Source organism: Coregonus clupeaformis, chromosome 6, assembly GCF_020615455.1.
Source record: "Coregonus clupeaformis isolate EN_2021a chromosome 6, ASM2061545v1, whole genome shotgun sequence".
In the NCBI taxonomy this organism is placed as follows: domain Eukaryota; kingdom Metazoa; phylum Chordata; class Actinopteri; order Salmoniformes; family Salmonidae; genus Coregonus; species Coregonus clupeaformis.
Window position 1 is genome coordinate 40,136,934 of NC_059197.1, and position 128,360 is coordinate 40,265,293.

Genomic DNA, 128,360 nt, shown 5'->3' on the forward strand with positions numbered 1-128,360 from the left:
TGAGAGATGGAATCTAAAACAAAAATCCAGAAAATCACATTGTATGATTTTTAAGTAATTAATTTGCATTTTATTGCATGACATAAGTATTTGATCACCTACCAACCAGTAAGAATTCCGTCTCTCACAGACCTGTTAGTTTTTCTTTAAGAAGCCCTCCTGTTCTCCACTCATTACCTGTACTAACTGCACCTGTTTGAACTCGTTACCTGTATAAAAGACACCTGTCCACACACTCAATCAAATAGACTCCAACCTCTCCACAATGGCCAAGATGAGAGAGCTGTGTAAGGACATCAGGGATAAAATTGTAGACCTGCACAAGGCTGGGATGGGCTACAGGACAATAGGCAAGCAGCTTGGTGAGAAGGCAACAACTGTTGGCGCAATTATTAGAAAATGGAAGAAGTTCAAGATGACGGTCAATCACCCTCGGTCTGGGATCTCACCTCGCAAGATCTCACCTCGTGGGGCATCAATGATCATGAGGAACGTGAGGGATCAGCCCAGAACCACACGGCAAATGACCTGAAGAGAGCTGGGACCACAGTCTCAAAGAAAACCATTAGTAACACACTACGTCGTCATGGATTAAAATCCTGCAGCGCACGCAAGGTCCCCCTGCTCAAGCCAGCGCATGTCCAGGCCCGTCTGAAGTTTGCCAATGACCATCTGGATGATCCAGAGGAGGAATGGGAGAAGGTCATGTGGTCTGATGAGACAAAAATAGAGCTTTTTGGTCTAAACTCCACTCGCCGTGTTTGGAGGAAGAAGAAGGATGAGTACAACCCCAAGAACACCATCCCAACCGTGAAGCATGGAGGTGGAAACATCATTCTTTGGGGATGCTTTTCTGCAAAGGGGACAGGACGACTGCACCGTATTAAGGGGAGGATGGATGGGGCCATGTATCGCGAGATCTTGGCCAACAACCTCCTTCCCTCAGTAAGAGCATTGAAGATGGGTCGTGGTTGGGTCTTCCAGCATGACAACGACACGAAACACACAGCCAGGGCAACTAAGGAGTGGCTACGTAAGAAGCATCTCAAGGTCCTGGAGTGGCCTAGCCAGTCTCCAGACCTGAACCCAATAGAAAATCTTTGGAGGGAGCTGAAAGTCCGTATTGCCCAGCGACAGCCCCGAAACCTGAAGGATCTGGAGAAGTTCTGTATGGAGGAGTGGGCCAAAATCCCTGCTGCAGTGTGTGCAAACCTGGTCAAGACCTACAGGAAACGTATGATCTCTGTAATTGCAAACAAAGGGTTCGGTACCAAATATTAAGTTCTGCTTTTCTGATGTATCAAATACTTATGTCATGCAATAAAATGCTAATTAATTACTTTAAAATCATACAATGTGATTTTCTGGATTTTTGTTTTAGATTCCGTCTCTCACAGTTGAAGTGTACCTATGATAAAAATTACAGACCTCTACATGCTTTGTAAGTAGGAAAACCTACAAAATCGGCAGTGTATCAAATACTTGTTCTCCCCACTGTATATCCTAAACTCAGTCAAAACAGAAAAACTCCATAAAATTCACTGTGTGTGCTCCTTTAAGACTTATCACATTTGACCTGTTGAAAACACCCTAAAATCAAAATAACAACCCTTTATACACATCATACTAGGTGTGTTGCTTTTTATTTGAAAAACCCAATTGAAAAACAACAACCAAAAATAGCCAGGCCCCACTTAATTTGGTAGCTCACTTTTACGACCTAAATACTGCCTAACTCCATTAAACTGCTCCCCCTATCACTGGGCAACATTCCAATGAGATAAACGAATCTCTTTCTCATGGAAGAGAAATTATTCATTTTGTTAACCTTCAATTACCATCAGTAATCTAAAGATTACAAAACATGATACAGATATCCCCAGTCCTAACTCATCAATAATCATTTGTATCAATCTAATTCCTCATAACTAATCCATAAAACCACTCAAAATTCCTCGAGTATACAATGATTATGTTTAATTGATTACCCTTCAGATCATATCCTCTTTAAATCTCACAACGATTATTGAACCCCTAAATCTGCTCCATGTGATCTCATCTCAAATGATCCATTATCAATTATTTGATCAACACCGTAGGAAAATCTGTCTCCCCTTCTATTGTTCCTGTCGCCCCTGTAAATGTCATATTTCATTCATTAGCCAATACAATCACATACTCCGTGTAAGTAAGACATTATATTTTATCCCAGGCATCCCCTTAACATAATGCTAGAGGAGACTTCCATCAATCCTGGAAGACACTATATAAAACCACGTTTCATTAAGTTCACTACACCTTCTATTTTATTTTATTTATTTCACCTTTATTTAACCAGGTAAACCAGTTGAGAACAAGTTCTCATTTACAACTGCGACCTGGCCAAGATAAAGCAAAGCAGTGCGATAAAAAACAACAACACAGAGTTACATATGGGGTAAAACAAAACAAAGTCAAAAATACAACAGAAATACATATATATACAGTGTGTGCAAATGTAGCAAGTTATGGAGGTAAGGCAATAAATAGGCTATAGTGCAAAATAATTACAATTAGTATTAACACTGGAATGATAGATGTGCAAGAGATGATGTGCAAATAGAGATACTGGGGTACAAATGAGCAAAATAATTAACAATATAGGGATGAGGTAGTTGGGCGGGCTAATTTCAGATGGGCTGTGTACAGGTGCAGTGATCGGTAAGGTGCTCTGACAACTGATGCTTAAAGTTAGTGAGGGAGATAAGTTTCTCCAGCTTCAGAGATTTTTGCAATTTGTTCCAGTCATTGGCAGCAGAGAACTGGAAGGAATTGCGGCCAAAGGAGGTGTTGGCTTTGGGGATGACCAGTGAGATATACCTGCTGGAGCGCAGACTACGGGTGGGTGTTGCTATGGTGACCAATGAGCTAAGATAAGGCGGGGATTTGCCTAGCAGTGATTTATAGATGGCCTGGAGCCAGTGGGTTTGGCGACGAATATGTAGTGAGGACCAGCCAACAAGAGCGTACAGGTCACAGTGGTGGGTATTATATGGGGCTTTGGAGACAAAACGGATGGCACTGTGATAGACTACATCCAATTTGATGAGTAGAGTGTTGGAGGCTATTTTGTAAATTCTAATATAAACCTATAACCCCTTTCTATTAATTTAATAATCACAACCTGTTGCATTGATGTTTTTAAAATATAAACCTATTGTTTAATAACTTCATACTTATAACCAACGTTTATTCAATTCATCATCCTAATAGTCACAACTATATCCCATTGTTCAACGTACCATAAACAGATTATCGCTTTAGAAATCACCAATTATTTTCATACACCACTGGTGTTACCCAACCTATACAATAAAGTAATAACCATTAGAATTTGTCAAAGAAATGCTTTTCATTCAACTATTCAAACTTCTGCTTGATGCAGTCAAGCAAGTACAACTCTTTTACCCGCGAACTAGAACCATATATATATATTTTTTTCTCAATTCAAATAATTGTCCCAACTCTATAGCAATTTTCAGTTCGCTATTCAATTTCTTTAACTGTTCTCTCTGATTAGGCCCTAATTAATAAAACAAATACTTGCTATCATTGATAAGCATACATTTAATTGTATTCCTATCATTTGAACTATGTACTGTCTCTCACCCCTTCCCCCCCCTTGCTCCTTCCTACACAACGAGGGAGGCACGGGGACCTGCCCTAATCATCTTCCTTCTTACGAAATCATGTCATTAGTACTTGTAACCACAACCCATTACTACTTAATAACATATTTTCATAGACATAACTAGAAAGCATGAATTTAATACCATTCTTGCTTAAACAATGCAATTCAACATTTCTCAAATCTAATTACCCCCTTGAAGCTTGACCGAAATACAATGTGTTGACGTCATATGCTCAACCCCGTACACGTGACCTTTTTCTCCAACAAGATTTCTCATATCCCTCCTATTCTTTTTTTTCCTTCCCCTTGTCTGCTTTTTCCTATGTTTCTGCAGTGTCGGGATTGATGCAAGTACAAGGTGCCTTACACTCTCTTGCAAAATGACCCCCCTTGTTACAGTTAAAGCACTTATTCCCCCCGTTGTAGCCTTCACTCTTTCCTGGGTTTCTACCCTTACCCGCTATCTCGCCTAGTGTGGCTATTAAATACTCTGCTCCCTTCTGTTCTTTACTTACTCGATCCTGTCTATTATTCTCCCTTCTTTCTCTAAGTTTTCTGAGTTCCCCCCCCCCCCCCCCCCCCCCCCCACTGCTCCTTCCTCCTTCAACAGTCCGGCTTTGCCGTCATATGACGGAGGAGGTGCGGGGATCTGTCCTAATCTTCTTCTATACACAACAATCCCATCATCTGGGTTCCCTTTCCAAGCCTGTTCTGCCAGGACTAGATATAACCTTCCTGCCCTCTGCTCTGGGGGAGGCACTGAGACCTCGACCTTCACTTCTCTTTCACTCTCACTCACTTCTCTTTTCTTCCTGCCTTCTTCCCGCTTTCTAGCTTCTACTAGCCACACCCTGGCTGCTTCTAAGCCCTCTCTTTTCTGTTTCTTTAGATCAGTACCACAATTTACATGCATTTGTTTAATCATGGATTCAAGTCGCCCAGTAAAGCCATATTTCTTTCTCCAAATATGTCCATAATACACATTCTGTTTGTCTTTCTTTTCCATGTATTTCTCATCCCCAGTAAATTCTGGGACCTCTTGTGAGGATTTGCCCCCCATGGTTGGTACTGTTAAAAATCCCTTAGCCACCTCTTCTATATAACAAGTCAATATAACAAGTAATTCAAAACAGCTTCACACCACAACACCTGGAATCACCCCTCCCTGTATATGTATTCTTGACTAGTCCCCCAGAATTATCTCCTACTCTACGGAGGAATTTATCCCCACAATATAATCTTGACAATTCCTGACAGTCTCATACAACAGGAATGGGTTCTCCCTCTTCTCTATACAACCACCTGGAAGTTTATTCTGGTAATGGCCTATTACCGTGAATCGTTACGGATCCACCAACCTTAAATTGGCTACAACCTTAAATCGGCTATCGGCTACAACCTTAAATCGGCTACTGGCTACAACCTTAAATTGGCTACCTTAAAATGGCTACGCATTGATCAATTTGCTACTTTAAATTATGACGTTACCCTCAGTCAATATTTTAGCAAGTTCTCAAATCAATTTCACCAAATAATGAATAAAGACTACTGACCTTATCCTTGCAGCCGAGATTCAATGTAGGTTTGGATTCCGTCACCGTCTCTGTCATTAATCAGGTGTCCTCTGGTCTGTCTTAACCCTTAATGTCAAAGGGCAGGACTTTTTATTTACGAATGTATCATTCACCCGTCGACGGTTTTCAGAGTTACCTGGAATGACAGAGGCAGGTATTGGATTCCAAGCTCGAAGGACCAAGCTGTTACGTGAATTATTTAACAAACTATTTCAGAGTCTCTGTGCGTCTCCCAAAAGGTTGTAAGTCTTTTTGGATTTAAGTAACGGACAGAGTCCCGGTCTGCATAGTCAGAGATTTATTCATTGAGAATTCTGCCATCACAATTTCAGAGTCCATCTTTTATACTCATACGTCATACAAACACCCTCCTCTCTGTAGGCGGGCTGTAGTTTTCCACTTTAAAACTGCTCTCCTAACCATTAGGTCACACACATACACATACACACACACACACATAGGCTGCCTCACAATATCCTGCACCATATTTCATACTCATTAAAAAGCCTAACAGTTTCTCTCCTCCCTAAATTCCTCAGTTATCAGTTGCCTGTAGACAGTTCTCCCTGTCCTTTGTTGTCTGGCCTAACTCTTACTCTCATTGCTAAATAGTAACACAATGTCATAATCTTTACTGGTCCTACACTCACACATTCTAACACATTTCACACAGTTTCAGGGTGTAATAATTAGTCATTAATAATTAATCTATCAGTGGTTCAAGTCTGGGTTTCAGGGCCTCTTTTCCGAGATTAAAAGGATAAACATTCACATGCAACAGCATGGGCCAGAAAAGTTTGAACATATTGGCCATTGTCAATCCAGTATGACTTCTGCCGCGTTCAAAACAACTGGATATTCGGAACTGGGAAATCTCAGACTTCAGTGAGTTCACGACAACTGGGAACTCTGAAAAAAACCAGCTCCGACTGGGAAAATAAGTTTTCAACGGTCATCCAACTCGGAATTGCAAGTCGGGAACACTGGCCTCTTTCAAGAGCTCCGACCTGAAGATCACTGACGTCGTCATTCTACCTTGTTGTTTTTCTGAGTTCCCAGTTGTCTTGAAAGCACCATAAATCCAGAGAATGCCAGACTTTGATGACAAAGTTTGATGACAAAATATGCCCACAAGAAGGACTGCCTCGCCACCTTCCTGTTCAAGTGAGCACAGCACATCAAGGTGAGTCCAAAAAAGTTTTGTATGCTGCTGCTGATGTAATATGCCAGGGAAATATGTATTCTTTAGCTAAGAAAGTAATACTAAGTGTATGTTGTGTAGTAAGCTGTTAGTAACCCATGTGCCTCACTCTAATAATTTGGTCCCTTTCCCCCTCATAACTTAGCCTACTGTTCTGACTTGGTGGTGCACATGTAGGCTATAGCCTGTTTTAGAGAAATATCATCATCGAATATTGTAAGAGCTTTCATTGTCTGCTTATATTCCCCCTTTGTTTATCCTACAGTTCTGACATGGTTAACAGGGAGAATACTGTAAGAACGGCCCATGTTCTGAATTTTGTCGCTGTACATTTCAAAAGTGTATACAAATAGTTATATTGACTACGTCCGTCTTAGCTCGCTCATTAATGTCTTAATCGAAATTGCGGATTGCCTCTTATGCGCTCATCGTTCCCTAATGCCATAGTTTTACATCTCAATCGTCAGTAGAAACCACATTTGTTTAAGCAAGTCAGCCATATCAGCTATGTAATTTTTTTAAAGGCAGTAAATGAGTCTGAATGAACTGTTTCGCTGCCAGACAAGGCTCTGTGATGGTTCTGAAAAGAAAGCTCTGCTGTTGGGACAGCTTTATGTAGGCCCTAACAGTTTGTGGGAAGTGTTTGTCACCGTTATAGTGCAATGAATGTATTGTTTAGTGTTGTGTTGTGTAGTGGCTTTGCTGGCATGCGTAATTTTTTGCCCCACCAAGATTTACATGCTAAAATCACCACTGGATCATGCATCGTTTTCTCTTCAGACAACGAGCTCAACTTCCGGGTGAGACTGTAGCACAGTTTGTCTCCTTGAGAGAGCTAGTGGTACCATGCAGATTCGGACCAATCGAAAACGGATTTGTACGTGATCAGTTCATTGAAAAAACATAATGTGCTCCACTGAGTGAGAAATTGTTGTTAGAGACCGATGATCTGACACTGGAGAAAGCACTTACTATTGGAAAACAAACAGAAGTTGCTCTTGCTGACCTACATAAACCACAGAGCCCATCTCAGGGGGCGGGGCTTCACACACTGGCTGAGGCACCAGTGCAAAATGTGCAGGAAACCACTGGGGGGTGACGTTCTTCTAATTGTGGCTCCAGTGGGCATGCTACAACAGCATCTACATGTCCAGCAAAGGGGCAACGCTACAAGAACTGCAACAAATACAATCATTTTGCACATTGTTGTCGTTCAGCAGAGGCAGGACAGCATCCAGCAGATGCAGGTCGAAGTTCACTAGTCTCCATTAACTCTGTACATGATGACTCAGTTGCGTTCAAGCAATGTGACTGCTACATTAAGGGTGTTAAAACCTCACTGGTGATTGACACTGGAGCAAAAGTGTTACTTTTGAACAAAGCCACTTATGACTCATTCTTCTCACATGTACCACTGCAGAGACCATCAGTATCCCTCTACATCTACAACCACACGCCGATCTCAATCATTAGGACTGCCAGTCTGTTACAACAACAAAACTACACCGGCCACCCAGTTCTATGTTGAAATAGATGGCGTTAACATCCTCGGACTGGACTTACTTCATGCCCTAGGGTTCAAGCTGTCAGATTCAACTGGTGCACATGTTGTCACGATCGTCTGAAGAAGCGGACCAATACGCAGCGCGTGGAGTGAACATGATGACTTTATTTAATAAAGCAACCACAAAAAAACAACAAATGACGATAGTGAAGTCCTCTGTAACACTGACAGAAACATGGAACAAAAACCCACAATACCCACGAGAAAACACACAGTATAAATATGGCTCCCAATCAGAGATAACGAGCCGACAGCTGTCACTCGTTACCTCCGATTGGGAGTCACCTGAATAATCACGAACAATCACCACACATAGAAATGAAACAACCAGAATACCCAACATAGAAATACACCCAAACAAGGAAAATGAACAACCCTGGCTCAATAATAAAGTCCATGGAGCCAGAGTGTCACAGTACCCCCTAAAGGTGCGCACTCCGGGGCGCACCAGCATACAGTCTAGGGGAGGGTCTGGGTGGGCGTCTGTCCATGGTGGCGGTTCTGGTCCAGGTCGTGGTCCCCACCCCACCTTAGTCACTATCCGCTTCCGTAGCCCCCTCCACATGACCACCCCCCAACTAAACCCACCTGGATTAAGGGGCGGCACCGGACTAAGGGGCAGCACCGGACTTAGAGGCAGCACCGGACTAAGGGGCAGCACCGGGCTAAGGGGCAGCACCGGGCTAAGGGGCAGCACCGGGCTAAGGGGCAGCACCGGGCTAAGGGGCAGCACCGGGCTAAGGGACAGTACCTGACTAGCTGGCGGATCCTGGCTGGCTGGCTCAGGCGGATCCTGGCTGGACGGCTCTGGCGGATCCTGGCTGGCGGAAGGCTCTGGCTGATCCTGTCTGGCAGAAGGCTCTGGCTGATCCTGTCTGGCGGAAGGCTCTGGCTGATCCTGTCTGGCGGAAGGCTCTGGCTGATCCTGTCTGGCGGAAGGCTCTGGCTGATCCTGTCTGGCGGAAGGCTCTGGCTGATCCTGTCTGGCGGAAGGCTCTGGCTGATCCTGTCTGGCGGAAGGCTCTGGCTGATCCTGTCTGGCGGAAGGCTCTGGCTGATCCTGTCTGGCGGAGAGCTCTAGCGGCTCCGGTCTTTCGGACGGCTCTGAAGGCTCATGGCAGACGGGCGGCTTTGCAGGCTCAGTACAGACGGGCAGTTCAGACGGCGTTGGGCAGACGGACAGTTCAGACGGCGTTGGGCAGACGGGCAGTTCAGACGGCGTTGGGCAGACGGACAGTTCAGACGGCGTTGGGCAGACGGACAGTTCAGGCGCCGTTGGGCAGACGGGCAGTTCAGGCGCCGTTGGGCAGACGGGCAGTTCAGGCCCCGTTGGGCAGACGGCAGACTCTGGCCGTCTGAGGCGCACCGTAGGCCTGGTGCGTGGTGCCGGAACCGGAGGTACCGGGCTGAGGACACGCATCTCAGGGCTAGTGCGGGAAGCAGCAACAGGGCATGCTTGGCCCTGGGGACGCACCGTAGGCCTGATGCGTGGTGCCGGAACTGGAGGTACCGGGCTGAGGACACGCATCTCAGGGCTAGTGCGGGAAGCAGCAACAGGGCATGCTTGGCCCTGGGGGACGCACATAAGGGCTAGTGCGGAGAGCCGGAACAGGGCATGCTGGACCCTGGGGACTCACATTAAGCCTAGTGCGGAGAGCAGCAACAGGACGCACAGGACTCGGGAGACACACAGGAGGCTTGGGGCGTGGTGTAGGCACTGGTGGGAAAGGGCTGGTGACGCGCACCGTATCCCTGGTGCGAGTGGCCGGAACAGGCCGGGCTGGGCTGGCGAAGCGCACCGTATCCCTGGTGCGAGTGGCCGGAACAGGCCGGGCCGGGCTGGCGAAGCGCACCGTATCCTTGGTGCGAGGGGTCGTAACAGGCCGGACCGTACTGGAGGCACACACCACTGGCTCTACCCCGGGAACTGGAACGGGCCGGACCGGACTGGATACACACCTCAGTCTCTCACGCCGTGCCTCTACATCTCCTTTCCCTACTTTGGCCAGTAAACCCCCTTAACCTGGATGCCTCTTGAATTCGCCCCTTCTCTGCCTCCGTTAGCCCCGTCGTCCAAGCCATGTGCCCCCCCCCAAAAACTTTTTGGGGTTGCCTCTCGTCCTTCCAACGATGATGGCCCTGCTGACGCCGTTGCTCCTCTCTCGCCAGGGCCTTGATCTTCCCCCAAGGTCCCTTGCCCCCGAGCATGTCCGCCCAGGACCACGATTTGCCCACCTGGGCCATCGCCAGCCTCTCGAGCTCCTTACCAGGCGCTTCCTCCCATGTCCAGCTGTCTTGCTCCTGGACACGCTGCTTGGTCCTTCTATGGTGGGTTTTTCTGTCACGATCGTCTGAAGAAGCGGACCAATACGCAGCGCGTGGAGTGAACATGATGACTTTATTTAATAAAGCAACCACAAAAAAACAACAAATGACGATAGTGAAGTCCTCTGTAACACTGACAGAAACATGGAACAAAAACCCACAATACCCACGAGAAAACACACAGTATAAATATGGCTCCCAATCAGAGATAACGAGCCGACAGCTGTCACTCGTTACCTCCGATTGGGAGTCACCTGAATAATCACGAACAATCACCACACATAGAAATGAAACAACCAGAATACCCAACATAGAAATACACCCAAACAAGGAAAATGAACAACCCTGGCTCAATAATAAAGTCCATGGAGCCAGAGTGTCACACATGTGCAGCACTTGCCTACACCAGTGCCTGCGGAGTACTCACAACTGTTTGAGGGGCTAGGTCACCTTAGAAGTTTCGTCCATCGGCCTACAGTCAACAAAGAGGTCAAGCCAGTAATCCAGCCATTGCGGAGGTTTCATTGACAAGGGACTTGACAACCTCCTGGAGGATGACATCATCAAGCCCATTGACGCCTCGCCATGGGTCTCAAACTTGGTCATTGCGCTCAAGAAAAATGGTGATCTTCGGATCTGCATGGGACCTCAGGGCCGTGCACAAAGCGATTATCCCCAACAAGTACTCACTACCAACCGCTGAGGCGCTCACAACCCATTTTTATGCCTCCACAGTATTCAGCAAACTAGACCTGAGGCAGGGATACCTCTAGGTTCCCCTGGCACATGAGAGTTGAGATCTCACTGCGTTCATAACACACAGGGGGCTGTTCAGGTACAAACACATGCCATTTGGACTCAGCTCTGCACCCACCTGTTTCGAGAAGATTATGACTCTTCTCTTGGCAGGCATCCATGGAGTGTCAATCTATCTGGATGACATTGTGGTGCACGGTGCATCACAGACAGAGCACGATGCTCACTTGCAGCAGGTGTTTTTTCAGCTCTTCGAAAACGGGGCCAGACTCAACACAGAAAAGTGTGTGTTCGGGGTTTCAGACATTGAGTTTCTTGGATACAGGCTCTCCAGCCAGTGCATCCCCCCCATCCTGTCCCATGTGGATGCTATTCTCACCTTACCTGAGCCTCAGTCCGCAGCACAGCTGGCGTCATTCCTCGGCATGGCAACATACTACTTACGGTTTCTTCCAAACTACGCTTCGCGTGGCACATGAGGGGCACCTGGGCATCGTTAAGGTGAAGCAACGGTGCAGGGACACGGTCTGGTGGCAAAATATTGACAAACACATTGAGTCCCTTGTGAAGGACTGCACAGCATGCCTGATGATTGGGAAATCGGGCAGACCCACTCCTGCACCATTGAAAACAGTGGAATGGCCAAAGGCTCCCTGGGACCACCTGGAGGTGGATATATGTGGCGAGTTGCATGGGGCCCCAGCACACGCAAGATACCTACTGGTCATTCATGACTTGCATTCGAAATGGGTAAAAGCCATGCCGTTGTCCTCTAACACCTCACAGATGATCATCCAAACACTTGATAAGCTGTTCTGTCAGTGGGGGTTGCGACAGACAATGGCCCCCAGTTTGTCTCGAATTATCTGTCTGTGTACCTTGAAAAGCAATCCAGCAAGCACACCCGGACAGCTGTGTACTACCCTCAAGCAAACGGGGGGATGAAACTCTTGAACAGGACCCTGAAGGAAGGAATACGGGCCTACTTGGCTGAGGGACGACCTTTTGATGCTCTGTGCCTTACACTACTCCACATCAAGGCTACCAAGCACTCCACAACTGGGGTGTCTCCTGCCTCCCTGATAATTGGCAGGGAACTGAAACTCCCTTTGGACTGCCTCTGCCCAAAACAAAAGAACAAGCCTGCTGCAGCAAGGCAAGCCTATGTTGGAGCGGCACAGCAATGGATGAAACAATGTTATGACACGTCTCACAGAGTGAAACAACCAAGCCTGAAGGCCCAGGACTGGGTGCAGATCAAAACTGACAACCGTCGGAACAAGCTCTCCTCATTTTGGTCCAAGCCCCTGAGAGTGGAATGACAGCTAGGGCCTGCAACATTACAACTTCAGGATGGATCTCACTGGCACGCAATATCTCAAGCTCTGTCAGGTTGGATGGGGAGCGTCGCTGCATAGCTATTTTCAGGTCTTTCCAGAGGTGTTCAACCGGGTTCAAGTCCGGGCTCTGGCTGGGCCACTCAAGGACATTCAGAGACTTGTCCCGAAGCCACTCCTGCGTTGTCTTGGCTGTGTGCTTAGGGTCGTTGTCCTGTTGAAGGTGAACCTTCGCCCAAGTCTGAGGTCCTGAGCACTCTGGAGCAGGTTTTCATCAAGGATCTCTCTGTACTTTGCTCCGTTCATCTTTCCCTCGACCCTGACTAGTCTCCCAGTCCCTGCCACTGAAAAACATCCTCACAGCATGATTCTGCCACCACCATGCTTCACCATAGGGATGGTGCCAGGTTTCCTCCAGACATGACGTTTGGCACTCAGGCCAAAGAGTTAAATCTTGGTTTCATCAGACCAGAGAATCTTGTTTCTCATTGTCTGAGAGTCCTTTAAGTGCCTTTTGGCAAACTCCAAGAGGACTGTCATGTGCCTTTTACTGAGGAGTGGCTTCCGTCTGGCCACTCTACCATAAAGGCCTGATTGGTGGAGTGCTGCAGAGCTGTTTGTCCTTCTGGAAGATTCTCCCATCTCCACAGAGGAACTCTGGAGCTCTGTCAGAGTTACCATCGGGTTCTTGGCCACCTCCCTGGCCAAGGCCTTTCTTCCCTGACTGCTCAGTTTGACCGGGCCGCCAGCTCTAGGAAGAATCTTGGTGATTCCAAACTTCTTCCATTTAAGAGTGATGGAGGCCACTGTGTTCTTGGGGACCTTCAATGATGCAGAAATGTTTTGGCACCCTTCCCCAGATCTGTGCATCGACACAATCCTGTCTCGGAGCTCTACGGACAATTCCTTCAACCTCATGGCTTGGTTTTTGCTCTGACATGCACTGTCAACTGTGGGACCTTATATAGACAAGTGTGTGCCTTCCCAAATCATGTCCAATCAATTGAATTTACCACAGGTGGACTCCAATCAAGTTGTAGAAACATCTCAAGGATGCTCAATGGAAACAGGATGCACCCCAGCTCAATTTCGAGTCTCATAGCAAAGGGTCTGAATATTTATGTAAATAAGGTATTTCTGTTTTTTATCTGTAATACATTTGCAAAAAATTTGAAAAACCTGTTTTTGCTTTGTCATTATGGGGTTTTGTGTGAAGATTGATGAGGAAAAACAATTATTTAATCAATTTTAGAATAAGGCTGTAACATACAGTGAGGGAAAAAAGTATTTGATCCCCTGCTGATTTTATACATTTGCCCACTGACAAAGACATGATCAGTCTATAATTTTAATGGTAGGTTTATTCGAACAGTGAGAGACAGAATAACAACACAAAAATCCAGAAAAACGCGTGTCAAAAATGTTATAAATTGATTTGCATTTTAATGAGGGAAATAAGTATTTGACCCCCTCTCAATCAGAAAGATTTCTGGCTCCCAGGTGTCTTTTATACAGGTAACGAGCTGAGATTAGGAGCACACTCTTAAAGGGAGTGCTCCTAATCTCAGCTTGTTACCTGTATAAAAGACACCTGTCCACAGAAGCAATCAATCAATCAGATTCCAAACTCTCCACCATGGCCAAGACCAAAGAGCTCTCCAAGGATGTCAGGGATAAGATTGTAGACCTACACAAGGCTGGAATGGGCTACAAGACCATCGCCAAGCAGTTTGGTGAGAAGGTGACAACAGTTGGTGCGATTATTCGCAAATGGAAGAAACACAAAAGAACTGTCAATCTCCCTCGGCCTGGGGCTCCATGCAAGATTTCACCTCGTGGAGTTGCAATGATCATGAGAACGGTGACGAACACTGTTGTTAGGCTTGGGGTTAGATAAAGCAAAGGGGAGGGCCATACTGAACGGGAGGATTATGTCTGTCCTGCTCCTCCCACTAGACTAGAGGAATAGCATTGTAGTTGTTCTAGAATGTCTATGACTTTTCATACTTTTCATGATTAAAATAAAAAAGCCTAGGTAATTCTTACAGAATGATACCTGGAGCATTTCATTTGTATATATTATTTTGGGTGTGTAATGTACAGTGTCTATTTTGTACACACCAGTACTGTGTGCCAAATACAATTTACCCCTCAGGGACATTAAAGTTCATCCTATCCTAATTTAAATAATGTAATATTGATACCTGAAAGGTTACTTGAATATCTTAATCTAACACATCTTCATATGTAGTCTATTGGTGTGCCATCATCTTTCACTAATTCAGCTAAATTACCCAGAAAGTATGTCATAAGGTGTTACCTCACAAGTGATCAGTGACCAGACAAGACAGCATAAAATACCAGTTTGCTCATTCACTCAATTCTTGTCTAGTCTTGATTCTAGATAGATAGAGCAAGCATCAATGGCAAAACTGTCAAGTTCATTAGCATATGATACTTTATGGTGTTCTGTACTGTACCTTTGTATGTATGTGTTGCCATAGTTATCCGACTAAACCCTTCTATTACCCTAACCAACTCTGATATGACCAACTGATCTGCCACCAGAACCATACATTTTCCTGATTCACAACAACATTTTCTTTGTAACGGTGGAAAAGATAGATCTCTTCACTTTTTGCTGTATCATGTAGGCCTATATGCCTGCCAACGGCAGTGAATGTGGTTTTTGCCATTAGTCCCATAATTCAAACCCACAATGATCTATTGAGATTACATTTAAGAGTAATACATGTGCTTAAATGAAACAAATACTTTTATTAGTCAAAAATAATGAAATATTCTAACAATAAATGAACAATTTTGAAATGAAATTAAACGAAATCATACAGTGGGGAAAAAAAGTATTTAGTCAGCCACCAATTGTGCAAGTTCTCCCACTTAAAAAGATGAGAGAGGCCTGTAATTTCATCATAGGTACACGTCAACTACGAAAGACAAAATGAGAAAAAAAAATCCAGAAAATCACATTGTAGGATTTTTAATGAATTTATTTGCAAATTATGGTGGAAAATAAGTATTTGGTCAATAACAAAAGTTTCTCAATACTTTGTTATATACCCTTTGTTGGCAATGACACAGGTCAAACGTTTTCTGTAAGTCTTCACAAGGTTTTCACACACTGTTGCTGGTATTTTGGCCCATTCCTCCATGCAGATCTCCTCTAGAGCAGTGATGTTTTGGGGCTGTCCCTGGGCAACACAGACTTTCAACTCCCTCCAAAGATTTTCTATGGGGTTGAGATCTGGAGACTGGCTAGGCCACTCCAAGACCTTGAAATGCTTCTTACTAAGCCACTCCTTCGTTGCCCGGGCGGTGTGTTTGGGATCATTGTCATGCTGAAAGACCCAGCCACGTTTCATCTTCAATGCCCTTGCTGATGGAAGGAGGTTTTCACTCAAAATCTCACGATACATGGCCCCATTCATTCTTTCCTTTACACGGATCAGTCGTCCTGGTCCCTTTGCAGAAAAAACAGCCCCAAAGCATGATGTTTCCACCCCAATGCTTCACAGTAGGTATGGTGTTCTTTGGATGCAACTCAGCATTCTTTGTCCTCCAAACACGACGAGTTGAGTTTTTACCAAAAAGTTCTATTTTGGTTTCATCTGACCATATGACATTCTCCCAATCCTCTTCTGGATCATCCAAATGCACTCTAGCAAACTTCAGACGGGCCTGGACATGTACTGGCTTAAGCAGGGGGACACGTCTGGCACTGCAGGATTTGAGTCCCTGGCGGCGTAGTGTGTTACTGATGGTATGCTTTGTTACTTTGGTCCCAGCTCTCTGCAGGTCATTCACTAGGTCCCCCCCGTGTGGTTCTGGGATTTTTGCTCACCGTTCTTGTGATCATTTTGACCCCACGGGGTGAGATCTTGCGTGGAGCCCCAGATCGAGGGAGGTATTATCAGTGGTCTTGTATGTCTTCCATTTCCTAATAATTGCTCCCACAGTTGATTTCTTCAAACCAAACTGCTTACCTATTGCAGATTCAGTCTTCCCAGCTGGGTGCAGGTCTACAATTTTGTTTCTGGTGTCCTTTGACAGCTCTTTGGTCTTGGCCATAGTGGAGTTTGGAGTGTGACTGTTTGAGGTTGTGGACAGGTGTCTTTTATACTGATAACAAGTTCAAACAGGTGCCATTAATACAGGTAATGAGTGGAGGACAGAGGAGCCTCTTAAAGAAGAAGTTACAGGTCTGTGAGAGCCAGAAATCTTGCTTGTTTATAGGTGACCAAATACTTATTTTCCCCCATAATTAGCAAATATATTCATTAAAAAATGTTTTTCTCAATTTGTCTGTCATAGTTGACGTGTACCTATGATGAACATTACAGGCCTCTCTCATCTTTTTAAGTGGGAGAACTTGCACAATTGGTGGCTGACTAAATACTTTTTTCCCCACTGTACATGGTCATGAAAGTAGGACAAAAGTAAAACATACAATCAAAGTACTGTAGATTATACAGGTTAACAGCAATTACTAAAAAATAGTAAACTATGTATGCTAAATCACACAATATACAGTGATAAAACAAACAAACAATGGTAAAACAAAAGTGATAAAACAAACTATCCATCAGTGAATAACACAAGAATAGTTCTACAGAGGAAGCCTATCTGCAGTCACACATGAGGTCGAGTTTAAATTCCATAAGGAGTTGGCAAGAGAGCAGAAACAGGCATGCACCCAGGCTATCAGCACTCTCAGCAGGGTCGAAGGAACACGGAAACATCCGGTTTTAAGGAGAAACGATTTGCTTTTGGACGTGCGCCTTGCTGTTTACAGTCCCGGTGAAACATATAGCAGATGCCTATAGATCAGTGGAAGTTGGTGAGGGGAGGACGGCTCATAATATTGGGTGGAACGGAGCATATGGAATGGCATCAAACCATGAGTTTGATGTATTTGATACCATTCCACTAATTCCGCTCCATCCATTACCACGAGCCCATCCTCCCCAGTTAAGGTGCCACCAACCTCCTGTGCTATAGATAGTGCCTGTCTTTCCTCGAGATGAAGTTCTTGCCGCAAAGTCGACAGACACCACATACCAATTTTGTTGGTGTCAACTTTGTCCGAGATTCCATTATAACTAGATAATGCTAGCTAATTTCTGGCTAGCTAGCTACGGCACGTGCTTGCTTGCTCTTTGAATTTGTTTCATTCCGGAATATTAACAAGGCAACACTCCATCTTAACTCCTCCTCCACATTTACTGCACTCTTAGAAAAAAAGGTGCTATCTAGGACCTAAAAGGGTTCTTCGGCTGTCCCCATAGGTGAACCCTTTGAAGAACCCTTTTTTGTTCTACATGGAACCCAAAAGGGTTCTGCCTGGAACCTAAAAGGGTTCTACCTGGATCCAAAAAGAGTGTGGATTGGTTGAACAGTGCAGAAGAGAACCTCCCCAACAGTTTTTCTCTCTCTCCTCATGACCAGAATGTGTGGCATTCCGCTCAGGCGTTTATTTTACACCGGCTTCTTTAGGTAAAGCTAAGTGAGCTGCTGCCATGGTGTTAAACCTCTGGTGATAGGTCAGTGAGCTGCTGCCATGGTGTTAAACCTCTGGTGATAGGTCCGTGAGCTGCTGCCATGGTGTTAAACCTCTGGTGATAGGTCAGTGAGCTGTTGCCATGGTGTTAAACCTCTGGTGATAGGTCAGTGAGCTGGTGCCATGGTGTTAAACCTCTGGTGATAGGTCAGTGAGCTGCTGCCATGGTGTTAAACCTATGGTGATAGGTCAGTTAGCTGGTGCCATGGTGTTAAACCTCTGGTGATAGGTCAGTGAGCTGCTGCCATGGTGTTAAACCTCTGGTGATAGGTCAGTGAGCTGCTGCTCTTCTGGGGTTTGTTTTATATCCTCTGTAGTACTGTTATGGTGTTCTATGATGTTACGTGTGTTGCTGTCTTTCCTGTAAAAGGGGAGAGGGAAAAATAACGTGACATTTTATAATAAGAGTCTCTCTTAATCTCCGTTACCAGGAAAAATATTTCCAAATGTCTTGTAACTCAGACAAATATTTATTGTAAATGCCATACTTCTTCAGTGTTTCAAACTTCCAGTGCTTATAGAACTCCCTATTTTTCATCAGGTAGAGAATAATCCAGTCGCAGAACCAGGCCCCCTGCAACAAAACGAGGTCCATGAACATATATAATATAATATAATCTTATATAATAAAATATACAGAATATACTATATACCTGTATTGCAGAGGAGGCTGGTGGGAGGAGCTATAGGAGGAGGGGCTCATTGTAATGACTGGAATGGAATAAATTAAACGGATACCGTTCCATTTATTCCATTACAGCCATTACAATGAGCCCATCCTCCTATAGCTCCTCCCACTAGCCTCCTCTGCTGTATTGATAGCAGATTACATTTTGTATAGTCCATACAAAATGTGATCTTAACAAAAAAAAAAGTTGGTCTGAAAGTATTGTTTTGACTGTACAGGTATGTACAGGTTTGTTGAATAATACTTACACCACCAATACAAGCTAGTCCTGAGCCTATATTGATAACGGTGGGGATGATACAGAACTTTCCAGCCTGTAGTAGAAAATAGAAGGATGTAACAATAAGGGAATCAAAACATCAGGAAACAAAATAGATGCATTTATCCTGAAAAGCCATAGAATAATGCATATTTCTCATACCTTTCCATGCACCATGATGTTGATGCGTATACCATACACTTTGAATTGTGTTCGGTAGATTTCTCCAGACTCAGTTTTGTAATAGCGAGCATGTCTGTTATGAGAGTACCAAAAATGTGGAAGATTAAAGTATGTTCAAATTAAGTATTATGTGTCATGTGTCAACTTCCTGTGTGTGTGTATGTCACCTGAAGTTTAATCCTGAGGACTCTCTGGACACGTTAATGTCAATGCGAGTAAAGTTGTACCGTGGCTGGCATTCTGAGAGATCTCTGTCAAGGTCACACTTCCACTCAATCAGAATTCCAATTGAACCACCCTGGAGAGTGAGAGAGTATTGATAGCAAAATGCTATATTATTTACATTATTTATGTATTTTGTTGGTTGCTTACTCTTTGATGGTATGCACATCGTACAGAGTGTGCATTTAACTGCTTAAGGTAATTGAAAACATTATCCTCATCAACATCATCATCAATAACAACAACAACAACAACAACAACGACAAATAAACTTTTCAATTGTGAAAACTGACCATCAAAGCCATGTCCTGAAAGCTGTGACCAGTTCGGTTAACAATATCTCCCAGACGGAATATGGGGCAGTAGGGTTCAAGGGCCTCATCGTAGTGACATTTCTTCAAATGGAATTTATCAGCCGTGTCCTGGACGTTGGCCCTGATAATTGGGTGAAACATTTTAAAGTTAAACGTTTTTATTTATCAAATTGCAGACAGCAAACAGTCTCTGAAATACTTCATATTAACAGATTAAAAGACTCCAGCTCCAGTTTATTGATTTAAACATTTAAAGAAAACTCTGGCAGAAAACCATCTGTCTGTTTTTAGATGGTTTTAACATGGTTTTAACATAGACAACTTACTTTGAGAAACTGAATTTGGGAAATCGGATGACATTTTTTATGTAGATGGTGAAGTTTTCAGCTTCCGTTAACATATTCTTGTGTTTATGTCTACCCCTGAAGGAATGAAAGGGAATGAACATTACTACTGCGTACACATGCTCATGCGTGTGCGTGCATGTATGTGCCTGTGTGTGTATGTGTTTGTGTGCGTGCATGTGTGTGTGTGTGTATGTGTGTGTGTGTGTGTGTTGTCTGGCTACAAAAGTGAAACTGTGTGAGTGCACTTACTGTGGTTTGCAGCTTCTCTCAACGGGGCACCAGCTATATATCTCACACATACCATTGGATTTCCCATTGTCTCTCAAGCAGCGGCCTGTCCTAACTCCTACAGAAAATTAGATTTTACAGTATGTTTGTGAAGAGTAATTTCTCGTTTCAATTTGTTTAAATTCAAAGATTCCTACCATGGCCAGCTTCCACTAACTCTCCCTCTGCACAGTCTTCATCTCCCTTACAGTGGCCATCTGGCACATTGGGGCTCTGTGAAACAAATACAGACCAAATACAGAGTATATTGCCGTTTTAAAAGGGTGATTAAAGGTGACAACACAAAGCAATGAAAGGGAATTTCCTTACCTCAGCACAGTTGCCCAACTTCTGGTTTGGTGTCTCTATAAAATTGGTAACAATGGAAAAAACTGCTTCCCCCTATTGGAAATAATAAAGGGGTGTTAAACCAGCCTGATATCAACTGATAAGCGTAAGTGTGGCACACATTTGAGAAAGATGTGCTTCACGAGACGTGACACATAAGTCAATACATTGCATTCAATCAGCTTTAATATTGCAGACAGATTATGGCTTCCATCAATGTAATTGTCTGCATAATTTCCAATCCCCATATTTATTTTGTAAATATACAGTACCAGTCAAAAGTTTGGACACACCTACTCATTCCAGGGTTTTTCTTTATTTTTACTATGTTCTACATTGTGGAATAATAGTGAAGACATCACAACTATGAAATAACACATATGGAATCATGTAGTAACCAAAAAAGTGTTAAACAAATCAAATATGTTATATTTGAGATTCTTCAAAGTAGCCACCCTTTGCCTTGATGACAGCTTTGCACACTCTTGGCATTTGGGAAAGACAAGCATTGTTCTATGATTTGGGTGGATCTCATCCTCCTTATAAAACGTGTTTTGTTTCCAAAAGGTATCGAAATTGTTGACAAAAGTTACACCCATTGAGCTGCAATAATCACACAAGAATCCTGCTAAAGCGTTCAATGCCACGATTCAGCGAGGGCACAGGGCCAGATATGATGTGTTTTTTGTTAGTGTCTAGCAATCAGCTCTTTACAATCCAGTTTTAACTGTTCAGAGCTGCCCGTCATAATGTCATTAAAACCACATGTACTACGATAGAATCGATTTCCATGTCCTGGCGTAGTACATTCGGGTGGAGCTTAGTAACGTCATTTACTCGAGTTCCGGGATAGGACATTGTTTTTACACCACGAACGGTCACAAATGATTACAGTGAGCGTAGTTTCCAAATGTATGATAAGTGTTGTGTCTCTCTTTTTCTCTCTCTCTCTACCCCTCCCTCTTTTGGTAAACAAGCAGTCATGTTGTTAGTCCGCTAGGGACCTTTTTCTCATGTATTAAGTGTGTATGTTATTCTGTGTTATTATTTAGTTAGCTAGTAAATAAATAATTAAAACCAATTTCTGTAGTGCTGAATCATAAGTCAATCTGGGGTTTTTGCAGATCCAAGAAGGTTACGACCTTTCAGAATTATGATATGCTAAGAGGTTATTAATTAATACGTTGACAGTTTTATGGATGTGATAGGTTTAATTCGGAAGATGGTAACTCGTTAAACAACTTCTTCCGTGGTGCCCCAAATCCTAATGAGTTAATTGTTACATGATTAATTTAGTCGAGTAACAATTAAACATAGATCGTTTATTCGATAAATAACAGTCATCAGATTAGTGAAAGTCACGTCACGACAAGGTGGTGGGGGTGAAAGAAGGGTGAGGGAGAGAGAATAGAAGGAGAATCTTGTTTCTCATGGTCGGAGAGTCTTTAGGTTTTCGCAAACTCCAAGCATGCTGTCATGTGCCTTTTACTGAGGAGTGGCTTCCGTCTGGCCACTCTATCATAAAGGCCTGATTGGTGGAGTGCTGCAGAGATGGTTGTCCTTCTGGAAGTTTCTTCCATCTCCACAGAGGAACTCTAGAGCTCTGTCAGAGTGACAATCGGGTTCTTGGTCAGCTCCCTGAGGAGTTCCCACGTATGCTGAGCACTTGTTGGCTACTTTTCCTTCACTCTGCCGTCCGACTCATCCCAAACCATCTCAACTGGGTTGAGGTCGGGGGATTGTGGAGGCCAGGTCATTTGATGCAGCACTCCAACATTCTCCTTCTTGATAAAATAGCCCTTACACAGCCTGGAGGTGTGTTGGGTCATTGTCCTGTTGAAAAACAATTGATAGTCCCACTAAGACCAAACCAGATTGGATTGCGTATCGCTGCAGAATGCTGTGGTAGCCATGCTGGTTAAGTGTGCCTTGAATTCTAAATAAATCACAGACAATGTCACCAGCAAAGCACCCCCACACCATAACACCTCCTCCTCCATGCTTCACGGTGGGAAATACACATGCGGAGATCATCCGTTCACCCACACCGCGTCTCACAAAGACACAGCGGTTGGAACCAAAAATCTCAAATTTGGACTCCAGACCAAAGGACACATTTCCACCGGTCTAATGCCCCTATTTGGAGTAAACTAATGGACAGCAACACTTGTTCTACTTCCAGCTTATACATACTATTTAATTTACATTTTGCAAAAGCATACCAGACTGACGCTTATCAATAATATAATGTTAATTAAATGAGTTAAAAGGGCTGTCCTCTATCTCCTTTTTATTCTACATAGTGGCTCCAGTTCCGAATTCTCTGGAAGCCTCTTCACAATAGCAAAAAATCTGAAGCTTCATAACTTCATATCAAGAAGATCTAAATGCATATTCCCATTAAATTGATTGAGATCAAATATTGGCATGCCGATGCTGCACGGACATTTCACCATTCATGACTGACAGTGAGAAATGTGAAGGGAGGGTGACCACAAAAATTTATGTGTAAAGGTAAAGAAACACATTCTACAGATTTGATACAGAGTTTTTGCTCTGACGATGACGCTTCCGGGGCGAGGGACATGGGGGGAACAGGGCGGTTAATTTCGGAACCGCAGTCTCAGCCTTTATTACATTTAAGCAATAAGGCCCAAGGAGGTGTGGTATATGGCCAATATACCACGGCTAAGGGCTGTTCTTACGCACAACGCAACGCGGAGTGCCTGGATACAGCCATTAGCCGTGGTATTTGTATTTGTATTTATTATGGATCCCCATTAGCTGCTGCAAAGGCAGCAGCTACTCTTCCTGGGGTCCAGCAAAATTAAGGCAGTTTATACAATTGTAAAAACATTACAATACATTCACAACACACTGTGTGCCCTACTCCACCACTACCACATATCTACAGTACAAAATCCATGTTTACGTGTGTGTGTGTGTGTGTATGCATGTGTCTGTATCAATGTTTGTGTTGCTTCACAGTCCCAGCTGTTCCATAAGGTGTATTTTTATCTAATTTTACTGCTTGCATCAATTACTTGATGAGGAACAGAGTTCCTTGTAATCATGGCTCTATGTAATACTGTGCGCCTCCCATAGTCTGTTCTGGATTTGGGGACTGTGAAGAGACCTCTTGTGGCATGTCTTGTGGGGTATGCATAGGTGTCCGAGCTGTGCGCCAGTAGTTCAAACAGACAGCTCGGTGCATTCAACATGTCAATACCTCTCATAAATACAAGTAGTGATGAAGTCAATCTCTTCTCCACTTTGAGCCAGGAGAGATTGACATGCATATTATTAATATTAGCTCTCTGTGTACATCCAAGGGCCAGCCGTGCTGCCATGTTCTGAGCCAATTGTCCCTTTTTGTGGCACCTGACCACACAACTGAACAGTAGTCCAGGTTCGACAAAACTAGGGCCTGTAGGACCTGCCTTGTTGAAAGTGCTGTTAAGAAGTACAGTGAGGGAAAAAAGTATTTGATCCCCTGCTGATTTTGTACGTATGCCCACTGACAAAGAAATGATCAGTCTATAATTTTAATGGTAGGTTTATTTGAACAGTGAGAGACAGAATAACAACAAAAAAATCCAGAAAAACGCATGTCAAAAATGTTATAAATTGATTTGCATTTTAATGAGGGAAATAAGTATTTGACCCCCTCTCAATCAGAAAGATTTCTGGCTCCCAGGTGTCTTTTATACAGGTAACAAGCTGAGATTAGGAGCACACATTAGGAGCACACTCAATCAGATTCCAAACTCTCCACCATGGCCAAGACCAAAGAGCTCTCCAAGGATGTCAGGGACAAGATTGTAGACCTACACAAGGCTGGAATGGGCTACAAGACCATCGCCAAGCAGCTTGGTGAGAAGGTGACAACAGTTGGTGCAATTATTCGCAAATGGAAGAAACACAAAAGAACTGTCAATATCCCTCGGCCTGGGGCTCCATGCAAGATCTCACCTCGTGGAGTTGCAATGATCATGAGAACGGTGAGGAATCAGCCCAGAACTACACGGGAGGATCTTGTCAATGATCTCAAGGCAGCTGGGACCATAGTCACCAAGAAAACAATTGGTAACACACTACGCCGTGAAGGACTGAAATCCTGCAGCGCCTGCAAGGTCCCCCTGCTCAAGAAAGCACATATACAGGCCCAAGTGAAGTTTGCCAATGAACATCTGAATGATTCAGAGGAGAACTGGGTGAAAGTGTTGTGGTCAGATGAGACCTAAATCGAGCTCTTTGGCATCAACTCAACTCGCCGTGTTTGGAGGAGGAGGAATGCTGCCTATGACCCCAAGAACACCATCCCCACCGTCAAACATGGAGGTGGAAACATTATGCTTTGGGGGTGTTTTTCTGCTAAGGGGACAAGACAACTTCACCGCATCAAAGGGACGATGGACGGGGCCTTGTACCGTTAAATCTTGGGTGAGAACCTCCTTCCCTCAGCCAGGGCATTGAAAATGGGTCGTGGATGGGTATTCCAGCATGACAATGACCCAAAACACACGGCCAAGGCAACAAAGGAGTGGCTCAAGAAGAAGCACATTAAGGTCCTGGAGTGGCCTAGCCAGTCTCCAGACCTTAATCCCATAGAAAATCTGTGGAGGGAGCTGAAGGTTCGAGTTGCCAAACGTCAGCCTTGGAGTGGGACAAAATCCCTCCTGAGATGTGTGCAAACCTGGTGGCCAACTACTAGAAACGTCTGACCTCTGTGATTGCCAACAAGGGTTTTGCCACCAAGTACTAAGTCATGTTTTGCAGAGGGGTCAAATACTTATTTCCCTCATTAAAATGCTAATCAATTTAAAACATTTTTGACATGCTTTTTTCTGGATTTTTTTGTTGTTATTCTGTCTCTCACTGTCAAAATAAACCTACCATTAAAATTATAGACTGATCATGTCTTTGTCAGTGGGCAAACATACAACATCAGCAGGGGATCAAATACTTTTTTCCCTCATTGTATATTGGCCATATACCACGAACCCCTGAGGTGCCTTATTGCTATTATATTGGCCATATACCACGAACCCCTGAGGTGGCTTATTGCAATTATAAACTGGTTATCAATGTAATTAGAACAGTAAAAAATATTGGGGTCATACCCGTGGTATACAATCTGATATACCATCGGCATTCAGTTTATAATTATATTTATTCTAGCAGTCAAGCACAGTGGATGAGATAGAAATAAGAGCTAACATTAACATCAAACGACTTAAAGAGGATTGTGGTTAGTCTGACCTGGGGTGGAATGACGTAGTCCACAGGTCCCCACACCATCCGTCCGGACTCTGATGTGTTGGTGACCGCCACTCCCTTCAGTTTGGTCATCACAGCACTCTGGATAGACTCTTCGGTCTGGTAGGACTTCTTGCTCAGGAATACATACCTGTGTAGACCAGGAGGACAATATAATGTAACTATCTCAATGGGGATAATAAAAACAAATCTGTTTAAAGCTTAGAAAATGTGGAGGTTACTGTCTGATAGGGGTTTAAAATATTGGTTGGAATATATTTTTACACGTTAAGTTTATATGCACTAACAAATAGATGGACTAGATTGTATTTTATTAATAACATTTCAAATGCCTTTACACCGTTATAAGGGCATACATCTTGAAAATGTGGAAATGTATTTGTTGAGTCCCTTACCCAACAAGGTATCCAATGATGGATAATTGTATAACTCTGTACAAACTGCCGACTCTCTTGCTTTTTACAATGATGAATTTTCCTGTCTTATAGTCAAGGTAGGAAAGAACATTCGAAATAACTTTGCTTTTCCAGCTATTGGAAGCCATCCCATGGTGGTGATACTGTAAATCTGAAGACAACAGTCGGTTGGTTATACAGCCACTACAACCGTTGAACCCACAGAAGCCATCACAGTCCAGTACTTGTTCATGGGGGCCAAAATGACCAGAGCTAAATAAACTACATTGGCAAACGTTCTGATGATGATTTCAGAGTAATTTCAGTGTGCTAGTGTAACACTCATTATATTCTAAATATACATTCAAACACATAAAAAATTATAATGAAATGAGATCATAGTTTAGTTTCTTACCCTGGTCTACGAGATTATTGAAATCTGGAATCAAGTTCAAATCTTGTCTCTACCCATCAGCTTTCATGCGAAAAACAATGTACTGATGACATCATTTCCTTAGGTCATATTTCAATTCAGCCAATGAGTTTCAAGTGGCATGGATTTTAAATCTTCAGAAGAGACAGTTTGTGCACATAGCAACAACAAAAAGCATTCAGTTGACAACCAGTTGTCCAAAGTGATTTACAAGAAATGTGTGGCAGACTTAGAACAAGTCACATGACGCAGAGGTGTATGTGCAGGTCACAGGTGCAAGTTGTTGCAACATTTTCCCACATCCTATGATGTTCTGTACAAAACACCAGTACACACTGGAATGTAAATTATTTCTGCTTTTGCATGAAACCCACGTTTTGAAAGGCAGGGATGCTTTTGTTATTGGTTTTAGCGATGACATGGAAGGAAAACATGAGTCGGTAAGATATGAATAACAGACCAGTAGGCCTATGTGTCGGTTTCAATCTGAGGCGAAGATGTCAAAGCTGTCAACAGTTTGCAAAATGTCAAAGGTTTGAAGTAAAGTATGTAACTTCACTTCACCACAAGGTCTCAGGTCTCATGTCAGGTAGGTTATTATTTCCGTTTTGAATATAGTGAAGAAAAGCCTTGCTCTAACTAACCACCCTCTATGTTCTCACTCATCAGACTTTATTTAACCTTTATACAAAGCATGTTGAGATTTATAACAGGAAAATTTTGCTTTCCAGATTTTTTATTTATTAAATCTTTGTATTTAGTTATTTGGAGCAAACATTTAAAAACAAAAATGCTGAGGCAATTCACACCTACAGTGGGGGAAAAAAGTATTTAGTCAGCAACCAATTGTGCAAGTTCTCCCACTTAAAAAGATGAGAGAGGCCTGTAATTTTCATCATAGGTACACGTCAACTATGACAGACAAATTGAGAAAAAAAAATCCAGAAAATCACATTGTAGGATTTTTAATGAATTTATTTGCAAATTATGGTGGAAAATAAGTATTTGGTCACCTACAAACAAGCAAGATTTCTGGCTCTCACAGACCTGTAACTTCTTCTTTAAGAGGCTCCTCTGTCCTCCACTCGTTACCTGTATTAATGGCACCTGTTTGAACTTGTTATCAGTATAAAAGACACCTGTCCACAACCTCAAACAGTCACACTCCAAACTCCACTATGGCCAAGACCAAAGAGCTGTCAAAGGACACCAGAAACAAAATTGTAGACCTGCACCAGGCTGGGAAGACTGAATATGCAATAGGTAAGCAGCTTGGTTTGAAGAAATCAACTGTGGGAGCAATTATTAGGAAATGGAAGACATACAAGACCACTGATAATCTCCCTCGATCTGGGGCTCCACGCAAGATCTCACCCCGTGGGGTCAAAATGATCACAAGAACGGTGAGCAAAAATCCCAGAACCACACGGGGGGACCTAGTGAATGACCTGCAGAGAGCTGGGACCAAAGTAACAAAGCCTACCATCAGTAAGGACAAATAATGGCGGACAAATAATGCTGAGTTGCATCCAAAGAACACCATACCTACTGTGAAGCATGGGGGTGGAAACATCATGCTTTGGGGCTGTTTTTCTGCAAAGGGACCAGGACGACTGATCCGTGTAAAGGAAAGAATGAATGGGGCCATGTATCGTGAGATTTTGAGTGAAAACCTCCTTCCATCAGCAAGCGCATTGAAGATGAAACGTGGCTGGGTCTTTCAGCATGACAATGATCCCAAACACACCGCCCGGGCAACGAAGGAGTGGCTTCGTAAGAAGCATTTCAAGGTCCTGGAGCGGCCTAGCCAGTCTCCAGATCTCAACCCCATAGAAAATCTTTGGAGGGAGTTGAAAGTCTGTGTTGCCCATCGACAGCCCCAAAATATCACTGCTCTAGAGGAGATCTGCATGGAGGAATGGGCCAAAATACCAGCAACAGTGTGTGAAAACCTTGTGAAGACTTACAGAAAACGTTTGACCTGTGTCATTGCCAACAAAGGGTATATAACAAAGTATTGAGTAACTTTTGTTATTGACCAAATACTTGTTTTCCACCATAATTTGCAAATAAATTCATTAAAAATCCTACAATGTGATTTTCTGGATTTTTTTCTTCTCATTTTGTCTGTCATAGTTGACGTGTACCTATGATGAAAATTACAGGCCTCTCTCATCTTTTTAAGTGGGAGAACTTGCACAATTGGTGGCTGACTAAATACTTTTTTCCCCCACTGTATGTAAACATAAATGTACACTAGAAATATGAGACATATTTTATAGTAAACCTTACAGTATAGAATACTTTAAAAACACAGACATCATCACAGTGTAAGTCAATTATCTCCATTTGTAGAAATATACAATAGGTAACAAAATAATTAACAAATTCAAAACAAAGTGGCTCATGAATCACATGGCTTTGTCATATTTCAAAGTTCTCATAATACAAATCTGAGTAAATTTGAAAAAGTGTGCTATATTTTAATTGAGTAATATGTTATATAAAACCGTACAATATAACATATTTTAAAACAGTCATCACAGTAGGCTATAAGTCAATTATCTGAATATGTAGAAATGTGAAATACAAAAAAAAATACTACAAAATATTTAACAAAATACTCAAAACAAAGTGTCTCTTGGATCACATGGCTTTGTCATATTTTAAAGTTCTCATTAAATCACTCAACAATGCAAATTCCTTATGGGCATTTTGGCTGCTAAGGCTAAAGTTCAGAGGAACACCATGCAGATCCAGTGTACAGTGGGAATGTTTATTTATGGTAAAATCCCAGCTTTCAAATAGCTAATTTAGCATTTAGCACTAATCTTACCAGTGACAGAGCATCATTCAGTATCCATTGCTTTATCCTCTTGATGGCGTCGTTTGAAAAAGCCACACTGCGAGTTCAAAAAGGAAAGATTAGAATAGTGATGCCTTGATACTTTAACCGAATGAATGTACTGTACACACATTGCAGTCAGACCTGGGTTCAAATTGAAATCTTTCAAATATTTTTTGTGTTTGATTTAGCCTGTCTTGAGTGCTAGATTGGCAGTGTTTGCACTTCTATGACTATTCTAGTGGTTCATGCAAGCTCAATCAAGCCCAGCTAAAGTAGTTTAACATTTATTTGATGTACAAAAACATCTAAAACACTCATTATTACCTTAACGAGTATGACAATGATTATGGCTAGGAATAGAAAGCCTCCAATGGAGCCTCCGATGATGACGGGTAATGATTTCTCCACTACCAGTTTGATTATCATCACCTCCACCTAAGAAGCAAAACCACAAAGCAGAGCAGACAGAGCAAGATAGTTAAACTTTTCCAATAATATATGTAAATGAATAAATATACTTTTTTGGACTATCTATTCTATTTTTTTAATCGGACATCTCTATTATTGTTAATACTACCTCAACTAGCCGGTGCCCCCGCACATTGACTCTGCACCAGTACCCCCATGTATATATAGCCTCCCTACTGTTATTTTATTTTACTTCTGCTTTTTTTCTCAACACTTTTTTGTTGTTGTTTTATTTTACTTTTTTATTAAAAATAAATGCACTGTTGGTAAGTAAGCATTTCACTGTAATGTCTGCACCTGTTGTATTCGGCGCATGTGGCCAATAAAATTTGATTTGATTTGATTTTGATATTGAACGTTTAACCCACCGATTCCATCGATCTCAATTCCAGTGCTTCGAATTGGTCTTCATCAAATCCCAGAGTGGCTTTAGCTGTAATCTTCTCAGATTTACCCTGTAATGATTGATGATGGATGGTCACAACAAAGCATTTTGACCATAAAAATCATAAAATGCGTAAGGATCTTCAACTCTATATTGCAGAGGAAGTCAATAAAGGTGCATCTACCAACCTGAACTTCTCTGATTGAAGCCTCAGCCTCAACCGTGATTTCCTGTACATCTGTGACCGCACACTGAATGAGATACTCTCCGAAGGCCTGGCGGAATAACACATATTTACTACTCAAAAGGCAACATGTTCTCATTATGATAAAATAGTGACATTTAACCATTGTAGATATAAGTTACTTTGGCTAATATATTTCTTATTTGTCATTTCTGCTGACATATTAAGACAAATATGCTGTATAATATTTTGATTTCATGAATCATTTTATGTTATACTGTAGGTGTAATGAGAAAGGATGAAACTCACTTTTACTTCTGCATTTGCAGGGATCACACATCTCTCCTGTAATCCAAACCAAATGATTATGTCAGGGACGAACACTGGGTACCAAATATTACAACAATAGAAATGTTTGGATGTTTTTAACATACCTTAGGTGTAGTACTCTTGATTGTCATTTTGGTGTCATGCGCCTGTACTGTTATTGTAACGTTGACGTATATAGTTGTGTTGTGTTTGTTCTCACCGTGAAGCTGGAAGGGAGAAAATATTTGTAGAAAGATGCAAACATTCACATTATAGAACTAGAAAAGTAAATTTCCTGAAGAAAATGAGTGTGCTTGCTCGCTTGTCTTGAAGGATCACTTGATTGATAGGATAGGATAGCCTGGGTTATTTTATGCTAATTTGAGCTAATTTGAATTGTTATCGTTTATAACGTTTTGAAAATGTTAGTTTTTTAAATGTTTGTAGCTGAAATGGTTAACGAGCAGTAGCATTTGAAATGTCACTGTGTTCTTATGGTTGACATCGAATTCATGACGTGTTATGCTAATTTATGCAAATGAGGTTATGGTACACAAAGTATTAATAGCATAAACAAATATTTTATAAGTTGGAACAGTCTGTACATTCTAACGTTTGTTTGGTGTCGATAGCTTATAGGTGGTTTAAGCACTAGAGTGGGCGGAATAATAATATATATGTAAAATTCTAGAGTGGGTTTGCTTTCAGCAAACACATTAAAGACGCAAACATGCTTTTGTCATGCTTTTGTCACTTCTAGATTAGATTACTGCAATGCCGGATAAAGCACTAAATAAACTTCAGTTAGTGCTAAACACGGCTGCTAGAATCTTGACTGGAACCAAAATATTTGATCATATTACTCCAGTGCTAGCCTCTGTTAAGGCTAGGGCTGATTTCAAGGTTTTACTGCTAACCTACAAAGCATTACATGGACTTGCTCCTACCTATCTTTCCAATTTGGTCCTGCCGTACATATCTACACGTACGCTACGGTCACAAGACGCAGGCCTCCTTACTTTCCCTAGAATTTCTAAGCAAAAAGCTGGAGGCAGGGCTTTCTCCTATAGAGCAACATTTTTATGGAATGGTCGGCCCATGTGAGAGACGCAGACTCGGTCTCGACCTTTAAGTCTTTACTGAAGACTCATCTCATCATATAATTGAGTGTAGTCTGGCCCAGGGGTGCGAGGTGAATGGCAAGGCACTGGAGCGACGAACCTCCCTTGCTGTCTCTGCCTGGCCGGCTCCCCTCTCTCCATTGGGATTCTCTGACTCTGACCCTATTACGGGGGCTGAGTCACTGGCTTTCTAGTGCTCTTCCATGCTGTCCCTAGGAGGGGTGCATCACTTGAGTGGGTTGAGTCACTGACGTGATCTTCCGTCCGGTTTTGCGCCCCCTCGAGCTTGTGCGGTGGAGGAGATCTTCGTGGGCTATATTCAGTAAGTTGGTGGTCTGTTGATATCCCTCTAGTGGTGTGGGGGCTGTGCTTTGGCAAAGTGGGTGGGGTTATATCCTGCCTGGTTGGCCCTGTGCGGTAGTATCGTCCCCCCCATCTCAGCCTCCAGTATCTATGCTGCAATAGTCTATGTGCCGGCGGGCTAGGGTCAGTCTGTTATATCTGGTGTAATTCTCCTGTCTTATCTGGTGTCCTGTGTGAATTTAAGTATGCTCCCTCTAATTCTCTCTCTCTCCCTCTCTCCCTCCCCTCCCGGAGGACCTGAGCCCTAGGACCATGACTCAGGACTACCTGGCCTGATGATTCCTGGCTGTCCCCAGTCCACCTGGTCGTGCTGCTGCTCCAGTTTCAACTGTTCTGCCTGCGGCTATGGAACCCTGACCTGTTCACCGAACGTTCTACCTTGTCCTGGACCTGCTGTTTTCGACTCTTCTGCTCTCCCTCTTTCTCTCCCTCTCCATCTCTCTCTCCATCTCTCTCTCCCTCTCTCTCTCCCTCTCTCTCTCTCTTTACCGCACCTTCTGTCTCGACCTCTGAGTGCTCGGCTATGAAAAGCCAACTGACATTTACTCCTGAGGTACTGACCTGTTGCACCTTCTACAACCACTGTGATTATTATTTGACCCTGCTGGTCATCTATGAACGTTTCAACATCTTGAAGAACAATCTGGCCTTAATGGCCATGTACTCTTGTAATCTCCACCAGAAGATGACTGGCCACCCCTCAGAGCGTGGTACCTCTCTAGGTTTCTTCCTAGGTTCCTGTCTTTCTAGGGAGTTTTTCCTAGCCACCGTGCTTCTACATCTGCATTGCTTGCTGTTTGGGGTTTTAGGCTGGGTTTCTGTATAGAACTTTGTGACATCTGCTGATGTAAAAAAGGGCTTTATAAATCAATTTAATTTGATTTGATTTGAACACATTATAGAAACACAACCACATACGGAAACATAGCAAGCATACCTGAAACTTAAATGTCAGGTCTTTCTTCTCAATGGTTTTGTCCGTGAATTTGATAATGTTCGGTGTGGCCTCCCTGTAAACAACAAGGTAGCAGAAAAATAAAGTTGAATTGAATGGAATTGAAATCCAACATTCAACAGCGTTAAGTAGGATCTATAAAGACATTCTCTGCCTTGAAATCATCCCTGTCTTACTGTCGTTCAGTCTTAACCCACCCAGTCAGTTGGACCTTTAAAGCATTCTTTATTCCAAAGTGGTACGTCTTAAAATCCAAAACCTGGGTGCCACCATTCTCACTAAAAACAACGATAGGAAGGGAAAATGTAGACAACTTCATTAAAATAAAATAGTAAAATGCTACATTTTAAGAAGTATCGGTATGGAAAGTTTCAAACCATGTTAGGTTTGCTGTGATCTCAGCCTCTCGCATCTCTGATTTCTTGTTCACAGGCTGCCAGGAGATGGAGAAATTGACCTAGGGTATCAAAACAAAAAAGAAACATGCTGACAGGTCAGAGAAAAATGACATTTCAATTTTGATGGGAGACATTTGGCTTGAGTAATGCCACTAGGCTGTATTAGTTAAGTCATGGTGGGTATCGGTACCTGGGTATTTTTCTTGAAGACTGGATGTAAGAGATGACACTTCAAACAAGAAATATTCTCTTTAATTTGGTTCTCACAAACAGACCCTTCCATTTTCTGTGAATGATGAACAGATCAATAGTCAGTCAGTTGCTGACTCCTTTGTCAGTCAATGCAACAAAGCTGACCTAATATTTCCAACCTCAAATCTAGTTCTCAGGACTCAACAAATTGATTTTTGTTTCAGTGAGGAGGAATTACCGTTGTGAACTTGTTAAAAAGGAGCATGTTGGGATATGCCAGAACAAGTGTTGTCATGTAGGCACTATCCCCAATGTTGGTCAGATTGAAGTCAATCATCAAGTTCTGGGTCGATCCGATTATGACCATATCCTTGCTGTTACACAAATGACAGGATAAAAAGGACAATATATAATCTGTTTGGGTATCAAATCAATGACTAATTATTTCCACCTTGTTAAAAATAAGTGTTTGTAGATAGGAGAAGATAAATAATAGCATTGTGATTGAAAACTAATTTACCTCAGCCTTGAATCAGATAGGGATATGTTTGCCATGCATTTGTCTTTAATCTCACACTCCTTCTCAAATTGAATCTGAAGATTTCAATTGACAGCACATATGATAACATAATTATTATAATTAAGAATTAGGCTTGAACAGTTTTTCACAAATTTGTTGAGTAGGCTACCAAATGCTCACCTTTTCTGTGAACTCTGTGGGAGTAAAGAAATCCAGAATGCGGAGAGGTGGTTCAGTGGTATTCAACTTGAAGTTTAGCTTGACCTCTATCGGTGAGAAGCAGTCATAGCAACCCTGAAAGAGAGAAAAAACTACATGTGCCTATCCCTCTCTCTCGTGTGATTCAGTTTCATCAGCAAGTCTTACTGGAGACTGTTCATACTTCAAAATAGAGATTTAAAGACCGTTGTAATATTTGTCATGTATGTAGATGCCTCAGAAACCTACCGTAAAAAACAGTTTGATGGGGTTAAGGCAGTCTGTATCAGATAGTATAGTGAAAATGCCTTCCCCATTTGCCTTGTCCTCAAAAGACAGACGCTTTTTGTTTTGACCTGCATCCAGATCTATGTTGTAAGATATGGGAAGTTGTTCATCAGCTGAAAGACAAACAAATCATGGAACAAAATAAGTGATTCTGTAAATTCCAAGCAAATACATCTACATTTTCTAGTTTATGTCAACTGAGACGATGGGTGATGAGAACTGTACTGGACATACTGTCAATATTTCCCTTTTGTGTTTGGAAGCAGATGGCCAGGGTGACCTGCTCCTTCTTGGTTTTTGTGTTTGTCTGCGCGGATGTGGGGATGGTGTTAGGCTTCATGGTCAGCTTGGGTTTAAACACGATGACAGGGATTGTTCTGGTAGACATTCAGAGTTTAGAGATTATTCAGTAAATGGACAGCGCATATACTCTTTAAACAAGTTGTTACCTAGAACCGTAAAGCGATTCATACAGGGACAGCCGAAGAACCCTTTGGGGTTCTAGGTAGCACCTTTTTTTTAAAGAGCATTCTACTAAATGAAACAGTATACACATCTGTGGTGGACATATACAGTACAGGGCTTCCTGTACATATATTCCTGCTGTCTATACTCACCTCAGGACAGTGACAGTGCCTTGGCTCCCGACAATGATGTGAAGCTGTCTCCTCCTGTCAGCACCTTTTTTGTCAGAGAAGGCACTCACAGACTGGCCAAAGTGGCGGAGTTTTGTCTCAAACTCTGCAGCTTTAATTCTCTAGAAGTAAGAACAAGTCATGAACACTTGTCATAATCATTAACCGCATGTTAATTCATGAAAACACTATGAGTGATGTTATGTTTGGGTTCTGTATAAAGTCCTTTCACTGCAGGCATCAGGATCATTGCAAGAGGCTCTTTGTTAGCAAGCTAGACTTCTACTAAATCACCTGTGAGTGGTCCCTCTGAAGTCCTTCTTGGACTCCGTTATAGATATAGATGCTTCCAGAACAGCCACATATCTCATCTTCCTCCAGAGGAGCTCCAACTGCCACGTCGTTGTATCCGTTCCCGTCCAGGTCTCCAACAGAAGAGATGGCTGAACCGAATCTGGCAAATACATAGCTGTCCAGCCCATGCCACTCCCAGGACTCCTTATCAAACTCACCCTTGGCCTAGGACACAACCCTCACAACCATCAGAAAAGTACAGTTCTGAGCACTGAAACACAATTTTATGAGTGCATTTCTACTGACCTGGTTTAGCTTGAAGATGATCACTCTGCCCTCCTCTCCTCTCTGGTGGAAGTACGGTGCTCCTACAAGCAGGTAGTCTGTCTTAGTGTCCCCGTTAAAGTCCAGGGCACACAGCACAGAGCCAAAGTAAGAGCCCACCTGTAGAGTGGAGATTTTGGTTATTATTTGTAACCTCCACAAGATGGCAGTAAGCATCAGGTTGTGTACTCTTAACAGTGGAACGAAAGATGGATACAGTACCTGTCCAAGTTTATTTCTTAGATGGATTTCGCAATATATCTGTTATACACATAGACCTACCTGGTCACCCAGTAGTATTTCCTGCAGTTTGTGTGAAGTTGCATTGAAGACGAAGACCCCCCCAGTCAGGCTGTGACGAGGGGCCCCTGAGATGTACAGAGTCCCTGAGGTGGCCATGGCAGACACAACACTGTAACCTGGGACACACAGACAGAAGTTAACAGAATACATTCAAGAAGGGCTGCCACTTTTGAAGAAAGCTTGGAGTGAGATATGCTATGTGAATTTCATTGCCCCCCTGGCACAACACCTAGAAGGGGGACTGAGAGTCCTCCCCCAGTACTGTGTTAAAGGTAATTTCCTGCAATTCTATGTATTTTGATATGGCTTAGGCATATGACCAGCGTGGACATTTTAAAAATAAAACCACAGGTCAGGTGTATTCAGGATGCTTTGAACATTAAATGAACACTCCAAATTCTACAACTTTGTTACTTTTAGATTTTGGGGGATAAAATTTAAAGCATGCTAATATTTTTTAGGTGGTTTTACACTTTATTCAGATGGCAATGAAATGAGATTCTAGAAACAGTGGGAAGGTTGGAAGCAGGGACTGATCCCTGTTCTCAGGTGGAAAGTTGTATGCGACATGTGCTTGTCACGAGTTACAAAGCCAGAACCCAGAAGCAGACCAGGACAAGGTAAGTTGAAACGAAGGTGAGTGTTTATTTACAAATTCAAGAGTGATGCTGAATAATCCAGGGAACAGAGCGGGCGGCGTTGATTAGTTGTTGGGGGTGCAGTGGTTGTTCCAATCATGGCTCGGCAGCCGCCGACCACCAGGCAGAGGTTGGATGAAGGTTCCGGACGAGTGATGTTCATGGCTAACGATCCGGCAGGGAATGGATGTTATGCCAGAGCCTAAGAAGGGTGATGATCAGGACCAGGTGTGCAGATTGCTGATGGGATGCAGGTGCGGAAATCAAGAGAGCTCCCCGGAGCGTTCCAGAACCCTCGGGAAACTGGAGATCCCGAGCAGAAAAACTAGTCCACAGACAGGACCCGACTCAGACTGCCGGGATCGTTACAGTACCCCCCTCCGACGAACGCCACCGGGCGGACTCCCCGGAGCGCCAGGATGGAGGCGGTAGAAGTCACGGATGAGGTCAGCATCTAGGATCTGTCGCCGCGGAATCCAACTCCTCTCTTCAGGACCATACCCTCCCAGTCCACGAGATACTGGAAACCCCGGCCCCGCCGTCTGGAATCCATGATGCGTCGCACCGTGTAGGCAGGACCACCTCCGATCATCCGAGGAGGAGGAGGAGGAGGCGGAGGAGGCAACAGAGGACTGAGGAAAACAGGCTTGAGGCAGGAGACATGAAAGGTGGGATGGACTCTGAGCGTCCTCGGAAGTTTGAGTCGAACTGCCACCGGATTGATCACCTTCTCCACCACAAACGGACCAATGAACTTCGGTAACAACTTCCTAGACTCAGTCCGTAAAGGAAGATCCCGTGTGGCCAACCAGACCCTATCTCCGATGGTGTAGGTGGGAGCGGGGATCCGGCGACGATTCGCCTGGAGCTGATACCGGTCCGAAACTCTAAGGAGTGCCTTTCTGGCCCGATGCCAGGTCCGGTGGCAACGACGAATATGGGCCTGAACAGAAGGCACTGAGAGCTCCTTCTCCTGAGAAGGGAACAAGGGAGGTTGGTAGCCATACAGGCACTGGAAGGGAGACATCCCAGTGGCAGATGTAGGGGAGAGTATTGTGGGCATACTCAACCCAAGGCAACTGAGAGACCCAGGAGGTGGGGTTGGAAGAGGCCAGGCAGCGTAGCGTGGATTCCATCTTCTGGTTGGCTCTCTCCGCCTGACCATTAGATTGGGGGTGAAAACCAGATGTGAGACTGACTGTAGCTCCAATGGCCAAACAGAAGGACTTCCAGACAGCAGAGGTAAACTGAGGGCCACGGTCGGAAACGATATCACTGGGCAACCCGTGGACCCTGAAAACCTCCCTAACCAGGATCTCGGACGTCTCCGAGGCAGAGGGAAGCTTGGCAATAGGCACAAAGTGGGCGAACTTGCTGAATCTGTCCACGATAGTCAGAACGACCGTGTTCCCCTCAGAAGCGGGCAACCCAGTGACAAAGTCCAGGGCCAGATGCGACCATGGTCGCCGGGGAATAGGAAGGGGGTGAAGTAGTCCAGAGCTGGGCCGATTGGTACTCTTATTCTGCGCACACACTGGACAGGCAGCAACATAACCCCGAGTATCCTCGGCCATGGCAGGCCACCAAAACGTCTGCGAAGAAACGCCATCGTCCGAGCCACGCCAGGGTGACAAGCCATCTTGCTGGCGTGGGACCATTTGAGGACCGCCGGACGAACCGACTCAGGCACAAACAACCGACCGGGTGGGCCGTTACCGGGACCGGGCTGCGTCCGAAGAGCCGCCATCACCTCCTCCTCAATCTTCCACCTAACAGCTCCCACGACGCAGTTCCGGGGGAGAATTGTCTCGGTCTTGGACCCACTCTCCTCCGTCTTGGAGAACATCCGAGACAAGGCGTCCGCCTTGCCGTTCTTAGATCCAGGTCGGAACGTCAGGGAAAAATTGAATCGTCCGAAAAACAACGACCACCTGGCCTGACGGGAGTTGAGACGTCTAGCCGATTGCACGTAAGCAAGATTCTTGTGGTCAGTCCAGACAATAAACGGTTGCTCCGCCCCCTCCAACCAGTGGCGCCACTCCTCCAAGGCAAGTTTCACCGCGAGAAGCTCCCGGTTACCCACATCGTAATTCCTCTCCGCAGGCGAAAGGCGACGAAAGTAGTAGGCGCAGGGATGGAGTTTACTGTCCGTGGAGCATCGCTGCGACAGGATGGCGCCAACTCCCACATCAGACGCGTCCACTTCAACGATGAACTGACGGGCCGTGTCCGGTTGAGAGAGAATCGGTGCGTTGGTGAATCGCCTCTTCAAATCCAGAAACGCTCGATCCGCCTCCGGATTCCACTTGAAGCTCCTGATACTGGAAGTCAAGGCAGTTAACGGAGCGGCCACACGGCTGTAATCCCGGATGAATCTGCGGTAGAAATTCGCAAACCCCAAAAATCTCTGGAGCTGCAATCTCGTACCGGGCTGGGCCCATTCCAGAACCGCTCTAACCTTCTCCTGGTCCATCCTAATCTCTCCCCTGGAGATGATGTACCCGAGAAAGGATGTCGTGTGGGCGTGAAACTCGCACTTCTCGGCCTTCACGAACAGGCGATTCTCCAACAATCGCTGCAGAACCTGCCGGACATGCTGGACGTGGTCGGAAGGTTCCTTCGAGAAGATCAGAATGTCATCCAGGTAAACAAACACAAAGAGACCGATCATATCTCTCAGGACGTCGTTCACCATACTCTGGAATACCGCTGGAGCATTGGTCAGTCCAAACGGCATCACCTGATACTCGAAGTGACCCATCGGTGTATTGAAACCCGTCAACCACTCGTCTCCCTCTCTGATCCGGACCATGTGATACGCATTGCGTAGGTCTAGCTTGGTGAACACCGTAGCACCCTGTAAGGAGTCGAAGGCAGAACTCATCAAGGGCAGGGGATACTTGTTCTTGACCGTGATGTCATTCAACCCCCGATAATCAATACACGGTCGAAGAGAGCCATCCTTCTTACCCACAAAGAAGAATCCTGCCCCCAGGGGTGATGACGAGGGACGAACGAGACCAGCAGCTAGGGACTCCTTGATGTAGGTCTCCAAAGCCTCACGTTCAGGGCGGGAGATACTGTATAACCTTCCCTTGGGGTAGACAGCTCCAGGGAACAGGTTGATGGCACAATCATATGGTCGGTGGGGAGGGAGTGACAGAGCCTTCTGCTTACTGAACACTTCCCCCAAATCGTGATATGTCTCGGGAACCAGGGACAAATCTGGGGGTTTAGCCTCAATCACCTGACTGGGAACCGAATGGGGACAGGCAGTCTTGAGACAGTTAGCATGACAATCAAGGCTCCAACTCGTTACCTTGCCCGTCACCCAATCGAACGTGGGATTGTGTTCCTTCAGCCAGGGGTATCCAAGGACCAGAGGAACATGGGAAGACGGCAGAATGAAGAATGAAATCATCTCCGAATGATTCCCCGACAACAGCATCTTAACCGGTTCAGTCCTCATCGTGATACGTGCCAGACTACTGCCGTTCAGAGTGGTCGCTTCAATGGCTTCCGGCAATTGCTCCTTGGAAAGCCCCAGCTGTTCCACCAACTTCGGCATCAAGAAAGCTTCCATCGGCACCTGAATCGATAAAAGCGTTAATCGCTAAGCTCTGATTCCTGTTCACAAGGGTAGCCGGGAAACGGGGTCTGACAGAGGTACTGAGAGGTTGAAACTGGCTCGCTAAAAGTCCTCCCAACTTTAGCGAGCCGGGCAGTTTGACGACCGCCGGGAACAAGTGGAGATGTAATGTCCCGAGCTACCACAGTAGAGGCAGCAGTTGGTCTTACGTCTATGTTGACGCTCCTCCTTGGTTAACCCGTGCCGCCCCACTTGCATGGGTTCAGAATCGGGAGACAGGACCTCTCCACTAATCCTGTGTGGTGGAGAATGATCGACGTGTTCTGGTCCACCACCCGACCCGACTGGGAACTGAGAAGCTGATCGATTGGACGGACCCCATTGCTTCTCCCTCCTTCGCTCTCGGACTCGATTATCCACCCGAATAGACAAGGCTACCAAGCTGTCCAGGTCACTAGGCTCCGGATAGGAGATCAACTCATCCTTGAGCTGCTCCGACAGACCCTGGTAAAAGGCCGCTTGCAGAGACTCCTCATTCCACCCACTCTCCACAGCCAACGTCTTGAACTCGATCACGAAGTCGGCCACGCTGCGAGTTCCTTGGTGAAGCGAAAACAGGCGCCTAGCTGCGTCCCTCCCTCGGACGGAATGGTCGAAGAGCTTCCTCATCTCGGCCGTGAACCCCTGGTATGAAGCCATGCAGGGGTCTTGTCGTTCCCAAACGGCTGAAGCCCACTCCAGCGCTCGACCACGCAGTAACTCAATCACGAAGGCTATCCTAGCCTTGTCTGTGGCATAAGAGTAGGGCTGTAGATCGAACACTAACCCACACTGCATAAGGAAAGAACGGCATCTTCCCAGCTCCCCCTCATATTTATCCGGCGTCGGAACCTTGGGCTCACGGAAGGACACAGCTCCAGAAGCGGCAGGCGAGATGGGTGAAACCGGTAGTGGATCCTCCACCGGAAACTTGCGCTGGTTCTGGACCTCCGTCAGACCGGTAGAAAGGTTCCGAACTGCCAACGCGATCTCCTGTAGCTCCGTGCTATGATGGCCCAACATCTTCTCCTGATGGGTAATGGCATGGCGAACAGAGTCCAGGTCCGCTGGGTTCATTACTGGCCGGATCGTTCTGTCACGAGTTACAAAGCCAGAACCCAGAAGCAGACCAGGACAAGGTAAGTTGAAACGAAGGTGAGTGTTTATTTACAAATTCAAGAGTGATGCTGAATAATCCAGGGAACAGAGCGGGCGGCGTTGATTAGTTGTTGGGGGTGCAGTGGTTGTTCCAATCATGGCTCGGCAGCCGCCGACCACCAGGCAGAGGTTGGATGAAGGTTCCGGACGAGTGATGTTCATGGCTAACGATCCGGCAGGGAATGGATGTTAGGCCAGAGCCTAAGAAGGGTGATGATCAGGACCAGGTGTGCAGATTGCTGATGGGATGCAGGTGCGGAAATCAAGAGAGCTCCCCGGAGCGTTCCAGAACCCTCGGGAAACTGGAGATCCCGAGCAGAAAAACTAGTCCACAGACAGGACCCGACTCAGACTGCCGGGATCGTTACAGTGCTGGGGAGTGTTACCACCACACCAAGGTTCTGCACAGGAAATGTTAATATTAATGGTTGATGGCAGTGGGTAACCAAAATATATTTTGTAATTTGGGTGAACTCTCACTTTAAAAATAGGGCTAATTTCACAAAATCCCCCAACCTTCAAGAAAAATCGAATGAATATCAATATTCAGGTGGTTTATGCCTCCTAGTTGAAGATCCTTGCCATCATCTTCCTCTACATAGACAAAATATGGTGCTTTTATGAATTGAGAGTCCCCCTACCATTTCCGCTTAGCTTGTGCACAATACTAAAATGTCAAAAATTATATTTGATTCCTGGAGCATTTAATATCAAATGCTTATTTTTATGACTTATTCAAAACTGTCCATGAATGGCTGCAAAAATACAAGTAGGCAAATCAGATTTCAAATATGTGATTACACTTGCAACATCTGGAAGAAGTGGAATAATAAAACAAGTGTGGGGAATAACAGTCATGTTCTTGCTGACAAGCACAGTAATTACCCTATATTTTAGCCCATTGTTAAGAATGAGAATTGTTCCACTGATCAGACTAAATCATGTAAATAGATAATAAAATCTCTTGAAGACAAGATTACATAAATCTGTCCCTACACCCTAACCAAATTATTGTGTATTGTCCCCCCTCTAGAATCAAACTTACACTTTTGGGTTCAAAATCTGTTTGTCAAAATGATTTTCAGAGTTACAAATCAGGTAACCCTACCAAACATACTGTGAAGGTCTGTCTGCTGCCTTTTCGTTGTCACAGCCTAAATACCAATCACCAAAAGAGGGGACTAATGCAAGTTGCGATTAAATCGACTTTAGTACATGCTGTCAAAAGGCTGTATTCTGCAATAGGGACTGGAGTAACAGCAACCTCATTTTGTTGACAACATTGTACATAAAACAACGCTACCATGCTGCTCTTTTTACAGTTTTATAAACTCAGCGGAGAACGTTCTCTCTCCTTATTCAGCTGCTCTAACCTTGAGGGGCGTTTCTTTAAAACATGGATCCAATCCCCTTGATCCCTTACATAACTAGACCAATCACATGCTTCAATGTGCCACAGTTCACAGTGCTGTGGCAAGACAGGACAATGATAGAGGTTCCGCTCGTGATGTTAAATTGCAGATGCTCCGATTTCAAAACGATTTGGAGCACAGTTGAAAACTTAACACGCTGACTATATAATGGACTAATTAGAAAAATAAAAGCAGTACTTTTCAATGCGTGAAATATATGAGGTGTGCTGTGAGAAGAGGGCCAAATTCGTGTGTCTCATGGCTAATGCGTGAGAGTTGGCAGCTCTGACCTTCAGTTATGGCCCCGGGATGAGGATAAGGAATACAAAACTAAAACCTTCAAAAACTTTGTCTGAAACTGCATGTCCCATAATCTCTCGTGGACAAATTAACCTTTGCGTGAATTTTACTTCTGGGTAACCGAGATTACATGTCCCATAACTTACCTAAGTAGGAGAACCTTGGCTCTGAGGATGACCCATTTAAGAAGGTGACCTTATTCTCCTTGGGGTGTTTTAAGATCACTCCTCCACTCCAGTCATTGGCGCCCACAGCGCCGAACAGTAGGGACCCCTAGGAAGAGGAGGGAATGGATGTTACTAGCCAGAAGCCAATAAAAAATAGATACAAATCTTAGGCAAGTGGATCGAGATACTATTATGATCATCAAACTGCATCTCAGATATGGTCACGGTCTCCAGCTAATAGGAATAGTACACGTTGGACCATGGTACCCCAGACTGCAGACTTTGGCCTTAAACCAACTACAAAACCATGTGTAAAAAAACAAAGTTAAAAACCAAACAACTTACATCAAGTGCAATGTGGTTGCTGAATCCAGCCTCGGCGAGTTGAAATTGAAAGCCATCCCCCTGCTTGATTCCTGGTTCATAAATCAAAGCAACACAAACATTTTGTTATAAAGTGAGTCAGAAATAATATTTCTAATGGAGTAGGATGCAAAATGGTCAGTGTTAGACTACCCTAAACCTCCTACATTAAATTGCACACATACAGAATATGACAATAATGGGACACAATGTAAACTGATGATTACAGCCTTTTAGTGTTACCTTCGATTCCTTTGATGATACTGGTCTCTAGCTGGGAGAGGATGCTCTCCAAGGCTTTATAGTCACCAACCAAGAACAGGTTACTCTCACTGCCACTAATCATCTTCATCTCGTCTATTTTGGTTTCATTACCAACCTGTGATTCATAAATGTACAGAGAAAATCTATGTCTTGATATACCAGAATATAAGTTAACTTTTTCATTGAATCGATTAAACCTGTTACATTAGTCAGGAAGATGAATTAAAAGATACACAAAAGAGAACACACACCCCAATAGCAAATCTGGTGATATGGTTTGTTTCAAGCAAGTTCTTTGCTTTTGGCAAATGTATCTTATCCCAAAGGGATATTGCTCCATCTGACACCACTATTATGATTTTCTTGGAGTCCTCTTTGGACCCATTCTCAGGAACAAAAACATGTTCACTGAAAATACAAATGTAAACAAATGTCAACAATGTAATGATATTTGCAATCTAAATGATATAAAAATATGGGCCTATAGTATGGTACTTACATTGTATAGATTATAGCTGAAGCAGTTATTGTGGCGTGTTTGATCTGTTCAATGTTTTTGACCGTTTCAAAAGCTTTTGGCCCGTCTTTCTCATTCAGTGACAGTTCAGTTCTGATTTTTGAGCCATACTGAACAATAGCAAATTCACACTATAAAAAGAAAGAGCTATTTATTTTTGTTATCACAATAAAGCATTATCATTCATTTTATTTAATGCCAATTCTAGAGAAAGCACAGTTTTATGACCAAATCTTTTGTTGAAGTGTTCATTAATGTGGATCAATACTTACATTGAAACATTTCTCCCAAACATTTTTCATCACAGTTGAGATGAAATGTTTTGCCCTTTCAAAGTCTGTCACATTAATGCTACCAGATCCATCAAGTACAAATGCAATCTCAGTCCCAGGATCTAGAAACAAAACAGCGATATTGTACATTAACAAAAGAAAACACATGCACATCACTTCCCTGTATTTGTAATAAATGTAGACCTACCATCCTCATCATCCTCATCACTGTTGTTGTTATTGTTGTTGTTGTTTTTGTTATTGTGATTGTTGCCATTGATGGAGATGTTTCTTTCCATTTGATCTACAACTTAAATTCAGAAAATGTAGACATTCATTACTAACTTTACACTCTTTATATGGCGCTGATGTACAGTATGTTTCCATAGTCTTCATCTGAGATCTAACTTTTTCACAGCTGTTTCCATTGGTTCAATATCATAGGAATGCCTACCTAGCGTGGCAGGATAATAAACCTTATGCTTCAGAAGGCCAGACAGGAGTGTACAGTTTGCATTGAGATAATCATTTGAGTTATTCTGCTTCCTGACCTGTTGGCAGACCTGGTGAGAGGAGAGCAGAGCAAGTCATCAGTCCACATGGCATACTGCTGAGCAGGATAGCTCTATGGCCCGATCAGTTTGATAGTGTACAAAGAGGAGTAGTTTTTCTGCAGGCTATAGAAACACCATTCAACTGATGTCTAAAATGAACTCGGAGCCGAGGGCTTCCTCATGTGAGCCAGTCACATGAATCTTTGTCCAAGATAACTTGCTTACTGACTTAATGCTCTTCATTCCTGGAGCAACATAGGGCCCAAGATAAAGGCGATTTGAGCTGTATTTCATTCGCTGGACAAATATATGATGTCTGAAGTGGAACAGGAAACAAATCTGTGACTTTTTCTCAATCTTCAGACAGGACACTGTATGGTACCAGGACAGTGTATGGTATTTTCTACACCTTGTGCTCAAAAAACGGATGTGGATGCCTGCGTGCATGCAATTGTCTGTCTGAATGTGACCACAGTGACACATATCTGCAGCAGACACAGAGTACACTCTCAATAATCTTATCAACAGAGTTTGAGGAAGCATTTCTATGCTAGACTTAAAGACAATTATGTATTGTTTCAGACCAGAGATGTGGTCCTACTCTGTGAGTCCATCTAGCAAAAACAATCTTACAGTAGCAGAAAATAATCAGTTACATTGGAAAAGGTTTTTCTGGGAAGAGTGGGGCCCATCTTTCATGATGAAAGGGAAGTCATGTGAAATACAGACGTTAGTAGCGTCTGACGCCTACAGAAGAGGAAGCTGTGGCTTTGCTGAGAAGTAATTGACTAGGCGACGATTCTGCTGCTACTCTCATGTGATTTACTGCAATACAATTAACTAGGGTACCAATCTGACCTGCAGCCCATTCCTCTCCCCCTCTAATACTTCACCCCTCACTCTCCCTCTCATTTATCCACATAAATTAAATACAACACAGCTCTTAGTTGTCTTGAACTACTATAACTATTTGTCATACAGCCAATATACTGTGTCATCATGTACAAATCATGGACAAATGTCATAAAAATTCATGACACTTTCATGACTGACTTATTGTGAATGGCAAATGAAATGACTCAATAAAAGACAACACAGCAGGTTAAATAGGTTATCTCTATGAATGTAAAAAACTGTCGTAGAATAAATACCATGTGCTGCTCCTTCTCCCCAGTCAAACTGTTGGTTACTGCCACAATGGGTCGGAGTCCTTTACTTGCATTGGCTACAAAACAAGTCGACTTGGATTCAGCATATGGTTAACAAAAATAGGCCCTGAAATGTACTAGAATAAATTAACCTACTTCTGAAATTTGGATTAGCAAGAGTGACATAGTTCACCTGAGATATTGACTTCCATGCAGTTTTCCAGATCACAATGCAATACTTTCTGGGGTCTAGAATTTGGGGATGGAACCAATACCCTGTTGAATTACATAAGAGAACATGGATACGGAGAAAATAATCTAGATGTAATACAGTACTGTAGATCTATATGACATGAACACAAATTCATTTGACATAACATATAGCAGATGATGCCATAGTGACTTACCCTTCTTTGGACTGAACAGTAGTTTGCCCAAATAGTGTATCATTGTTATGAAAATGCTTGACTGGTTTTGTGAAAATGTTGAAGCCTGCTACTGTGCATATCACTGTAAAGCAAAGAGATGTGACGATACAGATCTTTTATCACTCTTTACATGAATTGAATTAATGACTACCTAATGCTCAAAAACATAATACATACCAGTCAGCAAAATGTGTCCTCGAATCATGTTTCTAGTAGAACATGTCAGGTCTGAGAAAAATAAACTGCTTAAACCAGATCAGTCTGATCATAACTTGCTTGTAACTTATCAAACCTTTTGACAACTGCTCATATATGCTAGATTTCCTATGAGGTGATGACATCACAACCTCTCTGTCAGACAGACAAACAGACAGACAGTGGTGGTAGTGGTGGGTGGTGGCTCTTGCCTTGTTGTCATGTAAACCCTTGGGTTGTGTGAAAGTGCTTGACATGCAGTACATTACATTACATACAATGTATAATTACAATACTAATACATTACATATAATACATTTAGCGCAAAGTGTTAACAGTAGGCGTGTATTTTCAGTTCAGTTTTTGTAGGGAGCATTTTTAACTTTAATTGATCTTTGATCTGTTTCCTGTAACTGCTCTCTCTCCCTTGTCTCCAGCAGACCAGCAGAACTGAAAGTGGGTTTCAGTTGTATCTGGTCTGGACCACAGACAGTGACATTACTCTAACAAAGGTGACAAGAGGCCCTCTGTGTACCTCTACAAAGTTGCTCTGTCACCAGGTTCAACTAGACTAAACAACAAACTATATTGACAAACATTCCCCATTTTCTATTTAAATTGATGAAAGTTGTTGCATGAGATGTCTGATATCAGCTATTAAAATTGTGTTGGCAGATATAGCATGGCTATGAGGGTTTTATATTTTGCAATGCATGAACCTGGGATGGAAAATAAATTCAGTATAGAAACGATTTCCTGGTTGTCTTCAGTGTCAGTCTTTGGTTTTTACCACAAAGTTATGTGTCACATTAACAGAGGATTTGTCTTTCCTTGTTAAAAAGGAAGTAAGTTGCTTGAGTAGTCATGGTGAATGTATTTTGTGACAACACAGACGTTAGTTACAAAAACTAAAGTGACAAGACAATGAGAGAATCTCAATTGGTTTTGCTTGACTCCTCGTGTCTCCTCTGTCCTCTCCTTGCCTGCTTTTGAAAAAGGTCAAAGGTAATCAAGGAGTGGATGCAAGGAGAGGAAACGTGGAAACAAATGTGCTTGTATGAAATGAGACTCTCCTTCTCCACTCATGCGTCATCAGGCAAATTATGGTTAGAGGGGTGGAATCCCCAAATAAATGTGTAAAGTGCGAAAACCAATTTAACTAGTTGTATGCAAGACATGTTATAGATAAAAGGTAGCGTAGCGTATCATTTTTAAATGTGTGCATGCTTTTCTCCTTTGAGAAAACAACAGCTGATTCATAGGGGGTGTGTATACATTCTTGTGTATCCTCTGCCGAAGTAGGTAATCAAGGAGGTGAGCAGAATCCTCTGTTCCCTACTAACGAATTGACACTCTCCTCAACCACTCAACCACTTATCGGTTTCCAGTTCATGCAGGAGAGGAAGACGGAGGAATCGAGGAGAGGATGGACTTTTTTTCACCAGTTGAGAACCTCCCAAAACCCAAATAATAATACATAATAATAATAATAATAATAATAATAATAATTATAATTATAATAATAACAAATAAATAAATATAATAAATATCTCATGGTTGATCTTAGTATAATTTCTGTATTTTTTATTTCCATGATCAGTCTTTACAATATTAATTTGTATACATTTATTTTGTATACCTTTTTTCTAGTCAACATTGTGTAGCATACAAGGATTCATATCGGAGGTATGTTCATTACAACCTCTACTTTCTTGTCAAAAGACATGTTAACATGAGGACTAAAATAAAAAAATACTTTCACCCAAATGTTCATCTACAGTACATACAGTTGAAGTCGGAAGTTTACATACACCTTAGCCAAATACATTTAAACTCTGTTTTTCCACAATTCCTGACATTTAATCCTAGTAAAAATTCCCTGTCGTAGGTCAGTTAGGATCACCACTTTATTTTAAGAATGTGAAATGTCCGAATAATAGTAGCTAGAATGATTTATTTCAGCTTTTATTTATTTCATCACATTCCTAGTGGGTCAGAAGTTTACATACACTCAATTATTATTTGGTAGCATTGCCTTTAAATTGTTTAACTTGGGTCAAACATTTCAGGTAGCCTTCCACAAGCTTCCCACAATAAGTTGGGTGAATTTTGGCCCATTCCTCCTGACAGAGCTTGTGTAACTGAGTCAGGTTTGTAGGCCTCCTTGCTCGCACACGCTTTTTCAGTTCTGCCCACAAATGTTCTATAGGATTGAGGTCAGGGCTTTGTGATGGCCACTCCAATACCTTGACTTTGTTGTCCTTAAGCCATTTTGCCACAACTTTGGAAGTATGCTTGGGGTCATTGTCCATTTGGAAGACCCATTTGTGACCAAGATTTAACTTCCTGACTGATGTCTTGAGATGTTGCTTCAATATATCCACATAATTTTCCTTCCTCATGATGCCATCTATTTTGTGAAGTGCACCAGTCCCTCCTGCAGCAAAGCACCCCCACAGCATGATGCTGCCACCCCCGTGCTTCACGGTTGGGATGGTGTTCTTCGGCTTGCAAGCAACCCCCTTTTTCCTCCAAACATAATGATGGTCATTATGGCCAAACAGTTATATTTTTGTTTCATCAGACCAGAGGACATTTCTCATCTTTGTCCCCATGTGCAGTTGCAAACCGTAGTCTGGCTTTTATATGGCGGTTTTGGAGCAGTGGCTTCTTCCTTGCTGAGAGGCCTTTCAGGTTATGTCGATATAGGACTCGTTTTACTGTGGATATAGATAATTTTGTACCTGTTTCCTCCAGCATCTTCACAAGGTCCTTTGCTGTTGTTCTGGGATTGATTTGCACTTTTCACACCAAAGTACGTTCATCTCTAGGAGACAGAACACATCTCCTTCCTGAGCGGTATGACGGCTGCGTGGTCCAATGGTGTTTATACTTGCGTACTATTGTTTGTACAGATGAACGTGGTACCTTCAGGCGTTTGGAAATTAGTCTCAAGGATGAACCAGACTTGTGGAGGTCTACAAATTGTTTTCTGAGGTCTTGGCTGATTTCTTTTGATTTTCCCATGATGTGCATAGAGGTACTGAGTTTGAAGGTAGGCCTTTAAATACATCCACAGGTACACCTCCAATTGACTCAAATGATGTCAATTAGCCTATCAGAAGCTTCTAAAGCCATAACATCTTTTTCTGGAATTTTCCAAGCTGTTTAAAGGCACAGTCAACTTAGTGTATGTAAACTTCTGACCCACTGGAATGTTGATACAGTGAATTATAAGTGAAATAATCTGCCTGTAAACAATTGTTGGAAAAAGTACTTGTGTCATGCACAAAGTAGATGTCCTAACCGACTTGCTAAAACTATAGTTTGTTAACAATACATTTGTGGAGTGGTTGAAAAACTAGTTTTAATGACTCCAACCTAAGTGTATGTAAACTTCTGACTTCAACTGTATGCTTGTGTCTCACTCTTGACTATCACCCAACGCTGCATCAATCCAACAGACAGAGGCCTAGTTAGAGAGTGTGGTTTACCTCTGCATATCGCTTGCAACTGAAGGCCCCCTTCAACAGGAAGCTACTGTGGTCTTCTCAGTAAGATTGCTCATCTCACCACACCTCATCTGTGCTACTGCTCAGGACTTTGTTCCGTTGGCTGCAGCTACAAATAGTATTACGGTGAATACAGTAAAATAAGCATTCATGAACCTAAATTAACTAAATCATATGTGTCATGCACATAAACCAGGTTATTTTAGTGCATGAACATGCCTCATAGTTGTTTATAATCACAGAGAGAAGTAAATAAGACCTGCTGTATACATGCACATAATCCAAGTACGTGAGATTGTTATAACATGTGAATAACATGTAATAACGTTGTTAAACATGTTATAACATATCAAATGAATCAAGTACCAGTTCAAACGTAACACTATATTCAATGTTTTCAGAAACGTATAAAAAGAAATGGGAAGAATCTAAACAGGCACAGCTGCTTAGACAGGAAGTGACCTAATTGATTGCCTCTGTGTCTGAACTTAGTTGTAGAGGTTTACCCTTTACCTTGCTCATAGAGTAGCTACTGGATACTTTCACTTACATTTCTGGTACCACTCACTGCCATATATTAAAATACGGAAAATGTTCTTTGTCAAAACTGAAGGCTGTTTTTTCTGGATGGTATTATATTATACCTCTGTTGTTTCAATGGGTAAGTGCTTAAGAGAATGATAACATAGATATAGCATTTTATGTAGAGATCTGAGAGAATAAATGTAGAATAGGAGAGTAGAAACGTAAGAGAAGCTTCCTGTCGTGAATGTCTTGTGCATCAGGAAAATAATGGTGTAATTTTTCAAATCCTGTTTTTAGCTTACATTAGAAAAATTTACATACACTACAGGTCAAAAGTTTTAGAACATCTACTCATTCAAGGATTTTTCTTTATTTTTAATATTTTGTACTTGTAGAATAATAGTGAAGACATCAAAACTATGAAATAACACATATGGAATCATGTAGTAACCAAAAAAGTGTTAAACAAATCAAAATATATTTTATATTTGAGATTCTTCAAATAGCCACCCTTTGCCTTGATGACAGCTTTGCACACTGTTGGCATTCTCTCAACCAGATTCATGAGGTAGTCACCTGGAATGCATTTCAGTTAACAGGTGTGCCTTCTTAAAAGTTAATTTGTGGAATATCTTTCCTTCTTAATGCGTTTGAGCCAATCAGTTGTGTTGTGAGAAGGTAGGGGGGTATATAGAAGATAGCCCTATTTGGTAAAAGACCAAGTCCATTTTATGGCAAGAACAGCTCAAATAAGCAAATAGAAACAACAGTCCATCATTACTTTAAGACATGAAGGTCAGTCAAAACGGAATATTTCAAGAACTTTGAACGTTTCTTCAAGTACAGTCGCAAAAACCATCAAGCGCTATGATGAAACTGGCTCTCATGAGGGCTGCCACAGGAATGGAAGACCCAGAGTTACCTCTGCTGCAGAGGATAAGTTCATTAGAGTTACCAACCGCAGAAATTGCAGCCCAAATAAATGCTTCACAGAGTTCAAGTAATAGACACATCTCAACTGTTCAGAGGAGACTGTGTGAATCAGGCCTTCATGGTCGATTGCTGCAAAGAAATCACTACTAAAGGACAGCAATAAGGAGAAGAGACTTGCTTGGGCCAAGAAACATGAGAAATTGACATTAGACCGGTGGAAATGTGTCCTTTGGTCTGGAGTCCAAATTTGAGATTTTTGGTTCCAACCACTGTGTCTTTGTGAGACGCGTGTGGGTGAACAGATGATCTCCGCATGTGTTTTTCCCACCGTAAAGCATGGAGGAGGAGGTGTTATGGTGTGGGGGTGCTTTGCTGGTGACACTGTCTGTGATTAATTTAGAATTCAAGGCACACTTAACCAGCATGGCTACCACAGCATTCTGCAGCGATACGCCATCCCATCTGGTTTGGATTAGTGGTACTATCATTTGTTTTTCAACAGGACAATGACCCAACACACCTCCAGGCTGTATAAGGAGAGTGATGGAGTGCTGCATCAGATGACCTGGCCTCCACAATACTCTGACCACAACCAAATTGAGATGATTTGGGATGATTCGGACCGCAGAGTGAAGGAAAAGCAGCCAACAAGTGCTCAGCATATGTGGGAACTCCTTCAAGATTGTTGGAAAAGCATTCCAGGTGAAGCTGGTTGAGAGAATGCCAAGAGTGTGCAAAGCTGTCATCAAGGCAAAGGGTGGCTATTTGAAGAATCTCAAATATAAAATATATTTTGATTTGTTAAATACTTTTATGGTTACTACATGATTCCATATGTGTTATTTCATAGTTTTGATGTCTTCACTATTATTCTGCTATGTAGAAAATAGTAAAAATAAATAAAAACCCTTGAATGAGTAGGTGTTCTAAAACTTTTGACCGGTAGTGTATGCCGCTGAGAATTTACCATAAAATGGCTGTATATTTTAACCATTACATTGCAACGTTTTGTCTATGAGCCTGATAACTGTCCAAACCCAAAACTCCTCCTCTAGGTAACAAACATTGCCATGACTCCTGTAAAACATCCACCCTCCAGGCTCCACTGGGCTCTGTGGTGCTCTTGTCATGCAGCTTTGGGTCTACCTCTCTGGGCATCAGCCCTGGCCATGGCTGGGTGGTGTGGAACCATGGCTCTGGTTCTGGTGTCAGCCTGGTCAACATCACGTCGTCTGGGAAGGTTGTTGCCTCCTTCAGTTGTCTGCGTATCATATACAATACTATACTTATTTTTTGCTTTGAGACGTTAGCTTTTTTAAAGCATTTTAACATTAATTTTGATGTACAGCTTTGTAATTTCTGCATGTAATGAAAAGCGCTCTTCAAATAATATATAAATCAAATCTGAATGTATTATTATCAGGTGGACTTTCTGGACCCCAGGCAAGGCAGAGTGAAGGCTTTCCCCAATCAGGGAGTTCTGGGGAACTTCTCCATCAGCATCGATGCCCTTCAGGCCTCAGACCTGGGTTCCTACTGCTGTGAGCTACAGAGTAATGACCAGTGCCATCGAGTGGAAGTTGAGGAACTTGATCAAGGTAACACTATGCTAGTATCTACAGTAGTATATTGTTCCAATGGCTCAGTTGGTGCTTGTAACAATTCCTGAGTTGTAGGTTTGATTCCTTCTTGCAACCTCAACCAAATATTTGTATCAAGAGAAAGTCACTTTAGTGTTACATTAGAACAATAATCTCTTATACTTTTGTATCCGAAAATATAGGACCCTTTCAAGTCACCAGCAATGAGTCAAAATAATTGGTGCAGGCTTCATACTGTATATGCAAACTGCAGAGATGCACGCTGTATACACAGCATGTGGTTGGTTTTTACTTCCACAGTCACTTTCTGTAAAGGTCAACCCATTTCTGGTCAGGTTAGACTTAGCAGCCCTCTTGCTTAATGTTTCCTATAACATGTAAATAAAACCTCCTCTTCCTCTCTTCAGACAGTACAGATCTGCAAGTGTTGTTTTTCAGCATCTGTGGTGTGGCCGTCCTCATAGTGCTCCTGAGTGGCTGTTTCTGCTGGGTGAAATGGACACGTGAGCACCTCCATGTTCCTCTGTCTGACTCCCTCAGTCTTACTTCAGTATTGGAATGATATGGATGAAGCCGCTAGCATGGCATACTGCACACTATACAGTATAATACACGGAGTACATTGACAGTTATTTGGGCTAATCCGAATCTTCCTATGAGCATTAAGCAGCATCCTTTCTTTCTGATGTAAATGTAATGAGGCTGATTGTGCAACTTTGCAAGCTGCTTCCATGTCAGTTATGTAGCTACATATCCTACTAAAATGATGCACATTGCACACTTTAAACAGGCCTAAACACATGTCTTAATGCCACCCAGTATGCACGGTAGAAAGAGGAACTGCACCGATGCAGTGGTGGAACATTTCAAAGTAGCCTGATTTGTTTGTGAAATGTGATGTACACTACGGGTCAAAAGTTTTAGAATACCTACTCATTCAAGGGTTTTTCTTTATTTTTAATATTTTCTACATTGTAGAAAAATAGTGAAGACATCAAAACTATGAAATAACACATATGGAATCATGTAGTAACCAAAGAAGTGTTAAACAAATCAAAATATATTTTATACTTGAGATTCTTCAAATAGCCATCCTTTGCCTTGATGACAGCTTTGCACACTATTGGCATTCTCTCAACCAGCTTCATGAAGTAGTCACCTGGAATGCATTTCAATTAACTGGTGTGCCTTGTTAAAAGTTAATTTGTAGAATTTATTTCGAGCCAATCAGTTGTGTTGTGACAAGGTAGGGGGAGTATACAGAAGATAGCCCTATTTGGTAAAAGACCAAGTCCGTATTATGGCAAGAACAGCTCAAATAAGCAAAGAGAAACAACAGTCCATCATTAATTTAAGACATGAAGGTCAGTCAATACGGAACATTTCAAGAACTTTGAAAGTTTCTTCAAGTGCAGTCGCAAAAACCATCAAGCGTTATGATGAAACTGGCTCTCCTGAGGACCGCCACTGGAATGGAAGACCCAGAGTTACCTCTGCTGCAGAGGATAAGTTCATTAGAGTTACCAGCCACAGAAATTGCAGCCCAAATAAATGCTTCATAGAGTTCCAGTAACAGACACATTTCAACATCAACTGTTCAGAGGAGACTGTGTGAATCAGGCCTTCATGGTCGATTTTCTGCAAAGAAACCACTACTAAAGGACACCAATAATAAGAAGAGACTTGCTTGGGCGAAGAAACACGAGCAATGGACATTAGACCGGTGGAAATGTGTGCTTTGGTCTGGAGTCCAAATTTGAGATTTTTGGTTCCAACCGCCATGTCTTTGTGAGACACGGTGTGGGTGAACGGATGATCTCTGCATGTGTATTTCCCACTGTATGTCACGATCGTCGAAAGGAGTGGACCAATGCGCAGCGTGATAAGCGAACATACTTTTATTTTTTATTCACCACACGAACAAAAACAACAAAACGATACGTAAAGTCCTTGGGTACATACACAAACCATACACGGAACAAGATCCCACAAACACAAGTGAACACAAGGCTGCCTAAGTATGGATCCCAATCAGAGACAACAAGCAACAGCTGAATCACGTTGCCTCTGATTGAGAACCACCCCGGCCAACATAGAAACACATGAACTAGATCCTAACATAGAAATACAAACACATAGAATCTACACACCCTGGCTCAACATATAAGAGTCCCAGAGCCAGGGCGTGACAGTACCCCCCCCCCCAAAGGCGCAGACTGCGACCGCGCCAAACATAAACCGAACAGGGGAGGGCCGGGTGGGCATTCCTCCTTGGAGGCGGATCCGGCTCCGGGCGTGACCACCACCCTCTAATAACCCCCCCGTAGTGCCCCTGGTCTGGTCCCGCTGGCTGGAGCTGGACTGGACATCGGTGGAGCGGATTGCTTAGGCTCCGGTGTGGAGCAGCTGACCGGTACCTGACCAGGCACCGGTGAACCGGGCACGGGCTGTGCCGGACTGACGACACGCACCCCAGGCTTGAGTGCGGGGAAGCAGGAATGGGCCGGACCGGGCTGACGACGCGCACCCCTGGCTTGGTGCGGGGAGCAGGAACGGGCCGGACCGGGCTGACGATGAGCACCACAGGCTTGGTGCGGGGAGCAGGAATGGGCCGGACCGGGCTGACGACGCGCACCCCTGGCTTGGACCGGGCTGACGACGCGCACCCCTGGCTTGGTGCGGGGAGCAGGAACGGGCCGGACCGGGCTGACGATGCGCACCACAGGCTTGGTGCGGGGAGCAGGAATGGGCCGGACCGGGCTGACGACGCGCACCCCTGGCTTGGTGCGGGGAGCAGGAACGAGCCGGGCCGGGCTGGCGACGCACACCATAGGCTTGGTGCGGGGAGCAGGAACAGGCCGGGCCGGGCTGGCGACGCGCACCATTGGCTTGGTGCGAGGGGCAGGAACAGGCCGGGCCGGGCTGGCGACGCACACCATAGGCTTGGTGCGGGGAGCAGGAACAGGCCGGGCCGGGCTGGCGACGCGCACCATTGGCTTGGTGCGAGGGGCAGGAACAGGCCGGGCCGGGCTGGCGACGCGCACCATTGGCTTGGTGCGAGGGGCAGGAACAGGCCGGGCCGGGCTGGCGACGCGAACCATTGGCTTGGTGCGAGGGGCAGGAACAGGCCGGGCCGGGCTTGCGACGCGCACCATTGGCTTTGTGCGAGGGGCAGGAACAGGCCGGGCCGGGCTGGCGACGCGCACCATTGGCTTGGTGCGAGGGGCAGGAACAGGCCGGGCCGGGCTGGCGACGCGCACCATTGGCTTGGTGCGAGGGGCAGGAACAGGCCGGGTCGGGCTGGCGACGCGCACCATAGGCTTGGTGCGAGGGGCAGGAACAGGCCGGACCGGGCTGGCGACGCGCATCACAGGCTTGGTGCGAGGGACAGGAACAGGCCGGACCGCACTGGGAACACACACCACTGGCCTTTTACAGGGATCAGGAATGGGCCGGACCGGACTGGCAACACACTTCAGTACCTCTCGCCGTGCCTCTACACTTTCCCTCCCTCTAATCACCAATGGCTCCCGTAACCCGGTGGCCTTCTCTCCTCGTCCACAAACTCGCCCCTTATCTGCCTCCAGCAGCCCCGTCGTCCATGCCATGTGCCCCCCCCTAAAAATGTATTGGGGTTGCCTCTCGCCTGTCCGACGACGACACTGTTGGCGCCGTACCTCCTCTCTCGTCAAGGCTTTAACCTTTGCCCATGGTCCTCTGCCCTCGAACATGTCCTCCCAGGACCACCATTGGCCCACCTGGGCCATCGCCAACTTCTCCATCTCCTTACCCGGCGTTAGCTCCGAAACACGCTGCTTGGTCCAGTATTGGTGGGATCTTCTGTCACAATCATCGAAAGGAGTGGACCAATGTGCAGCGTGATAAGCGAACATACTTGTATTTTTAATTCACCACACGAACAAAAACAACAAAACGATACGTGAAGTCCTTGGGTACATACACAAACCATACACGGAACAAGATCCCACAAACACAAGTGAACACAAGGCTGCCTAAGTATGGATCCCAATCAGAGACAACAAGCAACAGCTGATTCACGTTGCCTCTGATTGAGAACCACCCCGGCCAACATAGAAACACATGAACTAGATCCTAACATAGAAATACAAACACATAGAATCTACACACCCTGGCTCAACATATAAGAGTCCCAGAGCCAGGGCGTGACACCGTAAAGCATGGAGGAAGAGGTGTTATGGTGTGGGGGTGCTTTGCTGGTGACACTGTCTGTGATTTATTTAGAATTCAAGGCACACTTAACCAGTATGGCTACCACAGCATTCTGCAGCGATACGCAATCCCATCTGGTTTGGGCTTAGTGGGACTATCATTTGTTTTTCAACAGGACAATGACCCAAAACACACCTCCAGGCTGTGTAAGGGCTATTTTACCAAGAAGGAGAGTGATGGAGTGCTGCATCAGATGACCTGGCCTCCACAATCCCCCGACCTCAACCAAATTGAGATGGTTTGGGATGAGTCGGACGGCAGAGTGAAGGAAAAGCAGCTAACAAGTGCTCAGCATATGTGGGAACTCCTTCAAGACTGTTGGAAAAGCATGAGTGCCAAGAGTGTGCAAAGCTGTCATCAAGGCAAAGGGTGGCTATTTGAAGAATCTCAAATATATTTTGATTTGTTTAACACTTTTTTTGGTTACTACATGATTCCATATGTGTTATTTCATAGTTTTGATGTCTTCACTATTATTCTGCTATGTAGAAAATAGTAAAAATAAGAAAAACCCTTGAATGAGTAGGTGTTCTAAAACTTTTGACCGGTAGTGTATGTACTTGTACTTTAATAAAGTCCCTTTTTTTGTTTTAGGAGTTTCTAGTGAAAGAACACCCGACTACATCAACACCCATTTCTATGCAGGTTGGGCCTCTATGCTCTTGTTCTAATCCTCAATGTTAATTTTCATTTTTTTTTTGAAAGATAAAGTTTTACACTATGGCATTTGAGCACCCCTTTCAAATCTGATTGAAGCATAAAATGAATGTAGAATTCTGTATAATATGACAGGATCCAGTGCACCTCCTGAGAACGTCACATGTAGTGACAATGTCGGGAGAGACGTGGCACAGGAGAGAGGTAAAAAACTTACACACACGTAGGCTACGCACGCACACACACACACACACACACACACACACTCACACGTACACACACACAGTGTCTTGTAATGGATATAATGGATATAATGGATAAGAGCGTCTGCTAAATGACGTAAATGTAATAATGTCCATGTGGTTAAGATTATTATTATTAACATTACAACATCACTCTATATTTACCAAAGTACACAGTCATGTTGCATTTACAGACTGATGCTCACATCTGTTTTTTTGTCTTACTTTAGGAGCCGGCAATGAGCGACCTATCTATGGTAGGTTTATTATTTTATATTCCCCATTTTCAATCAATGGACTGGAATATAATTTTTATGTTGTTGTTTTCTTTTCTACATGGACCTACAGTGGGGAAAAAAGTATTTAGTCAGCCACCAATTGTGCAAGTTCTCCCACTTAAAAAGATGAGAGAGGCCTGTAATTTTCATCATAGGTACACGTCAACTATGACAGACAAATGGAGGAAAAAAATCCAGAAAATCACATTGTAGGATTTTTTATGAATTTATTTGCTAATTATGGTGGGAAATAAGTATTTGGTCACCTACAAACAAGCAAGATTTCTTGCTCTCACAGACCTGTAACTTCTTCTTTAAGAGGCTCCTCTGTCCTCCACTCGTTACCTGTATTAATGGCACCTGTTTGAACTTGTTATCAGTATAAAAGACACCTGTCCACAACCTCAAACAGTCACACTCCAAACTCCACTATGGCCAAGACCAAAGAGCTGTCAAAGGACACCAGAAACAAAATTGTAGACCTGCACCAGGCTGGGAAGACTGAATCTGCAATAGGTAAGCAGCTTGGTTTGAAGAAATCAACTGTGGGAGCAATTATTAGGAAATGGAAGACATACAAGACCACTGATAATCTCCCTCGATCTGGGGCTCCACGCAAGATCTCACCCCGTGGGGTCAAAATGATCACAAGAACGGTGAGCAAAAATCCCAGAACCACACAGGGGGACCTAGTGAATGACCTGCAGAGAGCTGGGACCAAAGTAACAAAGCCTACCATCAGTAACACACTACGCCGCTAGCGACTCAAATCCTGCAGTGCGAAACGTGTCCCCCTGCTTAAGCCAGTACATGTCCAGGCCCGTCTGAAGTTTGCTAGAGTGCATTTGGATGATCCAGAAGAGGATTGGGAGAATGTCATATGGTCAGATGAAACCAAAATAGAACTTTTTGGTAAAAACTCAACTCGTCGTGTTTGGAGGACAAAGAATGCTGAGTTGCATCCAAAGAACACCATATCTACTGTGAAGCATGGGGGTGGAAACATCATGCTTTGGGGCTGTTTTTCTGCAAAGGGACCAGGACGACTGATCCGTGTAAAGGAAAGAATGAATGGGGCCATGTATGATGAGATTTTGAGTGAAAACCTCCTTCCATCAGCAAGGGCATTGAAGATGAAACGTGGCTGGGTCTTTCAGCATGACAGTGATCCCAAACACACCGCCCGGGCAACGAAGGAGTGGCTTAGTAAGAAGCATTTCAAGGTCCTGGAGTGGCCTAGCCAGTCTCCAGATCTCAACCCCATAGAAATCTTTGGAGGGAGTTGAAAGTCCGTGTTGCCCAGCGACAGCCCCAAAACATCACTGCTCTAGAGGAGATCTGCATGGAGGAATGGGCCAAAATACCAGCAACAGTGTGTGAAAACCTTGTGAAGACTTACAGAAAACGTTTGACCTGTGTCATTGCCAACAAAGGGTATATAACAAAGTATTGAGAAACTTTTGTTATTGACCAAATACTTATTTTCCACCATAATTTGCAAATAAATTCATTAAAAATCCTACAATGTGATTTTCTGGATTTGTTTTTCTCATTTTGTCTGTCATAGTTGACGTGTACCTATGATTAAAATTACAGGCCTCTCTCATCTTTTTAAGTGGGAGAACTTGCACAATTGGTGGCTGACTAAATACTTTTTTTCCCCACTGTAGTTTGAACTGTTCTCTTCCCTCCTTTTAACAGAAAACAATGAGCACGATCCAACCAGAATGCAGCATGAACCGACCAGAATTCAGCATGATCCAACCAGAATGCAGCATGAACCGACCAGAATTCAGCATGATCCAACCAGAATTCAGCATGATCCAACCATTCAGCATGATCCAACTGGAATTCAGCATGAACCACCAAGAAACCAGCACGAACAAGCTAGATACCAAAATAAACCAGTGAGAGATTTGAGTGAGAAAAGAAGACAGGGGTTTCATAGAGGTGAGCTATACTGTATGTAACATACAGTCAACATTCTATAATAATTTTCCCTTGTTCAATGATACCAATATTTTCATCCCTGCTTGGTATTCACGTTGAATTCAGAAGTAACTGAACTATGGACTTTCCTTCCCCAGAACTGATGAGCAGATTGCGCCAATCAAGTCTCGGACGGCATTACTATGGTAAAGTCAGAGCTTTGTAATGAGCAATTTACAGTATCAGCTTGCAGTGATCCTTTTATGAATTACATTGACTTGTCGTGAACTCTGACAGCAAACCAAGCAGAGATCAACCAGCAAGCCAGAGCTCAGATGGACAACCACCAAAGAGCAAATGAAGCAGAAACCAACCAGGAGGGAAGATCCCAAATGGCCAACCGCCAAAGAGGTATCCTACGCACTATGCTTTACAGTAACCTCTGATACAAATCAATATGCACTCTAGCATTTTGTTATTAAAGCCTTGTTTCCTTCTCATTGCAGGAAGCCTTTGGAGAAAGAAACCCAAAGAGAGTAAGTTGGGTTTTTTCTCACAACTTACTGTATAATCATAATCATTATAACTTATCTTACATTAAGACCACTCTCTCTCTCTCCCAGAATGTGAATTTAAAAACCCTATCTACAACAACAGCACAGACCAACTCAACAACCTGTAGACAGGGATGACGAGGATACTAGGTCTCAACTCCTTGGTCTCGCTTCTGTTTGGGTTGTACTTTTCTTTTTCTTTTTTTGTAAATAAAGTACAGTTGAAGTCGGAAGTTTACATACACATTAGCCAAATATATTTAAACTAGGTTTTTCACAATTCCTGACATTTAATCCTAGTAAAAAATTCCCTGTCTTAGGTCAGTTAGGATCACCACTTTATTTTAAGAATGTGAAATGTCAGAATAATAGTAGAGAGAATGATTTATTTTAGCTTTTATTTCTTTCCTCACATTCCCAGTGGGTCAGAAGTTTACATACACTCAATTAGTATTTGGTAACATTGCCTTTAAATTGTTTAACTTGGGTCAAACGTTTCCGGTAGCCTTCCACAAGCTTCCCACAATAAGTTGGGTGAATTTTGGCCCATTCCTCCTGACAGAGCTGGTGTAACTGAGTCAGGTTTGTAGGCCTCCTTGCTCACAAACGCTTTTCCAGTTCTGCCCACACATTTTCTATAGGATTGAGGTCAGGGCTTTGTGATGGCCACTCCAATACCTTGACTTTGTTGTCCTTGAGCCATTTTGCCACAACTTTGGAAGTATGTTTGGGGTCATTGTCCATTTGGAAGACCCATTGCGACCAAGCTTTAACTTCCTGACTGATGTCTTGAGATGTTGCTTCAATATATCCACATAATTTTCCTTCCTCATGATACCATCTATTTTGTGAAGTGCACCAGTCCCTCCTGCAGCAAAGCACCCCCACAGCATGATGCTGCCACCCCCGTGCTTCACGGTTGGGATGTTGTTCTTCAGCTTGCAAGCACCCCCTTTTTCCTCCAAACATAACGATAGTCATTATGGCCAAACAGTTCTATTTTTGTTTCATCAGACCAGAGGACATTTCTCCCAAAAGTACGATCTTTGTCCCCATGTGCAGTTGCAAACCGTAGTCTGGCTTTTATATGGCGGTTTTGGAGCAGTGGCTTCTTCCTTGCTGAGAGGCCTTTCAGGTTATGTCGATATAGGACTCGTTTTACTGTGGATATAGATACTTTTGTACCTGTTTCCTCCAGCATCTTCACAAGGTCCTTTGCTGTTGTTCTGGGATTGATTTGCACTTTTCACACCAAAGTACGTTAATCTCTAGGAGACAGAACACATCTCCTTCCTGAGCGGTATGACGGCTGCGTGGTCCAATGGTGTTTATACTTGCGTACTGTTGTTTGTACAGATGAACGTGGTACCTTCAGGCGTTTGGAAATTGCTCCCAAGGATGAACCAGACTTGTGGAGGTCTACCATTGATTTTCCCATGATTTCAAGCAAAGAGGCACTGAGTTTGAAGGTAGGCCTTGAAATACATGCACAGGTACACCTCCAATTGACTCAAATGATGTCAATTAGCCTATCAGAAGCTTCTAAAGCCATAACATCTTTTTCTGGAATTTTCCAAGCTGTTTAAAGGCACAGTCAACTTAGTGTATGTAAACTTCTGACCCACTGGAATTGTGATACAGTGAATTATAAGTGAAATAATCTGTCTGTAAACAATTGTTGGAAAAATTACTTGTGTCATGCACAAAGTAGATGTCCTAACAGACTTGCCAAAACTATAGTTTGTTAACAAGACATTTGTGGAGTGGTTGAAAAACTGGTTTTAATGACTCCAACCTAAGTGTATGTAAACCTCTGACTTCAACTGTATATGACATTGTCTTGAAAGTGAAACAAATATGAAATAAAGTTAAATAATTTTTGTTTCAATGGTTTGAGATTCTTTCATGCACCAATGTATTATCCAATGTGAATCAGAAAGGCTCTATTCAAGGCAATTAACCCTACTGATCCCCAGCTGTGTCACCCCACCAGTGGATGGTCACCCAGGCCCAATGTCCACTGTTTGCTGACCATCAGAGATGAAGAGATTATTTGTTATTGTTACTCGAATCTGCGCGGAGCGAGAGGTATATAATCCATACTTTCAACCGCACTGACCATCTGAAAGGTACAGTATGAACTAGAGCTGCAGTTTACAAAGACATAAATGACACTGTGAGCTGTCATAATGTCACGAGTTGCTAAGCCAGAACCCAGAAGCAGACCAGGACAAGGTAAGTTGAAACGAAGGTGAGTGTTTATTTACAAGTTCAAGAGTGATGCTGAATAATCCAGGGAACAGAGCGGGCGGCGTTGATTAGTTGTTGGGGGTGCAGTGGTTGATCCCATCCTGGGTCGGCAGCCGCCGACCACCAGGCAGAGGTTGGAGGAAGGTTCCGGACGGGTGACTGCAGATGGAACAAAACGGGGGTAAGTAAGCAACAAACCAACAAGGTGCAAAAACAACAAAACTAACGCTAGGCTCTAAGACTGATACTCTGGTAAACCTACTGTTCATGGCTAACGATCCGGCAGGGAATGGATGTTAGGCCAGAGCCTAAGAAGGGTGATGATCAGGACCAGGTGTGCAGATTGCTGATGGGATGCAGGTGCGGAAATCAAGAGAGCTCCCCGGAGCGTTCCAGAACCCTCGGGAAACTGGAGATCACGAACATAACAACTAGTCCACAGACAGGACCCGACTCAGACTGCCGGGATCGTTACAGTACCCCCCCTCCGACGAACGCCACCGGGCGGACTCCCGGAGCGCCAGGATGGAGGCGGTAGAAGTCACTGATGAGGTCAGCATCTAGGACCTGTCGCCGCGGAATCCAACTCCTCTCTTCAGGACCATACCCCTCCCAGTCCACGAGATACTGGAAACCCCGGCCCCGCCGTCTGGAATCCATGATGCGACGCACCGTGTAGGCAGGACCACCTCCGATCATCCGAGGAGGAGGAGGAGGAGGCGGAGGAGGCAACAGAGGACTGAGGAAAACAGGCTTGAGGCAGGAGACATGAAAGGTGGGATGGACTCTGAGCGTCCTCGGGAGTTTGAGTCGAACTGCCACCGGATTGATCACCTTCTCCACCACAAACGGACCAATGAACTTCGGTAACAACTTCCTAGACTCAGTCCGTAAAGGAAGATCCCGTGTGGCCAACCAGACCCTATCTCCGATGGTGTAGGTGGGAGCGGGGATCCGGCGACGATTCGCCTGGAGCTGATACCGGTCCGAAACTCTAAGGAGTGCTTTTCTGGCCCGATGCCAGGTCCGGTGGCAACGACGAATATGGACCTGAACAGAAGGCACTGAGAGCTCCTTCTCCTGAGAAGGGAACAAGGGAGGTTGGTAGCCATACAGGCACTGGAAGGGAGACATCCCAGTGGCAGATGTAGGGAGAGTATTGTGGGCATACTCAACCCAAGGCAACTGAGAGACCCAGGAGGTGGGGTTGGAAGAGGCCAGACAGCGTAGCGTGGATTCCATCTTCTGGTTGGCTCTCTCCGCCTGACCATTAGATTGGGGGGTGAAAACCAGATGTGAGACTGACTGTAGCTCCAATGGCCAAACAGAAGGACTTCCAGACAGCAGAGGTAAACTGAGGGCCACGGTCGGAAACGATATCACTGGGCAACCCGTGGACCCTGAAAACCTCCCTAACCAGGATCTCGGACGTCTCCGAGGCAGAGGGAAGCTTGGCAATAGGCACAAAGTGGGCGAACTTGCTGAATCTGTCCACGATAGTCAGAACGACCGTGTTCCCCTCAGAAGCGGGCAACCCAGTGACAAAGTCCAGGGCCAGATGCGACCATGGTCGCCGGGGAATAGGAAGGGGGTGAAGTAGTCCAGAGCTGGGCCGATTGGTACTCTTATTCTGCGCACACACTGGACAGGCAGCAACATAACCCCGAGTATCCTCGGCCATGGCAGGCCACCAAAAACGTCTGCGAAGAAACGCCATTGTCCGAGCCACGCCAGGGTGACAAGCCATCTTGCTGGCGTGGGACCATTTGAGGACAGCAGGACGAACCGACTCAGGCACAAACAACCGACCGGGTGGACCGTTACCGGGACCGGGCTGAGTCCGAAGGGCCGCCAGCACCTCCTCCTCAATCTTCCACATAACTGCTCCCACGACGCAGTTCCGGGGGAGAATTGTCTCGGTCTTGGACCCACTCTCCTCCGTCTTGGAGAACATCCGGGACAAGGCGTCCGCCTTGCCGTTCTTAGATCCAGGTCGGAACGTCAGGGAAAACTTGAATCGTCCGAAAAACAACGCCCACCTGGCCTGACGGGGAGTTGAGACGTTTAGCCGATTGCACGTAAGCAAGATTCTTGTGGTCAGTCCAGACAATAAACGGTTGCTCCGCCCCTCCAACCAGTGGCGCCACTCCTCCAAGGCAAGTTTCACCGCGAGAAGCTCCCGGTTACCCACATCGTAATTCCTCTCCGCAGGCGAAAGGCGACGAGAGTAGTAGGCGCAGGGATGGAGTTTACTGTCCGTGGAGCATCGCTGCGACAGGATGGCGCCAACTCCCACATCAGACGCGTCCACTTCAACGACGAACTGACGGGCCGTGTCCGGTTGAGAGAGAATCGGTGCGTTGGTGAATCGCCTCTTCAAATCCAGAAACGCTCGATCCGCCTCCGGATTCCACTTGAAGGTCCTGATACTGGAAGTCAAGGCAGTTAACGGAGCGGCCACACGGCTGTAATCCCGGATGAATCTGCGGTAGAAATTCGCAAACCCCAAAAATCTCTGGAGCTGCAATCTCGTACCGGGCTGGGCCCATTCCAGAACCGCTCTAACCTTCTCCTGGTCCATCCTAATCTCTCCCCTGGAGATGATGTACCCGAGAAAGGATGTCGTGTGGGCGTGAAACTCGCACTTCTCGGCCTTCACGAACAGGCGATTCTCCAACAATCGCTGCAGAACCTGCCGGACATGCTGGACGTGGTCGGAAGGTTCCTTCGAGAAGATCAGAATGTCATCCAGGTAAACAAACACAAAGAGACCGATCATATCTCTCAGGACGTCGTTCACCATACTCTGGAATACCGCTGGAGCATTGGTCAGTCCAAACGGCATCACCTGATACTCGAAGTGACCCATCGGTGTATTGAAACCCGTCAACCACTCGTCCCCCTCTCTGATCCGGACCATGTGATACGCATTGCGTAGGTCTAGCTTGGTGAACACCGTAGCACCCTGTAAGGAGTCGAAGGCAGAACTCATCAAGGGCAGGGGATACTTGTTCTTGACCGTGATGTCATTCAACCCCCGATAATCAATACACGGTCGAAGAGAGCCATCCTTCTTACCCACAAAGAAGAATCCTGCCCCCAGGGGTGATGACGAGGGACGAACGAGACCAGCAGCTAGGGACTCCTTGATGTAGGTCTCCAAAGCCTCACGTTCAGGTCGGGAGATACTGTATAACCTTCCCTTGGGGTAGACAGCTCCAGGGAACAGGTTGATGGCACAATCATATGGTCGGTGGGGAGGGAGTGACAGAGCCTTCTGCTTACTGAAAACTTCCCCAAATCGTGATATGTCTCGGGAACCAGGGACAAATCTGGGGGTTTAGCCTCAATCACCTGACTGGGAACCGAATGGGGGCAGGCAGTCTTGAGACAGTTAGCATGACAATCAAGGCTCCAACTCGTTACCTTGCCCGTCACCCAATCGAACGTGGGATTGTGTTCCTTCAGCCAGGGGTATCCAAGGACCAGAGGAACCTGGGAAGACGGCAGAATGAAGAATGAAATCATCTCAGAATGATTCCCCGACAACCGCATCTTAACCGGTTCAGTCCTCATCGTGATACGTGCCAGACTACTGCCGTCCAGAGTGGTAGCTTCAATGGCTTCCGGCAATTGCTCCTTGGAAAGCCCCAGCTGTTCCACCAACTCGGCATCTAGAAAGCTTCCATCGGCACCTGAATCGATAAAAGCGTTAATCGCTAAGCTCTGATTCCTGTTCATAAGGGTAGCCGGGAAACGGGGTCTGACAGAGGTATTGAGAGGTCGAAACTGGCTCGCTAAAAGTCCTCCCAACTTTAGCGAGCCGCGCAGTTTGACGACCCGACTGGAACCTGAGAAGCTGATCGGTTGGACGGAGCCCATTGCTTCTCCCTCCTTCGCTCTCGGACTCGATTATCCACCCGAATAGACAAGGCTACCAAGCTGTCCAGGTCACTAGACTCGGATAGGAGATCAACTCATCCTTGAGCTGCTCCGACAGACCCTGGTAAAAGGCCGCTTGCAGAGCCTCCTCATTCCACCCACTCTCCACAGCCAACGTCTTGAACTCGATCACGAAGTCGGCCACGCTGCGAGTTCCTTGGCGAAGCGAAAACAGGCGCCTAGCTGCGTCCCCTCCTCGGACGGAATGGTCGAAGAGCTTCCTCATCTCGGCCGTGAACCCCTGGTATGAAGCCATGCAGGGATCCTGTCGTTCCCAAACGGCTGAAGCCCACTCCAGCGCTCGACCACGCAGCAACTCAATCACAAAGGCTATCCTAGCCTTGTCTGTGGCATAAGAGTAGGGCTGTAGATCGAACACTAATCCACACTGCATAAGGAAGGAACGGCATCTTCCCAGCTCCCCCTCATATTTATCCGGTGTCGGAACCTTGGGCTCACGGAAGGACACAGCTTCAGAAGCGGCAGGCGAGATGGGTGAAACCGGTAGTGGATCTTCCACCGGACACTTGCGTTGGTTCTGGACCTCCGTCAGACCGGTAGAAAGGTTCCGAACTGACAACGCGATCTCCTGTAGTACCGTGCTATGATGGCCCAACATCTTCTCCTGCTGGGTAATGGCATGGCGAACAGAGTCCAGGTCCGCTGGGTTCATTACTGGCCGGATCGTTCTGTCACGAGTTGCTAAGCCAGAACCCAGAAGCAGACCAGGACAAGGTAAGTTGAAACGAAGGTGAGTGTTTATTTACAAGTTCAAGAGTGATGCTGAATAATCCAGGGAACAGAGCGGGCGGCGTTGATTAGTTGTTGGGGGTGCAGTGGTTGATCCCATCCTGGGTCGGCAGCCGCCGACCACCAGGCAGAGGTTGGAGGAAGGTTCCGGACGGGTGACTGCAGATGGAACAAAACGGGGGGTAAGTAAGCAACAAACCAACAAGGTGCAAAAACAACAAAACTAACGCTAGGCTCTAAGACTGATACTCTGGTAAACCTACTGTTCATGGCTAACGATCCGGCAGGGAATGGATGTTAGGCCAGAGCCTAAGAAGGGTGATGATCAGGACCAGGTGTGCAGATTGCTGATGGGATGCAGGTGCGGAAATCAAGAGAGCTCCCCGGAGCGTTCCAGAACCCTCAGGAAACTGGAGATCACGAACATAACAACTAGTCCACAGACAGGACCCGACTCAGACTGCCGGGATCGTTACACATAATGGGTATATGTCTCTCTACATTCCTAAAGAGCAAATCATCAATTTATGTCCAAGGTAAGTAACTTATATATTCCATCCTGATCAATTAAATGGGAACATCATTGGTTATATGTGTGGTTTTTACTAATTACTAATGTCCTGTGTATTAAAATTCACACAGATGAACATGGTGGACACTATAGGGCAATAGATATTGCTCTTCAGAGAGACAGACCGGATCCTTGTCTTTCTGTTCCCTACTATGGCTGTCTCGTCAAAAGTCAAGTAGGCTAACTATTTCCGCTAATATTCAATCTCTTTTTGTTGTTGTTGCTGTTTCACATAAAGGCTGACGTTAAACCTCACTTTTATTCCAATGTGCCAGGGAGATATTGCCAGTTTGACAGTGGTCATCAAGGCTATGACATCCTGAAAGGTAACAAAATCTTTGCGTTACCGTTATATAATACAAAAGTTGCATTGTGGAAAGAATGTATTCAGTGGCATTATAGTGTGAGATTATATCAGTTATCAGCAGTCTGTAAAAATGCCCTTCAGAGGAAATCAGCAAGGTTGACAATCCACCATCGAGAAGTTCTCCTGGGCTCTGCGACAAGGAAGGGTTTATCATCCCCATCTTCCAGAATGCCACATTCCCCCCTCTGAACCTGGACACAGTCCAGATCCCCTCCAGCCACAGCCATAATTGCAAGCCCAAAACCAGGACTCACCACTCTATTACCTTTTGCTTTTTCATTCACCTAGTGTGGCACTCAATCACAGGTGTGTACCATTTAGATGGTCTATTTCTCTATCAGATCTATTTCCCTATCAGGTCAAATTGATAATTTTCCTTGGGCCTACTTTCAGTTTGTTGATGGAAAAATAATCTATTGGCTGATTCCACACCAGCGTAGGCAGAAAATATTTTTGGTATCACAGATTGTTCTGGCAATTCTCACAATACTTCATTGGGAGGAAAATGTTTACATGGCTTTTACATTTGTATCACACAAACAATTTATTAGAAAATCATGATGAAAGTGGCAATTTTAGGCCCTTTTAGACCTATACATGCCTCCTGTAAGACCCTATGATCTGTGAACCAACATTCTGGTGTCATCATACTCCTTATAGTGTGCTCTCAAATATAGAGTATGTCTAGACTCTGAAATACAATTTTTCACATTCATTTATTCAACATTTAAAATATTAATATCTCAAAAGTACCCTTGATTTAGATTTTTTTTTTTTACATTTTCTATTGGGTAAATTATCTATTGGGTGAACGTTGAGGCAGATAAACTTTTGCATCATAAACAAGGATCTATATTTCGAGATACCCCCTTTAGGTAAAAATTACAGTGATCCAGATTGTCATTTATAGTGTGGAAGATATAATGGAGTTACACCTGTACAGTGAGGGAAAAAAGTATTTGATCCCCTGCTGATTTTGTAAGTTTGCCCACTGACAAAGAAATGATCAGTCTATCATTTTAATGGTAGGTTTATTTGAACAGTGACAGACAAAATAACAACAAAAAAATCCAGAAAAACGTATGTAAAAAATGTTATAAATTAATTTGCATTTTAATGAGGGAAATAAGTATTTGACCCCCTCTCAATCAGAAAGATTTCTGGCTCCCAGGTGTCTTTTATACAGGTAACGAGCTGAGATTAGGAGCACACTCTTAAAGGGAGTGCTCCTAATCTCAGCTTGTTACCTGTATAAAAGACACCTGTCCACAGAAGCAATCAATCAATCAGATTCCAAACTCTCCACTATGGCCAAGACCAAAGAGCTCTCCAAAGATGTCAGGGACAAGATTGTAGACCTACACAAGGCTGGATTGGGCTACAAGACCATCGCCAAGCAGCTTGGTGAGAAGGTGACAACAGTTGGTGCGATTATTCGCAAATGGAAGAAACACAAAATAACTGTCAATCTCCCTCGGCCTGGGGCTCCATGCAAGATCTCACCTCGTGGAGTTGCAATGATCATGAGAACGGTGAGGAATCAGCCCAGAACTACACGGGAGGATCTTGTCAATGATCTCAAGGCAGCTGGGACCATAGTCACCAAGAAAACAATTGGTAACACACTACGCCGTGAAGGACTGAAATCCTGCAGCGCCCGCAAGGTCCCCCTGCTCAAGAAAGCACATATACAGGCACGTCTGAAGTTTGCCAATGAACATCTGAATGATTCAGAGGAGAACTGGGTGAAAGTGTTGTGGTCAGATGAGACCAAAATCGAGCTCTTTGGCATCAACTCAACTCGCCGTGTTTGGAGGAGGAGGAATGCTGCCTATGACCCCAAGAACACCATCCCCACCGTCAAACATGGAGGTGGAAACATTATGATTTGGGGGTGTTTTTCTGCTAAGGGGACAGGACAACTTCACCGCATCAAAGGGACGATGGACGGGACCATGTACCATCAAATCTTGGGTGAGAACCTCCTTCCCTCAGCCAGGGCATTGAAAATGGGTCGTGGATGGGTATTCCAGCATGACAATGACCCAAAACACACAGCCAAGGCAACAAAGGAAGAAGCACATTAAGGTCCTGGAGTGGCCTAGCCAGTCTCCAGACGTTAATCCCATAGTAAATCTGTGGAGGGAGCTGAAGGTTCGAGTTGCCAAACGTCAGCCTCGAAACCTTAATGACTTGGAGATGATCTGCAAAGAGGAGTGGGACAAAATCCCTCCTGAGATGTGTGCAAACCTGGTGGCCAACTACAAGAAACGTTTGACCTCTGTGATTGCCAACAAGGGTTTTGCCCCCAAATACTAAGTCATGTTTTGCAGAGGGGTCAAATACTTATTTCCCTCATTAAAAATGCAAATCAATTTATAACATTTTTGACATGGGTTTTTCTGGATTTTTTTGTTGTTATTCTGTCTCACTGTTCAAATAAACCTACCATTAAAATTATAGACTGATCATGTCTTTGTCAGTGGGCAAACGTACAAAATCAGCAGGGGATCAAATACTTTTTTCCCTCACTGTATGTTAGCGTGTGATTTCTCCCTTCCTAAGGATGACCTTCCACTGCAGCTATGCATTGACCAGTGTGTCAGAACTCAGCATGGAGACCCAAAAAGAGGAAGCAGAGGATTACCCACTACCAGCACTGAAGAGTGAGGAAATTCTACGGGCTGAGCTAAGCTTTGCCAAAGGTGCTATGAGTTTGTGTATGCAAGCTCATCAGTTCAACATTTAGTTGTATTGTGTGTTCAAGGGTTTTTATTTGTCATGTTTTAATACAAAAACATGAAATGTGTCTTTCCAGTGCAACCACATTAAAACAATTTAATAGGTAGTGTTTGTTCAGCCAATTGCTATATATTGTGAGCAATTTGATTCTTGGTTGTGTTTTCTCCTCAGACTCCTCTTTCAGGTACTTCTACTCTCCATGACGGGACCCCCCATTGACTGTGTGCTCTTACATGTTTATTACCAAAACCAACAACTACAAGCCAATTGCAATTGTTCACAGACAAGCAATCCCTATTGACTTATTTCTCAATGGTAAACCACTGTGTTCAGGACTTCTTGTTTCCATTGTCAGGTGTCCCTACAGTGCTGACAGCCACAGGACTGTGTTTCTGCCAGTGGTCTGCAGTAAGGGAGTCAAGTCAATTAGTCTTTTTTTTTTTAGCAGACACTCTTATCCAGATCGACTTACAGGAGCAATTAGGGTTAAGTGCCTTGCTCAAGGGCACATCGACAGATTTTTCACCTAGTCGGCTCGGGGATTAGAACCAGCAACCTTTCGGTTACTGGCACAACACTCTTAACCACTAAGCTACCTGCCAACGCTCTTATCCAGATCGACTTACAGGAGCAATTAGGGTTAAGTGCCTTGCTCAAGGGCACATCGACAGATTTTTCACCTAGTCGGCTCAGGGATTAGAACCAGCGACCTTTCGGTTACTGGCACAACGCTCTTAACCACTAAGCTACCTGCCGCCCCGGCCCCAGTCAAGTATCCGTCACATCACAATTAGTTTGTGGTCAGGCTATTCTCCTTTGTGAAATTCCATGAGTTTACAAAGTCTGAGTGCCTGTTAAATCATATACAACTCAAATTGCATTGTGTGAAAATTATTAGATACTTTTCAGTAACTGAGCGGTATTCATCACCACTTTCTGGGCACAGAGGCTTGAATGCTCCTGTTTACAGTGAAAATAATATACATATTGTGGACGGACACTTTTGTCTGCCAATTAATAACACTATCCCCCCCAGGTATACGTCCATTGTGATACAGAAGTCTGTAAAGGAACCAGCTGCTCAATGCCATGTAACATAATCATTTATCATATAAGCGAAGCCAAGTGTTTACTTTGCTTTGGAATAGGTCCCATTCTCTGGATACATGTCTTATCAATAAGTCCCATGTCTATTCTCCCTAGGGAGGAGGTGAATGGGAGTGCTGAGAGAACACCATAGGAAGAGTGTTCTGCAGCACACCATTGACTCTGGTGGACCTGTCATCCTTCGGGTGTAAATAATTTGGGACACAGTTACTCTTGTTTTATTGATGTATTTAATTTTGACTGATGTGTAGTGCTTGAGACTAGGGAGCTCCCCCATGCAGGTGCAGAGGATCTACCAAGATGCTGTCCATGGTTCCGAACATCTCTTATCTGTACATTTACTGTCATAAAAGACTGACAAAATTGACTCATTGTCGCAATCGAACCCTTGTATGTTAATGCTATTGTACGTTTTCTCATCAATTCTTGCATATTATTCCATTTAATCGTTGAAAATTGTGCATAAAAGCAATACTTCAGCAGTGGCTTTTCAGACATGGGGGAGCGGCTTCGAGTATTACGTCAGGATATTTGGCCGCGACAAGGACCAATGAAAACGCAGAATGCATTGTACCCGGAAGTCGCTGTGTTTTATCGTTTTGTCGATGGAAACGTGTGTAACTTGGAATCTGTACGACCTAAAAGTTAGAATATTGTGGCGGAGAGTCAGACCTACAACTCTATATAAGTAAGCAGTTATGTGTTTACTCTTTGTTAGTGTATACGTGTAAAATAAGTTATTGGAACCAGCTTTTGTCATCATTCCCCTTCGCATAGTTGAACAACAATAGAGTCCATCATGTCGAAAAGGGCGAAGTGGAGCAAGGGAGATTCAGACGAATCAAAGAACCTGCCGATATATCAACATAAGGCCAAACTTCAACAGGCTGTCAAAGACAATTCATTTTTGGTTGTCACTGGCGAGACTGGCAGTGGGAAAACGACTCAACTTCCCCAATACTTGCATCAAGCAGGTAAGCTTGTGCCATGGGACCTGTGTCTACAGAATTCAAAATTGACCCCAAACTTCTATACCCTTTATTATAGCCTTCGTCTATGAGCTGCCCTTATAGAGTGGTCTGAAAGGTTTGGATAGGTGTAAACTTGTATTTCTTGTGTAGGATTTTGGAATAATGGTAAAATTGGCATCACCCAGCCTCGGAGAGTAGCAGCCATCACTGTAGCCCAGAGGGTATCACAGGAGATGCACTGTAGTCTGGGTAGAGAGGTCGGATACCAAGTGCGCTTCGATGACTGCACGACACAGGTGAGAGAGCTCCAAGACACCTACCTACTGGACCAGTGTTTCCCAACCCTGGTCCTAGAATCTCCCAACAGTACTCATTGTAGCCTTGGACAAACGCCTCATTCAACTCATTGAGGGCTTGATGATTAGTTGACAAGTTGAAACAGGTGTGCTTGTCCAGGGTCGGGAAACACTGTACTAGACTGCTCAAAGTGATACTTCACATAAATTATTAGATACGCTTATGTGTTAGGCACCTTGAAAGTGTTCTATAGGTCTACGTATTGTCACTGAAATGTAAAGATAATTAGATTGTAGTGTATATCAGCAAATGTGTGTCTCTGAAAGGAGATTTGTGTTTGTGTGTTGTCAGGACACGGTGGTGAAGTACATGACAGACGGCTGTCTGCTGAGAGAGATCCTGGCAGACCCTGTTCTGTCTCAGTACAGTGTGGTCATTTTGGATGAAGCCCATGAGAGGAGCCTTAACACGGTCAGTAGTAGACTCAACTACTTCAAAACAGTAATCTGATTATATCCCCAACTCCATCCCTCAGTTGTATACCAAAGCAAGTGGTGGGGCTGCTGTTTTGCTGAGAAACAAATCCCAGATTGTAGCTTTAAACAGTTGTGTAACGTGTTTTACTGCAGGACATTTTGCTGGGTCTGTTGAAGCAGACCCTCTCCAGTCCAGATAAGGCCTCTAAGGGTCGCTCTGTCCCCCTGAAGGTGGTGGTAATGTCAGCCACCCTGGAGACAGACAAGCTCTCTGTGTTCCTGGGAGGCTGTCCTGTCTTCACCATCCCTGGAAGAACCTTCCCTGTCACCTCCAAGTTTGGCTGTGCTATAGGACCAAAAGATACAGAGAGCTCTGTTTACGTTAAAGAGGTAGGGAGTGAGCTTGCTTTTACTGACAGGCCAACTGTTAGTATGATGTATGATAATGAATAAATTCAGTGATTGTACCATCCCAGGATTTAGCTCATTTAAACTCAGCTAGTGATGCGCAGGTTGACTCATAACCCACAGTCCCAGTGGATAACTGCGGGGTGGACGGGTTTAGGGTCATTAAATATTGTGTGGCTGAAGGGCAGGCGGGTTGAATAGAGAGAAACAATACCTTTAAAAAATCAATAAATGTATAATTACTGTGCAATTTATATAGTCTACATTTAGGTTTTTATTCATTATTTTAGGCTATCTGGTATTAGTGCATAAGCCTAAACTTTAGGGCTTAACTGTATGCACACCAAATTGCCTACACAGCCAATCGCCAGATAATGCTTTTGGGAACTGGCAGAAAAAGTTAACATCAATCCACGGAGGCAAAAAGGACATTGTCGAAGTTTAATTCAGTGGTTTGGTATGGTTTAGCAACTTTCACAGTGAATGCTTTCGTTTATACGTTTTGTGCGATTGAATTGAACATCGCCAAATGCATCATTACAACATGTTGCGACTATTTAATGCAACTCTTGCTGTTAATAGATCGCAAAGCAGCGTACAACTGAGCTAAAATAAAAACTCCCGCAGAATTAAGCATTTCTTGCAGTAAAATTTTACACCAAATGTAGGCAAATGTGGACTTGGGAACAGGAGTGGAGAAATATTATGTATTTATTTCTGCATCTTGAGTGACGCAGTGGTCTAATTGTGCCACTAGAGATCCTGGTTCGAATCCAGGCTCTGTCGTAGCTGGCCGCGACCGGGAGACCCATGGGGCGGTGCACAATTGGCCCAGCGTCGTCCAGGTTAGGGGAGGGAATGGCCGGCAGGGATGTAGTTCAGTTGGTAGAGCATGACGTTTGCAACGCCAGGGTTGTGGGTTCGATTCCCACGCGGGGCCAGTATAAAAAAATAAAAAAATAATGTATGCACTCACTAACTGTAAGTCGCTCTGGATAAGAGCGTCTGCTAAAATGACTAAAATGTAAAATGTAATACGATCTGTAGAGGTGCTGTCTTAATCATAAAAGCAGATAGTATTTCAACCACATAAAATATGCATCGAAGCCGAAGTGAAATCTTATCAGAAACACGAGGGTCGTTTTTACAGCTTTCTTTTTCCTTACAACCGGTCAAACTGATGTCATTTGGAGATTTTGCACAGAAAATCTTTCCCGTTTGTTTTTGCTTTATTATATTTTCTCCCCAGTCCCTAAAGGTCTTTGCTCCGCGAAAGATGACAGAAAAAACTTTGATGTCAACTAGATTGAAGCATTCATTCTATCGATATATTACATTATTCTGTTGAGCAAGTGTTTATTTAGTCTTCTAGGACAAATAGCCTAACAAAATGTCGGAAATTCTAAGCAGAAACATATCTAAATCAGGCAAAACAAAATCCTGCACCTCCTGTCAGATTTTCACTTTATCACATGCGGATGGGTTATTAGAAAGTGCGGGTGAACAAACAGCTGACCGGCGCACCACTAAACTCTGCTATCAACACCATTTAACAACTCCTGAGTGGCGCAGTGGTCTAAGGTACTGCATCGCAGTGCTAACTGTGCCACTAGAGATCCTGGTTCGAATCTGTCGCAGCCGGCCGCGACCGGGAGACTCATGGGCGGCGCACAATTTGCCCAGCGTCGTCCAGGGTAGGGGAGGGAATGGCCGGCAGGGATGTAGCTCAGTTGATAGAGCATGGCGTTTGCAACGCCAGGGTTGTGGGTTCGATTCCCACGGGGGGCCAGTATAAAAAATATATATGTATTCACTAACTGTAAGTCGCTCTGGATAAGAGCGTCTGCTAAATGACAAATGTAATACTGTATACTGTACTCCTTGCTTTACATTTATGTCATTTAGCAGATGCTCTTATCCAGAGCGGCTTACAGTTGGTGCATTCATCTTAAAATAGCTAGGTGGGACAGCCACATATCTTAGTCATAGTAAGTACATTTTTCCTCAATAAAGTAGCTATCAGAGAAGGCATTGCTGGTAGAAAAATAAATACAAGTCATGTGCGGTTGTTAGTTCACAAAAGGCAAAGTTGTTTATTTTATAATTTTTTGCTACTAAATGTATGGGGGGAAAACTTCGAGTATGAACAAACCTCTTGTCTGTGACAGGTTGTCAAGGTGACATTGGATATACACACCAGTGAGATGGCTGGGGATATCCTTGTGTTTCTAACAGGTAAACCTAATGATAATCTACACATAATCTCCAGAATATTAATGTTCTGATTACAAGTTAATACTTTTTCCATACAACTGTTTATAACAGGGCAGTCTGAAATTGAGAAGGCCTGTGACATGCTGTATGAGAAGGCTGAATCCATAGACTATCGTTACGATGTGCAGGACCGTAAAGTGGAGGGGCTGCTGATCCTGCCCCTGTACGGATCTATGCCCACTGGTAAGGTTTGCGGCACTGTCCGAGTACCCCTAACTGTGACATTCACATATAGAAAAACAGATTGAGTTCCCTTTCACACTCAAGTGGACACGGTTTAGCATGTCATTGGCTTGCTAAATCAAAAGTATAAAGTCATGACTCATGACTGAATTTAAATTCATTTTTAAATAATATGAATGATTTGTGTCCTTTTCACAGATCAGCAGAAGCAGATCTTCCAGCCTCCCCCACCGGGTATAAGGAAATGTGTGGTGGCCACCAACATTGCAGCAACGTCCCTCACCATCAATGGAATAAAGTAAGTCACCACAAGGCATATCAGAGCAGCATAGAGCTGTTTTTATCCATCACAGAATGGCAAGGCCTCAAATTTCATGACTGTAATTTGTTCACTGCAGGTATATTGTTGACAGTGGGTTTGTGAAGCAACTCAACCACAACTCAAGGGTTGGCATGGACATCCTCGAAGTGGTTCCGATTTCAAAGTAAGTCCCGGAAGTCCCTGTTTCAGTCTGCTTCCTTTTGTTTCATGCCTAATGAACAGGACTGTGATGTTGTGTGGTGTTGTAGGAGCGAGGCCCTGCAGAGAGCAGGCCGGGCAGGGAGAACCTCCGCCGGGAAGTGCTTCCGGATCTACAGTCAGGCGTTCTGGGAGAAGTGCATGCCGGAGTACACAGTACCAGAGATCCAGCGGACCAGTCTCACCGCTGTTATCCTCACACTCAAGTGCCTGGGAGTTCATGATGTCATCAGGTAGGTACAGCTCCACTTCCTCAAGTGCTCAGAGAAACCAGTGTCCGTTTTCAAGACTGTTGATAATACAAAACAATCCAACAAGTCATTTGAGGCCATGGTTGCTTGGTGTGTCTCTCGAAGGTTCCCTTACCTGGACCGTCCAGAGGAGAGGTTCATCCTAGAAGCATTGAAACGGCTTTACCAATGTGACGCCATCGACAGGTGAGAGATGTAGACATACTGTATATCCGTGTACATCTCTCATTCTTTATACTAATCTCCACCAGCTACATCTACAACCACATAGGGATACAACTCTGCTGTTTTCACCATCAAGAACAGAGGGAACCTACCACATACAGTATTTTGCAGTTCTTCATGACTATCACTCAATCTTTAATAGCTCTTGTTAGCTCTTATCAATAACCCCCTCCCCTATGTGGGGTCTATAGGAGAGGTAAAGTGACCCGGCTGGGTGAGCTGATGGTAGAGTTCCCCTTGCCCCCAGGGCTGACCCGGGCCCTGCTCCAGGCTGCCTCCCTGGGCGTTGAGGACCTCCTGCTGCCTGTAGCTGCCATGCTGTCTGTGGAGAACATTTTCATCAGACCAGGTAGACAATAACGGCCTGAGGCCTGGGTTTAGCCAATGAAGATGTGGTTATACATTTACATTTACATTTTAGTCATTTAGCAGACGCTCTTATCCAGAGCGACTTACAGTTAGTGAGTGCATACATTATTTTTTTCATACCGGCCCCCCATGGGAATCGAACCCACAACCCTGGCATTGCAAACGCCATCCCTGCCGGCCAAACCCTCCCCTACCTTGGACGACGCTGGGCCAATTGTGCGCCGCCCCATGTCTCCCGGTCGCGGCCGGCTACGTTATGTCAGGAATACACGTGTATACATCATGGACTTTATCGTTTTATTCCATTGGATTTCAGTCGGACATAATCCCAAGTCATAGTTCTAATCAAAATGTTTGGCATTGCTCTCTCTGCAGGACATCCAGAGAAGCAGAAGGAGGCAGATCAGAAGCACAGGCAGTTGGGAGTGCAGGCGGGCAGCTGTAATGACTTCACCATGCTGCTCAGTGTGTTTGAGAAGTGCAAGGCCAGGTATACAACCTTCACTCCTCTTAATGTATTTAATAAGATACATTATATTCACTGCATTCATGTTCATGGGTCTCCATCTAACATGAGTTTGTTTTGCTGTCTACTGTAGTGATGCCCCATCAGCGTGGTGTAAAGACAACTATATACACTGGAGAGCGCTAAAGTCAGCCTTCAGCGTGGAGACCCAGCTCAGAGAGATCCTCCTACGACTACAACAGGTCAGTTTGTTGTTTGTTTGTTTACTTATCTTATTAGTTTTAGTGTAGCTAAAACTATGATGTGAAGCTCTGAGCATGTATGTACAGATTTATAATCATGGTATGTCTGTTGTTTCCAGAAGAGAGATTTCCCTATGGAGAAGTTTGATGGCAATAAGAGTGAGCTGTTCAGGAGATGTCTATGCGCTGGTTACTTCACCAACGTGGCAAGAAGGTACGGCTTTTATCCCAGTAATGTTAAAAAGTCAAGAAAGATAACTAAGATGTTGTGGTTTTCTCTCAGGTCAGTTGGGAAGGTGTTTTGCACGATGGATGGGCACGGATCCATGGTTCACATTCATCCATCATCAACGGTAAAGACTTCCAGGACTATATTCTGTTCAATTCAGAACAATCCATAAAATCCCCAAAATGCATATTAGATTCACCATCTCTCCTGCATGTTAACCTGACTCCCCCTCTCCCATAGCTCTTTGACCAGGAGCCCCAGCTGGACTGGGTGATCTTCCATGATTTGCTGGTCACCTCGCGGATCTACATCCGGACGGTGTGCCCCATCCGCTATGACTGGGTGAAGGACCTGCTTCCTAAGCTCCATGAGGTGGATGTGTACGAGCTGAGCAGCGTGGCCAGAGAGGAGGTGACAGACGAGGAGGTGGCCAAGTGGGAGACTAAGGAAGCAGCTAAAAGACAAACAGGTGGGTGATGGACTCTGGTGATGAGTATTAATTTACTGGTATAGAAAGAATTGTATAACATTTGATGTTTCTGTAGTTGCTCCTTTATTATATACAGTACAGGTGTCATTCAAAATCCTCTAATATGGGCAAAGTTTTTTTTAATGGAAAATGTAATTGAGCATTCCTATTGGACAAGATAAGTTACTGTAGTGCCTTTTCTGTTCAAGCCCCCCAGGTGATTTGAATGCTTCGTATGCTTGTTTTGTCTGCTTGACAATCTAATAGAGGTCATTCTGTGTGTTTGGTTTATTTCCAGAGGGGTCTGCTGAAGACGCGTTCAAGAAACTGGAGAAACGGAACGATGAAAGCTCTGTGAGCGATGCCCGTGCTCGCTACCTACAGAGAAAACAGGAGCGGCAACAAGGCAAAGCACCGTGAGGGAGGAGGAGGACATTGGACACTTATCCTCAGGGGAAGAAGGACTCCGTTATTGGACTGACCAGGACAGAAGAATCTCCACTCAGGGATTAAAAGCCTGTCTGTTATAATAAACTGCACAGGTGATGTTCTAAACAATGTTTTACAACACAGGAGTCTGAGAGTTCAGGGTCAAACATGGTCCTTTGTAGCTCAGTTGGTAAAGCATGCTGCTCGTAACGCCAGGGTAGTGGGTTTAATTCCTGGGACCACCCATGCGGAAAATGTATGTATGCATGACTGTAAGTCACTTTGGATAAAAGTGTCTGCTAAATGGCATATATTATTATGTTTAAATGTACAACAATAATGGACTAGGTGCAGATAATGAATCCTCGTAGTCATATCAAATGTCTACTACTGCATATATTTTATGCTATGTTGTCTTTTAGTGGTATATTTATTTTTTAGTTTCATACCAATAAACGTTTATGTCTTGAGAGAACATTTTGCCAGTGGAGGGCCTCTGCAACCATTCTCTTCTGGTTCTGGGACAGTTACAGAATTACATTTACATTTTAGTCATTTAGCAGACGCTCTTATCCAGAGTGACTTACAGTTAGTGAGTGCATACATTTTCATACTGGCCCCCCGTGGGAAACGAACCCACAACAATTGCGTTGCAAGGGCCATGCTCTACCAACTGAGCTACAAAATCACATACAGTTTGTCAATATGTCACCCAACAGTGTTGTCAAATCAGCACATTAGAGAACAACCACAGGCCCTTTATTTTGTACAACTCTGCCTCTTATATAATAAAGGTTAATTTCGTAACTTCCATTGCTTCATGATTTAAAAAGTGTTTTTTGTGTCCTCCATTTGTAGTCATACAAACCAGATAAGACTCATGTCCCACCATCCGTTGCGGGAGAGGCGTCATTCACATGCGCTTGTGTTGGTCCATGCGCGAGCCAAACGTGGCTTAACAGAAATTGGCAATATCCACCGGTTACCTTCTAAACCTACACATTTGATCGATTCAATTAAGTCCGTTAACATCTCATGTTGATAAGTCATCTGACAGGTGAGTGAAGTTGTCGTCTCTGCAATGGAATGAATGTTGCTAGCCGTTTTGACGTATGGCCGCCAAATACTGTAATGTCTGAAACGCTAGCTAAGGCTAGCTAGTTACATTAGCTTGTTCAATCAAGAAGCAGGTTAGCGTTGATTTAAGCTTTTCTGGAATCTACTGCCAGTACCGAAAAGCATCAAACTAGTCTAGAGACCACTTATTCTAATACACGTGCGTTCTTGTTTACTTGCTCACTTAATGCATTACAGTTACCGTTACAGTGCTGGTCAAGCATGTTCGCTGAGGAGGATGAGTGGAACGATGACCCAGAAGCCAAAGCTCTGACCAAGACTGTCATCAGCAGTTTCAAACTGTCTGGCAGTACCAATATCACGGTGAGATGCCATCTCAATCTTCTTTATAATTAAATGTACCTATGTAGCTAGCAAGCCAGGCATAACTCATGCTGCCAGTGACCACAAATTCAAATAGAGGGTTGAATTCTGGTTTACACTGGTATTCAGTTTGACACTGTCATTCTGCTTTTTCGAACAGAAAAGTGTTGGGAAGAAGAAGAGTTTGTTACGGACCCTCCAAACACTGGGGTCAGTACCAAACTGGAGCAAGAGCAATGGTGCCCCTCGGGAAGCAGGCAGTGACAGTGAAACAGAGGCCATACTGACACCACACACCAAGAGGAAGAAGAAAAGAAGCAAAAGAGGACGCAAGAGAGTAGCTGCTTCAGGAGAAGAGACTGAGAAAGACAGTGGAGATCTGGGTGCCAAGGAGGCTGCAGTGCCTTTAGCTAAGAAGCCAATAAAAGCAGGTGAGTTGTTTCACAAGCACAACTGTCAATTGATTGTCTTAAGTTGAAAAGATGTTTGAGGTTTTCTTTCTCATTTTCCTAGTGTTCAAAAAGGTAAAAAATACAGAGTCCATTCAGGGTGGTAGTAAACAAGATTCAAAATCTATCAAGGATGAAGGAAAAGCTGCAGCAGATGCTGAGATTGAGAGATTAAACCGAAAGCAATGGAAAAACAAGATGAAGAACAAGAAGAAATGTCAAAACAAATTCAAAATTCAAAATGGAGAGAATACCACACCCCCAAAAACCACAAAAGCAGTGACCACTGTGCAAAAGGATACAGAAGATGGACCAAAATCAGCTTCTGATGTGAACAGGGAAACAGCGGTTGTCCAGACCCAGCAACGCCAGACAAAGAAAAACAAACAGGAGAAAGAGGGTGAGTGTAAAACACAGAAAAGGAAAAAGGTCCCAGAGGGAAAAGGGATGACTTTCACTGAGACTGCTTCCACTCCAGGCACAGAAATAGTCCAAAACAATAAGAACTTTTCAGAGAAAAAGACAAAGGGGGGCAGTCAAGTAAAAGCAGTCCCACTAGGTAAAGAGTTAAAGACGGAAGAGGAGAAACCTCAGGAGGTGGTTAGGGCGGAGCAGCACCCGGAGCCGTCTGGCAGTAAGAGAAGGAAACGGGAGGCGAGCAAAGGGCAGGACCGTAGGAGAGAGAAGCTCAGGAGAATGCTGCATGGCCAGAGCCCGGAAAAGAAAGAGCAACCTGCAGAGCAGGAGGAGGAGATACGCACCACAGAGGAGGTGAAAGAGGCTCCTGCAGACCGCTCGGCTGCTCTGAGGTCCCGCATGGAGCAGCGTTTGGAGTCAGCACGGTTCCGTTATATTAACGAGGTTCTGTACACCACGTCTAGTGGGGAGGCTAAACGCATGTTCAGACAGGACCCCCAGGCTTTTAGCATCTACCACAGGGGCTTCACGGCACAGGTACAGCACTGGCCAGCTAATCCTGTCGACGCCATCATCTCCTACATACGCCACAAGTGAGTTGTGTTATGCTTTTATCTGACTAACGTACTTTCAGTATTTAAAATGTCTGTTTTCATAGTTTTTGTATTTTTCCTGTATTGGTTCTGGGGTGGGGGATCCACATTGAAATAGTGTGTGGCTTTCTTTGTAAGACCATTTGTGTTGATTCCAGGCCTGCCTCTCTGGTGGTGGCAGATTTCGGCTGTGGCGACTGCAAGATCGCTCTTAGTGTGAAGAACAAAGTGCACAGTTTTGACTTGGCACCTATCTGTGACCGTGTAACTGTCTGCGACATGGCTAATGTGAGTCCAACTTTACCTTGATCCTCAATCTGTTCTTTCATCCGTGCCTGTTTACTATGCAGTCTGTGTTTTTTATGTAATAATGATGTATTTTGTCCCATCTGTCTGCAGATACCGCTCAAGGATGGCACTGTGGACATAGCTGTATTCTGTCTCTCTCTTATGGGGACCAACCTTGGGGATTTTCTAGTTGAGGCTAACCGTGTGCTGGTGATGGGGTAAGAGATATTATGCAGAAAAACAGAGCTACAGTATGTCAATATGCTGGAGTAGGTGTTCCCATTTATTTTCCCTATTTATGTAATCATTATCATTATTAAACACTGTAATTTTTTGCAGGGGTATCCTGAAAATTGCAGAGGTGGCAAGTAGATTTGAGAATGTGCGGAACTTCATGGGTGCTTTGTCCAGCCTGGGATTCAAGTTGGTCACAAAGGTAAGGCTGTAATCATAGTAAACAGTAATGGCCATGTTTTTGTCTTTGGCTTTAAGAAATGCATTGTTACAATAACCTACCGTATTCATTTTGCTTCCTCCTTAGGACACAGAGAATAGCCACTTTTACTCCTTTGAGTTTGAGAAGATCGCAGAAGCTCCAGATAGGGTAAAGAAGGCAGGAGGACTGGAGCTGAGGCCTTGTTTGTACAAGAAACGATGAGGGCAACAGTGATGAGAACATGGGAGAAACAGTTCTCCCCCCAGGAGAGAAGTCAAGCAGGATAGACAGCAACAGAAAATGTATCTTCTGCTGGATGTAACTGTAAATATGAAAATAACTTTCATAGATAAACTGGTGGTTTTGACCCCCAAACAATGTATCAAGGATTGTTGATATTGTCAATAACCTTTTGTGGGCTTTCAAATGTCTGTTTCAAAGACAAAACATGTTCAAAAGTTGTTGACATCATTGGTTATCTTTTTTATTAAATCAAAACATAAATGTATTGCATTAAATCTTATCATGCACAATAATTTAAGATTTGTAAAGCAAGAAGAAACATTCTTAGAAGATGTATTATATAAAGTTGGTTGTAAAAACCTTGAGTCTAGAAATAAGTGCTTCAGCATAATCGCTGCATTGCATTCTGCAGTCTAGTCTCAAAGGGTACTCACAAGCCTCACTCTTCTCAGTGTACATAGCACAGGATCTAGCTTGGCCACTAGAGGGACACGGGTGACAATGTTATTCTCAGCCAGTTCCCAGTATCTACTGTCCCCATGCTCTTTGTCTAGATAGAGGGCACAGTGGTAGAGGGGCAGGGAGGAGGTGTTGCCGGGGGGGCTGTCTGGGGCTCGGACAGTGTCTGTGTTCCTCGCCCTTGCTCTGACCCAGAGGAGGGGGAGCAGGCAGGGCTGGGGAGAGAGCGTGTCCTGCAGGGCTCCTAACCATGTATCCCACAGTGCCCTTCTCAGTTCTAGTACACACCGCTCAGGGGAAGATGTTGCTGATGTCCCTCTGCTTAGCATTGGCAGCCTCCCTGATTAACGTGCCCTGAAAGCCCCTGGCGTTGGAGAAGGCAGACAGGCGGTAGGCATTGGATGGACCACTGGTGGCCTCATCACATGGGTACGCCTTGAGCAGCTCTGCTCTCCTCTCTAGGCGGAACAGGCTTGAGAGAGTCAGGAGAGAGGAGATGGTAGGCTTGCTGTTTCGCGTGGGCTGGTTGAGCTCAAAGTGCAGGGAGGAAACCACTCTGCCGTCCCACTCTGCCTGGAGGAAGTTGCGTAGGGGCCCAGGGATGGAGCTCCTACACTCACGACCCTGATGTCATCCTTGCATCCCAGGCTGTCCTTCAGGACCAGTAGTCAGTCCCGGGCCTGGGTGAAGTCTGGCAGCAGAGCAGGGTGGGTCAGCTCGTTGGTGCTCCTGACCCTGCCAAAGGGCTTCTGGGAGTCTTGAAGCAGGGTGTTCAGGGTGCGGCTGTGAACCTTCACCAGCTCTCCTGCCGAACCAGCACTAAAGCCCAACGACAAGGGGTCGCTGGTGTTGGCCAAAGCCTGAACACGTTGCTCCAGGCTTTGCAGCAGGCCTGAAACGTCTGCAGAGATGGCAAAAGACAGTCAAAGAAATGTAAGTAGGGTAATGTACTTCAAATTCATAGGATATGAGTTATAATCTTTTATGTAGTACATACACTACCAGTCAAAAGTTTGGACACACCTACTAATTCAAGGGTTTTCCTTTATTTTTTAAAATGTTTTACATTGTATAATAATAGTGAAGACAGACGGGGGGGGGGGTATACTGAAGATAGCCCTTACACCTCCAGGCTGTGTAAGGGCTATTTTACCAAGAAGGAGAGTGATGGAGTGCTGCATCAGATGACCTGGCCTCCACAATCCCCCGACCTCAACTCAATTGAGATGGTTTGGGATGAGTCGGACTGCAGAGTGAAGGAAAAGCAGCCAAAAGTGCTAAGCATATGTGGGCACTCCTTCAAGCCTGTTGGAAAAACATTCCAGCTGGTTGAGAGAATGCCAAGAGTGCAAGCTGTCATCAAGGCAAAGGGTGGCTATTTGAAGAATCTCAAAAAACGTTTTGGGTTACTACATCATTCCATATGTGTTATTTCATAGTTTTGATGTCTTCACTATTATTCTACAATGTAGAAAATAGTAAAAATAAACAGGACACTTGTCTGTCGCAGGACAGAGTCGAGGATGGCAGCGCGTAGCAGGGGTTCAATGGTGCAGGTTGTGACACCAGAGGTTGGGGCAGACCGAGTAACAGACACAACCTGACACAGAGAAGAGCACAGCTCCTCCTCCACATCCAAGGGAGAGTCACAGACCAGACGCAGAGCACACACTCTCATCGACGCTGCCAGTGGGGAGAGGAGAATTAGTTCCAAATGGCACCCTATAGAGTCCATATAGTATTTATGTCTTGGACATGCATCCCAAATAGCACCCTCTTCCCTACATAGTGCACTACCTTTGGGGCGCCAGGTAATGATTAGAGAGGCGAGCCAGCAACCGAAGGGATGCCAGTTCGAGTCCCAGGTCTGATTGAAAAAATCTGCCGGGAAGTAAACTGGCAACCGGAGGGTTGCTGGTATCAAATCCTAGATGCCATTGCCTGCCGTTGTGACCTTGAGCAAGGCACTTAACCTCCACTTAACCCCCCACAGCAACTGCTCTACAGGCACCCAGTGTGATAGAAATGTAAAGATAATTTCCGATTGACCCTCCATATGCAGCGTTTACCGTGAATGCAGTCTCCGCTAACGCGGGAACATTGCCTTTAAATTGGGCTTTTGCGCAGACCTTCTGCGATATAGATTGAATAGAGGCCTTAATCTTAGACCAGGTGTCCAGAGCTCTGGTCAAAAGTAGTTCACAATACATGTTGTATAGTGTGTCATTTGGGATGCAACCTAACACTTAACATTCATAGAAAAAGAGGTTTCTGTGATAATATGTTGAATTGAGTGGTGGAAATATGAGTACATGGGATCGAGAGTGGGGTGTATCCTCGCACACAGCCCAACTGGAATGAGGCCCTCTGTCTCCACATCTATTTGGTGCCCTGAGAATTATAATAGGATTAAATATGAGATTACATATTTTAAGATTACACAGGGTGGATGAGATTGGTGATTATTATTGTGATTCTCACCTTTGGCTATACAGGATATCAACTGATTGAGTTGGCAACACTTCGTCATCCCATTTGTCCAACAGATGATAGTTGTTAAAGACCAACCAATGGCCATCTTGAACAGCTATCTTCAGTGCTGAGAGGATGGCCTCCTTCTGGCATTTAGCTCCAAAAAACTTTCACCAGTCATTTAGAAGATTATTACACAAAACTGGAATGTTTGATATAATGGCAATCTGATTTAAAATGAACACAAAACCAACTGGTCACAGACGTCAATTTAACATCTATTTCACGTTGATTCAACATAATTCCATTTAAATTACGTGGAAATTCAACCAGTGTGTGCTCAGTGGGAAGGTATGTTTGTGTGTATGTAAGACAAGCATTACCCCTCTTTTGTCAGCTTGGTACTGGGTCACTTGTTTCAGCCAGTGAAGTGGTTGGATGCTAGCCCATCCATCTCTGCTTGGGCCTGGGAGCGTGACTATGACTGGCCCCTCATGTTTGTTCAGGAAGCGGGAGAGGGCCTCTGGGGAGCCGGTGTGAGGGGCCCCAGCCACTGCTGACCGCAAGGGCTGGCCCAGATGACAGGCAGCCAGGTCCTCAGCCACGGCAGCCAGCCAGTGGGAGAGCCCTCATAGTCTTCCAGAGGAGAGCCCTCTGCAGGGTGGACAGGTGAGAGTGACAGGGGACAGGCCCCGCCACTGTGGTGGAGGGGAAGCGCAGGGACTCCTGACACTGACTGGGAGAGATGGCCAGGGATGAGAGCAGCCCTGTGAAGGCTGGGATGTTTTGCAGCCGGAGGAGCTCTGTGTGGGTGTGAGGAGACACCCAGCTGGGGAGCACATGATGCTGAGATGGAGAGGTAGAGGGTGGAGGTAAGGCTGGTGTGGAAGCATCTACGGGGAGGTCCATATCTCCTAGGCTCCTGAGGAAAGCCAACCACTCCACCTCTGAGCAGCCCTCATGTGCAGGAACAGACCCACAGACACCAGGAGCCTCAGCAGGGTGGCATGGCTCTGGAACGGGCAGGGCCAGTACTGGGCCAACAGGTGAGATACCATCCTATGTGTGATCTCTGCCATGACCGCCCCTGTCACTACCTCTCCACTAAAGGTGACATACGGCCGGCCCTTCAGGAGTAACGTCCTCCTCACAGCGAACAGGACGTTCCTCAGGGGGAACAAGTAGAAGGGGGAGAAGTGTGCCACTTCCTGCAAGGCCTGGAAGTCAGCCAGGAGGGGCTTGTGGCGCTCCAGCTCCAGGCTCAGCTCCATGATCTCAGCCTGCAGCTTCTGGGAGGCTGTCTGACAGGCAGTTAGGGTTAGAATTAGTGTTAAAGGTTAGGTTCAGGGTTAGGAGTTAGGGTTGGCGTTAAGGTTAGATTTTGGGGTTAAGGTTGAATGGGAATCAATTGTGTCCCCACAAGGCTAGTGTGTGTGTGTTTGTATATGATGTAGTGATGTAGTGTGTGAGCTGAGCCATAGGGCAGACTGAGCATGTACCACTATCAGATTAGGGGGGGGGGGCAATTTATGTTCTTGTCCCCCCACTTTTATCTGAAATCCTCATCACCCACTGATTAATTTGTCATATAGCAGATTAAAGTGTTTTGAGCTACAACTCATCCAGAATGCCGCAGCCCGTCTGGTGTTCAACCTTCCCAAGTTCTCTCACGTCACCCCGCTCCTCCGCACACTCCACTGGCTTCCAGTTGAAGCTCGCATCTGCTACAAGACCATGGTGCTTGCCTACGGAGCTGTGAGGGGAACGGCACCTCTGTACCTTCAGGCTCTGATCAGTCCCTACACCCAAACGAGGGCATTGCGTTCATCCACCTCTGGCCTGCTGGCTCCCCTACCTCTGCGGAAGCATAGGTCCCGCTCAGCCCAGTCAAAACTGATCGCTGCTCTGGCACCCCAACGCCAGGACAGCGGAATCACTCACCACCTTCCGGAGACATTTGAAACCCCACCTCTTTAAGGAATACCTGGGATAGGATAAAGTAATCCTTCTACCCCCCCATGTTTTTTAAAACATTGTAAAGTGGTTATCCCACTGGCTATAAGGTGAATGCACCAATTTGTAAGTCGCTCTGGATAAGAGCGTCTGCTAAATGACGTAAATGTAATATGTCAATATTTATCTTTAGAAATTAGCTATAACAAACATAGCGAAAAAGCGAATGGTGTGACTGTTTAAAGCAGAACTACCAAAAACATTTTGTATGGTGAACCTGGCAATCAAACAGTCCCAATCAGCAGTTATGTGCAATCAGTAAGATGTGAGTTGTGTTCAGGGGCGCAACTTTCACTAGGGACAGGGGGGACATGTCGTCGTCGTAAAAACACCAGCAAATCAGCTCCACGTGATTTTAATTTTGGAAATCTGTTCCAAAGTTTTCCCACGCATAATACAGAGATATACACTGAGTACACAAAACATTAAGAACACCTTCCTAATATTGAGTTGCACCCCCACTTTTGCCTTTTAGAACAGCCTCAATTCATCGGGCATGGACTCTACAAGGTGTTGAATTTAACAAGTGACATCAATAAGGGATCATAGCTTTCACCTGGATTCACTTGGTCAGTCTATGTCATGGAAAGAGCAGGTGTTCTTAATGTTTTGTACACTCAATGTATATAGGGAATAGGGTGCCATTTGGGACACCTCCCAGGTCTCTCATTAGCATCCACTGCTCACTGTCTAACCCGGGGGATGGACTCAGTCAGGCTTTTCAAATTCCGGAACTCAGTCGGGCTTTCAACTTACTCTTGAAAGTTGTAATAGTAGAATGCACAAGGTGCAATTTTGACATTGGGTAGTGCATCAGCAGTTTTCCTCTTGTCATGTCAGTCATTGCAGACCTTAGAGAGCTATTTATAACTTGTCAGAAATGTCCAGTTGATCAACCAGCCCATGTCAGCTAACGTTTTTTAGCTAGGTTTTTTCAGCCCATTGATTTTGTTGTAATGTTTGAGTCACTCAGATATCACAATTGCAGGAAATGAGCTTTAAACTGCGGAGGTTGCATGGGTCCTGAGGTGGCGATTTGTTACTATGCCACACTACTACGGAAGCACTGGTTTAACTTTTGAAGATGTTCCTCCAGTGTTTGTGTTTGAGTGTGGGGCTGCTGAGTTTGGCCAGCACAGGGAGCTGCTGGTTGAAACGCCCAAGGATCCCCAGGGTCTCCTGCAGCACAGCATCTCGGGAAGGGATGGTCCTGGCCAGGGATACCGCCTGCTGCAGCCACTCATCCACTTTCTCCTGGGCTCTCGACACAACAAACTGACACCAAACATTTATATATATATGTTTTACTTTTTTCATTTAGCAGACGCTCTTATTCAGATCAACTTACAGTCGGAAAAAACGAACACATAATTCTTGCAAGTAGACTCACATTAACATCAAATTAACAGTAGATGAAAATATGAGTCCTTCCCATATCATATTCAATAAGCATACTAGCTACCTGTTGTCACGTATTATTATGTTGTTGATCAACAGAGAGGCTATTAGAATAGAGAATAGAGCAACCAGACACCATGCTGAAGAGCAACAGCCTCCACTCTTGGATCTGGGCGGTGGAAACAGTAATCACTACTCTCGACGGGTCTGACCTAGAGTATGTGGACAACTACAAATATCTAGGTGTCTGGTTAGACTGTAAACTCTCCTTCCAGACTCACATTAAGAATCTCCAATCCAAAGTTAAATCTAGAATCGGTTTCCTATTTCGCAACAAAGCCTCCTTCACTCATGCTGCCAAACATGCCCTTCGTAAAACTGACTATCCTACTGATCCTTGACTTCGGCGATGTCATTTACAAAATAGCCTCCAACACTCTACTCAGCAAATTGGATGTAGTCTATCACAGTGCCATCCGTTTTGTCTCCAAAGCCCCATATAATACCCACCACTGTGACCTGTACGCTCTTGTTGGCTGGTCCTCACTACATATTCGTCGCCAAACCCACTGGCTCCAGGCCATCTATAAATCACTGCTAGGCAAATCCCCGCCTTATCTTAGCTCATTGGTCACCATAGCAACACCCACCCGTAGTCTGCGCTCCAGCGGGTATATCTCACTGGTCATCCCCAAAGCCAACACCTCCTTTGGCCTCAATTCCTTCCAGTTCTCTGCTGCCAATGACTGGAACAAATTGCAAAAATCTCTGAAGCTGGAGACACTTATCTCCCTCACTAACTTTAAGCATCAGTTGTCAGAGCACCTTACCGATCACTGCACCTGTACACAGCCCATCTGAAATTAGCCCGCCCAACTACCTCATCCCTATATTGTTATTTATTTTGCTCATTTGTACCCCAGTATCTCTATTTGCACATCATCTCTTGCACATCTATCATTCCAGTGTTAATACTAATTGTAATTATTTTGCACTATAGCCTATTTTATTGCCTTACCTCCATAACTTGCTAAATTTGCACACACTGTATATATATGTATTTCTGTTGTATTTTTGACTTTGTTTTGTTTTACCCCATATGTAACTCTGTGTTGTTGTTTTTATCACACTGCTTTGCTTTATCTTGGCCAGGTCGCAGTTGTAAATGAGAACTTGTTCTCAACTGGTTTACCTGGTTAAATAAAGGTGAAATAAAATAAAAATAAATAAAAAATCAGCTCCCACAGCCCTTTGCGAGCTTCCATCTTCTGCCTGGCTTCTGTTACAAAAGTCAAATCCAGAGGGTTTCCTACAGAGGGGACACAGATAAGAGAGTGAGGAAGGAGCAATGTAACCACAGGGCAGGCACCCTCCCTCAGTCCCTCTCTCATTTCACCTCTGAGACTTTTACTGGTACTGCTGAGCTCTGTCAGGCGAGCAGAGACAGCATACACCTGTCTGCACATGATCTTGAGCTTGTTGAGCATCTGCACTGCATTCTGAGTGGGGTCCAGATATGGTCCAGAGGTGGCTTTGGTCACTATCTTTTCCAGGCCGTGGGCCAGGGAGAAGAAGGTGTTGTCCAGGGTGTCAGCCATTGAGGGAAGACGCTGGCACACTGTCTCTGCTCCCATCTAAACACAGAATAAATCAAAACAAACAATATCTGAAGGTAGCTCTTCTTCTGATGACTCAAAATAGGTACAAAGAAATAATTCAGACAAATCAAAAGCTATGTGTTTAACCTGTTCCTCCAATAACAGCTCATCTGGTGTCATCTGTCTGTAGTTGGTGCGAACGGTTTCCTGGAGCGAGTGTAGGTGCTCCATTTGTTGTTGCATGTCATCAGACATTTTCACACAGTGTTTCACCTGAGGGAAGAAATCCAATGGGGTCGATAAAATATACAGTATTGATTAAAGGAAGCAAATAATGATTAGATGACCATACACAGCAATAACTCCAGAAAGGTGCATGTGTAGGCAATACCATGCTGGCATAGTGGGTGAAGTCGTTGAAGTCTGTGGGTTCCAGCCTAAGACCTTCCACAGCTCTCTTCAGTTCTAATATCAAGTTCTCTGAGCGCAGCTTCAGCTCCTCAATCAACAGAGTCAACACATCCTCCTCTATGGAGTTCAACAGAGGCCCTGCATGGAGAAACAAAACCACACATTCAGGATTCTTCCCAAATGGCACACTATTCCCTATATAGGGCACTACTTTTGACCAGTGCCGATGAGCAGAGCCGCACAATCAGATAACAAGACTACAAAAAGTCCCCAGTGATACCAGTAAAACACTGTCACACACTCACACACACATCACACACATGCAGTAACTATATTGGCCTAAAGTCTTGCAGCACACCCACAGCCACACACAGCCACACCCACAAACCTATCTTCTCCTGGATGTGGGAGCAGTTGACGATGAGCAGCTTGTTGAAGGTGGTGAGAGACGGGGGCACTGTGCGCACCCTGTCAGTCCAGGAGCGCACCTTCTGAATGTGTTCCTCGTGGTGTAAGGCAGGCATGCCCATCATGGTCTCCAGAAAGGCTGGACTCCATTGACTGGTGAACAGATGGATGTCAACCAACCAGGAGTGACCCTTACACAGCTGCTGGATCTCAAGCCCAGCCTCCAGTGGGTCAAGGGAGAATCAACAAACATTCCATGATTCAGAAACCAAACGTGATGAAAGGATAGTTAGTTAGTGCATCGTTGTAGAGCTTTTCAGTGAAAATAGTTTTAAAATAAAGTGTGATTGACGTGTGATCCTGGCTTGCTCTCTCTGGACCTCCTTAGCCCCAGCGTTGAGGCTGAGCTGCCATTCCAGCTGTTTCCTGGACAGGGGCTAGTACTGCCCTCTCAGCCTCTGTCCCTGGACCATCAGAGGGGTCAGCTTGGGCAGCACCAGCCTGGGAGCTGATAGAACACAATGAGGCTCCCGCTTGGAGGAGAAGCTGCTGACACCAGTCGGCTCACTGTCATTCTCCCCAAAAGCTGAGAACATACAAACACAGGCGATCAGCGTAAGAAAATGTATATCTCTGCCTGTTTTTTCCCCAGTGCTTTAACTCCTGTTTACCATTAATTAGACATTTTTCCTTGACAAGCCCAGTTATGGGATGAACAACATATTCTATCAAAAGATGGACTGTGGTACAACTGGGAAGATAGCTAATCTCCTGTCCTGTCCAGCATTACCTGTGATACAATTAGTTCCACTGGTACAGGCCAGGTTCAGGTCAGGGCTTAGCTTCTGAGCAGCACTGGTGAGGGAGGTGCTGCATACACACTGTCCTTGGCATCAAGAGAGTGCCAAATACCTACAAGAGCAAAACCACATTAGTATGTAAGACTTGCTGGGACACGCAACTGGGAATTCTGTGATGAGTTAATCACAACCTTGACCTAAACGAATGACTGCATCCCAAATGGCACCCTATTCCCTATTTAGTGCACCACTTTTGACCAGAGCCCATCCTTCAGTGTGTGGTTAATTACATGATCTCACCCGAAGGGCAGAGTCTGCCACTGACAGCAGTGCCCCTCGCAGCACCTCCTGGAACAAGTGCATGGGTGGGAACAGGGTCGGCTGACCGTCTGCTCCAAATATCAGCTCTACTTGGAACAGACTCCCCTGCTGTGGCTGCTCTCTGTCGAGAATCATGGAATCAAAAATATTAATACAATTACCAGCAAACACACACAAACACACATTAGAGAGAGGGATGGAGGCCAACAGGCCAAGCTCTTGGCTGTGTGGACTGTGGTTCTTCAATCAGACTGAAAACAGCAACATTTAGTTTTTTCCATTGTGTGAATTTCCACATAAATGAAAAAACACTAATAAAAAACATTCCAATGTTAATCATGGAACAAAATGAACAATAAGGACTCATGTACATGTGACTGTAATGTTGATGTACAAATCTATTGTCTGCATGCCAGATGGCACCCTATTTCCTATATAGTGCACTTATTTTGACCAGAGCCCTATGGGTGTCCCCTATGGGCCCTGGTCAAAAGTAGTGCACAACATAAGGAGTAGGATGTCATTTGGGATGCAACAATAATGTGATGCAGAATACCTGGAGAATTGAAAGAGAGGGGTACAGCCATGAGTAGCAGGACCTGCAGTACTTCACACTTCCTCTGCAGTGTGATCTTACACACACTTCTGTGCCACCTGCGACACACAACAGCAACATAAAGTTGACAAATAAAATAATTTAAGTCAAGAGAGAGAAAACACGCCAAAAAAGTGACATGATGCAATAAATGTGGACAGTTAGGATGTGTTCCAAAGTCTGTCCCCTATGAGCCCTGGTCAAAAGTAGTGCACTGTGTAGGGAATAGGTTGCCAATTGGGATGCAATCTTAGCCTACCTGATGAATGCCTTACAAAGTAAATAGTCCCTGAAAAATGGGATATCCTGCAATGCTCTCCACAGTACGGCCTCCTGATGCCACTCTGCCAGAGAAAAGAGCCCAAAACTGCATCCATCCTGCACATGCAGCACAGAGGTGAGGGAGAAGATGACATGCTCAGTGCCTGCTCTATTGGACGGTCTACAAAAAAAAGAAAATGCATACAATGAGCAAAATGTATCTGCAAAATAGTGTGAATGCTACAGAAGAATGGCAAATCCACTGTTATTCCATTATTATTGTAAAAAAAAAAAAAAGTTATAACATTATGGTGTTCACTACCTGAAAGGGCCATTGTTCACAGCTTGCAAGTGGAAAAACTGAAGCTTTCCCAGATGTATTTTCTTTGCAAAGATTCTCTCTGTGCTTGACATCTTTTCCTGCTTCTGTCTCTTTGTCTTGATCAGCCGTCTTTACCCGGAACACGTCTCCATGATCTGTAAAGCTGAACCAACAACGGACACCACAATACTAAGTGTTCTACCTGAATTTTTTGGAAAGACCAATGTCACATTTGAACACAAGAGTGAAATGAAGCAGCAAACACACATGCTCACTGCTTAACCTACCTGTCCAGTGCAGATTCCTCGAATGACACCTGAGTAGCTTTGACAGGGATATCAGTCCCCAGCGCTGAAGCAATCAGACGAGGTCCCTCCATCCACAGTGACTCCTCCATGGCCAGCTCCAGACCCCCCTCTGCCACGAGGCGAGGGAGCTCCACCATGGACAGAGGAGTGGGAGCAGGGGAGAGGTTTCCAGTGCTGAGGGCTCGACCTGGCTGGGGCTCATACATGAAGGCTGGTGAGAAGGCATGGTGCTCCTGAGACTCCACTGGTGGTAGTGAGACTACAGAGGCCACATTGGCTGCTGGGATAGGGTCCTTTTTCCTCCCTCCGTGATCCAGGAACCATCCCTTGGCCTTGCTGTGCTTCTTGCACGGGTCCTGTGTTGACTATCTCTTTTTGGAGCAGGCATAATTGCAGGTTGTTTTGTATCATTAGTTCTGCCACAAAACTGCAAGCTTTAGCCATTATTTGCTGAGATCATCTTCATATTCCCTGCAATAAATGAGGCAAAGAGCACAACCTCTCATTTAAAGGGATGTCAGATTTTGCAGATAAAGAAGACATTGACAGAAGCAGAAGAAATATAGTTATGGCTAGAAACTTTGTTGTGGCCTCCATTATCTTTGACAGCTGAATTTTTTTTAGGCAAGAGAAGATATTAGAGAAGCAACAAAAACAGGAAATACCTCTGACAGCTTTGCTACCTAACTGTTAGTTAGTTAACGTTACATTTAGCAATTATGGCTAGAATGCAAAAGAAATCACTGCGTGTAAAAGTTGATCTTATTGGGGGAAAAAGTTGGAAAGAAGCGAGCTCGGTACCCAGCTAACAAGGAACGTAACTGAACATTTGTAACATTCCCCTTAAGTCTTCCAGAGGTACTGAATGTCATTGCCCGTTTGGGACATTATAGGCACTTTCATAACGTTTCTAATAAGTATTATAGAGGTTATAAAGATCACGTCGCTATACAGACATCATGGGAACATTAAAAACGTTACTTGGTAGTCCATGAAAGTTTCTGAATATCATGTTATTTTGGAGATATCCCAGGAACATTTCATAACGCTACATTTAGAGCTATAGTTTCTCTTCATACGACGTTACAATCGGAATGATATAAATACATTTTGGAACATCGTCTGTAAGTTTCACAATAACGTTATTATGACTTATGTGGGGACTAAAATAACTTTGTGGTCACGTCCTGGAACGTAATTTTGTTAGCTGGGTAGCTGGCTGCTTGCATGAATATAGAACTGTACATTTATATGGGAAAGGGGCTAACTAGCTTTATTAGCTATCTAACTTAGCTATCTAACTTTTCAAACTTTCTCATATCGTGAAGTTGGTCCACGGCAAAATATTAGCAAGGTCTCGTTCCCATTGTTACATGGGACGCTACGTCAATTTCTATGGCCCATGTTGTGGGATCTCGTATGTTCCACAAGAGGGCGCTAGAAGATGCTAAATAAGTAATTGGAGAAACTACCAGTAGTGTGAAATTTTGTTTTTGTCAATGCAGGAATAAATGCTCAAAATAAGATGTCAAGGTCCACGTCTTAGTTTGGGGTAGGGAGAGAGAGAGTCAGAACTATTTGTGACGCTTTCATAATCCAAGTTTATGCAACTATGCACAGGATTTGGTAATTGTGCAAGTGATAACTGATGTTGAACTCACAGGACAAAAAGGGCACACTGTTTTCTATAACATTCATAACCTGGCAGTCACTATAATAAGGAATGGACGTATACATTTTAGTTAACTTTAATTTATACAATTTAACATGGACTAACCCTATACCAGGATTTAAAAGGCATTATTCACAACCAGAGTAGTATAACATTTAGTTAATTGCCCCAGTATTGGTAAACAAGACACTCATTTCTTACTAGCATCGGTATAAAGAAAATTGCCACATCACACATTTATATTAAACTCATTACAGCAAGGTGCAGTCTGTATTGAAATTATGCAAATCCTGATCCAACCTGATTTACTTTATTCTCTAAGGTGAGAATAAATATTACTGCTCTTCTGCAAGTGATGAGATGAGCTCTATTAGGAGTGTCTTATTTCCCGGACACCCTCAGGGTTAGTGCGAAGAACTTCATTCTAACTGTGTCTGTGTGTGTGTGTGTGTGTGTGTGTCTGGACGTGTTTAACTTTACTTGTGGGGACCAGAAGTCTACTCAACAATAGTAAACAAACAAAAAGTTGACCAACTGGGGACATTTTGTTAGTCCCCACAAGGTCAAATGCTATTTCTAGGGGTTTTAGGGTTAAGGCTAGAATTAGTGTTAGAATTAGGTTTAGGGTTAGGAGCTAGGGTTAGTTTTAGGGTTAAGGTTAGGTTAGGTTTTGGGGTTGAGGTTAGGATTAAGGTTAGGTTTAGGGTTAGGGGTTAAGGAAAATAGGATTTTGAATGGGACTTAATTGTGTGGCCCCACAAGGTTAGTTCTACAAGACTGTGTGTGTCTCTGTGTGTGTGTATGTGTGCACACTTATGTGTGTCAGTTAATTTACTCTTAAACCTGTCAAACAAGGCAGGTTTAACAACAAGATACACATTTACAGTAACTTTAATGATTATGCTCCGGATCTTACAACATTAGATAACCAAAATGAATAACCTTTCAAAGTTTAGCATAAGACAAAACAGTAAAACAAACAGAAGCTACGATCAACATAATTTCTAGCAGTTATACAATACATTTCTTAACAACACATTACAATTATTGAAAACACCAATGCATGAAATACAAAAAAATACACCAATAAACAAAACTAAAAATCATGAAAAATTCACAAAATAATGCATTTTAATGACCTGGCATTAGGAGAAGCTGCATCATGAATCCCCTAAGAGTGATGCACAAGATACTGTAGCTGGGTCACCAGACCCATCTGAGTGGTCTCTGACATATATGCCTGTGGTTGCGTCTAAAGTCAAAAGCTTGCTAATGATCGAGAAATAGAAGGAAAAAAATGTCTGTATCTATGTAATGAGTCTGTATCTACGTAATGTATCTGTATCTACATTTTAAGTTGGAAGTATACATACACTTAGGATGGAGTCATTGAAACTCGTTTTTCAACCACTCCACAAATTTCTTGTTAACAAACTATAGTTTTGGCAAGTTGGTTAGGACATCTACTTTGTGCATGACACAAGTAATTTTTCCAACAATTGTTTACAGACAGATTATTTCACTTATAATTCACCGTATCACAATTCCAGTGGGTCAGAAGTTTACATACACTAAGTTGACTGTGCCTTTAAACAGCTTGCAAAATTCCAGAAAATGATGTCATGGCTTTAGAAGCTTCTGATAGTCTAATTGACATCATTTGAGTCAATTGGAGGTGTACCTGTGGATTTCAAGGCCTACCTTCAAACTCAGCGCCTCTTTGCTTGACATCATGGGAAAATCTAAAGAAATCAGCCAAGACCTCAGAAAAAAATGGTAGACCTCCACAAGTCTGGTTCATCCTTGGGAGCAATTTCCAAATGGCTGAAGGTACCATGTTCATCTGTAAAAACAATAGTACGCAAGTATAAACACCCTGGGACCACGCAGCCGTCATACCGCTCAGGAAGGAGACGCGTTCTGTCTCCTAGTGATTAACATACTTTGGTGCGAAAAGTGCAAATCAATCCAAGAACAACAGCAAAGGACCTTGTGAAGATGCTGGAGGAAACAGGTACATAATTATCTATATCCACAGTAAAACGAGTCCTATATCGACATAACCTGAACGGCCGCTCAGCAAGGAAGAAACCACTGCTCCAAAACCGCCATAAAAAAGCCAGACTAGGGTTTGCAACTGCACATGGGGACAAAGATCGTACTTTTTGGAGAATTGTCCTGATTAAACAAAAATAGAACTGTTCGGCCATAATGACCATCTGTCGTAGCTGGCCGCGACCGGAGACCCATTGGGCGGCGCACAATTAGCCAGCGTCGTCCAGGGTAGGGGAGGGAATGGCCGGCAGGGATGTAGCTCAGTTGATAGAGCATGGCGTTTGCAACGCCAGGGTTGTGGGTTCGATTCCCACGGGGGGCCAGTATGAAAATGTATGCACTCACTTAACTGTAAGTCGCTCTGGATAAGAGCGTCTGCTAAATGACAAAAATTTAAAAATGTAATGTTTGGAGGGAGAAGGGGGTAACTTGCAAGCCGAAGAACATCATCCCAACCATGAAGCACGGGGGTGGCAGCATTATGCTGTGGGGGTGCTTTGCTGCAGGAGGGACTGGTGCATTTCACAAAATAGATGGCATCATGAGGAAGAAAAATTATGTGGATATATTGAAGCAAAATCTCAAGACATCAGTCAGGAAGTTAAAGCTTGGTCGCAATTGGGTCTTCCAAATGGACAATGACCCCAAGCATACTTCCAAAGTTGTGACAAAATGGCTTAAGGACAACAAAGTCAAGGTATTGGAGTGGCCATCACAAAGCCCTGACCTCAATCCTATAGAAAATGTGTGGGCAGAACTGAAAAAGCGTGTGCGAGCAAGGAGGCCTACAAACCTGATTCAGTTACACCATCTCTGTCAGGAGGAATGGGCCAAAATTCACCCAACTTATTGTGGGAAGCTTGTGGAAGGCTACCGGAAACATTTGACCCAAGTTAAACAATTTAAAGGCAATGCTACCAAATACTAATTGAGTGTATGTAAACTTCTGACCCACTGGGAATGTAATGAAATAAATAAAAGCTGAAATAATTCTCTCTACTATTATTCTGACATTTCACATTCTTAAAATAAATTGGTGATCCTAACTGACCTAAAACGGAATTTTTACTAGGATTAAATGTCAGGAATTGTGAAAAACTGAGTTTAAATGTATTTGGCTAAGGTGTATGTAAACTTACGACTCCATGGAATTAGGGACCACAATGGAAATAAGTCTCTGACTTTTGTGATATCCCTGTCAAGTTTTTTAAATGCATGTACTGTGAGTATGTTTTTTCTAACCTACCAAATAAAATAAATCAGTCTCAAATGGAACCCTATTCCCTATACACAAGAAGTGCTCTATATAGGGAATAGGGTGCCAGTAGGGGATGCAACCTGTTGTTTACACAGTGGATCTGGCATCAATGACAATAGAGTAGCTGAGCAGCTGGTTGTACTCCTGGCCTCCTCCTCCTCCTGGTACTGTCACTGCTGCCTTCCCCTTCCTCAGCTCTGGAGAGCACAGGTCCTGGGTCAGAGAGGTCAGGGCTGCCAGCGACTCCCGCTGCTTACAGGAGTTCAGAGACAGATCAGTGAAGATAGGAGACAGGGGGACAAAGCATGTTGAATAAAGACCTAGATAGAAACTAAAGGAATAGATGAATGAAGGCAAGAGGACCATTCTCAATAATTCAAAGCATGCATACTGTTTTTTTGATAGCTCAAAGTTAGAAAAAAAATCTAAGAAAGACTGACCTTAGGTGCTGGGCGGTCTCCATTTATTTTGCTGCAAAACAAATGAACAATTAATTGTCATTTGAGTTACAGTGACAGACAGCATTTCAAATATTGTCTAATTCTTCTGTTGTTTTTATACAGTTGGGTATCATCCTCACTAAGGGTGCGTTTGTAAATGCAATCTGGAGTGCCAGAGTGCCCTCTGGGCGTTCGTAAATTCAGAGCGTTGTCAGATTGGCACACACTGGACGCTCTGACCGAGGAGTAGGGTTGATCCGAGCGTTCTGGCCTCCCAACAGCAGTCAAGTACCCAAGCTAACAGGCTAAGGTTGGCTAGCTTGCTAGCTACTTCCAGACACAAATGAGAGAACACCTCACTCTGACCATTTTATTCGCCCTAGCAGAGCTGGTTAGGCTGTGTTTATGTTATCCAGAGCAATGGTGACTGTAACTGCTGCTGGCAACAATTTAATTATACTTTTTTGCGACAACGGCCATATTCAATGAGTGTTGAGCATTCGTAAATTAGTCTGTTTTACTGCGATCTGCCACACTCAGACGAGAGTGCTCTGAAATCGGAGTAGATAGCCAGAGTGAATTTACGAACGCACCCTAAGAAAGTTGCATGGCCAAACTTACCTGCATGGCCAAACTGCACCCCTTGGATGCGCTGTTGTATGAGTGAACAGACTTCCAATGAGCCACTGAGTGTGTGAACTATGACTGCATTATGCGACGGGAATATATAAGCAGAATGATGGTGACCCCAGACATCATCATTGATCTCTCTGATGTCAGAAGCAGTAGCTCTCCTCATCCCTCATGATCCCCATGACACCAACCAGGCCAATGAAGACCTGCTCTTTTCAGAAAGTGTTCCTAGTGCTGGCGACCGGGGGTGACGCATATCCCGGAATAGCTATTCTCCTGGGGAGTCATGTTTTCTCTGTGTATGCTGTCCGACTGACTGACCTTTCGAAATTAGCCTGATGGGACCTTCCCACAGGAACCAGGGATAATGGGACAGTGATGCTCATCGCACCAATGGCACCTTGACCAAATGTACTGACCAAAGACACAATGATTCAGCCTCTGAACTAACACTGAAGTGTGTCAGTGTGTCTGTGTCTATATATTTACCACCCCTTCTCACATGAGTCATGACAAAGAGGAAGTTAGTGTGCGTCCCAAATGGCACCCTATTCCCTACACAGTGCACTACTTATGACCAGAGCCCTGTGGGAGAGTTTTCATGGAACATTAGTGGATTTGTGGATCAGATGCTTTTAGAGACATTTGGGATCCCAAAGTGTATCCAAACACTATGGTAGTGAGACACCTGGCTGATTATCTGATCAGATCCAATGACAGCAAAAAGAGACAACTGCTTTATGCTTTTTTCTCATTCCAAGCATTGCGACTGGAATTGAATTACAATATGAATTCTCCAGCTGTGAAGTTTTTGAATAGCTTACCTTACTTTCTGAGTAGTCACTCAGTATAGCTCTATAGTTGCCCTATGATAACATTAGATGGAAAATAAATCTGTCTTTACCACAGAGACAGAGAGAATCAGACCGTGTGAGTTGTCTGGCAGAGCTGTGGTGGCAGACGTAACTGTCTGCTGCAGCCACAGAGCATCCTGTTTTTTGAATAGCTCTGTGCTACTTTGGTCATGCTAAACTGTAGTCACCATCAGATACACAGACCTGGTTTCCTGTTTGTCACCTGCCAACCTGCTGGTTGCCGGCAGCCTACCTGTAAACATGTCACCTGTTGAGATGCTGTTTGTCTGTCTGTCTGTCAACTGCAGGAGGAGGCCTTTGCTCTGATCGACTCACCAGAAAACACACAGAGTGACGATGAGGAGGATCGTGATGGCTGCAGCCGAGGAGAAGCAGACGATGAAGACCATAACTGCACAAACACACAGGAGAAAGACATCAGGTAACACAAAATGGAAGTAAATACAAATTATAATATGCCAACCATTTTGGGATGTTCACCAGAAAGCATTGACATATCTTACATATTGTTGTATCACTGATGCATGATAAGGTGAGTGTACACCAGTGGAGGCTCCTCAGAGGAGGAAGGGGAGGACCATCCTCCTCAGTGAATTTCATAAAAATATATATTTTAAACATTTAAAAAGTTAGCATTTTTAGATAAAACTATACTAAATATAATCACTTCACCAAATAACTGATTAAAACATACTATTTTGCAAAGAAGGTCTACAGTAGCCTCAACAGCACTCTGTAGGGTAGCACCATGGTGTAGCCGGAGGACAGCTAGCTTCCGTCCTCCTCTGGGTACATTGACTTCAATACAAAACCTAGGAGGCTCATGGTTCTCACCCCCTTCCATAGACTTACACAGTAATTATGACAACTTCCAGACGATGTCCTCCAGCCTATCAGAGCTCTTGCAGCATGAACTGACATGTTGTCCACCCAATCAAAGGATCAGATAATTAATCTAGTACTGACAGCATAAGCTACAGCTAGCTAGCACTGCAGTGTATAAAATGTGGTGAGTAGTTGACTCAAAGAGAGAGAAAGACAATAGTTTAACAGTTTTGAACAAATTAAGTTCTTCCAAAATGAAGGAGAAGCAAGAGAGAAATAGAGAGAGTCATTTTTTTTTTTACTTTCAGTTTCACCTACTTAGCTAGCAAATGCAGCTAGCTAGTTTAGCCTACTGAAACACCCTGCTCAAACCGAGGGATGCTATGTTAGCTAGCTGGCTATGACTTTCCAACACAACACTGGAACTTCCAAGTCAAGGTAAGCTTTTGGTATTACTAATTTATTGCCACGAGGCCCGCCGTTGTGTAACTGCTTACTGACTGTACACGAACGTTACTGCATGATTGTAGCGGGTTTACTAACTCGTTAGTTCTATTAGCTATGCTGACTATGACGTTACTTTAGCTAATATGGTGACAACGTTGTAGGCTGTGTGTAGCGGTTTGGCTTGGAAAGTTTTTTTGCATGGTTACACAGCTGATGTGTTGTGCATTGAAGTCCACAAGTGAAGGGAAGAGAAGGAATACAGCGTGGCATTTATGAGAGTGAACTCTGTTTACAAGTGATCAGAGGCGTATTCATTACGTCGATTCTGTTGAAAAACGTTTTTTAAACGGAAGGAAACGGAACAAAACGGGGATAAACATACCTGAAACTCTCGTTTGCAACTGTTGGACTAATGATTACACCCTATATCAGCTAGATGCAGGCAAGAGTGTTCAAGGCGGTATTGAATGTCACTGTCACCTCAAATTTGTCTCTCGACCTGTGTGCACCTATGTTTAAACTTTAATTCATAGGCTAGGTTGTAGCAACCTCATGATGGGTATAGGGAACATTTGAGTATCATGTAGTAGCCTAAACCTATCGATGTTACATTGAACTGGGTGAATGGAATATGAATGAGAGTCATCCAATATGCTGTAATAGAAATAAGGCCATGCTCATGACAAAAAAATAATCCTCCCTCATCTTAAACGACACTGACTGCCACTGGTGTACACTCACTGAGCTGTTGATTTTCACTGGTGACCTCCACTTGAATGAGGACTGAGGCCTGATGGTGGTAGAAAGAGGCGTGGCAGGTGTAGAGGCCCGCCTCCCGCTCTGTGACCTCTGATTGGAACAACAGAGCCTCGCCATCCATCTGGACCAATGAGCCGTCATTTCTTCAACACGCAGCAGGAAACAGAAGGTCATTACAGAGTATACACGTTTGTCTGATCTGTTTATCAGCTAAGTGGCAACGAAGACAATCATGAAGAGAGAATAAGATAAGCAAATGAGGGGGGAAACTGCTTTCCAAAAGGTGTGGAAAACAAAACCACTGCTATAGTTGACATTAAGTGTTAAAAATATAATGAGACGTATTTCGTATATCTACTTAAGTGTATAACTAAGTAACTGTATCATCCACCTTTGCAGATACGAACACAGCTTTACACAGAATAGCTTGACAGAATAACTCCTAACACAATTTATGTGAGCCTGTGTATGGGAGGACAGGAGAGTGTCAGGACCTGCTTTATGAGTCACTCATTGTCCCTGATAAAAGGGTTCTTTAGTGCCACCGACCGCATGGCCTGCCAGTCAGGACAACCTTCTCCGGGCTCCACAGCACAGAAGTCCTGATAGTATCTTAAGGCATAATGGCAGCTTTACGACACTGCACTTATTTGATTGTCTAGTTAAAAGCTCTCATAAAACAATACAAATCAGAACTTCCATCTGGACAAGAACAATGTTTGTACAAATTACCGTCCCTGTGTGGTGGTAATATTACCACAGACAGGGCCCTGCCCTACTCTGTCTTCCATCCTACTGTAGCTGTTTCAATTAGCCTCCACAGTTCAGAAGCTGAAGGGAAGGAATACAGTAGTAAAAGAGAGTCTAGCAAAGAGTATTACCTGTGACAGGTAAGGCTGTAAGTTGGTACATTGCCATTGACCTTAAGCAGGATCCTCTGGTTGTGGAAATTCTCCTTTAGGGACATTCGGTGTATGACAACCTCATCTCCATAAGGTTTGTACAGGGGAGTGGTTTGGTTCAGCACTCTGACAGATGAGATGTCTAAGAAGGGGAAGGGAAAGTGGTCAACAGGAGGCAAAAAACAAACCACTCCCTAAATACATACAGTCAATAGACAGGTAGTTGTAGTTAACTGTTGAATGGGATGTTGGAGCTTGGCATGTCTGGCAAATACTGTATGTCTATGAATGTCATGACAGAATTGTCAGTACACTCTTAGAAGTAAAGGTGCCATCTAGAACCTAAAAGGGTTCTTCGGCTGCCCCTATAGGAGAACCCTTATTGGTTCCAGGTAGAACCCTTTTGGTTCCAGGTAAAAACCCTTTTGCGTTCCATGAACAACCCTTTCCACAAAGAAACCAAAAAGAGTTCTACCTGGAACCAAAAAGGCTTCTCCTATGGGGACAGCAGAATAACCCTTTTGGAACCCTTTTTTCTAAGAGTGTACATTTAGAATGTATGTGTAGTATAACAAGTACGATCTTTTGTGGTGCTGGGTGCTTTATAGAAAAAAAGAGAATCATTGCTGTTTCTATTTATTCCCTATTACACTTACAGTATCTGGGGACATGGACTGTCCTCCGCTCCTTAAGTCCATGGTGATTTTGAATGAGGCAGGTCAGGTCCTGTCCCTCGTGGAGGGCCAGTGGGAACTCATAGGTGAGATTGGTTAGCACTCTCACGCCTTCATACCAAGAGCGGAAGGAGATGTGGCCTGTGGTGTTGTCAGGTAGAACCCAGGTGAGGTGTGCTCCGAGCCCGTCCCCTCTGTACTCACACACAGCCAGCCACAGAGGAGATCCCCTCTGCCTCGCAACAAAAACACGCATCACAGGGGAATCTGAGGGGAGGGAGGGAGGGAGGGACAGTGTGTGGGGGTTGGATACAATGGATACATCCCTAAATGACACCCTATTCCCTTTATAGTGAATTACTTTTGAACAGGGCCTATAGGGGGAATACGTTGTCATTGGGGACGCACATAATGTATTGTGGAGATACATGATAGCTACAAGTCATAAAGTAACTTACCCAGTACACGTAGCAGTATCCCTCTTCTCTCTGGAATCTCAAGACCCAGGTGATCCGCCACACAGGTGACATTCTGACCAGAGAACATTGAAGTGGGGAGCCTCAACACACTACGGACCGTCACAGAGCCATTGGCATGGAGCTCAGGCTGCCCCTGCACCTGCAAGCCAAAACATATGTCAGAGTGTGCAATTATATCCAAATGATTGCTGGCCTTTTTTTCATTTTTGCTGTATCTATTTTTGGTTCCAAGCACCCTTTCATTTGTTCTTTCCCTTTACCTGCTCCTGCACCTCCATGAGCTGACTGGTACTACTGTCACTGTCCCTGTCTCCAAGACTCCAGGAGATGGTGGCAGCAGGTCCAACACTGTCCACAGTGCACTGCACCAGTGTGTGTGCTACATCTTTCTCCCACTCAGAGCTGGACTGGATGGTGATGTTAGGAGGAGCTGCATGTAGATAGAACAGCGATATAGCATACATGTTACCAATGTAAATAAAATAACAGAGATATAGGATATATGTTCTTAGTGAAAATATTTTATTTAACACTAGAGCTTTAATTTATGGTGTTTGATGATTTTTTGAACATACAACAGTGTTATCCGTCTTCTCTCTGGCAACACAAACACAGAATGATCTATCACACACTCCATATTGAGCTCCTGGGCTGAGCAGGTAGGCAGGACTAACACACTGCTGACAGAGAAGTGGGTTCCATTATGGGATGTGAGATTGGACCAGGAGGGCCCAGACTCACCCTCAGGTAGAACCCAGGACACATTGGCAACAGGGACTGCAGCCAGGCACTCAATTAACCTGTCACCCAGTCTGTCCTGGACATCAATCCTTATGCTGGGAGGAACAGTCACTAGCACACAGAGAGGAGGAGAGAAGGCTGTAAACATGCTAATCACTTACCTTTTACAGTTTGCAGGAAAATAAACATTCTGATTTATACTAACAATATTTATTATAGAAGTCACTTGTATTAACATACCCTGGCTCGCTACAAATTGCAGAATGCCAGGTATAGCTACCAGTTGTCAAATTATGAAGATGATTTGTAGTCTACATCCCAAACATTTTACCAGGACCCATAGACACTATATCAAGAATAGGGAACCATTTGGGATGCACTCTATGATACGTAGACAAGGCGCTGCTCATACCAGGCTGCTTGACTTGTGGGTTAACGGTAATGTCCAGCTGTACAGATGCCCTGTGGCTGTAGTAGGAGGCCTCACACTCATACATCCCTGCATGGTAGAGCTCCACAGGACCCTGCAGGGTTAGAGCACTGCCAATCACCGCCACACCCTCAGGGAGAGACTGCTGTTCTCTAGGAGACAGCACAAGCCAAGACACAGTTACAGTTAGCCACTCTCCAAAGGCAGAAGAGCAGCAGCTCTAAGAGGTTTGGTTCTCACATAGTTAGATCCAGGGATAATGTCACCAACGTGTCTTCTCACGCCACAGACGCTGTGAGACATACAAGCTCAGACAGGATGTCGAATGGTGCCAGGGAGGATGGTGCGTTACCTACACCAACAGCACAGGTGGTGAAATTACATTTAGAATTAGAAGTACTAGCTAGTGTGTATTTACTAGCTAGCTAGCTAGTGTGTACAAGCAAGTGGTTAACATAATGACCAGATCTAGTGCGCCGACGACACCAACAAACATCTAAATTACAGGTTGCACGTGCACATACCATTTGAGACGCATGCGCTTTGATGTTCGCAGACCACGTGGCTTCAATGCGCATAATCTGCAGCTGAATGTTTCTTAAAAAATCTGCAGGATGTGTGTCTAGTGCCTGTCTGTCGCCTGTGGTTTTCAACCAAACCTCTCACCACAGCTGCCTAACACAATGTGTAGGTGATGTTCACCCCTGCGTTAGTGATAAAAATAGTAGTATAGTAACAATAGCATAAATGAATGAAATTGCTATAAAGCAAAACGTGATAGCAAACTTAGTTTTTTGTAACTGTTCCCTGAGTGATAGGATTATAACAGCAGTTTCTTCATGGTGATGTTGTCCTTTATCTGAGATTAACAGAAGTTAACAATCAAGAGAGATCAACAGACATCTTGTCTGTATTATGATAGTAATACAGGTATTCTTACTTGGTGCATACAATACTGTAACGTGGTACATCCCCAACAACCTTTAGCCTGATGGTGGTGTTGCTCTGTCCTTCCTCCAGCACCACTGACTCTACAGCCTGGCTCTCGTTGCTGCTGTCTGCCAACCCTGGGTTCAGCAGCCGAACAGCAGACAGATCTACACAATAGGAAGTGAAAACACAAGATCCAACATAGACTCTGTTATTAAGTAGAGTAAATGAAAAGTCGTTTCATAAGACCATACTTTTGGCTCCAAATCCTCAGTTATAACTTGTGAAGTACTCACAGAATGCCGGCAAAGTGACGGTCCGTAGCTCTCTGTGTGGGAACTTGGGGTGGTCAAACAGGCAGGTGATGTTCTCCCCTTCATGAAGCTCAGCTGGGAAGCGGTATGACCTGACCCATGTGTCTGCTGCATCCATGACAACCTCCTTCTGTAGAATGGAACTAGTCTCCTTATTGGGCAGCACCAGGGTGATGTCAGCTTGGGGTCGCCCTCCGGCAGCACCACAGGTGACCACCCAGAACTCCTCCCCATCCTCTAGAACCAGGTATGTCTCAATGGTCACATTGGGAGCCACTGCAGGCAGAGATAAATAATAATTTTAAATGAGCAGGTGGGAATGATCCATTAGTTTAACAACAGTGAGTCCTAAATCTAATGTCTGGGCCTCTAGGGCTGTGGTTTAGATTTGTGAGAAGGCTGAAGTGAAAGGATAGATGTATGAAAGATAACCACAGGGCATAACAGGGCTGACGGTTGGGTTTAGGAGGAGAGTGCTGACTCTTCTCACCTGTTCCATCTGTTCAGCAGGCTACAGCTGAGAACAGATGTCTTCCCCATCTGCTGGCGGGGCTGGAACTACAGGACTATGTCTGCATCCCAAATGTCACCCTATTTCCTATAGGACTCTGGTTAAAAGTAGTGCACTAAATAGGGAATAGGGTGCCATTTGGGAAGCAAACTATTTCACACATCTCAATACAGACTGACTGCGGATATAGAAAAGCATCACTCTTTTGCCGATTATCAAAGACACTTTGATACTACCACATACGGATAAGGGAGGACATTTCTGTCATATGAACATCTTTGACATATGGATACAGGCTGTATATCAAAACGTGTCTCCTAATGTGGTAGGGAGGGATATCTAAATGTGATGAGAATATGATGATGATCTGTCTCTGTCGTGCCACAGCTGATTGCGAGGGCTGACTAGTACAGGAAACACAGCCTTGGCGAGAGACACAAGACCTGGTACATGGTGGGGAGTGGGGAGTGGGGAGTGGGGAGGTGACCATGTGGAACAACAGGCTGGGGGAAAGGAATGGAAACATCTGTGCCAGTGAGCTCAGGGTGATGCCAGCCCCAGCATGATCAAATATCTACAGATCATTCTCAGACATTGATTCTTAGCATCACAGATCATTAATTAACCTCTTCCCAAACTAAATCCTTGCCCACGAAAGTGAGAGATGCCAAGTACTGTACACACAAACATACACATCAAGGATGCATCCCAAATCTTTTCACCCTTCCTGGTCAAAAGTAGTGCACTATAAAGGGAATAGGGTGCCATTTAGGATGCAGTCCTTGTGTACGTGAGCTGGCAGGCTTACCGAAGGTCTCCACTCTCACTGTGACATGTGTGGTGGGGTCAGGCAGGGTTGGGTGCTGGACAACACAGGTCACCATGTCCTGGTCCTGTAGGTGGGTGGGGAAGCGGAGGATGCTGGTCACAGTGGCAGTGCCATTGGTATAACTGGTGTTCCTCATCCCCACAGAGGAGTCGTCAGTAGGAGGGCTGCCGTTGATCTCCCAGCGAATCAGAGCCACAGGTTTACCATTGGTAGCTGAGCATGTGACTGACTGGTAGTGGGTAGCGTTGTCTGTGTCCTCTGTCACCACTGTGTGGATATCAGGTCGAGCTTCAAAACAAAAAAATTTAAACACATGACGGGGATGATGCTGGTAAGAGAAACATTTATGCAATGGATGTTTGTATGATTCTGTCTTTGCTATGACCTTGAAGGTACAGTAAGGTAAAGATACAACAAGCAATGATAATGTCACATATTCTATCCAACCCCACTAATGTCATCATGAGGTCATGTTTTCTTTTGTTGCTCCTCTCTACCATCTAGGTTCTAGGTACTTTTCCATCACCCATTAGAGGCCCCCTTCGAATACTCTTAAACTGCATCCTTCCTTCCTCACTTCCTTGAAGTAATCAATGATCTGACATGACATAATTGGTCAAAGCAATGCTATGGAAAGCTTGCTTACACCAATCTTGTCATCTCAGATTAGTGATTACTTATAGGAAGGGAAGAAGGAAGGATGCATTTTAAGAGTATTCCAATTGGGCCATGTTCTTCAGCCAGGCTTACCTAGGACAGTGAGAAGCATGCTGTTAGTGATCTCCTCATCATCGGTGGCGAACACACATGTGTACTCCCCCTGGGCCTCCAGAGTAGACACCCTCATCTTCACAGTCAGATTGGTGGGAGAGGCTGGGGCAGAGAAGTCTGGGTCTTTGCTGAATGCCTTGTTGTTCTTGTAGCCTGTTAATTTCTTCATCGATCGCTTCATTCTGTAGTCTGGGCGTTTCCATGAGGCGTCTGTGATGTCATTCTGTCCCAGGTACTGACAGCGGAGGAAGATGTCCTCTCCAAGAATCCCAGTGACGTTACGGTCAATCTCCATGTCCTCCTCCATATCTGTGAGGGAAAAAAAACATTGTGATAGGCAGAAATGATTAGTAATTCAGTCATGTTGCGTCCCAAAGGGGCACCGTATTCCCTAGTGCACTACTTTCGACCAGAGCCCTAAGGGAATAGGGTGCCATTTGGGACGCAGTCTTAGTCACTTACAATCACTCATATCTTAGTGGGATGCACTTTGATTAATTGATGAGAGATTCCATAGACGTTGCTAAAAACACAACCAACAGCAAATGTGATTTCTGTTGAGAAGGAGGGGCAGTGAAATGATGGATGTCTGTTGGTGTGACTTCTATAAAAAGGGTTCCCTGTCTGTGAGTGTCCATCCCGTTGTCTCTTGGTGAGACTGGATGAAGCAGCTGCTTGTGTCCCAAATGGCACCCTATTACCTTTGGACCCTGGTCAAAAGTACTGCAGTATAGTGAATAGGGTGCCATTTGGGTTGCAACCTTTGTGTATGGGGCAGAGCACATAATGACTGTCCAAGGAAACAATTACTTTGTGGAATGCAGAAGATAGAAATGCTGCAGGGCTGATAAGTAATAAGTAATATGCACTATTAAGTGATAAGACTTATCTCTCTAGACTAACATGGGTTTTGTGTTGATCCAAGGCTAAAGACTAGGACTGAACTGTGCACATTGATTGTGACGTTTGAAAAATGCAACCGGGCCTGGTCCCACTGGTGGAGATTTAATGGAGGACTCCATTTTGTTAATGAACTGAAAACAGTCCAAAAGCTGTGCTGTGATCCCTACCCTCAGCCTGAGGCTGTGTCCCAAATGGCACCCTATTCCCTATTCCCTATTCCCTGGTCAAAAGTAGTGCAGTATATAGTAAGGAATAGGGTGCCATTTGGGACGGAGCTACAGTCTGTCTCTAAGACATATGCCACGATTAGGGGATGTTTCAGTGAAGGGGACATTTAATAAAGCAGCCTGACAATTTTGAGTGTTGGGAGGATGACAGCATGCAGAGTCCAATGCACACCAACTCACTCTTCTCTCTCTAGTCTCTCTATTATGGAACACTTAAGGACACAGTTGATCTATTAGCCAGTGGAAACGGGAGGCAAATTTAACCTTAATGACCCAAGCCGCCTAAGTGGATACCCAGTCTAACACCTCACATCACCTATCCTATAAAATTCTGGCCTGTTAGGACACTTTGATGAGGACAACGCTCATGTCTCCAACTATAAATACTCTGACCAAATAAATTCAGAGAACAGAAAGAGGTGGTGGGTTGTACATCACAACATATGGAAACAATCACAACGTTGAGAATATCCCAAAATGCTCACTTATTCAGAGAGAGAGAGAGAGAGAGAGAGAGAGAGAGAGAGAGAGAGAGAGAGAGAGAGAGAGAGAGAGAGAGAGAGAGAGAGAGAGAGAGAGAGAGAGAGAGAGAGAGAGAGAGAGAGAGAGAGAGAGAGAGAGAGAGAGAGAGAGAGAGAGAGAGAGAGAGAGAGAGAGAGAGAGAGAGAGAGAGAGAGAGAGAGAGCGAGAGAGAGAGAGAGAGAGAGAGAGAGAGAGAGAGAGAGAGAGAGAAGTATTTAGTCAGCCACCAATTGTGCAAGTTCTCCCACTTAAAAAGATGAGAGAGGCCTGTAATTTTCATCATAGGTACACGTCAACTATGACAGACAAATTGAGAAAAAGAAAATCCAGAAAATCACATTGTAGGATTTTTAATGAATTTATTTGCAAATTATGGTGGAAAATAAGTATTTGGTCACCTACAAACAAGCAAGATTTCTGGCTCTCACAGACCTGTAACTTCTTCTTTAAGAGGCTCCTCTGTCCTCCACTCGTTACCTGTATGAATGGCACACTCCAAACTCCACTATGGCCAAGACCAAAGAGCTGTCAAAGGACACCAGAAACAAAATTGTAGACCTGCACCAGGCTGGGAAGACTGAATCTGCAATAGGTAAGCAGCTTGGTTTGAAGAAATCAACTGTGGGAGCAATTATTAGGAAATGGAAGACATACAAGACCACTGATAATCTCCCTCGATCTGGGGCTCCACGCAAGATCTCACCCCGTGGGGTCAAAATGATCACAAGAACGGTGAGCAAAAATCCCAGAACCACACGGGGGGACCTAGTGAATGACATGCAGAGAGCTGGGACCAAAGTAACAAAGCCTACCATCAGTAACACACTACGCCGCCAGGGACTCAAATCCTGCAGTGCCAGACGTGTCCCCCTGCTTAAGCCAGTACATGTCCAGGCCCGTCTGAAGTTTGCTAGAGTGCATTTGGATGATCCAGAAGAGGATTGGGAGAATGTCATATGGTCAGATGAAACCAAAATAGAACTTTTTGGTAAAAACTCAACTTGTCGTGTTTGGAGGACAAAGAATGCTGAGTTGCATCCAAAGAACACCATACCTACTGTGAAGCATGGAGGTGGAAACATCATGCTTTGGGGCTGTTTTTCTGCAAAGGGACCAGGACGACTGATCCGTGTAAAGGAAAGAATGAATGGGGCCATGTATCGTGAGATTTTGAGTGAAAACCTCTTTCCATCAGCAAGGGCATTGAAGATGAAACGTGGCTGGGTCTTTCAGCATGACAATGATCCCAAACACACCGCCCGGGTAACGAAGGAGTGGCTTCGTAAGATGCATTTCAAGGTCCTGTAGTGGCCTAGCCAGTCTCCAGATCTCAACCCCATAGAAAATCTTTGGAGGGAGTTGAAAGTCTGTGTTGCCCAGCGACAGCCCCAAAACATCACTGCTCTAGAGGAGATCTGCATGGAGGAATGGGCCAAAATACCAGCAACAGTGTGTGAAAATCTTGTGAAGACTTACAGAAAACGTTTGACCTGTGTCATTGCCAACAAAGGGTATATAACAAAGTATTGAGAAACTTTTGTTATTGACCAAATACTTATTTTCCACCATAATTTGCAAATAAATTCATTAAAAATCCTACAATGTGATTTTCTGGATTTTTTTTTCTCATTCTCATTTTGTCTGTCATAGTTGACGTGTACCTATGATGAAAATTACAGGCCTCTCTTATCTTTTTAAGTGGGAGAACTTGCACAATTGGTGGCTGACTAAATACTTTTTTCCCCACTGTATATCTTGTCTTGTGAGTTTATGGTTCATAAAAATGGAAAAGGCATAAAAAATAGCATATATGAGGCACAATTAAAGGATGCATTGCAAATAATTACATGGCAACAGCCTGAAATACACAATAATGTCCACTGACAACTGTCTCTGTTTAAGGTTAGGGTGCTTTATGTATACTGAACAAAAATATAAATGCAATATGCAACAATTTACAGTTCATATAAAGAAATCAGTCAATTGAAACAATTTTGTTAGGCCCTAATCTATGGATATAGTTTAGGCTACCCAAGTACCAAATAGGGCCAGTATATCGTAGTATAGTCACATGAAGCTGCTGCGGTTTTATCTTGGCTTCTACCCAACTGCAGACATTCACGTACATGGATGCTTGCAGATGATTCAATATTCAGAGGGTAGCAATGCAACTGAAAAGGTAGAATTTATATTGACAAAGAACTGCTTTTGATCAAACAAATAGATCAGTGCAGTGATGTAACTAATGCATTATATGATGGTGTGTTAGTGGAGAGATCTGGGGATGGAAAGTCATACTGTCGAAGCAGTGCTTCTAACCTACAGACCTATTTATTCCTCAGAGGCACTGATTAATCTACCAATTGAAAATACACTCTGAAGAGGTTCCTCAGTTAAGATCAAACTGTGAGGTCTTTCTGACTAACAGAAAATAGAGTTGACTAACAACACATAGGGATTTTCCCTAAACACAGTGGTACACTCAGTGTACAGCCAATATTCTAATATAAACATACGTCAGCAATAAAGTGTTGTTTAAAACAGAATTAATCAACTCCATACCTTTTAGTGTGTTGATAATGATATAGTCAAAATGCATTCAGAATATTTCAAATGGATTCTGCTCTTGTGGTTTTTGCTTGCAAGCCTTTATAATTTGACTAATCAGGCAGGGAAACTATTGCACCTCTGTTCGGTGTAAAATCCCACAGGTTAAACAAGTTTTTAAGGGCTAGTAAACTCAACCCATAAACAGAACTGCACACTCACAGATGGATTATAACTCCTCAGACTTACCCAGCATGTCCAAGCAGTGAGACATATTTATGACAAAGCCCAAAATCAACAGCCCTGAGCATCCCATGGTGGTATCATTGAGAGTGATGGCTCAATTTGACTACATCAAGTCTTCCTATGAGGGTATTTCAATGTGTGTGTTGTGTGTGTGTGTGTGTGTGTGTGTGTGTGTGTGTGTGTGTGTGTGTGTGTGTGTGTGTGTGTGTGTGTGTGTGTGTGTGTGTGTGTGTGTGTGTGTGTGTGTGTGTGTGCGTGCGTGTGTGTGTGTGCAAGAGAAGCTGTAAGAGTCAGCTGTAGAGGGTGTGTGCACCACACCTCTGAGCAGAGTTGTTTTTTACAAACACACACAGACACGAACACAGTGTAGGGCTATGTTGTTTAGAACCACTTTGCTCACCTGGTACCCTATATGTTATTATGTGCACAAATCTGTTTGAACAGAACTGCTTCTTCTATGGAGTAGTAGTTATTTCACTTCTCGCTTAGTGGAAAACCAGTGTTTTCACTTCTTAGTAGTAGCAGCTGAATGTCCTACTGCAGGATGTGTCTGTTCATCTCCTCAGTCACCTCATACTGTATAACAAAGTGTCCCTGTTGCCTGTGACAATGCCATGCATCATCCAACCCAGCTCATCCCTGCAGGAGTCCTCAGACAGAGACACAGCCTGTCTACACTGAAGTCAACTCACTGTTTCTCACCTGCTGCTCTGGAAATCACCCACAAAGGCATTTAAAAAATATATATAATATTTCCCACTAATTCACTTCATGGCTGTTTTCCTTTTAGTTAGACTTGGCAATTTACTAAATATAATTTCTCATTAGAAATGCCCTACATGGAAAATCACAATGGGAAACAAATGTGGAGGAATACTACGCACATACAAAATACTCTTCAGTTCTCCAGCTGGCTACAGTATGTTTTACAAAAGCTGTGCTGCTGTCCCTCAGGAACAAGTGTCTTCCAGAGTATGTGAATCATGCAGCAGAACGTGTATGAGGTAAGACCCTCTTTACACAATAGGCCAAATGTGAATCCTCCTCAGATTCAACAGCCTTCTTCCTCAGTGTCTCCTTTAGCTAACTTTAATGTTACACCAGTTTTCCAGGATCATTCTGAGGTCTGATCAGCCCAGAAAAGCAAAATATACAAAGGCTTGACTCCTTTGAATTTGTAAACATGTGGTCATCGGTTGGCCACTATGTAATGTAAGCTAGTACAGTATCTTAGAGGCTGCTACAGATGGATGAGTATTGCAGGCTTTGTTTATTTCACTAGCATTCCATCAAATCTTTAGTAGTATGGTTATTTTTTGCATTGAGGACTGCACGATCACCCTCTTAGTGTTTCCTGTCAAAGCTGATAAACTTTTACTCACCCTTGGTACTAGTATTACAGTATATCATAGTGATCTATTGACAATGACACTAAATGAAATGACTTGACTAAAAAAGCTGTTGAGTCATCAGATAGTTTGTGGTTTGTTTGTAACGACATTTTGACTCATTCAGAGAGATAGGCAACAGTTTCACCACACACAGCTGGTACTGACAGTGAGGTTGTAGCTGAAGCATCCTCTAGTTGTGTCAATGGACTACAACTTCATCTGGAATACATTACAAAATACATTGTTATTTTCATTATGTCAGATAAGTATTCTCTCTCTCTCTACTCTCGCTCTCTCTCTCTCTCACACACACACACACACACACACACACACACACACACACACACACACACACACACACACACACACCACAGACTGGCAGTTTCTGCAGTAAACAGGAAGACCTCAAGTCAAGTAATAACCTCACTGTGTTTCCTGTTGTGTCTTCATTAAGATCTATTCCTTAGGCTGACAGAGACTAGGAACAGCAGCAAACTTATTTTGATATAAGTTTCTACACTACAGTAAATCAGTTTAATAAATACTATGAGTTGTATACAACCACTCTATATCTGATGATTCTGTCATTTATTGTCACTGCTGCAGCCATGATTTACAGGCAGAGGATAAAACACTGATGATTTTATTTGTACATTTTAGTCATTTAGCAGACGCTCTAATCCAGAGCGATTTACAGTTAGTGAAAGCATTTTTCATACTGGCCCCCCGTGGGAAACGCATCCTTGCCGGCCAAACCCTCCCCTACCTTGGACGACGCTGGACCAATTGTGCGCCGCCCATGGGTCTCCCGGTCGCGGCCGGCTGCGACAGAGCCTGGACTCGAACCAGGATCTCTAGTGGCACAGCTAGCACTGCGATGCAGTGCCTTAGACCACTGCACCACTCGTAAATTATATTTGACATCATGAGACTAATTTCAAAAACGTAATTGAATTACATGGGGCATTAGCTATTAATAGCAAACACTTAACATGGAGTTAGCTCGTCTCTCTCTTCCCTGACTTAATGTGAATAATCACATGAGCATAAAGCCTGCAAGCTGTTTTTCCACCTAATGAAATGACCTTCAATGGTTTTCCTGAAATCTGGAGAGAGGAGGAGTTTAGCAGTGGGAATAGTCAGGAATTTTAACGGACTGTCTGCAACCTTCTGTAATTCACTAGCGATAAAACATGTATTATTTGTAGTATTTAAGAATTTCACAGATGTATAGTTGGCATCCATCTACTGTATCTCATAAGTGTAGTTACACCCTTCTCTCTCTGCCTCTCTCTCTCAGACACGCACGGGTACGCGCGCACACACACACACACACATTGTGTCTTTGGAAAAGAGAGTGGAAAAGGTGGCTGATGATCAGGCCAGATCATTGATATGGGTCTCTTTAGGTCTGTGACAAGCCACTTAACCCGATGGAAAGGAGAATATCATCATTCTTTCCAGAAGTGGAAAAAAATCTTAGAAAATTCCTCTCCATTCTGCACTCCCCTGTTCCTCATATTAACCCTACCTCCCAACCCCCGTTCCCTTCAGGCATGGTACTGTGATAGATTCCACATTGACTCCAGACTTGATTGATATACTATTACTCAATAAGCAATCTGAGGTATGTGGAAGAATTAAGATTTCTGTGTTTTTGAGAGGGGAAACATGTCTGCGTCCCAAATGGCCCTTTATTCCCTTATAGTGCACTACTTTTGACCTGGGCACATAGGGCAAGTCCTGAGATGTCATTCTCCACAGCATGGACATCTCACAAAATGACCACACTAAGACAATTAAAACCAAAGACCAACTTTGTTTTGAGGAACGTGTACCTGGCCAAATGCATTGGTTAGTTGTCAGGGCTTCTCTTCTCCTCAGGCTCAGTAAAGTGTCCTGGTTTTCAGGCCACCTGTTCAGAGTCCATGCCTACAAAACAAAAGCTGGGGGAGGGAAGTGATTTTGGTGTTATAAATTATTTTCTGTTTTATGAAAGGGAGGTACAACAATATTTCACTCTTTACTGAGCAAGGCATGGCACATACATGCATTGTATTGAACTCTCCTCCTCTGAACATTACGTTTTACTCATGCTTAGAGCATGCTGAAAAGCTGAGTGCTTGATGGCTGTTGAGTGGAGGGAAATGACTCTGCCAGTGTCCTAGACTAGAGTGCACAGCAGAGGATTGTGTTGACTAATCTGCCATTAGAGTAGTGGTAGAGCTAACAGGGATGGCTGTCTATGGTAAATGGCCCCCTGCATACTACAGTGAGGGAAAAAAAGTATTTGATCCCCTGCTGATTTTGTATGTTTGCCCACTGACAAAGACATTATCAGTCTATAATTTTAATGGTAGGTTTATTTGAACAGTGAGAGACAGAATAACAACAAAAAAATCCAGAAAAACGCATGTCAAAAATGTTATAAATTGATTTGCATTTTAATGAGGGAAATAAGTATTTGACCCCTCTGCAAAACATGACTTAGTACTTGGTGGCAAAACCCTTGTTGGCAATCACAGAGGTCAGACGTTTCTTGTAGTTGGCCACCAGGTTTGCACACATCTCAGGAGGGATTTTGTCCCACTCCTCTTTGCAGATCTTCTCCAAGTCATTAAGGTTTCGAGACTGACGTTTGGTAACTCAAACCTATAGCTCCCTCCACAGATTTTCTATGGGATTAAGGTCTGGAGACTGGCTAGGCCACTCCAGGACCTTAATGTGCTTCTTCTTGAGCCACTCCTTTGTTGCCTTGGCCGTGTGTTTTGGGTCATTGTCATGCTGGAATACCCATCCACGACCCATTTTCAATGGCCTGGCTGAGGGAAGGAGGTTCTCACCCAAGATATCCTCCCTTTGATGCGGTGAAGTTGTCCTGTCCCCTTAGCAGAAAAACACCCCCAAAGCATAATGTTTCCACCTCCATGTTTGACGATGGGGATGGTGTTCTTGGGGTCATAGGCAGCATTCCTCCTCCTCCAAACAGAGTTGAGTTGATGCCAAAGAGCTCGATTTTGGTCTCATCTGACCACAACACTTTCACCCAGTTCTCCTCTGAATCATTCAGATGTTCATTGGCAAACTTCAGACGGCTCTGTATATGTGCTTTCTTGAGCAGGGGGACCTTGCGGGCGCTGCAGGATTTCAGTCCTTCACGGCGTAGTGTGTAACCAATTGTTTTCTTGGTGACTATGGTCCCAGCTGCCTTGAGATCATTGACAAGATCCTTCCGTGTAGTTCTGGGCTGATTCCTCACCGTTCTCATGATCATTGCAACTCCACGAGGTGAGATCTTGCATGGAGCCCCAGGCCGAGGGAGATTGACAGTTCTTTTGTGTTTCTTCCATTTGCGAATAATCGCACCAACTGTTGTCACTTTCTCACCAAGCTGCTTGGCAATGGTCTTGTAGCCCATTCCAGCCTTGTGTAGGTCTGCAATCTTGTCCCTGACATCCTTGGAGAGTTTGGAATCTTTTAATTGATTGCTTCTGTGGACAGGTGTATTTTATACAGGTAACAAACTGAGATTAGGAGCACTCCCTTTAAGAGTGTGCTCTAATCTCAGCTCGTTACCTGTATAAAAGACACCTGGGAGCCAGAAATCTTTCTGATTGAGAGGGGGTCAAATACTTATTTCCCTCATTAAAATGCAAATCAATTTATAACATTTTTGACATGCGTTTTTCTGGATTTTTGTTGTTGTTATTCTGTCTCTCACTGTTCAAATAAACCTACCATTCAAATTATAGACGGATCATTTCTTTGTCAGTGGGCAAACATACAAAATCAGCAGGGGATCAAATACTTTTTTCCCCTCACTGTATATGTGAGCTACTCCTGCAGTATCAACTCATTTAATAAACTTTGTGGTGGCTAGGCTGCATTGCACTGGCGGCACTGTATCCAGGTGTCATTTTGAAATACAGTACAGCGAGGTGCAGTCTGTATTTCAAAAATAACTCACAGTAGCCATTTGTAGTCCCATGTAGCTTAGTTGGTAGAGCATGGTGCTTGCAACGCCAAGGGTGTGGGTTCGATTCCCACGGGGGACCAGTATGAAAGAATGTATGCACTCATTACTGTAAATTGCTCTGGATAAAAGCATCTGCTAAAATGTAACTGCATCACATGACTCAATCTGAGAGCCCCCGTACATACCATAGGGAACGTGCTGCGTTGATGGAACATGGACTGGACACTCAGTAGCCTTGGATGACTGTTGTGTGGATGAGGGATCACTCCTGGGGTGAAGTACTGTTGGCAGGGAGAGTATCAAAAGAGCATGGCAGTGAAAATGGACAGCAGATGGGGTTCTGGTTTGGGTACTGTATGTGCCTGGCTAGGCCAGTGAGATCCAAGGTGGAGCCCACCATGCCTGGCACCACTCCTGGTATCCCCTGTTGCATGGATCTTTCCAGAGTATAGGCAGAGAGCCTCTTCCAGTGCCAACCAAGCATGGGGGAGGTGACTCATAATATCATCCAATAGCTGATGTCATGGGCCCTGGTCAAAAGCAGTGCTCAAATATGCGAGGCATACATGGACATGCCCTTTGTTCACAACCAAGACCCTAGTTTTTCATGGACTAAAAATGCCTTTGACTGTTGCTGTTTTTGTTGGTGCACTAGCAGTAGCTAGAATGTTCACAGTACATTAGGAAATGCATTTTTTAACCACAACGTTTTAAGGAGCAAAGCAGAGGGGCCACAAATGAAAAGGACATTTATGTTGACGGTCAACAACAAAACATCATGAACAAACCACTGAATATCACAAGAAAGCTGCATGCTGTACATCATGTGACTCCCATTCTCCTACTGTACCCTCAGCCACAAAACATCTACTCTCTGCTTGAGGGAATTATCTTAAAGAGTGTTATTGTGAAAAACCGAGGTGCACGCATACGTCTTTGCTGATCTTGATGAATGTGCCCATCGCAGTTCAGAGATGTCCGGTTGCTAGGGGTAATAAACGAGTTAAAGATGTTGCTTTCCTTGGCAACAAGCTCTTAATTAAAAGCAGTGTAATTAGAGTTCCACCTCTGAAGCGAACAAGCAGTGCTACTGCATGTGCTGCTGGCTGCACCCAGGTTAGCTGACACAACAGAAAATTCACACGCAACCTTAGACCTGGGGGACAAATTACCCCGACACTGGCCAGGACGAGGGCTGTGGAGTGGAGTGAGGGAAGCAGCAAATCCATTTGGTTTTATAGGCCTGAAATCATACATAAATGTTCCCTCTTAGCAGGGCTATTTTCAGTCATGTTTGATCTAGTCTCTCCAGGGGAGGACTGAGAAGAGGCATGGGGAGGGTCCCACATGGCTGGTGGGGTAATGGAGAACATTAGGGCTGTGTTCCCAATGGCACACTATCCCCTATATATTGCACTACTTTTGACAAGAGAAAATGGCACTCTATTCCCTTTATAGTGCACTACTTTAGACCAGGGCCCTATGGCCCAATGGGACACAACCTAGGACTGTTAGTTTTCCTTCACATTAGCCTTCCTCAACACTGTCTATTTCAAAACCTGCCATGCACCCACACACTCAATATTAATCTTTAAAGGGACATAAAGTAAAACATACTGTAGCAGTCAAACTCAACTCATGGCTGCCATCTATAGGCTGGCAGTTACTAATGAACATTTCTGACATGAGGAAAGAGAAAATAATGTAATAGTCACGAAAAGCTACAGTACACTCACAAGCTCATAGTCTAAATGCTACGCTTGCAAATGTGACAAAAACATTTCCATGACATCATAGCTCTGTAAAATAAAAGAAGACACATTTACTATTTCCTAGACAGAATAAAATCTCTCTCTTTTATATGAGACTGCATCCATCCACTAGGCTAGGGAAGTGGCCGTGGGTCTATTTTCTGAAGTGCTGTGTCATCCTTACTTCCGCCTCCTCCTCGCTCTAGTTCCCTCAGATCCTAATTAAACTAAAATTAGCCTTAAAATGGCAATCAGCAGTAGAAACAATAACACAGGAGACCCCGCCCCTGTTTCTGTAAAAAGCTGAGGGTAGCCTAACGGTTAATAGCGTTGGACCAGTAACTGGAATATTGCTGGTTCGACTCCCCAAGCTGACTAGGTTGAAAATCTGTCGATGTGCCCTTGAGCAAAGTTATTAACCCAAATTGCTCCTGTAAATCGCTTAGGATAAGTGTCTGCTAAATGACCAAAATGGATGGGGTTGGAGAAGTTTAACCACTTTCAAATTCATAGACAGAGCTAGGACTGACCATCCATGATATCTAAATCATAGTTTTAATCATGTTTTGAGGGTATATGTTGTTTGTTTACATTTACTTTGTTTCCAAAAATTTGAGTAAAATAAGCTTATATTTTGGGTTCTTATGGGGTATGACAGTTTAACTAAGCTCATGAGGCATTTCTTAAGTTATATTCTTCAAGAATCAATGGGTACATATAATTAATTGATAAGTCCAAAAAGTTATGTAGAAATGCTGATTGCCCCTTTTAATCAGCCCAGCATGCAGTGGAGGTTAAATATTTCAAAGCTCTTGCTTATGATAATGGCATCAACTGACTCTGGATGTGTTCCATGGCACCCTATTCCCTATATAGTGCACTGCTTCTGACCAGAGCCTTAAGGGTTCCATTTGTAGCTCAGTTGGTAGAGCATGGTGCTCGTAACGCCAGGGTAGTGGGTTTGATTCCCGGGACCACTAAAATGTCTCTTTGAATAAAAGCGTCTGCTAAATGGCATATATTATTTGGAATAGGGTGCCATTTATCACTCCAGGGCTGGAAGTGCAGAGTGTTGGCCCGACAGGGTGACCAGGGATGATCCAAAGGTCTGGGCGAAGAATACACATGCATGGATGACAAGAGCAGAGCTCCCCGAAATCCTTCATATTTAGTCAGCCACCAATTGTGCAAGTTGTCCCACTTAAAAAGATGAGAGAGGCCTGTAATTTTCACCATAGGTACACGTCAACTATGACAGACAAATTGAGGGAAAAAAATCCAGAAAATCACACTGTAGGATTTTTTATGAATTTATTTGCAAATTATGGTGGAAAATAAGTATTTGGTCACCTACAAACAAGCAAGATTTCTGGCTCTCACAGACCTGTAACTTCTTCTTTAAGAGGCTCCTCTGTCCTCCACTCGTTACCTGTATTAATGGCACCTGTTTGAACTTGTTATCAGTATAAAAGACACCTGTCCACAACCTCAAACAGTCACACTCCAAACTCCACTATGACCAAGACCAAAGAGCTGTCAAAGGACACCAGAAACAAAATTGTAGACCTGCACCAGGCTGGGAAGACTGAATCTGCAATAGGTAAGCAGCTTGGTTTGAAGAAATCAACTGTGGGAGCAATTATTAGGAAATGGAAGACATACAAGACCACTGATAATCTCCCTCGATCTGGGGCTCCACGCAAGATCTCACCCCGTGGGATCAAAATGATCACAAGAACGGTGAGCAAAAATCCCAGAACCACACGGGGGGACCTAGTGAATGACATGCAGAGAGCTGGGACCAAAGTAACAAAGCCTACCATCAGTAACACACTACGCCGCCAGGGACTCAAATCCTGCAGTGCCAGACGTGTCCCCCCTGCTTAAACCAGTACATGTCCAGGCCCGTCTGAAGTTTGCTAGAGTGCATTTGGATGATCCAGAAGAGGATTGGGAGAATGTCATATGGTCAGATGAAACCAAAATAGAACTTTTTGGTAAAAACTCAACTCAAGTCGTGTTTGGAGGACAAAGAATGCTGAGTTGCATCCAAAGAACACCATACCTACTGTGAAGCATGGGGGTGGAAACATCATGCTTTGGGGCTGTTTTTCTGCAAAGGGACCAGGACGACTGATCCGTGTAAAGGAAAGAATGAATGGGGCCATGTATCGTGAGATTTTGAGTGAAAACCTCCTTCCATCAGCAAGGGCATTGAAGATGAAACGTGGCTGGGTCTTTCAGCATGACAATGATCCCAAACACACCGCCCGGGCAACGAAGGAGTGGCTTCGTAAGAAGCATTTCAAGGTCCTGGAGTGGCCTAGCCAGTCTCCAGATCTCAATCCCATAGAAAATCTTTGGAGGGAGTTGAAAGTCCGTGTTGCCCAGGGACAGCCCCAAAACATCACTGCTCTAGAGGAGATCTGCATGGAGGAATGGGCCAAAATACCAGCAACAGTGTGTGAAAACCTTGTGAAGACTTACAGAAAACGTTTGACCTGTGTCATTGCCAACAAAGGGTATAGAACAAAGTATTGAGAAACTTTTGTTATTGACCAAATACTTATTTTCCACCATAATTTGCAAATAAATTCATTAAAAATCCTACAATGTGATTTTCTAGATTTTTTTTTCTCATTTTGTCTGTCATAGTTGACGTGTACCTATGATGAAAATTACAGGCCTCTCTCATCTTTTTAAGTGGGAGAACATGCACAATTGGTGGCTGACTAAATACTTTTTTTTCCCCACTGTATGTATTCACTGACCGTTGTGTTACTCACTCTACTGTAAGTTGGAGGCCTAGCTGTGTTGATACAGGAATCACCATAATCACAACTGGATCTGTAGAGGCAATTAACCTTTAGCCTCACAGCAGCAATAGACCTGATCACGCTGTCACGCCTGCCCTGATCAATATATAACCATTCACACAATGCCTTTCACATAGGCATCCAAACACATAGATATTTCTTGCTGACTCTGAATGACCTTTTTCCTTGTTCTCTTGACCTGTGTTGTACCGGTGCTGAGTTAGCATTCACACCCATGTTCACACAGGCCTGATGTCTATCTACCAGTGTGATCTTTGGTTCTGATTGCTGATGACAGTCCACTATAGGTTTGAGAGGCAATAGTTTAAACCCCAGCCCTACCTCTCCACTCCCCATACTCCTCTCTCCACGCCTGACCCTACAAGCCTCATCCACCCTGGATCATTGTTGATGGAGATATTGATCCCCTTAATGGGCCAAAGTTAATTGAAAGTTAGTCATGTCCTGCACCTATATTGTGGGGAGTAATCTATAGTCAACTCTTATCTATGCCTGAGGCTCTGATCCTGTTGAAATCTATTCTGCTACTTCATACAATATGTGCACACACATATTAACATAAAATCTAACATAATACATAATAACTATGGTATGTCAAATATGAAAGATGTCGCCAGACAGTGATATGGTAATACTGTATGTTTTGTTTATATAGTAGATATTATACAGTACTAGTGTATGATATGATTTGTCATATTCAGCGTGAGACAGGACAACAAGGGAAGTCCTTTTATATCCATGTAATGAAAAGAGCAGTCAGTCAGTCAGCCCTTCCCCGGACCCTGTTGATGGTCTCTCACCTGAATGTCAGGCAAAATGTCACAGACTGTGAGCTTTGGCACCACATCAGAGGCAGGCCTGCGTAGGAAGAGCACACCCATGCCACACTCGTACATAAACTCCATTATTCCCCAGGCCCACCACACCATCAAAGATAAGTAGAAACAACACCTTCAAAACAACCTTAACAGCCCTAGAAAGGTCACAATAGTTTCTTCTTACATTAGATTTAGTTTCCTGCATAAGAGGGAAAACATTGGGGCTCATGTTGTCCTTGAGACACGCTATGTCAGTGTAGGAAATGAGGTTAATGATTGAGAGTCATGTTTCAGTGACTCAGTGCCTGGCAGTAGAAATGAAAGATGTTTAAACTGAAATAATAACCTTCAGTGAATTTTACGGTTTGGGTTTCTTTAGCATACAGTAGATTGGATAGTACAATAACTGCCGCAGTTTTCTAAACTGAGAGATGATCTTTATGATACAGTTTATTAGATTTATTCCAGTGCCATTGGATTGCATCTAAATCCTCTCAAACAACTTGAAACCCACTTAAATGTGAAACAGGAAATGGTACTTCATCAAAGAATCAGATGTGTCTTACTCATACAAACAATGAAACGTAAAACAAAAATCTAACAAAAATGTATTTTCCATTTCACAAGTTAATCTGCAACTATTTCAAAGAGTCAATGGCCACCAATAAAAAATAGCTTTGTTTTATTGTACTTGAGAAAAACCCACAAAAGGAAACATCAACAGAAGACGTTGTTGTGCTAGTGCTGACTATTAACTAAAGGCTTTGAATTATCC

General features: G+C 44.1%; 7 protein-coding genes and 1 long non-coding RNA gene across 10 annotated transcripts; 3 read left to right on the forward strand and 5 right to left on the reverse strand.

The window, feature by feature from the left end:
- Positions 1-17,815: 17,815 nt before the first annotated feature.
- On the reverse strand, positions 17,816-27,578 carry LOC121567934 (P2X purinoceptor 5). The gene is made up of 13 exons (XM_041878327.1): positions 26,724-27,578; positions 26,309-26,480; positions 25,896-26,043; positions 20,616-20,687; positions 20,444-20,519; positions 20,268-20,364; positions 19,998-20,093; positions 19,651-19,792; positions 19,303-19,433; positions 19,115-19,208; positions 18,942-19,007; positions 18,494-18,579; positions 17,816-18,366 (listed from the first exon to the last, which is right to left on the reverse strand). Exons 2-13 carry the CDS (start codon positions 26,455-26,457, stop codon positions 18,258-18,260), a joined length of 1,266 nt encoding a protein of 421 aa, XP_041734261.1. The 5' UTR covers positions 26,458-26,480; positions 26,724-27,578; the 3' UTR covers positions 17,816-18,257.
- A 1,365-nt stretch (positions 27,579-28,943) lies between these two features.
- On the reverse strand, positions 28,944-47,651 carry LOC121567933 (integrin alpha-E). Its single transcript, XM_041878325.1, has 31 exons — positions 47,553-47,651; positions 47,355-47,457; positions 47,141-47,223; positions 46,951-47,024; positions 45,700-45,808; positions 45,454-45,555; positions 45,246-45,367; positions 44,956-45,104; positions 44,708-44,864; positions 44,436-44,571; positions 44,175-44,245; positions 43,809-43,935; positions 36,506-36,642; positions 36,206-36,343; positions 35,900-36,124; positions 35,588-35,727; positions 35,205-35,347; positions 34,932-35,083; positions 34,665-34,778; positions 34,485-34,558; positions 34,203-34,338; positions 33,963-34,058; positions 33,752-33,831; positions 33,572-33,652; positions 33,357-33,429; positions 31,061-31,162; positions 30,936-30,971; positions 30,631-30,717; positions 30,426-30,512; positions 29,914-30,024; positions 28,944-29,644 (listed from the first exon to the last, which is right to left on the reverse strand). Exons 1-31 carry the CDS (start codon positions 47,578-47,580, stop codon positions 29,591-29,593), a joined length of 3,327 nt encoding a protein of 1,108 aa, XP_041734259.1. The 5' UTR covers positions 47,581-47,651; the 3' UTR covers positions 28,944-29,590.
- A 3,998-nt stretch (positions 47,652-51,649) lies between these two features.
- LOC121568379 lies at positions 51,650-62,296 on the forward strand. The gene is made up of 12 exons (XM_041878925.2): positions 51,650-51,743; positions 53,596-53,780; positions 53,964-54,138; positions 54,549-54,644; positions 58,987-59,037; positions 59,185-59,253; positions 59,522-59,548; positions 61,271-61,519; positions 61,657-61,704; positions 61,796-61,909; positions 62,005-62,034; positions 62,122-62,296. The coding sequence occupies exons 1-12, from the start codon at positions 51,674-51,676 to the stop codon at positions 62,178-62,180; spliced, it is 1,173 nt and encodes a 390-aa protein (XP_041734859.2). The 5' UTR covers positions 51,650-51,673; the 3' UTR covers positions 62,181-62,296.
- Positions 62,297-74,363: 12,067 nt separating this feature from the next.
- Positions 74,364-81,834, forward strand: dhx40 (DEAH (Asp-Glu-Ala-His) box polypeptide 40). Its single transcript, XM_041878328.1, has 17 exons — positions 74,364-74,755; positions 74,903-75,048; positions 75,401-75,520; positions 75,679-75,915; positions 78,102-78,168; positions 78,259-78,390; positions 78,589-78,688; positions 78,789-78,875; positions 78,961-79,143; positions 79,267-79,347; positions 79,578-79,735; positions 80,131-80,245; positions 80,355-80,463; positions 80,583-80,677; positions 80,747-80,816; positions 80,933-81,161; positions 81,460-81,834. The coding sequence occupies exons 1-17, from the start codon at positions 74,581-74,583 to the stop codon at positions 81,579-81,581; spliced, it is 2,226 nt and encodes a 741-aa protein (XP_041734262.1). The 5' UTR covers positions 74,364-74,580; the 3' UTR covers positions 81,582-81,834.
- Positions 81,835-82,502: 668 nt separating this feature from the next.
- LOC121567937 (ribosomal RNA-processing protein 8-like) lies at positions 82,503-85,736 on the forward strand. Of its 2 annotated transcripts, none has more exons than XM_041878329.1 (8): positions 82,503-82,647; positions 82,905-83,030; positions 83,191-83,461; positions 83,544-84,489; positions 84,648-84,777; positions 84,889-84,995; positions 85,117-85,213; positions 85,319-85,736. In XM_041878329.1, exons 2-8 carry the CDS (start codon positions 82,929-82,931, stop codon positions 85,433-85,435), a joined length of 1,770 nt encoding a protein of 589 aa, XP_041734263.1. In that variant the 5' UTR covers positions 82,503-82,647; positions 82,905-82,928; the 3' UTR covers positions 85,436-85,736. The 2 variants fall into 2 exon arrangements, with proteins under 2 accessions (XP_041734263.1, XP_041734264.1); XM_041878330.1 differs by having other exon boundaries at positions 82,917-83,030.
- A 7,235-nt stretch (positions 85,737-92,971) lies between these two features.
- On the reverse strand, positions 92,972-95,099 carry LOC121568380. 2 transcript variants are annotated; one of them, XM_041878927.2, is made up of 6 exons: positions 95,006-95,099; positions 94,196-94,801; positions 93,788-93,945; positions 93,544-93,669; positions 93,195-93,432; positions 92,972-93,107 (listed from the first exon to the last, which is right to left on the reverse strand). In XM_041878927.2, the coding sequence occupies exons 2-6, from the start codon at positions 94,338-94,340 to the stop codon at positions 92,995-92,997; spliced, it is 780 nt and encodes a 259-aa protein (XP_041734861.2). In that variant the 5' UTR covers positions 94,341-94,801; positions 95,006-95,099; the 3' UTR covers positions 92,972-92,994. The 2 variants fall into 2 exon arrangements, with proteins under 2 accessions (XP_041734861.2, XP_041734860.2); XM_041878926.2 differs by having other exon boundaries at positions 92,972-93,432.
- Positions 95,100-101,667: 6,568 nt separating this feature from the next.
- On the reverse strand, positions 101,668-116,893 carry LOC121568381. The gene is made up of 15 exons (XM_041878928.1): positions 116,816-116,893; positions 112,347-112,676; positions 111,576-111,884; positions 110,239-110,532; positions 109,953-110,109; positions 108,995-109,164; positions 108,583-108,693; positions 108,102-108,271; positions 107,821-107,980; positions 107,345-107,629; positions 106,668-106,830; positions 105,769-105,929; positions 104,071-104,146; positions 102,248-102,278; positions 101,668-102,056 (listed from the first exon to the last, which is right to left on the reverse strand). The coding sequence occupies exons 1-15, from the start codon at positions 116,880-116,882 to the stop codon at positions 101,895-101,897; spliced, it is 2,646 nt and encodes an 881-aa protein (XP_041734862.1). The 5' UTR covers positions 116,883-116,893; the 3' UTR covers positions 101,668-101,894.
- A 3,114-nt stretch (positions 116,894-120,007) lies between these two features.
- Positions 120,008-122,445, reverse strand: LOC121567265. The gene is made up of 2 exons (XR_006001088.1): positions 122,365-122,445; positions 120,008-120,149 (listed from the first exon to the last, which is right to left on the reverse strand). It is a non-coding gene; the product is annotated as an uncharacterized LOC121567265 (long non-coding RNA).
- Positions 122,446-128,360: the final 5,915 nt, after the last annotated feature.

Excerpts from the sequence above, each read along its gene's own strand:
- LOC121567934 (XM_041878327.1), bottom strand. The coding sequence starts at position 26,457 with ATGGCTTCCAATAGCTGGAAAAGCAAAGTTATTTCGAATGTTCTTTCC. Across the intron at positions 20,365-20,443 it reads GTTAGTGGAAGCTGGCCATG|GAGTTAGGACAGGCCGCTGC; the intron begins GTAGGAATCTTT and ends AATTTTCTGTAG. Across the intron at positions 18,367-18,493 it reads AAGTTTGAAACACTGAAGAA|GAAAGACAGCAACACACGTA; the intron begins GTATGGCATTTA and ends CCCCTTTTACAG.
- LOC121567933 (XM_041878325.1), bottom strand. The coding sequence starts at position 47,580 with ATGATTCGAGGACACATTTTGCTGACTG. Across the intron at positions 44,865-44,955 it reads TCAGCTATAATCTATACAAT|TGAACATGTTTTTGTTCCTG; the intron begins GTAAGTACCATA and ends TTGTATTTTCAG. Across the intron at positions 34,779-34,931 it reads CCATCAAACTGTTTTTTACG|GGTTGCTATGACTGCTTCTC; the intron begins GTAGGTTTCTGA and ends TCTCTCTTTCAG.
- LOC121568379 (XM_041878925.2), top strand. The coding sequence starts at position 51,674 with ATGTTCTTTGTCAAAACTGAAGGCTGTTTTTTCTGGATGGTATTATAT. Across the intron at positions 54,645-58,986 it reads CTGCTGGGTGAAATGGACAC|GAGTTTCTAGTGAAAGAACA; the intron begins GTGAGCACCTCC and ends TTTTTGTTTTAG. Across the intron at positions 61,520-61,656 it reads AAGACAGGGGTTTCATAGAG|AACTGATGAGCAGATTGCGC; the intron begins GTGAGCTATACT and ends TTCCTTCCCCAG.
- dhx40 (XM_041878328.1), top strand. The coding sequence starts at position 74,581 with ATGTCGAAAAGGGCGAAGTGGAGCAAGGGAGATTCAGACGAATCAAAG. Across the intron at positions 75,916-78,101 it reads GCTCTGTTTACGTTAAAGAG|GTTGTCAAGGTGACATTGGA; the intron begins GTAGGGAGTGAG and ends TGTCTGTGACAG. Across the intron at positions 80,817-80,932 it reads ACATTCATCCATCATCAACG|CTCTTTGACCAGGAGCCCCA; the intron begins GTAAAGACTTCC and ends CCTCTCCCATAG.
- LOC121567937 (XM_041878329.1), top strand. The coding sequence starts at position 82,929 with ATGTTCGCTGAGGAGGATGAGTGGAACGATGACCCAGAAGCCAAAGCT. Across the intron at positions 84,778-84,888 it reads CTGTCTGCGACATGGCTAAT|ATACCGCTCAAGGATGGCAC; the intron begins GTGAGTCCAACT and ends ATCTGTCTGCAG. Across the intron at positions 85,214-85,318 it reads GATTCAAGTTGGTCACAAAG|GACACAGAGAATAGCCACTT; the intron begins GTAAGGCTGTAA and ends CTTCCTCCTTAG.
- LOC121568380 (XM_041878926.2), bottom strand. The coding sequence starts at position 94,340 with ATGATGGGCATGCCTGCCTTACACCACGAGGAACACATTCAGAAGGTG. Across the intron at positions 93,946-94,195 it reads CCACATCCAGGAGAAGATAG|GGCCTCTGTTGAACTCCATA; the intron begins GTTTGTGGGTGT and ends TTCTCCATGCAG. Across the intron at positions 93,433-93,543 it reads AGCTGTTATTGGAGGAACAG|ATGGGAGCAGAGACAGTGTG; the intron begins GTTAAACACATA and ends TTCTGTGTTTAG.
- LOC121568381 (XM_041878928.1), bottom strand. The coding sequence starts at position 116,882 with ATGGGATGCTCAGGGCTGTTGATTTTGGGCTTTGTCATAAATATGTCT. Across the intron at positions 107,981-108,101 it reads TCATGGAGGTGCAGGAGCAG|GTGCAGGGGCAGCCTGAGCT; the intron begins GTAAAGGGAAAG and ends TTTGGCTTGCAG. Across the intron at positions 102,057-102,247 it reads GAGACCGCCCAGCACCTAAG|CGGGAGTCGCTGGCAGCCCT; the intron begins GTCAGTCTTTCT and ends TCCTGTAAGCAG.